The sequence below is a fragment of the Hetaerina americana genome, unplaced genomic scaffold, assembly GCF_022747635.1.
Source record: "Hetaerina americana unplaced genomic scaffold, ioHetAmer1.1.p SCAF_14, whole genome shotgun sequence".
NCBI lineage: Eukaryota > Metazoa > Arthropoda > Insecta > Odonata > Calopterygidae > Hetaerina > Hetaerina americana.
This window is the reverse complement of record NW_027286514.1, coordinates 12,766,155-12,888,050: the sequence shown is the minus strand read 5'-3', so window position 1 is coordinate 12,888,050 and position 121,896 is coordinate 12,766,155. Positions and strand designations below refer to the sequence as shown.

At 35.4% G+C, this 121,896-nt stretch overlaps 4 protein-coding genes across 7 annotated transcripts; all 4 read left to right on the top strand.

Annotated features, from left to right (window-relative positions):
• The first annotated feature begins 982 nt into the window (after nt 1-982).
• Nucleotides 983-10,940, top strand: Gtpx (Glutathione peroxidase homolog with thioredoxin peroxidase activity). 3 transcript variants are annotated; one of them, XM_071583633.1, is made up of 7 exons: nt 983-1,090; nt 1,481-1,548; nt 1,627-1,718; nt 5,319-5,466; nt 6,027-6,172; nt 6,592-6,676; nt 10,322-10,940. In XM_071583633.1, exons 2-7 carry the CDS (start codon nt 1,546-1,548, stop codon nt 10,352-10,354), a joined length of 507 nt encoding a protein of 168 aa, XP_071439734.1. In that variant the 5' UTR covers nt 983-1,090; nt 1,481-1,545; the 3' UTR covers nt 10,355-10,940. The 3 variants fall into 3 exon arrangements, with proteins under 3 accessions (XP_071439734.1, XP_071439735.1, XP_071439733.1); XM_071583634.1 differs by lacking the exon at nt 983-1,090 and adding an exon at nt 1,355-1,373; XM_071583632.1 differs by lacking the exon at nt 983-1,090 and having other exon boundaries at nt 1,392-1,548.
• A 7,516-nt stretch (nt 10,941-18,456) lies between these two features.
• Tnpo (transportin 1) lies at nt 18,457-79,736 on the top strand. Of its 2 annotated transcripts, XM_071583630.1 has the most exons (20): nt 18,457-18,568; nt 18,888-18,963; nt 19,335-19,591; nt 20,791-20,924; nt 28,996-29,077; nt 33,805-33,927; nt 34,063-34,242; nt 37,504-37,690; nt 38,391-38,543; nt 38,799-38,971; nt 39,048-39,197; nt 39,323-39,484; nt 39,571-39,678; nt 40,101-40,347; nt 42,762-42,860; nt 49,280-49,375; nt 60,884-60,959; nt 75,770-75,944; nt 77,221-77,384; nt 79,664-79,736. In XM_071583630.1, exons 1-19 carry the CDS (start codon nt 18,464-18,466, stop codon nt 77,326-77,328), a joined length of 2,691 nt encoding a protein of 896 aa, XP_071439731.1. In that variant the 5' UTR covers nt 18,457-18,463; the 3' UTR covers nt 77,329-77,384; nt 79,664-79,736. The 2 variants fall into 2 exon arrangements, with proteins under 2 accessions (XP_071439731.1, XP_071439732.1); XM_071583631.1 differs by lacking the exons at nt 60,884-60,959; nt 77,221-77,384; nt 79,664-79,736 and having other exon boundaries at nt 75,770-75,895.
• Nucleotides 79,737-88,369: 8,633 nt separating this feature from the next.
• Nucleotides 88,370-94,161, top strand: LOC139686439 (uncharacterized). The gene is made up of 3 exons (XM_071583628.1): nt 88,370-88,460; nt 88,807-89,037; nt 92,828-94,161. The coding sequence occupies exons 2-3, from the start codon at nt 88,807-88,809 to the stop codon at nt 93,962-93,964; spliced, it is 1,368 nt and encodes a 455-aa protein (XP_071439729.1). The 5' UTR covers nt 88,370-88,460; the 3' UTR covers nt 93,965-94,161.
• A 5,722-nt stretch (nt 94,162-99,883) lies between these two features.
• LOC139686438 (uncharacterized) lies at nt 99,884-108,469 on the top strand. The gene is made up of 3 exons (XM_071583627.1): nt 99,884-99,974; nt 100,321-100,551; nt 107,155-108,469. Exons 2-3 carry the CDS (start codon nt 100,321-100,323, stop codon nt 108,289-108,291), a joined length of 1,368 nt encoding a protein of 455 aa, XP_071439728.1. The 5' UTR covers nt 99,884-99,974; the 3' UTR covers nt 108,292-108,469.
• The last annotated feature ends 13,427 nt before the right edge of the window (nt 108,470-121,896 follow it).

Below are 121,896 nucleotides of genomic sequence, written 5' to 3'. Positions count from 1 at the left end.
TTTATCATGTATTTTAGTGCAAAGTTTATATAATTAACGAAATAAATATATGCGATAATCATTATTTTCGGCAGGTGTCAGAAATATGGGTAGCATCTTTTGAATTATTATACATATTATCTTCAAAGAAGGTGATGATATTCTCGTTAAAACCCCGCTTTCGGCTCGCATTGATATCATGACACCCCAATTTCCCCCGAATTGACGAAAATGAAATCGATAATGATTACTTAATCAGGTAAATGAGCTAAGAAATTTAATTCAACACAATACAATAGAAAAAAAAGTATTTGAGTTTTTCTCAGGTGCCCAGAATTAAATGAAAATTCTTGTATTTTTTCCATTTAGCAATTTTTACTATTGATTTTTGAATAATATATTATTTCTTAACGAGGAAGATTCCGTATAATGGATCCATCATAAATTGTTGTACTTTCAAGTAAAAATGGGCCATTGGCGACAGGGTACAACTGTAATACTACTCAATCAGACACACACATTGGGCCTCGGCCACAGTTGAGATACAAAAGAGGCGACCCTTAGAAATTTCCTTAGGAAATTTCCATTTTTGCTGAATTTTGGGCAGGATATAGATAATTTCCATGTACATTCTCAGGTCAACAGAAAGTGGATACAATGAAGCAAACGGTGTGGTTGACGTGTGTCTATATCCTAAAAATTGCTTACCAGTAACTCCAAACTTTTGAAAACTTCGTTTAAAAAGCAGATACCTATACGAATAGCAGCAAATCGAAGGATTTTTCACTATCCCGATGCATGTTGGCCATCGTTTACGGGGTTGGCAAACCGATTGTTTAGTGGAGACACAAATAATTAAATATCGCATGATAAGGAGGAAAGAAATTTAAAATGTGATAAATTTTCCCAATACAATAACTGTAATTTAACCTCATAAAAAATAAGGATTTGACTAATAATGCTGTGATTGTCCCACTTGAGATTAAAACGAACAAGTGAATTCCCGCTCCCCAAATGTCTACCGTTCGATGTCATGACTTCCGGCGAGGGATGTAACTGAAAACTGCGTTCGTCCCCGATTCCGGCGGTTGAAAGTTGAATGCTCATTTAGGTGATGATTGTAATGTAGCGTGACTTTGAGATCATAGAATATTTTCGGTCGAAGATCTAATTTTCCCTGCGAGTGTGCCATATAGTTATGTTATTTTGACAATGACGCCTTATCACAGGCCACCCGTGAACATTTGGGGCGTAACTTGGAAAGACCGAATAATATCATACTTTTGCGTCATTATATTTCCTGCCCGGCTTATGTTTCTGCTGTGATATTGTGCTTATCCAAGTTTTTATTTAAATTAAACGAAAAGAGGCTAAGAAAGCGTGCTCATATTAGAGTGCGTTATCTTTGCCACTCAGATTGGATCGATTTCGATCGTCACTTGAAGTGAATATAGGTTGCCTATTCAGCAATTACATTGAATTTTAAATATGTTAATTTTAGGAAGGCGACTTTTTGGTACCACCTTAGCAGCTCTTGGACTAATATCAGCGTCTAAAGTCGGCACAATGGTTTGTTTATTCAGAAGAATAGTGTCCATTGCCGTTATGTTTTGATGATGAAATACAATTTCAATTTTTCTCATTCAGGCTTCAAACGAAGATTGGAAAAATGCGAAAACCATATATGACTTCACGGTTAAGGACATTAAAGGCAACGAGGTCTCCTTGGAGAAATACAGGTGACAAAGCAAATGTTTTTGGAATAATGTTATGAGATATATTTCGTGGTGTCCCTATTGTCATGCCGATGTTTTGATCGATACTTCCTGCGGAATGATTTTATTAGAGGAGTAGAATTATGCACTCTGAAAATTAGGCGAATGTCAGTCCAATTATTGGGACCAGAGGGATGAACTACGACGATGATATAGGTATTAAATTTCAAAGTTTTCTTTCCGTAGCTATCATTTTCATTAGTTATGAGTTATCAGGCGTCCCTAATCTAGACGATCTCTGGGAAAACCCTTTTACCAATTATATTTTATTGCGTTGCTCAACTCGCGAGTGGTTTGGGTTGAAATATTTTAGGGCGTTTTTTGATGTCACTGTAGTAACCTCTGTGGTAATGCTAGGGCGTAGTACAGTGAGAGATCTACCCTCGCCTATCAAACTAACCTTCCGTTTGATCACTGTGGTTTTGGTTGTCATATGTAAGTCCATATAGATCGTTGGAAGCCCGATTAAAATATTATTCTTCAGCCCAGCTCTTTATAAACAATGAAGCTTACTAATATGGAATCATACAATCACGTGAAAGCTCATATTACCTTAATGAAATAGGTGTTTTACCTGTGGTAAAATACAAAACCAGAGCCATTCATGCAAACATTGAGTTGCTACCATCAAGTAAACGAGCCTCCTAGTTTTTAGGCGTTCTCTGCAATGTTTTAGTCCTGTTTGGAGAATAATTCAAATTTAGTATACTATCCTTAAGATTATATTAAGCTGAGGACATGGTGTGCATTCAAGTCAGTGCCAGTATGAAACTATAATTTCCCAATTTCAAAAATTAATTTTCATTGATTACCTTTGTCTCTTAAATGATGTGGTATATCTTGGCTAATTCTTCTGCAAATGCAAACCCTACTTGTGCAATGGTGGAATCAATATTTTCTCAGAGGTAAATGACATACTTAGGGGAGGTATTTACTTTTTGCACAACACTTTTAATTACATAACTTACATTACACTACTTTCTTGAGGCTACAGCATTCTGGTGGAGACGAGAAGAGAAGGAGAGGTCAATTTCGGTTTCTGCTCAGATGGTTACATGATATTGGAAATTAAATGAAATTTGTTTTTATGTTGTAAAATATCAAAATGCTCGATAGAATGAACTCAATGACATGATGTTTTTTAAAAGTATACTATTATTTGTTGGTGTAACTTTATACACTAATTAATATATCACTAACATTTATTTTTCATAGTATTTTTTCTAATATTTTAGATAAAACAAAAAAATGACATAAAGAATCACATTCAGTAGACTAAAAATTATCTACCCCAAATTCAAATAACTAGTTTTTATCTGCCAAATATGTGTACTCCACAGCATCTCAATAGTCAACCTTCTTGAATCTCAGAAATCTGATGATAGAGAGCAAGTGGCAATGACGTTCTTTAGAGAACGTCATTGCTATTTTTTCATGTGCCATTTCTGAGTCAGAGCTGTCAAAAATGATGAGTAAATTATATTTGTATTGCTTCTAATATGGATCATCTTGAAATTAGAATGATCCTTAAGGTCTCATTTTAAAATTGATGGTGTGATCTTTTGTATGATATGGGACACTACATAATTATATACAATTAAATTACAAAGTAAAAAAAAATTTCTAAGGTAATTTTTTATGTGATACATAAACTTGACCAGACCTTTTGCAACGAATCTTGAAATTTTCAAAATGTCATCTTGTTGGAATTTCATGAAAACATTATTATTAGGCATTTAGGGAATGATGATATGCTTTAAAATTTAATTTAAAATTTTGGTTCTAGAAGATAGTGGCAAATTTCTATTTAGGAATTGTGGCAATCTCCAATGTGGTGCATATATGAATTAAAATCATCTTTTTGAGGTAGTATTGGAGTTAAGCCTTTAAATAAGCTGGAATTTAGTAAGGTAACAATCGTTCTCTTTGATCAGGGTCCTGGTCTAGGAAAATTATATTTTCACTGTGAGATTAATGCACTTAGTGCACTTTAGTGGATAAGTCTGTATGTAACTGCCAGAGCATTTCCTATAGTCCTTTGAATTTTAATACTATCTGAAATGCAGTGTGTATTGGAAAGACTTTTGCATTTTACATGAAAATGACATTTACAGCATTGCAGTGACACAGTAAAAGATGAATGAAATATCACCAAAACCAACTAATGAAATAAAATGATGGTGTGAGTTGAGCAATTGTTTGAGGTTATTCAATGGATCTAGAGTTAACATTGGATGCAGCATCAGGAAGTGCAGTGGGCAGACTACATTTTTTAGTTAAACTGAATGAATTGAATGGTAGTTATCCATATGGAATCCTAGTACAAGCTTAGACAGTGCAACATTTCCATGGAAAGTGATTTCTATAGAAAAGGAAGAGCCAAGTCCAGGGTTAAAAGTAGTCAATCAACTGAGCCTTGTGGAAGGTATGAAATTACAATGCCCACTGTCGACCTCTTCAAAAAATTAAAATTGTTATCTGCTCTTTGTATATTTATCAATCTTTATTATTGTAGAAACAACAGTGCTGATTTTGAAATGAACATTAGTATCCACTCGTATAATGCCAGACAATGTAACTACTTACATATAAAGTGAACCAATTCATCCTTGACTTTAAATGGTCCGAAGTCTGTTTGTAAAATTGTATAATAACCTTCCAGTAATTATTAAAAAATAAGAGTGTATTCCAGTCTTTAAGAAAAAGGTGAAAGAATACCTCAGTGATTAGTGCATAGTGTCAAAGATTACTTGAGGCCAATTTTATAATATTCTCTATTTGTGTAAACTTTATGCTTGGCATGTCCTCTACACTTACCAGTATTATTATAGTAATTATTAATATGCACTGTGTCTTTTGGATGAATAAAATATTATTATTGTGGCAGGGTACCTAAATATTATTTCTCAGCATGCTCAGTAAGATTCAGCACTTAATATTAATTTCCAGAAGGGTCGCTGGACTTTGATGGTGTACATTAATTGGAAGACAGTAACAATGAGCAAATAAGAAGGGCAGGTTATGCCTATATAGTGGACATAGCGAATTCGTGAATTGAGACTTAGTGGATAATGGAAGAGGGGTTCAATTGGCACACAGAGGTTTTAAATCAACTAGTAACATGAGTGCCATAATATATTCTGTATTTGTTCAGTGGAGGAGATATTCTTACCCTCTTGTAAGACATCAAGCAGCTGTGTAACTGGATTTAACCTGTTACACAAACCAGGAATAATCTGGCAAGGACTAACCTGGCACATGGGTTATCCTCATGCTGGATTTGCTTGTAGGTATTTGTTGGTGTCATTTGTACATTGTTATTCATGCAGCTTGCTTGCATCTCAGACAAGTCCATTAATAAATTCCAGAAGCTGGTCTGTGTATTAAGGGTAATGTCCGAAGAGGGGGCAGGGTGATGAAAACACTGCACCCAAACATGATAATTAATTTGGCATTCCTCAATATTTGGTTTTAAGAATAAGTTCATCTTACTTTTTTCACTTTTTTGTAGAGTTTAATTATTTGAAAAGCAATGGATTTTAAAGTGTAATACTATTTTTACAGAGGACATGTGGCAATCATTGTCAATGTGGCATCGCAATGTGGTTTAACAGCCACAAATTACAAGGAGCTGCAGGAATTATATGAGAAGTATGGTGAAAGTAAGGGACTTCGCATTCTTGGATTCCCCTGCAATCAATTTGCTGGACAGGTATGTACTTTCGACCAACATTGGAGCTAATTTGAAATAAAGGTATATCTGATATTCCATCAAAGTGTACCGTAATGATAGATTGCTGCTGGTAAAAGTAACTATTGGTGATGAGTACTTCATAAAAATGTTGTTGATCATTTAAGAAATAGCATGAATATTTTTTGCCACACACATAAGAACATGATAGCCCAATGAATTAAGCATTCAGTCGAAGATTCAGTGTGTCTTTGTAATCAATACTTGGTCTATCCTTCATGATTTATTTAGTAATAGAAATTCAAGGGTGTCTCACTGAAAGAAATGCCTCCCATACTCTAGTTTTGTGATATTTAAATGTGTAGCGTATGAATTATTAACATATGAGCACGCTCCTTTCGCATAAAACATACATATCCTCAGATGGAAAACTGGTTATTTAATGCATGTATGTGAAGAAAAATTATAGTTATTTAATATTTGGCTTTTGGCTACTAAAAATACAAAGAGAAAATAAAATAGACAAAATTTTACAAGTCAGTTAAACCTTGCCTATAGTTTAATTGGATTTAATGTTATAGGAACCTGGTAATCCCGAAGAAATCGTGTGCTTTGTAGCAGAGCGTAATGTCACTTTTGATTTGTTTGAAAAAGTGAATGTAAATGGAGATAATGCACACCCTTTATGGAAGTTCTTAAAAGAAAAGCAAGGAGGTCTTTTATTGAAGTAAGTTTTATGTTAAGAGTTGGTTGTGAGTCGATTGTTGCTGTCAATCTTAAGAATACAATGCTCTGGCAGATAATTAATTCTTCTGGGACGTAAATGTACCCCTGCATGCCATTCATGATTCGTTTTTAAATGTTAACAATTCTAGAAAAGTCCAAGGATAAACATTAACATAATTGGAAATATTAGTTATTATATTGAAGAAATATTGTTTTTTAATTAAATTAGAAGAGATTTTCTATGCATGTATGTCTTTGGTGTCTTAAATCTTTGAAATTTTGAGCTCTTTGGCTATAATGATAATTACTGGTCTTGGACTAAGTCATGAGCATTTGACGTTATTATATTTAGGAGGCGGTTTCATTTTCATTTCAAATTGAAAATTATTGTGATTTAAACTGGTAACAATTTATTTTCAGTGCAATAAAATGGAATTTTACCAAGTTTATAATTGATAAGGAAGGCAATCCAGTGGAAAGATGTGGGCCTAATGTGGATCCTTCCGTAAGTATTTTTCTGGATTTGATTTTAAATAGACTTTAAAGCTGAATGCAATAATTTTTTAGCAGTCCTGCATATTTTATGACATCTGGTATATTGCATCATACCCCCCCTCCCATCGGAGTGATAGTAATTGAAACTACTTGTGTGTTATGCTGGCTGTTAACTGTTGTAGAAAAATCAAATTTTTACCTTCTTTTGTACATGGGCCCAAAGTTCCGCTCTAATGACTCCGCAAATTTATTTGTCATTCCACCTCATGCATTCTACCTCCTCCATATTTAATAGTAAGGAAAAAGTTGTTTTCAGAAGAAAGATTTATGTAGAATTTGAAAGGATTTCAATAGAAATACACATTCTAAGTCCCCTGTACACATTTTATCATTTTCCAAATTATGTCTGTAGCCGTGTATGATATGTTTTGTGGGAGTAAAGGGGAGAATACGATTAAGTTGAGTAGCATAATATTTTATATTTGAAATTTGTATAAAGAGTAATGATTTGCTCAGATTTGGGGGGAAAATATATCCATTTGGAGTGATCCTTTCAATAGTTTCCCACTGTGTGATAGTGGTGCTTCCCCAATTTGAAAATAAAAGACATCTGAAAACTATTTTTCATTTAAACTCTGGGGATGGGGATGGTGCAGAGGCTAACCTACTGGCTTCCCACCCAGAGGCATGTTCACATACAGACAGATAGCTTTCAGTGGTATCCTGATCCCTACCTGAGGTATATTCTGGAGGGTACTTAAGGGTATATACTGGCGGGTACATATTCGGGAGGGTAACTAAGTTAGTACGCAGTATGCCAGGTTTCTCACCACCTTTCTTCCTTTCCAGCCCATCCCTAATGGTGCAAATGGCTTTAGCTGTTAGGTGCCTCCCATTAAAACTACTTCTCATTTAAACTCAAAGAAATTTCCATGAAACAGCATAATATTTTCCCCTACAAAATGAAACATCTGAGTTATTAACATGAAACCATTATACAGAAAAAGATTGCATTTTTCATTTTCTTCAGCATATATCGTATCTCAAAGGAGAAATTTATAATATTTCTATATTGTTGCATTTAAAGTTCATTTAGCATGCTTAAATGATATCAATTTTAGACAGTTATGAACAACTTAATCTGTGGTATACATCTGTTTCTGTTGTAAAATCTATAATTCTTTAAAATCCTTGGTATCCCTTTTTTAATTGGGATTCACCCATGGTAAACTGTTAGTATCCTTATGTGTGGGTATTTAGCATTTCATCAGCTCAGTTGAATGTGGTTACTATAGACACCCTATGGTCAACTAGTGCCTGATTTGCCTGAAATGCCTAATCCATGTCTCTGGTAGGAAAGTATTTCTGAAAATGATAATGTCATATTTAAGAATTACCTGCAACGTGAGATAATTTTAAGAATATTCCTTCATTTCACCTTGAAGCAGAAAATTTTATTTAATAGACCTTAGTAATGCAATATGCCAACACCATTTATTATGTTCTGTCCTTATTTTTTTAGAAGAACAGCATTTCCACTTATCTGAGCCTTGGAGATGTCTTCAGGGTAAATGTTTTTAGTGCTTCTGGTTGAAATTGTTCCATATTAAGATTTGTGATTGCTGAAGATAATGGAATACCATTGCAGATCTATCTAATTGTTCATGGTTTTATCTCACGAAATAATGGTGCATTAAAAAAATAATTTGACTGATTTTGGTTTGATCTTTGATTATTGTTAATTTGCTTAATTATTTACTCCCATCAATTTGTTGATGTCCTTCTTTTGTTAATTCAAAGCCTTGATTAGTCCAGCAAAATGTGGCATATTTTTAAAATGGGAGAGTCTATTTCCAATGTAAGGTTGGATATCTCTATCGAGATATTTTTGCAGTTTGTATATTGGAAAACAAATAAACTCGATAGTTTGCCATAGTAGTAATGACGCAGGAAATCAAGGTAACATGTTGTTTTGTTGCTGTAGTTAAATAGAACCATATAATAATGAGTTAAAGACTGCCATTGGCAGAAGTCATTAGAGTCTGGTTAGTTGCTTGATTCTGAATGAAAAGGTTGACTCTTTATGGAGTTGTCAAGGTATTTTCTTATGTCTATAGCCTCATTTATTATTCCGGGGAAAATAATTTTTCTTGTGCCAAATATTTCTGTTTTATCTTCCCTAGTTTTGTGACTTGGACCTAAAAATCATATGTATATTCTGCAATATGTCTACCCTTTTTCTAGTTCTCTTTAGTGTCTTTTATTCATCATTTTTTTAACAAAGAGATTGTCTTAGGTACGACCACACATTGGCATGGAAGTAAGATAAACGATCCTTTTTCCAGACACATGGCAATTCACCATTATCATTCTGTACTTGCTCACGAAAAGATGCTGCCACTTTTTCAGAGGTATCTGTTCTATTACCAACCCACTCATTCACATTTCCTTAGGTATTATTCTTTCACCAGGGTCACTTCCATTGAAGACCTCTGTTTACTTCAGAACTCATCCTTCATGTTCTCAAGGTGACAAAATAGTAGCACAAGGAATGGTCCATCCTAGATGTGGCTCATGTAACATGCAGTGAAAATCACAGGTTAACATAATTTTCTGTGATATTTTTGCTTGTTCACATCGTCTTAAGTGCTCAGGTCTATTATTGAAAGTGTTTTCTCTGTTGCCTTTCCCAAATGGTGGCCGATATTGGACTTTTAAAATCTAAAATAAGTGCTTTCAAAATAAACAATGGAGGATTTTCACCAGCTCAGCTGAATAAATCGGTCTCATATGTTGATGCTGTGGATTCTGGTACCAGGAAACCACCTAATACATCCTGAGTTGATTCCCCTTTGGTCTATGAAGTGGGATGTGTCGTCTGAAACGAGTTTCTAAGTTTCAACAAGTGAGATGGAAGTAAATTGCATCTCTAAGTTCCCTTGAAGTCGAAGCTTCCGTATGCATCTCCTATTGAGCTAGCTGATTCAGAAGCTGATGTGGATGGCTCCCAAAAAGTTCCTCCTTGGAAAACTAATGGAAACAAAATGTAGTGTTTGGCTGTTACTGACAGTCAAGTTCATCATTTAACTTCTCCCATGTCCCTTGTCATGTCCTTCTGTTAGTTGGATGTGTTAATAGTGGCATAACCTTTGAGGCAAGCCACTATGCCAGCAACATAGCATTTTCCCTTCATCCCCTATGCACATAAGTCATCCATTTGTCTTTCCTTGTTTCATTCAACAGCCATTCATTCCATACACCAGTTGTTCTGCGACTAGAGGATGCCTTAATTAATGATAGCCCTTCTTAAAAAGCATACCCACTGGGATGAGTTAATCACTTAGGCCAATTAATTAAATAATTTGATCACTTTCAATTGCTTTGCCGGCACTCCATTTCCATTTGTTTGTTTTGGATTTCATAAATGCAGCATGTGGGCTTGTCTTTGCAGTTTTCAGAACAAATCAGAAAATAAAATGGAAATAGGTGAAGGGAAATGTATAACCTTGTCTTTTGCCATGATTGGGATGGTAATGAAATTGAATTCCCAAGGTTTTCCTCTGAAAAATAGTACATTTATAAGTGTGTTAATTTTAAAATTTGACCAAAAATTTATAATGTTTTATTATAATATTGCTTTTTCTTTTCTTTTTAGAAAATGGTGTCATATTTGGAGAAATATTGGTAGCTCTTTTTTCACCTCCTTCATATTGGCAGTTCCTAAATGTTAGTTAAACACATAAATGATGTCAATTTACACTTATATTCTTTGCATTAAATGAAGCCAATCCAGTTTTCAGTGCTTGGCAGCTTCTTATTTCCACAGTAAAATGAAAAAGTGTTTTACATATTTTAATGTTTAAATATACTTTCATGTTAGCTTTAATGTTATGCATACACAAAGCTGATAATTGATAAATTATATTCTTTAAAATTTCATATTTTGCACTGGGGTACATGTTAGTCTTGTATTACTTACTTTGAGAAAACAGCAGTATTGTTTAATATGTGGAATTCAGCTATTTATAAAGGATTGTGTATTGAAGTATTTAATTTTGAAAAATGATTCTTATAACTGAAATTATCATATTAAGGATGCCCATCATGATATTATTGAAAGCTTTCTAGCACATTGAGAATCACTTGTTGAAATAGAATTGTGGAGAGGACTGTAATTATAATTGTATTGTCTGTGATGTAACAGCTTGTTGAACATGTTCAAAAGTACTTTTTTATACTGTACTTAAAAACTTAATAAAATCAGTAGCATTTCAGCCATACATACTTCATTCCTATTAAATGTATAATAACTATCCATAGATTGAAAAATCAAATCTGAAGTCTTCATTTCAGAGCTTTTATGAACTATCTCTAAACAAGTGAGGAAAATCATCTACCTTCTATGTGCATTAGAACGTATTAATTTTGGAATTCTAAGGACTTGAATGAATTTAACTTTGAAATATCCAGCTTAAAAAGAAATTAACTTAAAAATAAATTAATTTCACTTCCATATTCAGCCAGTAAAACCTCGTGGCATTTTGTGTGTTACCATATTAAATTTACCTGTGAAGTTTGCAAATTGATATTTTCTCTATGTTTAAAAAGAAAGCGCTTGCTACTATCATTATTTTGTAAAAAAATGAATGCCCCTCCATGGACATGAATCGGTGAGCTGTGGACTTCTATTCACTGCCCAAAGCCTAGCATAAACTTAGCTTAAGTTGTTGTTTTCAGTTCAGATGTTGAAACGTCATCTTTCTTCATTTGTCTTCCTTTCCTGCTACTCGTTTCCATTGAATGGACCTAAGTGGGTACTCTGTAGAATGATCTGGTACTTTCCCGGCGAATAATGTTTTCCAAGATTATTCGGGTCTCCCACCGGGTCCACGTTCGTAGGTTTGCCGACGTTTCGATGGCCGAGTCGTCCATCGTCTTCAGGGCATGTCGTTACTCAGGTATTTGGCCGCCTTATATAGTTTGGTCGGGAGTTCAGGTCACATCTGATTGGTCGGACGCTTTCCGCCTCTTGTTTTCCTTGATGTTCCTCAAAATGGGTTTCCACGCATTACTGAGGGAGTATCCGCTGTCTCGGTTAATGGATTTGTTTTCGAGCCGGATCGCTATTGCTTCCTTAGTCAATCTTTCCCAAAATTTCTCTTCTCGGCAAAGGACCCCTGTGGCCTCAAGACCCCTGGAGTATACCGAATACCCTGCGAGTGCAGCCAAGTCTACGTGGGAGAGACCGGAAGGACCATTGCTACAAGGTTAAAAGAACACCGGAGACATCTCAGACTGTGCCAACCTGAGAAGTCGGCCATTGCAGAGCACAGCATCATCTCCGACCATAGCATTCGGTGGGAGGGGACAAGGGTCCTTTGCCGAGAAGAGAAATTTTGGGAAAGATTGACTAAGGAAGCAATAGCGATCCGGCTCGAAAACAAATCCATTAACCGAGACAGCGGATACTCCCTCAGTAACGCGTGGAAACCCATTTTGAGGAACATCAAGGAAAACAAGAGGCGGAAAGCGTCCGACCAATCAGATGTGACCTGAACTCCCGACCAAACTATATAAGGCGGCCAAATACCTGAGTAACGACATGCCCTGAAGACGATGGACGACTCGGCCATCGAAACGTCGGCAAACCTACGAACGTGGACCCAGTGGGAGGGTACTCTGTATCTTGGACTGCTGCAAGGTTCTCTTTTGTCATCACTCCATAAAGGGAAGTAATATGCTAGCTCAGCAATATAAGCCAGCGTAGTAATGTAACTAGGAAGAAGCAATAGAAATATACCAAGGAGATATATAATGGATAGAGATAGGAGTGGAAAAGAAGGTTTTATATGAAATGGAATAACTACTAATGTACTACTAGTAAATAGTCCTTGCACAGAAATAACAGTAAAACTTATTGATGTAGTGTGCTCTCAGATGTCTGACATGGAGAATTTAAAGATCAGAGAAAGAAGTTTGGAGGTGATGGAAATGTAGTGCTACTGAATGATGAAAGTTAAATGGAAAGATACTATCGAAGAAGGAAGTATTTAATAGAGTCAATTCAAGAGGAGCTACAGGGTGCGTAAAATAAAGTTTCAAGACTGACTTTTTTCCTGAGTAGTGGAGTGCTCAGAGACTGGTCCCACCACATGGGCAAGGTGGTGGGAGGTGTCAACTAAGCAACCAAAGAATTGGGAGTCGGCGGTGAGATGCTGGAGTGAGGACATCATGATTGTCAGTTTCAAAATACCGTTCAGAAATCTAAGCGTCCAAAATGCAGGGCCTTCAGGGGCAGCGGTGTTTGATCAAATTTTGTGTCAAACTGAGTAAGACCAGTGCGGAAACATTCGAAATGATTCAAGAGGCCTAGAAAGAAGATACCAAGTCATGTAGCACAAGAGATTCAAATATGGCTGCATAGAGGTGAAGGATGATAAACACTGGAAGACCTTCAACAAGCAGAAATGACAAAAATCTGGCCACATGCATCAATTTTTAAACAGTGACCGACGTCTCAGCATCAGAGCAATTGCAGATGAAGTGGGTTTGAATCCCCAAACTATGTTTCAGCTAGTGAGAGAAGATTTAATGATGACATAAGTGCGCAAAACTTGTCCCCAAAGTGCTCTCAGATGAACGAAAGGAGTGGCACCTGGATGTTTCGTAGGAAATGCTCAAACATTTGCACACGAAACCCAATTTTTTGGATAAAGTGGTCACTGGTGATGTGACCTGGGTCTTTGAATACGATCCAGTTTGGAAAAGGCAAAGCTTGGAGTGGTACACCTCTGCATCGCCAAAGCTGAAGAAAGCTTGCATGAGCAAGTCTCATGCGAAAAGCATTCTCATTGCTTTCTTTGAAGTGTAAGGAATGATCCACAAAGATTTTTTTGGTTGAAAAAGGTAAACTTTGTTATTCCACAATGAAATTTAATAGCTTTTGACCATGGTTTCGACGATCAACATCATCAGGTGATTAGCATCACCAGTACCTTATTCAACCAAACTCCATTAAATATCCCTGGAAACCAACATGACCCACAAAGAGTTTGTGCCTGCTGGATAAACTGTCAATGGTCTGTGGTCCGCCATTTGAGAGATTGCATCCACCCGGAGAAGAAGAATGACTGGGTGCTCCACCATGACATTGGGACCGTTCACACCTGCTTTGCCATCTCTGAAGTTTTTACCCAGTTCAATGTGGCAACGCTGCCACAGCCACCCTATAGCCCCGACATCACCCCCAGTAACTTCTTTTTTTTTCCTGGATAAAGAGAGATCTGTAAGTGGAAATCTCATTGGCAGTGGTGCGTGGATTCTCAAAGGACCCATTTTGAAGAATTTTAATCTGATGTATTAAAGTGTTCAATAAATTTTGTTCTGAGACAAGTCTTGAAACTTTATTTACACACCCTGTATGTAACTTGGGCTGAAATTAGTTAAATTTCATATATGATGAATGAAAGATATATATTATATATATATAGTCATCTTCACATGAAAACAATTTGAAATTTTATGGAAATCGAACTCATCCACATTACTATTTGGAATGATATGATATTTAGTTTCAACTTGATTTGCTGTTGATATTATATGTTATACACAGTTCATGTTCTCTATTCCCTCCCTGTGTTCCACCAGATGATTCTTGGCCCTGTCCACCTCACTCCATTTTACTTTTACCAGGTTTGCAAATTTCCTAGCTTTCCAATTCCCAATTCTATTGTTTATACAACTCTTTCTCCCAAAATTTGTTGATGCAAAATAATATTGCTGAGAGTTGTACTCCAACATCACCTTGAAAATGGCATGTATACATTAGAACTGCTGCGCACAATATTTATTACAATACTGGAAACATTATTTCCTTGCTAAGTGCCTGTTATTCATCATAGAGGGAAGTCTCTGGGAATTAATTCAGCACAATAGCTTACTGAAGAGTTGTAAATTAAGGAGTTATGGAGGGAAAGTATTACAGAGCAAGGCTAAGGATTAACTACAAGAAGTAGACAATGACATATGTGAATCCAAAGAGCTTTGAGGGAATGCAGAGATTGAAAGGCAACAGAAGAGGTTAATAAATGTTGCGTTTATTTATCTGGAGATTTGGTGCATATTAATAGGGAACTCATCAAATTTATGTCAATTTCTTCAAATATAGATTAACTCACACAATATATTTACATATGCAAGTAATTTCAACATAGAAATAGGTTTGACACATAGTCGAGTAGAAATTCATGAGGAGCTACAATATTTTTTCATGAAGAGTTAAAAAAAAGTTTTGCAGATTTTTCTTGAAAATAGGTACTCCTATTTTTTTATCTGATGCCATGGGGGAGTTATTGAATAACCATAAGCCCATGAGCAGTATTTTATCCTGAAAATGGAATGGAGCGTTGATGTTTACCAATCCATGAACTTTCAAGATTTGGAATCAACAGTTGGTATAAAGGAAGTTGGATTTTATTTGCGGAATCAGGATAATAAGCAAGTCCAATACTACATCAACAGGTTGAAAAATAATGATGAAGACTTGAACAGGTCTACTCAAGGATTAGGCCATTACCACTTGCACAATTCCTGACTATCAGATAAATAGTGGGAGTCACCAGCATATTTAAACCTTTAATCAACAAGCTAAAAATATCTTCTGTCCATGAAATGCTACTTCTCCATTTTCATTGCAGAGGTGCAAGGTGAAACGCTTGTAATACCCATTACGGTATTTTTATTACCAAGCTAAAGAGATATTTTTGAGTGTGTAAAGTTTTCTTCTAATTATGCAAATTTTACAACTTAGATTAGCTTGCTAATATAAAGGCTGATTTAGCACCAGTAGTTATTTCTAGAGGTTTATTCTTCAACAGGGAAAACAGTGCAATTCATATCCACCCAACTTTTTTGTTGGAATTTTATTTTTGAGCAAAATTTCATGAGATAGAGTTGACAGCTTCCACAAATCTTATAGAGAGGCTTGATTTCTTTTTTGAATTTTCACTTTAATAAACACCACCCTACTGTTTTTAGCCCAGTGCATTTTGGTATTTCCTCTTACAATTTTTAATACAAACATTTTATAACTTGAGTTAGAAAGCAATAGTTTCTTAGGATAGGTACATTTTATTTGCTATCGGTAGTGGATTCATCACGCACATGGACATTGTTGAATTCTTGCTTGTTAATAAAATCTTTAAGATAAAGGAAGATGATACAAATTTAAAATTTAGATTCTGGATTAATTCAAAGTAAAAAAACTTCCCCATAACATTAATAGTTTTGTGGTTCTACAAAAACTTACCCTACATGAGCACCAACTCAATCTCTATATTGATCGAACATAAATGATACGTCTGACAGTATTATCAAATTGTTTAATCAGATGAAGGTTCGTTTTATCATGACAGCCCCATGAATATTATCTTTAGACCTCTTATGTAGTACATTCTTCGCCTTTGCCAGATATTCTATAATGGTCTGTCTTAAGTGCATCTCTGGTTCAATATTAACTAGCCAGAAGGGCTCCCAAATACACATAATATACCAAGGGCTTACCTAAAAATACCAAGTTTTACCTAAAAATTGTCAAGTGGCACACAATTCTATGTACCAACAACCACACCTACCATACTAACTGCCTTGATTATACTGAGATCTATTTTTGCAGCTTTAAAAGAAAACTAAAATATAATTAACCAAAGAAAAAAGTTCGACCTGTGCTAATTATATACAAAAATAACTTGTTAGCACCGACAGCAACACACCTGAAACGGGAATCATACCAAGCTATCTCATAGATCTATATATCTGACCATGAAGCAAAAGGCTCTTGTTGCTTCACGACTTGTCACGTTTCAGAAAAATGATTTTGATCGGCCTAGTATAAGGCATTGTGGGAGTCCATGTGGTCGAGCTTTCTGCTATACACTGGCGAGTGTGAAGTTCTTTTCGAGGGATTCCTATTGGCAAGACACATCATTCCCCACTGAATATTTGGACAACCGACCTTCCTGAGGAAATTGTAGGCAGAACTAGGGTAGAAACTTGATTCCAAAACAGGAATTTGGCTGCCAGTATGCCTCATCAGGTACCTACCCTGTAAGCTTTATTCAACTACCTAGGTCCACTTAGCTTTTACAGTTATTATCTTATTCACATTGAAAAGTTCATTCTTACTCATTATTCTAATTCACTGAAAGAACTTAACTTGCGCAGTCTAATTTCAACGCCTTCACAATCGCAACATTAAAAGTTTGAGCCTTTACTAAGAGATTTAAGTCTGGATAACTTTTCTTAACTGAGAATTAATCCCTTTATTCTTAACTTTACTTCAGAGTATAAAAAGGATAGGACAGTAGTCTGCATGGCCTAATATATTTAGGTTGACATTTCCTGGAAAATTTTCACTCTAAACGTCAACAGACAAAACTCAGTCGTCAATGACTTCGATACCTAATAATTATCACCCACATTTGTGCAGCCCAAGTCCTTAATTATGCGTTACATAAACGGCGACATCCACAACGAAAGGGCATATTTTCCTTTATTGAGCAATTCATTATGTCCGTCCAGAGTTATCACTGAGCCACATTTGCTGACAACTATGGATCTTGGATTAGAAGTGACTTCATACTTATATTCCAACAACCTATATATTAAAGAGGATTATGTTTTGCGTTAGATTGAAGTATGCACAAATAGAGAACGTTACGTAAATATACAGGTCACTCCTTACAAATGAATTTCATCCCCACCAGGGACAGCAAGCCAATCTCCATGGTCATTCAAAAAATGGTTTTGAAAGGCGGCCAAATTACGCTCTGCAGAAATAAATACTATCTCCAGAGGTATGTTGTGTGTGGTAACGACCTTCCCACATGCAAAAAACCAATGGAATTCTTAAGTTACAGAAAATATTCAAAATTGATTTAAAGTATAGGAGAAGACCTAACTTCATAAATATCCTTTAGGATTGACAGAAATTCAACGCTATATTTACGTGCGGAAAAACCAAAGTAAAACATAATAATTTCCTTGCCCTTCAAGGCCTCTTCTGTGCGAACTTCCAGAAGCTTACCGCCCTGATTTCTCCAAAGAATTTTATCCCATAATAACTCCATTAACAACAATAATTATTTATGAGTTTTTCAACTGCAAAACAATTAATGAAAAGTTGTTTCCTAACTATGTTGCGTATTAGAAGATCACCTAAGTTTCCTGTTCGGTGATGTAACAGTATAATTGCGATGAGTTGAATGTGAAACGGTGTCAGCATAAGAAAATGCTGTCAGTTCGAATTCCATTTAGGTTATTTACTAGGATTTCCATTTTGTCGCGAAAATATTCTCGTTATAGCTTCTACGATACAATACACGCACTTTCAAATTGACCGTTACACCAAACAGTACATAACTCGTTGATAAAGACAAGTTAGGGCAATGATAATAAAAAGATAGTCCCCCTTATTCATACGATAATCAATCAACAATGCGAGCGTTGAGATGATTACGTATTAGCCACAATTCTACGCCAACAAATTTTCCTCAAGTCTGCCATATCGACCGATTCAACAGATATCGACATAAAACGTCAGTCAAATTAGTAACTATTTAATTTTATATTTGGATATTCTTGAATTATAATTTCAATGTTCCCCATCAAATAAAATTTGATGTTTTACCATATAATATTAAACTAACTAATCATCTTCATTTTGAGGATGAAGTTGAGAAATAAAGTATCAATGGTATCCATGCACTTCCTCCTCAAGGGAATGATAGAATAGGCAATAATGAACATGGCGTGGCAACCTCAAGAAGAAGGTCTCAGGCAAACATTGCAATTGCTTAAAGAGTCCCAGTCGCCGGATACAGCGACTCAAAGGGCAGTGCAACAAGTATCCTTTGTAGTTATTGTGAAGATATTGTAGATAATTTATTTTGAGTATTGCGTAAATATTTTGAGCACCACTGACATAACATTTTCATCTTGAATTAAGATTTTTTCGGGTAATTTTGGTTGGTAAATGTACATTAAGCTTATTAATGTTGCAAATTTCGAACTAATTTACACATATAGTTGACCGAAGCACATATTTAAAATGTATTTCTGGGTTAGAATAATCGTGTGTATGTGTGTGTGTGCACAGTGGTTACTCGTTCGGATTGCATTCGATTCACCTAATCATTCCGACATTTCCCTTAACTCCTCCCTAGAAATTGAAAGAACTGAATAAGTTTCCTGATTTCAATAATTATTTAATATTTGTGCTAACTAAGTTAACATCTGAAGGTAAGTATCTTTTTATGTAGTATTTCAGACATTGCTGTCAATCTCGGCTAACAACCATCCATTGGAATTTCTGATTTTAAATTATTAGTAAGCCACAGGATATCACTATCAGATTGAACTTGGTAGTTTCTAATATTATCATATTATGAATTGGCACAAAAATTGACCCGTATATTGATTATAATATCAATCCACCATGGACCTAGTTAGAAGATATTGGGTTTAGTGTGCCGGTATTTTCAAATGTATTGAGCGGAAAAGAGGTGTAGATATTGTTAATAACTTCTTCCTACGTAGCAAGGGCTTTGAAAAATCTGAAGTGTCTTCAGTGTGTATTGGACGTAATTTGTACCTGTAACAATTTATTTCAGATGAGCCAACTCGGTCTCTCAGTGGACTCATCCTTAAGAATAATGTGAAAGCTGATTACAACAAATTTATGCCAGAAGTCACAGAATTCATCAAAAGTGAATGCCTTGCTGCAGTTGGCGACCCTTCCGCCTTGATTCGAGCAACAGTTGGTATTTTAATTACAACGATTGCATCCAAGGGGGAATTGACAGCATGGCCCGAACTGTTACCTACCCTATGTAATCTGTTAGATTCTCAAGACTACAATGTTTGTGAGGTGAGTGAAAATTATTTACAATTTAGGCCGCGACTTGTTCACCCAATGGTGAGGGAGTCGAGGAAAACTAAGAGGTGTGTGTAATGTCATGTAATAACAGTTATTATGATGTACTTGTAAGGACATTTAGAACTTAATAGGAATCAATTTATGGAAAATAAGATAGTTCTGTTCAATGAATTAAAAATGAAATGAATTTTGTGCGTAGTATACAAGAGACTTTTGAATTATAGCCAATGCTGTTTATTAATCGGCGTTTGCCTGTGAAGATACGCAATTAAAGAATATATATTTCAAAATTGCATTCGACAATTAGATTTCACGTTTAGAATTACTAAAGTTTCATATCATTTATGCGCATCTAGTACGGCATTTAAGATGAAGAAAATCAAGGGCAAAGAAGAATTGTTACAAATATAATTGAAGTTAATGAAATTATTTATTGCACCAGTATTCTTTTACTGCATATGAAATATTTATAATTAGTAGGCCATTATTTTTTAGTTTAAATACTTAAATGTAGTCCATATAAGAGGCTGTTTTCCAAAGAATTGGCAGTGTGTTGAATTTAAATGCTGGGCGTAGTTGAATCGGACCGGAAGACTTAGCCTGAGACTTTGTTATGCAGAAATATACACGAAATTTCTGCTTAACAAATTTCGTTACACGAAATTTTTCTTCTAAGAAACTAGGAGGATGGATTTTGTTGTTGAAGCAGTGAAAAGCAACCATGTGTAGACGAAATTATTTTATTCATGCATTTCATAAATCTAGTTAGTGGGTGCAGGTCTGTGTTCAATGTCTCTCCGAAGATAATCTATGGCAAATAAATATATTAAAAAGTTGACCAAAACACTTATAGTTTAGGCTCTTCACTCGTATCCGACCACTGTAACGTGTAATATGCTGATATAGGTACAATAATTTGTTGGCATACCGTATTTAATGTTATTGCTGAAGTTGCCATGGCTAGGCAAAGCGGTGTATTGTAGCTAGTCCTGTAGTAGATACTATTTTCAGATATCTTTTGGACCACAACTGCTAGGATTCCATCTTAGTTATGTTCATTTTTTAATTCGCTTTTTATTCCATTTAAATGTAATTAGACCTTCATAAGCTTCAAATACTATGATTGTTACGAGATGTAATATCTGTAGCTGTGATGGGTTTAAGTTAAATGCATTTTCTTGTGTCAACAGGGATCATTTGGTGCTCTCCAGAAAATTTGTGAAGATTCTGCTGAAGAGCTTGAAAATGATGCATTGAATCGACCTCTCAATGTTTTAATACCCAAATTTTTGCAGTTCTTCAGGCATTCAAGTCCTAAGATAAGGTATTCAATTGCTTTAATGACTTAGACTCTAAGTTAAATAGATGTAGGTGGAGTTAGCTGGGTGTTTTAACACCAAGTAAATACTTGATAAATTATGATAATAGGTAGTTCTAAAGGTATTTTTGCAAATTTTCAAGGATTTTTTTTGCTATAATCAGACTGCTGTTTAATATGAGGACGAGACTACTCTACTCTGAAGAAACCATGACTTTACATCCAATTATCAGAATTTGAAAAATTTTAATCATTTTAAATGGCATTACTAAATATGGTAGTGGTATTGGCCATTCAGGCAAAGTGTATGTTGTGTTATTGGCTCGAAATAATGTTTTAGATTTGACAAGTATTTAAGATTTAGTTAAAAAACCTATGTTATTGGTGGTCTTATTAGAATAGGCTGTGTTAGTGTTATATTTCCTAAATGTTATTAGTTGTAGGTTTAACAATTTCCATGTTGGCATTAGTGAAAAAGTAGCTATTATATGATGTGTTACTGTGTATATATATGTATATAAGCATTGTTGTTATCTAAAGATTGAATACATTTTGTTATTTTAATTTACAATGAGAATTTTAACTTATTTTGTTTTTTCTTCAACAAAGTCGTTTAAATTGTCTAAAACATTTTTTGGATTTAAGCCTTTGTCGTTTGAACAATATGATGAAACCATGTGATGAACTTCTGGCTATAATTAATTGGTCTACTCCAGAATTGTGTTAGATTGTTAACTATCTGACCAGAATTATTTATTTTGATTCAATAGTTATCTTATTATTATTTTATCATGAGAATAACTAGTTTTATCCTCTTTAAGTGATGTAACTAAAAATGCGTTATCAGGAGAAAAATTCCAATACTATTGCAAGTCAATGCTCTGAAATGAAATTATAATATCTTGCACTGATCAAAATATGAATATGCAGGACTTTTTTCATTTCTTATCTATTTATTTTGAGATGGATTTGGCTTTTTTAGCCCTTTTTTAGTAGTTTTAGAGCACTGCACTACCAACTAGAGATAATGAATTCGATTCTGGGTGACACCTTTAGACACCCTCAAATTTACCAACGCTGTGACATTTTATGGGTATCCAATTTTGCTGGGAAACCACAGGTGGCAAAAAGAAAGGAATTTGTACCCATACAATGAATGTGGGAATTTCACATGCCATTGGGCTAGGTATCAGGTTAGCTTAACCCTCGCCTATCAAACCAAGCTTTCAGTTGATAACTGCGATAGCTGATGATTCTATTCTTAACTTGTAGACATTTTTCTATCTATCCAAAATTCAAGGCAATTTTTATATTAAATAAATAAATCAGCTTAATATTAATCATTTGCTCAAAAATGCCACCCATTGTTAATCAAAGCTACTGGTTATTGATATTAATTACACTAATTTTTCATTTTAGTGTTTGCATATTTCCGGTTAAAATAATGCATTGGTTGATAATGTTCTTAGATTTTGGATGAATTCCTTATTTCATGACTCATTGTTGACTTTGGATGGTAAAATAAAGTATTGAGTGATTTTATTCAACCTTTCATTTGACAGACAGGTACTGCATGTGAATCAAATATTCAGTGTGCTACTAAAGTAATACTTATTTAATAAATGGAAAGTGTTTTAGTTGGTAAATATGGGTAGTTCCTATAGGTATAGTGGTAAATATGGTTTTACATTTTTGTTAAACTTAGTTTATAATTGACAAGGCTTCGTATTTTTTGAGAAGTGATGATACAATTGAAACCCGTTAAGCATTACCTATGAAAATTCTTCAGTGGTGTCAAATTTAAGACCCCTTATTAAGTTAGGAGGGCATAACTCTTATGCCAATGTCACTGTCAACCGTGTAGATTGATGCATGCTGGATTAGCGTTTTAACTTAAACCTTCTTGCTAACTTGAAAGCTACCCAGTTTTGTCCACCTGGAGCATTGTTGGTAAACTATGGCGCTTATGGCTCCCAAGAAACAAAGGTAAAACATGGGTTTAGTGGGCTCCCAAGAGGGTGCTACCAGTGGCGTATGGAAAGCAAAAACACATTTTTTGTTGGTTGCTGCCTAACTTAAAAATGAGTTTCAGCATTACAATAATTGTATTTATGCTAAATATTTGAAATTGCTGAAGAGCATTGAAATTGAAGTTTATAGAAATTGAACCAATATTACACCCTATTAAGCCAAATTTTGCATGATTAGTTGAATTTCCGAGCGATGACTAGCTATAGCTTATACCTACAAGGAACCTTCATGAGCTCTCAGTGGCTAATTTTGTTCTAGTTTGGAAGGGTGATGATATCAAGTAATAAAATCAGATGTAAAGTTATGAGTAAGGAAAGGGGAAGGGTGCGAGTGATGTCATTGCATCAATGAAGTTACTGGTTAAAAAGATTATGAAATACAACTAGGCTGTATTTGTGTTTCGTGGACTTCTTGAAGTTATTCAAGAGAATAAATTGATCCTATTAAAGGAGTGTGTTGAATAAGGGCTGAGTACGATAGGGATAGACAATTTATTCCAAAACCAATGCAATTCAGACTACCCAGGTTATCTAGTATCAGCTAAGAAATCAGGCAGTGTTGATTGGGGGGAGGTATAAGACAGGGTTGTGTTGTCACCCATTCTTTACAATGCATTAATTGAGAAAATGGTGAGAGATGCCTGGGAGTGGCTGTAGGAATTAATGAAAGGAAGTGGAGAGCTGAACAAGCAGTTTCAATTTAAGGTGATGAAATTTTATTTAATTAGTCAGTCATGGGATTGTAATCATTGACAAGCCGATTACAGGACCACTCTTGATATGTTTGGGTTGAGAATTGGTAATAAAAAAAACAGGAAGGGTAGTTTAAACCTTATAAATGGAGGACATAGACTTGAGCAGGAAGAACTTGACCTATTTAAGAATGCTGGTGCAGTTAGACCAAGTTATAAGTTCATTAGTTTAAGTCAAGTGTTTAGTTAGGTAAAGAACTTATTGTGAAGATGATGGACAAGCACTTCAAGAATAAGTTTGGCCAAAAACATTAGGGAAACGTTGGTATGGAGCATAGTTTAAGTGTGACTCCAATTCTTAAAGCAAGAAAATGATAAGCATAGATTGGAGTCTTTGAAGATATGGGTATAGAATAGAATTGGTGAAAGGAATCGAAGAAAAAATGAAGTGGTTGGGGAAATAAAAGTAAGTAGCCATAAAGTAGGAAGAGTAGGCTTGGTGGGGGCAAAGAATTTTCTGAGAGAAATTCAAAGAATGCAGGACATTTTTTCACAATTGAAAGGTTAAGACTGCTTAAGAGGGAAGAGTGTTGGGTAAGTAAAGTAGAGGCAGGAAAAGATAAGGCTTGTTAATTGAGTTGAAGAATGTTATGGTAGTGTGGGGTGTTGTTGGTGTAGCTATTTAGTATCATGTAATGAGGGATTTTGAAATGTAGAAGGACTTAGTCCTCGAGTATATCAAAACTTGCCATGGTATGTGTATTCTGTTCAATATGATGGTGCCCTGGAAGCTTGATATTTATGCCTATCCTAGCAAGAAGTTAACCCATTTTCAATTAATCCCCTAATTTTACCCTTAAATTCCATGAGCTGAGGCCTTTGGCTATGGAATAGGAAAGATCCAGGAACTCCTCATTGAATGATATCCCCAAGGCAGAAATGGATTGTATATCAAATATACTATGTAGATTTGTGCTATGGGAAATTCATATGAATAATTCAATTTCATTATACTCCCATCCTGTCAAAATTTGAATAAAATTGGTGAGGGACACATTGTGATACCTTGTTGAAGTTATGTTGTATTTTAATATCATTATATATTTATAGTACTATGTAAATTAGGTACTCGAAATATTCTTATCAGGTGCCAGGGACCTAAGTTGTATATTTCCAGAAAGCCTATGGGCTGTTTTTAAGATTTATCTTAGTGGCATAAAGTTCATGATATTGTTAGTCTCATGTTTTCCATAATTGTGTATTAAATATGCATAATGGAACTTAAGTATTGCTAAGAAACAAATGATATAATATAAATTCCTCCACCCAGAATTTTTTTGTTCCAAATTTGGTTGGGTCTGGAAGTTTCAGGTACCTGAATTTTTATGGTATGTTCTTCAACTAATCTATGACCATGGTTTTTAGAGAGATAAGAGTACTTGCGTATGCTGCTACAAAAGTACTTCCTACTTGATTTTGGTGTTTAATCACTATATGAATCTGAACATCCTCAAATAGGTGAAAATTTTGTTTATTTTATCTTTAAAACTTTAAAATATATTTCTGGTTTTAGTTGCTTCACTGTGTCTAGCAATTTATTCATTATTATTTTCATCTTAATGTTGGGTTGTTGCAGTGCTGTATTCTTAAATAGTGAGTGATGATTAACTTGTGCCTTGATAGGCATTTTTGCTTAAATATGTCCTTTATTCATGTATTTGTTTCTTTTATTGGTGTAGTTTTCATTATTGTGGCATCTTCCCTTTGTTTTCCTTTTATTTAAGATAGTCTATATCAAGCTAAATATTTGAATGATATTCCACATCTTAATCTAAATGTACCTAATGAATCTGCTTCCTTTCTTATTAGTACTACTCATTAACTCTTCCCTTAGCCTCTTTATGCTTTCTCATTTCAAATTTTATCTATCCATTTAATATTTAGTATATTCTTGCGACACTTCTTTGAAGGGTGTTAGCTATAAGAAATGGAAAAGTTTGCCAGTACAATCATGAAAATAAAGTTAAGAGGCTGGTAACTCCACAGCCCTAAACACTACATAATACAATACAATTTTGACTACCTTTCATTTTGCAGTTGATTAAGGTATTGTTTTTAAGAATTCCACATGCTGTTATAATATGGCCTTTCTTTTGTTATTTTTTATCGTTTTCATTCTAAATTTTTAAAACTATCTGTGAATTCCTTTTGATTATGTGAAGTAAAATCATTTTAGAGACTAAACATCTGCATGGCTTGCTGGAATTACCTTGTCATTCTTGGCTGTGTAAGCAGCGAATTATAAAGAAGACTGTAATTTCAGAATTATGTATGTGAATGCTAATAATGAGGGTACACATTTTGATGAAAGCTGAGGAACAGCTTTTTGCTGATGGAATTCACTTGTACTTGGAGTATTATCCACTGCTGGTATTCCTATAAGTAAACATGGTAAGGAAGTAATAAACAGGGTGCATGATCAAGTAGAGAAAATTATTGTGGGAAAGAGCTGGGAGGAAACATTCGATAATAATTGGATCACAATGGTGGCTGAAGGGAGAGATAGGATTGAGGTAGTGTAGTACAATTTAGGTGCAAGGAGTGACTGCAGGGAGGAAACATTCGAATTTTGTAGGAGAAAGGCTGAATTTAAATGAATGCATAGTTAACACGCCACATTAAATAGAGGTACATGTAAAAAATGCCTGGTGACTCTGAAAAGTTAAAGAAACTATATTATGATTAGGTACGATTTAGGAGCAGCATCATTTTGCACTTTTTCATAGTTATGGAAAACTATTCAGTTCATATTTTATTGATAGCCTTAAAGTCAAATTCAAGAGGAAAAGTTGTGGATGAAAGATAAGAAAATTAATGTAGGAGCATCTGCTGGAATGAAAATGAAGAAGTTAAGGGAGTTAGTGAAATGCCTCCCTGTGGTCTATAGCAAAGTTGCTATTATGATCCTTACTTGTCATTTGGGGAATGTGATGACACTGCATTTGAAATATTCCCTTTAAAGGCATTTTACAGCAGTTCTTTGGCTACATCACTGGGGAGGGATGACCACTGAACTGGCTAGTTTTTGGCTGGATTTGTGCAATTTTTTATGTTAATTCTGGTTTATAGTAATCTGTGAGAATGAGGCCTCTCCAGAAAGCCATTTAGAGAAGTTGAATTTTTCCATGAAAGCAATGCTTTCTCATTTCATGACGATCATAATAAAGCTCCCAATTAAAGGAATAACTTCCTTCAAGGCCCACACAAGATGCTTTACTTTAAATGGGGGTTCCACTCTTTTACTAGTTTCCATAACTAATAACATTTGAAATATATCAATTTATGCATTAGGTTGTCTAATTATGGTTGTAGTGGATGAAATCAGCAACAATTGATTTGGAAAATGAGAAAACTCAGGAGTAGTTAATTAAGGAATTAGATCATTTGAATTTTAACTACATAGGAGAAATTTCTTTGCATTTGTGTGGACACAAATAATATTAATTTGCTGAGAAGATACCCAAAATTGCATTGGTTTTGTACATGTTCATGTTACTAGTCTACAATAATTTATAAATTCTCAACATTTTTCCCCCTAACTCATTCTTAACCATTGTTTTCGAGCTTTTTATACTTTTTGATCATTTAATTAATTCTCAAGAGGATATTTCTATAAAGAATTTCTCTCAAAGATTTTAGGCAATTTTTGTGTGACGCTAATTTTATATTTATTTTTTTTTCTAATTCTGCATCTATTATTTTCCCTTACCATCCATAATTGGTGTACTCTCATTAATTATATGCTGCTTTTGCCATTGACCATAATTACTACTAGGTCTGTAATATTTTATCTGAATGACTGTTACAATTCTTTGGAAGTAAGAGAATTGATCATTCACTAGGTTTATTTAATAACAAAAACATTAGATGACACAGGTACGTACTTATTAACATCTACCAAGCTTATATCACTTCTACTGTGTTTTTTCTCATTGACTTATTCTTTGTGAGGAGTGGCCGTGTGCAGACTTTCATTTTAGTTACTGAAGAAATCCAAAGTTATCACTATTCATTGATACCATTTGTTAAGTGTTAAATACTTATTAAGCTGTTTTTGAATTTTGTGTGATTCTTGCCCTGTTTAATTCTTAGGCTTGGTTCTGAAGTGGTACAACCTTCCCATGCTTTCACAGGTGCCTCTGCTTTTTCCTGTCGATCACCTTTTGAAAGTAGTTCTTTTTACAGTTAGTGTAAATGTAATAGCTGTTAAAATTATCTATGTATTTATATGAACATGGGAGATAAGTTGATTTATGCCACTCTTAATTAAGGCATATCTAAGAGTAGTAATATCATGTATGTCCAGTGGTTTTTGTTGCCAAACTCAGTATTTTTTTCAAAGATAATTTTTTTAAATTTGTATTTGTTTTTATGCAGATGTACTAAATTTCTCATTTATTCAATTATTTTAATTAAACAAAATATTGGTTTTACGTTGATGGTGTTTTCAGAGTCACGAAATTTATCTGAATATTACTCTTTATTTTGTGAAACATTTCCTTATATTCCATGATTTAATAGCATCATGTTCCTGTTGGGTCATGCGAAAGACCGTTTGTTTTAAATGCAGAAATCAAATAACACATGCTGTTCATTGTGGCTTATAAATCTATCCTAAATGAATTTTAATGTGACAGAATATTGAAGTCTCTGTCATTAGCATCAATAAATTTTGCTTACATCATGCTTCTCTGACAATCATTACAATGTGGCTTTGTCCAAAAATCTTTGTTTGGTGTTAATGAAGTTGTTTAAATTAGCTGCATAGAGTATGTTTGTTGTCTATTTAATTTTATTGTTAAGCTACTATAATTTGGAATTTTTTTGCAGAATTTGTTAGCATTTACAAATTTTTTGAAGCTATTTAAAACCCATAGTAAATTTTGGTTATGTTATTAAAAAGTATGTCAACTTGAAATTGTGTAGTACTTAATTTATATTGTCCAATATAATTTAATTGCCCATCCTTATGATGATAAATTTTAAGTGCTTTATTAATTTAAATGAACCTATTTATTATTAACAATTGACTTTTTCCTTCAATAATTACTTATTAGCATGATTGATATTTGTTGACTACTAAAGTTTTAGTCACTCATTTCAGTTTATATTTGTTTATGGGTCATTAAAATATGTTGGGATTTATTAGTTAAAAATTACAGAACACGTAATCAACAAAACACCTCAATTTTTATCATTCATTAATTTTTACAGCAAATGTTTCCATTATTATAATTTGTCAGTCCACTATTAATGGCCCATATTGTCTTTAATTTTGTTGTTTTTCTTTTATAGATCACATGCTGTAGCTTGCGTTAATTATTTTATCATGGTCCAGACACCAGCTCTAATGGTTCACATTGACTCTTTCCTTGAGGTATGTTTAATAATTGTATGTTTTGAGTTGTTTCTTTTTCAATTTCATTTAGAAAAGTTTGAATAATTTCTCTGCCATTTGAAAAATTAATTTTGACTCTTACAGGTGTACATTTTCATTACATATTCATTTGTGTAATACTGAATTGCATGTTTATTATTATATGCCCATGGTAAATCTTCAACTATGCCCTAACTGTTGTTGAAGATGACCAATATTTAGCTTTGGTAATAGTAGTATCTGTCATGTAGTCAGTTTTGCATAAGTCATTTAAAACTTCTAATTCATTGTTTTATTAGATGAGCAGCAACTATGTACTATATTTATTACATTTAAATAACTTTATGACTATTAAGTGGACCTGTAGTTATTGCTGTTGCATTGTATGTTAGGTATTATAATAACTCCATGTGTCTATTCTTTTCTCTAATATCGGGAGGCTTTCCATAATATTTGAATAATATTCACTTTTCACCAGTTTCTATTTTGTTGTTACTCTTATGGGAAGAATTCTATTTCAACTAGCCGAAGTGTTAGGGGTGATTTGACATCAGTTTCTCTAGTTACGCATTTTTAAGTTTGGGTACTGATTAGTGCTTTAAATAATTATAAAGTTTGCCAGCATTGTCTTATGTTTTTGCTTAAAGTCTCCAGATAAGCTAAAATAATGTTGAGGCTGCAGACCATTAGCAAAAAAAATGTTAGGGTTAGTTGCAGGCATTTTCAGGATTTAGTTAAAAACTGCAATTTCATGATAACATTTTTTTGTTGATCAAGTTACATTTTACATGCTATCATCGTGAATGACAATCAAATTTTTCAAACTGTTATATAACTCACTAAAATTAGAGTACCATATAACTTATATCAACAGTGCCTTTAGACACACTGTCTTTGGTTTGTTTGTTTTCATTTGCCATTCCCTCATAGTACCTTCAGTAATATTTTGATATTAAGTGATAACGTAGAATCTCAATCTAATCTATTTTCACAATCACTACAAAATGGTGATGTTTTCATGTTATTAGTGATTGCAAAATTTTTATAGTTCATTTGTTAATGTAGCTATTGCTGTATTTATGTGATGGGAAATATCAACCTCAAAATTATTAGTAATGATGTATCAGACATTTTAGTGGCTTTGCATGTATCGTAAAGTTTGCATTGTCATAATGAAATAATATAGTCTTTAACAGCCTTGAAATATTAATGTGAGTGTGATCTGAAACGTTTTCAGCCTGATGATGAAAATGACAATTTATGTTTTTTAATGAGATTCTATGATCGCCTTTAATATTAATACATTGAATCTAACTGTGTTCCAGTGCCATTATCCGATCTCTGTAGTATGCCTCCATAAGTGCTGAATAGTATTTGTTTACAGCTGCTATCAATTCTTAATTGGATTAAAAACGTTCAGATGCAAGGAAACTTTCAAAGTTTTCATAAGAATTGAAAGTCTGATGCAGCCAGATCTGGGGAAGCTTTTTATAATGCACATTCCTCATTTTCCTATTACCAAGATATGTTCATTGGCAGGTGTATTGTCCTAATAGGAATATGTTTTATTCCTCAGGAAGCTGGATCTGCTTTCATGAATATTTGCTTCCAGTTTTGTTAGGTTAGAATAGTGCTTCCCAGTTACTGTTTTGCTTTTTTCAAGATATTCAATAAACAGAATACCTTTGACCTTCAAGAAAACCAATGCCATGACCTTTCCTGCCGATATATTTGTCTTCTTTGGAATTGAAGAACTAGCCTCTATCCACTGCTGTGATTGTTTCAATTCTGGTGTGTAATGGCCATTCCATGTTTCATCCATTGTATCATTTCGATGCAGAAAATCCCATTTAAGTTTTCTTCAAGTGCACCAAGCACTGTTTGGAAATGGTCGTCCGAATGTTTTTGATCCATGGTGAGCACCCACCACACCCATCTTGCACCATGCTTGACTTATGCAATTCCTCGTGCAAAATGAATCCGATGCATTCTTTTGATATCCATATGGTACTAGCAATTTCATGCTTCTTCATATGCTTATCTTCCAAAATCATACATGTATCTTTTTTTTTATATCTGGTGTGGTTGCACTTTTTGGATGTCTTTCTCACAGATCATCTTGGAGGCCTTAGCACCCATGTTTAAACGTGCTGCCCATTTCTTCATGGGGGAAATTCAATTAGGACAGTCCTTATATACATTTGTAATCCTCAAATGAATTTAAGTTTGCATTAAACCTTCTTTTATGAAGAATGTTATCTCTCCATGATACTCAGTTTTTTTCATTTTCAAACATACATGCTCCGCAACTGATTGAAATGACTGCCTACAGCAAACTTCTGGATGGACTGGATTGCATTTCATATGGCATTTACTTAGAGTTGTCATCTTGAGAGAAAAAATAATGCAAGTAGTGATGCCAATTTTAAATAAGCTTAGAACTTTTCAGGCCAAACTCGTAATTTGTAGTGGCAATTTTCTATGGCATTACTTGTTTTCTAACAAGAACTGACTAATCATTTGCAATATTATACTGGATCACACATTTGAACAGGTTAAGGGTGTCATATCTTTATTAATGCAAAGTTTTCAAAATTTTCTTTTAACGTCAATGTTCCTCTATATAAACCCTCAATTTAAAATGCCAGTTTTCTTATATGCATTTTTATGTTTGGGCCAGATGGTTTCTAGATGTACCTATGTGTATCTGAAGGTAATCTCTTCAGGCATTGCAGAAGTGAATGACTTGAGGTTGTGAATAACTGTGTTTATTTCAAAAAACATGATTTTTTAGCAGTAGTCTGAACTGGCATACAGTAGGTTTTCAATGGGCCTGACACACCATGCTTACAATAAGTCATTCTTTAGTCTGCATACTATGTCACAAATGCCTTTTATTTTCCTTCCTCTATCTCCCTTTCTCAGCATTAGCCCTTCTATTACTGCCTTCAGCATCCCATTGACTCTCAGTATCTCCTGCATGCATAGGATCTCATCTTGTTTTCCTTTTAGTTCACTTAATTTTTTAAAGCTCCATCTACATATATTTTCCTCTTGCCTCGATGACCAAGTTTCTAAGGTTTCTAACCTTTTCTAAACTTTTTTTTTTATATTCTCCCAAAACATTTCCTAAATAGGTGAACTCTGTTATTCATGTTCTACTGTGTGTCTCCCACCTCTAATGTTATCATAGCTTTCCTGATTCTTGAGTATCTCATTACCTTCATTTTCTTTGATAAATTGATAATGGATATCGCTTTATTACCTACCCTGCCTTGCACTACCCATCTGAGCGGTATCATTTACTATCCACCCCTGTTCAGCCTTGAAATATATACATAGGTTCCTGATAAGTGGTAAAAACCTCATATCACCCAGTTTATGAGGTCCATTCTGTGAGTGGACAGTACTAAAAATCATTTTTGTAGTAACATCTATGGCATGCCATTTGTGACTTCGTAGGTTTCATTTATTCGGCATTTTTTATTGATAACTTCGTCATTCCCTGCTTTCTAATGGAAGTATGCAAAACAGAATTCCTTATAGTTTGTATTTTTGCTGTTTTGTTGGAGGGCCTGGCGTACTCATGCTAAAAATGCTCTGCTGGGAAAAATAATTTTGTTGGTTGATATTTTTGTCATTTTTTTAGTGCTTTCATGCGGCACTTTTGGATTGCGCTAGATAATATCAAAACTTATTTCGATAATACTAAGTGTTAGTTCCACCTCTAATTCAATAGGTCCACTGATTGGACGCATGCACTAAAAGGGGTACACTAGTTTTTAATTGGGCTTACTTTACCTCCAGATATTTCATTTTGCTTTCAATTTTCTTTTGTCTCTTACAGGAGTCATTTCAATAAGTTTTATCAATTTTTTTTCCCAGAATGAATGTGGTATGGAGAATGAATTGTATTGTATTATATTTTTGTTGTTGCTCATTATTTAATTGATTTTGTCTATTAGTATTTATTATCAATTCTATTAATGGAATGTGACTAGATTGGTGAATTTACTAGTGTGTAATGTTTCCTATGATAGATAACTGGGTTCATCCCCTCGGGGTTGCTGGATTTCTTTCAGTGGCGTCCGGTCGATCAAGAAAGCTTCTGATACAGTGCACTGCCAGTGAAATAGCATTTAACTGTGAACTCATTGTTACTTTTTATTTGAGAAATATTAATTTTCATACTTAGCACTCTGACCTCTCTCCTCTCCCTAATTCTTTATCCTGATAGCCCATCAATTGTTCATGTGTTCCAGAAACGCTAGGATTCCTAAACAAGATTTGTGTTTGAAAAATACTTCATCCAAAAATACGCCAGTTTGTCATCCATAAATTATGCTCCATCTATGGTAGATTCTAAAGTGAAATGATTCGCAGTCACATGAGTAGGCATGATGTACACATGAAAGTGTATTTTGTTCACATACTTATTTATCTCATTGTTTTGGTTTCAATGAGTTAAGGAAAAGATGGACAGTTTGAAAAAAGTTAAGTAGAGAGGGATAGAGTCAAACTGGTCAAAAGTCATGTGACAAACACTTGATGGGCAAAGTTGTGACTCTAACCCTTTGTACAAATTTACCAATATTTTTAATAATGGATGGGCATTGGGTTAGAGTAGGAATTGTTTTCTATTCGTTATTTCTAAGTTGTTAGTGGTGAATAAATGAAATAAGTGTTTTGTTTTCTCTAATAAAATATTGTTTTACTTTTATGTACAGAACCTGTTTCAACTGGCAACTGATGAGGATCCAGATGTTAGAAAGCATGTATGTCGTGCATTGGTGATGCTGCTGGAAGTTATTATTGACAGATTAATTCCTCATATGCACAATATCATAGAGGTTGGTTTTTCTGAATTTCTGTTAACCTTATGAAGAAATAATTTTTTTTGCTATCATTTTTGTTTTGAGGTTTAATGTCAACTTTGCTGCAGCTGTGATTTGAAGGGTTTTTCATGCCATTGTCATCTGTTTCAGTACATGCTGATGAGAACCCAAGATCCTGATGATGGGGTGGCACTGGAGGCTTGTGAATTCTGGTTGTCTTTAGCTGAGCAGTCAATTTGTAAAGAAGCTCTTGCTCCACACTTGCAGCGCCTGGTTCCAATTTTGGTTCGTGGGATGAAGTACTCTGAAATTGACGTGATTCTTTTGAAGGTAAAGAAATTCATTTCATTAAATACATATCAATAAGGCATTAAATGATTATAGTAAGCTTTAGCTCACTTTATTTCTCATTATGTATCCCTTACTGCATGCATCATATTGTTGATTCTTTTAATAAACTAATATGATTAAGAACTTATCGGCGATTTATAAAGCGATGCTGATGTACATGAACACAATAGGAAATTTGTGATGAAGAATGAAAGTATTTCAGTGTATAGAAGAATTTATTATGATGCATGTTTTGACCCACTGAGCAGTGATCAGCTCCAATACAAGCAGTTATGCGCAACTCCTTTTCATCCTCTCTGTACCATTTTGCTAACTTCTCTTACAAGTATGAATAAGTCCCCCTACTTCTTTAATAGAATGGTTATCTCTAATTGTCTCATTGTTTAACCCTAGAGGTACAGATACATCCATCAACATCCTATTCGATTTTTCAACTTAGAGATCTGTTACGAGGGGTGGCAATCGAATAACCAGACTGGTGGTACAAAGCATTTTAGTGATCATCAATTACATTGGTGTGGGTAGTCCACAGTGATTTCATATTTCGTATAGAATGCTTTCATAGACAATGTTAAATTTCGAGTCCTTTTGCTCTGGAATGAGAAGTTATGGCACGATTTTTGTGTGAACTTTGTGCATGTTGAATGATTCTTGCAAAATACAATCGACTGTTTTTTTTTGTTAATTCTTGAGATTTCAGCAAGAGCTTGGGCACTCAGATGACGATATTTATAAATGAATTTCCCAATTTTCTGGATATTGTTGTCTGTTTTTAATGTAGCGGGCCATCCAGTTTGTAGGTTGTCTGTGGTTGTAATGTGTCCCTCCTTTAATCTTTCAAACCATTCAAAAACTTCTGCGTGCAATAATCATTCATTTCTGTACTATTCCTGTAACTGGCATGAGCATCTGTAGCAGTTTTTCCAAGTTTCATAAGATATTTGATGTAAACTCATTGCTCCATCTGAACATTAAGGGATCGAGTTGGTGCAAAGGCTTTTGTACTGGCTTCCCACCCATAGTAATCCTTTCCTTTCCATCCCTAATGGCGCAAATGACCTTAGCTGTAGGTCGCCTCCCTTAAATGCTACTACTATCTGAACATTTTGTATTTATTAATGATAGCTCAAGAACTTGAATGGGTTATTGCTACAGCAAGAATGAGTGATATACAACTGTGCCCATCAAGATCAGCATGAGGGAAGTATCACCAGGAGCACATGTTCAAATCTGCATCAATGCGCTCACTGTCCACCCTTAACAGCAAGTTTAATTGCCGCACCTTGTGAATCAATGCTTGAAACTTAGTGTATTTTTTGAGACCTGTAGACTCAGTAGTTTTTGCTTGTAATTTATGTAAGTTATTATTTAATGGAATGATATATGGAAATCTGGCTATCAGTTTAGCATATATGTATACATCTAACTGATCACTGTAGGAAATTAGACCTGTGTCAATAATGAATGATGCCATGTTTCAAACTGTCCTACTTGGATGAATTATGAAGTGATATCTGTAGTTGACAAACATTTTGGAAAAAACAAGTTGGTTAGGTGGTTGTTAACTGTAATACTACCTTGATCAAAAATTTCCCGGAATTTATTCAGAAAATTAAAAATACAAGTTTATTCATCTAAATCTATATTGTCCCCTTCAAAGTAATCCCCATCGACTGCAACACACTTATGCCAGCGCTTGATCCAATCCTCGAAACATTTTTTATATTCGGTTTTCGGTATGTCCATCAGTGCTTCCTGCGATTTTTCCATTACTTCCTCTCGGCTGCTAAAACGCGTTCCCCGTAATGGTTTTTTAACTCGATTGAACAGAAAGAAGTCACAGGGAGCCAAATCAGGTGAATTCGGTGGCTGTTGGATGGTATTTGTTGCATTTTTCGTCAAAAAATTACGAATAATGATAGCACTGTGCGACGGTGCGTTATCATGGTGCAAAATCCACGAGTTTTCTGCCCACATTTCTGGTCTCTTTCGGCGAATTGCTTCACGCAAACGTCTCATAACGCCCAAATAATACTCTTTGTTTACTGTCTGGCCTTCTGGCAAAAATTCATGATGCACTACACTGTTGTAATCCATGAAAACCGTCAGCATTGCCTTCTTTTTTGACTGAAAACGACGTGGTTTTTTTGGTCTCGGCTCATTTGGTGAACGCCATTCACTTGCCTGATGTCTGGATTGCGTGTCGTACTCATAAACCCACGTCTCGTCTCCAGTAATGATCCTTTTGATGAATGTGGGATCGGATTCAGCCTCGCAAATCATGTCTTTTGCGACGTCAACACGGTCTCTTTTTTGCATGAAATTGAGGTCTTTTGGCACCAACTTTGCTGCTACACGACGGAAACCCAAATCATTAACCACAATGTCTTGGGCGGATCCATAGGCAATGTTCAAGTCCTCCGCTATTTCTCTGATGGTTAATTTGCGGTTATTGACCAACATTTCTTTTACTTTATCAATTTTTTCACCGACTTTCGATGTCGATGGTCTGCCACTGCGTTCATCATCTTCGATTGACTCACGACCACTTCTGAACCGCTCGTGCCACTGGTAAACGACCGTTTTTTTTAGAGAATCGTTGCCGAAACACTTTTCCAACATTTCCAACGTCCGTGCGCCACTAAATCCGTTTTTTACGCAAAATTTAATACAAGTTCGTTGTTGCAAATTTAAATCCATTTCTGAAATTGTAAAAAATCGCCAACACACACAGAGATAGATGTACTCTTGGCTAAGTAACTTTTGCAAATGTCAAGTTATGACACTAAGATTTAAAGGGAATATCAACAACAGATGTACCAATTTAACAAAAAAAACAGAACTCAAATCGGAACGATGGGAGCGCCACACGGTGGTTATTCCGGGAACTTTTTGATCAAGGTAGTATATATTGTTCCATTATTTTATCCCAATTCTTTGCTCCATGAATTAGCACTTTCTCCTGAAGCTCATGTCATAACACTTGATCAATTAAGGTCAACTAAATTAATCAAGAATCTCTTTATATTCTAGTTATTTGATTTGTTTGGGTAAAAATTATTTCCTCACACCTACATGAAATCAAGAAATGTAAGAATTCAGTAGTACTCAATAAAAATTAATCAATTTGATAGGTGCAGACATATATTTGAGGCATTTCATTAATGTGTGTGTCTACATGGTTTTAAATGCTGAAGATGATGTAGCTTGTAATCTTCATGATATCCATTTCTTATTCAGGGAGATATAGAAGAGGATGAAATGATTCCTGACAGAGAGGAGGACATCCGCCCACGGTTTCATAAATCTCGGACGCACACTATAAAACATTCAGGTGATGAGAATGGATCAGGAGAGGGTGGTGGTGATGATGACGATGGCTCAGATGGAATGGATGATGACAACTCTTTATCAGACTGGAACTTAAGTAAGTTATTTTAATTTAGATCTAGTAGCATTGCATATATTGAAGTTAATAATTAGCCAGGGATCGGAATAATTTAGTGGCTAATGTACTGGCTTCCCAAACTGAAATTTTTTAATGAGATTCTTATTTGGGGTGCTTTGTGGAGAGCACTGTAAGTGAGTCAGCTGTCACTCAGATGGACTGTTAAACTATGGACCCCCTAGTACTGATTGTTAAGAACAGGCAAATGGGAATACAGGGTTGCACTCCATTCCTCCAATCCCTGAGCATGCTACCCCTGCCAAATTATCCACCTATCCCTAACAGTGCAGGTGACCTTAGCTGCCGCTTGCCTCCCCCTAATAATTGATATGAGCTCATTTTAATATGGACAAATTATTGAAATGTAATGAAATAATTGACTTTGTAATTCCACACACTTTTGTGTGTGGAATTACAAAGTCAATTATTTCATTACATTTCAATATGTTATGCAAATTCCACAAAGTTACGCCTGAGACAAAAAATTTATGGACAAATTAGATTGCATGGATCATTCATATTTCATAAAGTTTCCAATAAAGCTCTTTAAGTTGAGTTATTCATTTTTATTTTATGAATGTGCTCCACCAATGTTTCCAAAGAAAGTAACTTGATTCAGAGCATGAAACTACTCATCCAGTTTGGTTCCTGTATGTATAGAAACTTCTTTCATTCTTAGGAAAGTGCAGTGCAGCTGGTTTGGATGTCCTTGCTAATGTATTCAGGGAGGAAATACTTACTGTCCTAGTGCCCATACTTAAAGAGACTTTGTTTCATCAAGAATGGGAAATTAAAGAGTCTGGTATTTTAGCTCTTGGGGCTATTGCTGAAGGTAAGGAGAACAATGCATTTGATTTTCTGTTAAGGTTTTATTGGCAGTATTGCATGAATTTCTTACATTAGTTGTCATCATCATTTAGTTTCTTAAAACAGGATTTTGTGTAAGTCATCTGTCATATTGTTCTGAAAACTTCTACCATGTCTAGAACTTTTACATGTAGAATGAAAACTTCTTTCGTAAATGTATTGTGCTTATTATTTTTTTAGGGAATGGACATTTATTCTTTCATATTTTCTTGTATTTTAGGGTGTATTGGAGGAATAATTCCTCACTTGCCAGAGCTTGTTCCGTACCTTATTAGTTGTCTCTCAGATAAAAAAGCCCTTGTGAGAGCAATTACCTGTTGGACTTTATCCCGGTATTCTCATTGGGTTGTGAGCCAGCCTCATGACTTATATTTGAAGCCACTTATGACTGAGGTAAATGTCATTTCATTTGTAATGCTCAAAAATTCTTTGGCAATGGGAACTCTATTAATTTCTTTTTTGTCTTTAGCTTCTGAAAAGAGTTTTAGATGGCAATAAGAGAGTTCAAGAAGCTGCCTGCTCTGCGTTTGCAACCTTGGAAGAAGAAGCGTGTACAGAACTAGTCCCTTATTTAGGTTTTATCCTTGAGACTTTGGTGTTTGCATTCAGCAAGTATCAGGTAAGCCACTTTGAATTAGCCATTTAAATCATTTGTGGTTACATTTCTTGTAGTTATATGCTGATCTAGAAGAAAATTTATGAATTGCTAATGACTCATGGGTCACTATTTTTTTCCAATCTTAGCACAAGAATCTCCTTATACTGTATGATGCAATAGGAACTTTGGCTGATTCAGTTGGTTCTCATTTGAATAAGCCTGACTACATCAATCTTCTGATGCCCCCGTTAATTCAGAAATGGAATATACTCAAGGATGAGGACAAGGACCTTTTTCCATTATTAGAGGTATTTATAAGTTCAATGACTTGTTTCCATTTCATTGTGATTGGTTATAATTTAATGGATGATTAATTCTTGGCTTACTTTTTTAGTGTTTGTCAAGTGTGGCGACGGCCCTCCAGTCAGGATTCCTTCCATACTGTGAGCCTGTGTATCGGCGATGTGTTTCATTAGTGGAGCAAACTCTCAACCAGCATATTGTAAGTTTCCAGGGTTGATTTATCTAATTTGTAGAAGGCATGTCAGACATTCAGTTACAGGCCAGAGAGTGCAAGTCCATGTATCATTTACTTCAGTGTTTTTTATTTGTTGATCATCCCTAAAGGGCAGGTAATGATAAAGAACTCTGGTGCCAGTTGACATGCCTTTGATCTCAAGGGTGTTAAGGTAGATTGTAAGAAGTTCTTAGTGTAGTAAAAGTCCTCTAGATTTCCCCATGAACAATTGAACTCTGTCACTGATTCCATAAATCCTAAGTTTCAATCAAGGTATGAGTCTTCTTCTGATGTTATGTTAATTCTCTATTTAATTGCATTGGTAAATTTCCTGGGGAATATTTGTAGAGCTATACAGTACATAGCATATGTGTACCTTATGTAATAATTCCATTATATTTATTCAGGCTAATACTCAGAATCCTGAGCAGTTTGATGCACCAGACAAGGACTTCATGATTGTAGCATTAGATCTATTGTCTGGTCTTGCTGAAGGATTGGATGGGCATATAGAGAAACTTGTTGCAAACTCAAACATGATGCAGTTGCTTTATCAGTGTATGCAAGATCCTATTCCAGAAGTGCGGCAGAGCTCTTTTGCACTTCTAGGAGATCTCACAAAGGCTTGCTTCCAACATGTAGCTCCATGTGTAGGTGAGTTACTGATTTAAAAAATTTGATCTGGTTAAACTCTCTTCTGTGTGTATGTATATCATAAGAATGTTTCCAAAAAGTTTTCACTGCAAAATAAGTGTGTCAGTAAGTCCCCGATAGAAGATTTTTTAAATTTAGTAGTGACAAAAAATTTATCTTTGGCCATTGCAACAAGCCCTCTGCTGGGGTAGAACCTCTGGCTAACCATCTACCAGCTTTCGATTGGTCTTATAAAAACTTAACCATTTGAGTGCCAAAGAGCATTGCTATGTTCCTCGATACATCTTACTAAGTAGTAATTTTACTTAATTCATTGAAATCAGATAGCAGTTATCTTCAGTGTAGGTTTGAAGATGTTGCATTGTTGAAGGGGCCACCATATATAGTCCTATTTCCATCCTTTTAAATTATGAATTATTGCTTAGTGGTACTAGTTTAGTGTGTCATGTATCCTGGAAAGTGGTGTCAACTTGAAAGATTATTTTTATGGTCAATTATTTCAGTACAATTTATCAATGCATTGATGTTGAGAGTGAAATGCAAATTCACAATGATGTTGCAGCATCCCTTTCAATTAATTATTTTTGAAAAAGTTACAGCAATTGGTAATTAATAGTTATTATTGGGTATTAATAGGCTTTTTATTGTATCCTATTGAAATAAAATTTCAATAGGATGCAGTAAAAACTTCAAAGAATAAAGTGGTATAACTTCGTGTTAGCATTTTTATTGCATTATTGCTCTGGTGTTTTCTAGTTATCTAAGAATCCGATATGAGAAAGAGCATGGCATTCAAAGGGTTAAAGTTGTTTCCTAAATTCAGTGTTTATTCTAATTGGTAGGATGGTTAAGAAACCCTTATCAAGGAATTTTTCATAGTGGACTAATTGTAAATGGATACTTGTGCCTAGTTTTTATACATTTTGTGACTTCAATCTACTAATCTTGGAATGATGTCCATGATAGTCTTCATATTTGCCTTGTATTTCCTATTTAATTGAACTGATTAGAGATGTTTGGTCAACATTCATTACTAGAAAGTGGTTTTTAATGAAAATTCCTTCTGTGATATTGTCTTGAAGATAGAAAAGAACTTCATAATTGTTTCTTTCCATGGTGACCAGACACAAAATATTATACTCTTCATGAACATAATTAGTTCAACTATGAGTTCAAGAAAATCATTTCCAAGAAATAAATGGGTAATAGTTTAATTGATACACTTCATTTTCTTAATCTCTATTTCTTTTGGTTTCACATTATTAGCAGAAATGGTGGAATTTTACATGTACCAATGTTAAGTAAAGGCGATATTACATCAACCATGACTGTGCTTTAATATTTGGTCATAAAAAATATTAGTACATTAAGTAAATTACGATACAATTATTCATTTCCATTAAGGTATGGAAAAAGTTATAGCATGAATTAATTAGAATGATATTTCAGAAGGAAGACAACTCATTGTTTTTCAGATGTTAAATGTTTTGAAAAATCATGAAAAATGGTCTTGGCTTCTGCATTTCATGTAGTTGAAAAAGCTGGCATACCGTCATAAAGCCATTGCTCTATATTTTGGGTTGTTGTGGTTGGCTGAAAAATTGTATTGAAAATCTTACCCCGTTTTATTGTCTGCTGCATTTATTAGCCAACATAAATAATTAAGGGTAGTTATCCATTTTAGTGGCAGTTCCCAAAATCCTTGGGTTAGAGTAAGTTGCTCATTATTCCTCTTATAGATAACATATTTTTCATAATTTATGATTATACTCTTCGAGTTACTCTAGTAACAGTAACTATTATTAATGTTTTGGTGTCACATTGTCATACCCTCACTTTGAGGAAATTATTAGGTGATTTCTGGTGAAAACTCCCATTCTTAGCAATACATAATAAGTGTAGCTAATTTAGAGCTCCATTAGCATTGGAGTTTTCAAGCTAAAATTCATTTTCTTTTGCAAATTTTGAATAAAAATATATTTATTTTATAGTTATAATTTTTAAATTTAAGATTGTAATTTTTACTTGGGGAAAAGGATAAGTTAGCAGAAAAAAGCAGTAAGGTTATGAGTGATATCATTTCAACCAAAATGATATGAGGCCAATTGCCCAGGAAGAGAAATTGAACTGCCAATAAAGTTATTTCCTTCCATTTTATTTGGATTCTAAATTTCCATATAAATACATTACTGTGTTCATATCTCTTTGATTATGTGAAAGCTGTTCATTTAATGATATTTGTGTATTAAAAATACTTAAGCTGACTTCATTTATTGCTTTATTTTAGTGGTTATATTAATTTTTAAATTGTGTTATTTTATAAGTTTATTTATTTAAATATTATTCAGCCATTACTCCCCTAGAATATTCATTGTTGATGTCTTTTCTTACAAAATACAATCTTTCATTTACAGCGGATTTCATGCCAATCCTGGCACAAAATCTAAATCCTGAGTCAATATCAGTATGTAACAATGCTACTTGGGCTATTGGAGAGATATCAATAAAATTAGGTAAGTAACCAGTATTTATTTATGTATTTCCTTATGGACAGCGTTAATTCAATTTCCTAACTGTGCTAATATTTCATGTTTAAATTCCTTTATTGATGTTAGTTATGTAGGTACGAGGTGTGTTAAATATGAAGCCATTGTCTTCCTACCTAAGTATTTGTTTTGATGGGAAACGTACAGGGTGCGACAGTTATCTCTGGAAAAATTTCAATTTGAATTTCCTGCCATATTGTAGTTCCACTGAAGGTGGCGATTGGCATTCTTGAAAGCTATAGGCAACTGGTAAACAGTCATAACCTCAAAACAGGTTTAGATGTTACATACAAGGGCGAAGTACAATCGAAGAGCTGCTGTTATCAAAAGTGTTGGCACTGGGCGTTCGCCCAGTGAAATAGTTTGATTTTTCGGGTATCCTGATCAACTGTAAAAGATTTTGAGGCTAAGTATAATGCTTTGGAGAAGTCTGGGGAAGGTTTTGCTAACCCAGCAAGGAACACTTATTCAAGGAAATTCTCAAGCACTGATCGCAGAGGAATTTTGCAAATTTTGTGGCCATGCAAATTTTGAAGAATGTCTTGTAACGGTGGATGGTAACTGTGGCCTCGGGTTGACAATATGTCTTTCAACAGGATGGTGCTCCAGCTCATACGAGTAGTCGTTTAGTCCAAAACTGGGTCTCAGATAACCATGACATGTTCTGGACAAAGGAGTTCCGGCCCCTGAATATCCTGGACTTGAACCCCCTCGACTATTATGTTTGCAGCATAGTCAAAAGATATACCAATAAGACAAGGCACCCTATTATCGCATCTATACGCTCCGCTATTGTAGCAGCATTCACAAATGTGGGCACTATTGTTTTGAAGAGTGTGCGATCGTTTCAGGATAGGTGATAGTCATTGCAGCTGAAGAGGGTTTCTTTGCATTATGTTACTCTTGACAGATAACAATACGTGTATGTAAAATGATTTTCATTTGTTTTTTCAATGCATTTGCTTCTGTACATAAGTTTCATTTGTCCGGAATTAACTGCCGTGTCCTGTAGATTCAGAAAAAAATGTTGAAGGTTATAATGAGGCCATAATCTGCTTTGTTTTACAATTCCTCTCTGAATTTACGACGGTGGTCCCAGAAGTACCGGACCCAAAAAAGAAAGCACAAAAATTTTGGAAAAAATGGATTTATTTTTTAATATTATCTCCTTTCAGCTCTTTATACTTTTCCCAGCGATATTCAATAAGTTCGATTCCCTCTTTATAATAAGAACTTTTTGCTCCTCAAATAGCCATTAACTGCCAACATCACTTCTTCACGGTTAGATAATCTTTGACCACTGAGCCATTTTTTCAAGTTTGCCAACAGAAATTAATCAAAGGGGGCTAAATCTGGTGGATAGGGTGAATTATGTAACAATTCAAACTTAAATTCGTGAATATTGGCCATTGCAACAATGGATTCGTGAGCTGGTGCAATGTCTTGATGAAAAAACGCTTTCTTCTTAGCCGAATGTGGGCGCTTTTCCTTGATTTCTTCGCCCAAATGTTGCAATAAGTTTTTATAATACTCGCTGTTGATACTTTTTACTTTTTGAAGATAGTCAATGAAAATATCTCGCATCACAAAAAACCGATGCCATGACCTTGCCTGAAGAAGAAATAGTCTTCGCCTTCTTTGGAGGTGGTTCTCCCTATTGAATCCTTTTTTTTTTATTGTTCCTTGGTATTGGTTGTGAAGTAATGGGCCCATGTTTCATCCATGATTATGAAATGGCGCAAGTATTCTGCTTTTTTAAACACTCAATTGAAACATCTTAACGATACTGGCTTTGCTGGAGGGAGAGCAAATGCAGCAGCCATCTTACAAACAGCTTTCTCATGTCCAAATTTTCTGTGAATAGGCGATGAACCGCACTTCTTGCCCTCCAACTATCATTGCTCAATTCCCCCCCCCCACTCACCCTTTGACCCCCTCAGATGGTGGGTGGGGGAGGGTGGGAATGTCATCATATTGCCATAAAAAGGTGTGAAAAACTATTCCATAAGCATCCAATAATATCAAGTGTGAGTCCCACTTGAATTAAATTGGCCAAAAATTAACCCATTTAAGAATGACTTGCTTCAGGGTGTGCATAGGAAAAACACTCTTGTTTGCAGAGAAAATGAGCGTAGTACCTGTTTTTTTCTTCAACCAGTTAATGTATGACTACTACAAAATACATGAAAGCACCACCATAGGTTAGGAATTTTTCGTGATGTTTGGAGCTTCTGCAGTGGTCAAACCTATTTCACTCCTGGAAAAACCTAATCCACGATGGAAAGTGTGTGGCTTTATCACCCACTCCTTTTACACATTTGATGCTGTAACATTGTTAATGTTGCCATCCTCTTCAATGGAGAAGTCACTCTTGTCAGTGACCTGTGTGTCCGAATTACTGTCTACTTAAAGTCTTCCCCAATTCCTCCCTTTATTAGTTTTGCTTTGGATTCATTGAAGAGGGGAAAGTGCTTTTTCCTCTCATTTCAAGTACAGAAAATAATTATTATAAAATCCATGCTCTAAAGTTTTTCAAATAAAAATTTTCTACCAATGCACATGAGCAATGCTTATCACCAAAGGCTGTAAATAAATTCCACACACCTGAAAAAAACTGGTCAAACTCTTACACCACTAGAAACATAAAAAGAACTGCTCACATTGAAAGTAGCCTCTACAATAAGGAGGCTGAAGAAAAGCTTGACCTAGAAGTCCTAGAATCTTGACCTTGAATAGACATTGATGCTTAGAATGAGATGACACAGTGCAATGTTTATTTAGTATGATGCCTTCGAGATAGGGAATGGCCACTCGATGCCTCGAAGATACCAAACAATGAAAAGTAAAGTGTTTGGACATCATTAGCCACCCCATGTATTGTCATGAAAGAAGCATGCGATAAGCACATCTAAGTGGTAACTTAAGTTCCCATTTGACAAAATGGTCCCCGCAAGCAAAGATGAGTGAGCAGGTGCATTATCGTGATGCAAAAGCCATGAATTGTTTTTCCACAATTCCAGAAGTTTTTAGTATTGCTTTTCGCAAACAGCACATAACTTCGAGGTAATATCCCTTGTTGATTGTACAACCTTGTGGTAAGAACTTCCGATGCCCTTCGTCATGGTAATCAAAGGAAACAGTGAGCAGAACTTTGACGTTTCATCAAACTTGGCATGGTTTTTTGGTCTTGGTTCTCCTGCGTTCTTCCATTGGGGCGATTGGGATTTGGTTTCGACGTCATAACCATATACACATACCCTAGATTTGTCAGTTATGACCCTTTTGAGGAAATGAGGATCATCATTGATGTCATTCGACAGCTCCTGAGTGATGTTCATATGCCGTTTCTTTTGGTCAAAATGATGCAGTTTTGGAATGAACTTCCCTGACACACGTCTCATGCCCAAGGCATCCAAAAAATTTACATGGCATGAGCCAGCATATTGCGAACATGCTCAGCAACTTTTCTAATAGTGATTCGATGATTTTTCAAAACAATTTTCCTCAATTTTTCAACATTTTCATCTGTTGTTGACGTGCTGAGGCGTCCAGAGCGAGATTCGTCATTGGCATCTTCTCGGTCACCTTGGAAGAGCTTGTACGTCTTATAAACATTTTTTTACTCAGAGCAGACCCACGGTATGCCATTGTCAACATTTCAAAAGTGTTTTGGAGCCCTTAATTCCATATTTACACAAAATTTGTTGCAAATTCTTTGATCCATTTTTCATAGCAAAAATTGCTGAGCACACCAAAACACCTCTAACATTTGTACCCGTCAATAACAAACCAAATATGCTAAATTGTTGAAACTGTTAACGAATGTTTGGGGCATGTGTACCAGCAAATAAAAAAAACAAAAAATCAAATATCGATTTTATGTTGCCCATAAAATTTGAAAAGTCACCTTACTTTTTGAACATACCTTGTAGTCTGCCCTGATATGATTCAAAATACAGATTTTTTGTGCACTACCCTCTTTTTTAAAGATTTCTTAAGACTCGGCTTGATTTGTCTCATCAGCTCTATGGGGATTAGCTGAGGAGTTAGACATACATTTATTACCATAATTTCAGTTGATTGGTTGAATACACAGGCATAGCATAGCAGTTTTTAGTTTTCATAGGTCTGTATGATGCTTGTTTTGCATTAACTGTTGAAATAAAATTTTCATGACAATAGCATTTAATGTGGAAAGGAAATTCTTGAAATACATAAAGCAGAAGAGTGAGAACCACAGTGGCCAGCCAATTTGAATTCTTGGAAGTATGAAAAACCTTGAAAAAATTCTTTTGAAACCCTATAATTTAATAGGAACACCTTGAATGGTGGAGTATTAATGCTATTTTACTGGTAAAGTTGTATTATAAGTATGTTGATTTATTTATTCAAATTTGATATGAATGACTTATATTGGATTTTTGTAAATTAGTAATTATTAGCAGTAGTCATCTGGGTTGTTAGGTAAATTGATGGACTATGGCACTGTACTCGATGAATGAAGTGGTGGATTTCAGTGTGTTACCTATTCTGCAAGAAGGTTAAGAATTCTGTATCACATCTCTGCATTTGGAAGGGGATTTTGGCAATCATGCCTTTAATTGGACTAACTGCAGGTCACACTAAGAAAGAACTGTGTAGTAATGTTGAGGTACTTTCTTCTTTGAGTAAAAACACCATGAGATGAACACTCCATGATGCAAGTTTTTTTCATTCATTGACACTAGTTGCCCACTGATATTCTTTTGCAGCACAATTGATGTAGAGAACATTACTGAATTGATGCAAAGTATGTCCAACTATTTTGTCTTTCTGTTAATTAACGTTCATCCTCAAGAAAATATTGATTCTTGGTAAGGTCGCATTGATATATTCAATGAATTTGCCCTGAGAGTAATTTACTCTATATTTCCCTAATGCATTTTGATAAAAAATGCAAAAAGATGGCTTTGCATGGTAACCTGAATGTAATTGCCAAAAAAAATCAAAATTCCAATTTAGAAATTTGAAATGATAAGCAAGATATTCTTCCTACTGCGAGGGGGTTCTTATTTAGGTGGGTCATGAAATTATTAAAACCATTTTTATTAATTCATTATCCATCCATATGGTGTAGGGGAAAATACTGAAATATTCTCATGCAAATATAGCTGTGTCCATTTAATTACATCTGGAATGCCATGTGATAAAAATGAGCAGCAGAATCTGATTTTTTTAACAACAAATGTTTATCTGTGGAAACCATGGAATCAGAAAGTTCTGGCCACCCTACAGAAGAGGGGAGGATAGCATCCCTGACTTTTGAAGTGTAGTAAAGGCAATTAGAGCAGCCTACAGAGATTGGGGAGAATAACTTGTTGGTTGTATCATTTTGATTATTAGAAATTCTGGTGTTTACAATGCTGTATTCTCATGCTCTCTATTCCACTAGATAGTGAAGAGGAGCAGGAGTGGAGAGTTGGTCATATTCTTTCTGTTCTGCTCACTTTCTACCACCCAAGTGGTGAAGAATTTGCTCATTTCATGGTGGCATTCACCTATCCTGAGTTTTTTTGTGGTTACATGTCTATGATGAAAGAAAGCCTGCTCCCTATTATTGCATGTCTTCCTGACCAACCCTTTCAATCTCCTACCACTAACCCAGTGTATTCTCCTGCCTTTCCACCTAATCATCATGCCGTTAACTGACAGAATCATTCATTGTCCATCCTCCAACATTCCTTCCTCTCTCTTTTTCTTCCCCTATCTTCCCTTTTTACCATTGGTTTGTTCTATCTTCTACTTCCAAGAATATTTTGTATGTGTTGTCCAAGTATTGTTAATTTATGTGAAGATATTATACAGTAGTGCACCCAAGGTCATAAATAAACCTTATGCGGAAAAGCGAAGCGCCTTATTTCATCTTGAAGCATTTCCATGACATTATGCCTCAAGCTGTGTTATTTTCATGAATATATTTGCCATGGATAGAAAATGAATTACTCTTGTTTGTATACATTTGGTGCAAATATGATTTTGGCATAATCTTTTTACTCAATAAATAAAACAGTTTCAAGCGTCACTTTATTTGCTATTTCAACTTTTTACTCTTCCTGTTAATTTGATTTATATTATATACAGCAATATATGCTGTGTTCTTATATCTATCTTTCTGTTAATTTCTACAGCAATATATGCTGTAGAATGATAATGCTGTTTTCTTATAAAAAATCCACCACATTTATCTCACCAGAACGTTTGCCTTCTATTTTCGGTTATGTTATGTTTTTGTATGGTGTAATGGTAATGGAAATGTATGGTTAAGGAGAACTACCTATGCAATTGTATGAATTGTGCTGATAAATTTGAGTTGAATTATCATTATAATTTTTCCTGGTCTTTTGTAGGACCTGAAATGAGGCTTTATATACCCTTGGTATTGAACCAGCTGATAATGATTATCAACCGGACAGGAACACCAAAAACTTTACTAGAAAATACGGGTGAGTTATTGTTGTAATGAGACTTTCTGAGCTTCTATGAATTCTGTTAAACAATTCATCATTTATATTTTAATGTCATGCTATTACATATTCTTAGAAAATTGAAAGTTGGCCGTATTGAAAATATAATTGCATAAAATTAGAGTGTGAAGTTTTGTTTTAATTGGATCTTTTTATAATTTTTTTAATTATATGCATCTATAAATGAGTTTCAATTGTATATTTACAATGGTGGTATGGTAGTTAATGTTTTTGTCAGTTTTACCTTTAGAGAAAAATGTGTTTGCAATGAAGTTTTGATTTTTATATTTTATTTATGGCATCTATACTTGGGTTTGAGATTATTTCTGTGGGATTCCATTAGAACCAAAGCTTTTTGATAGTTAAATGAATTGTGGGTTTATTGTAAAAAATAAATTTTTTAGTAATATTTTACACTTAATATGCAAGATCTCTGTGTACAGCCATGTCAGAATAGGTTATTATAATACAGTTGTGTGGCAAAAATGTTGATGGGTTGTTGAAACTGGTCAAGGTTTTGAAATGAACAATTGGTAGAGTATAAAATGTACATTTTCAACATGTCATTCCACCACGTCATTTCAACTTCAATCATTTTAATTTGATATCATTATTAATGCTGTGTGTAAGTGAATATTGTAATGGGATTAATGTTTTCCCCTTAAATGAATTTGATTATTGTAATTGTCTTTAATTTGATAGAAGATACAATTTATGATTTTGGTGCCAATTTTAACTTTTTTTGCAATCTTAGAATAGAATGTTAGAGGTACTGAGATGTGTTTCCAGTAGTCTCCATAAAGTATCTGCAAGTAGTACTCAAGGAGAAATATATCCTCTTATTCTGCTGCTGTTTTTCTTAGTGAAAGGAGTAATCAGCAGCTCCACCAGTTCTTAATCTTTGTGCATCCTGGTGGAGTTTTTTTTTATGGGCTTCAGATATATAGGGCTGTAGTTCATGTATCAATGACAAAGATTCTAAGTTGTTTTAAGTAAAGTATTCTAAGAAACCATTTGAAATTTGCAGTGTATACCTGAAGTATTTGCGTAACTATTCGTAGTATAACATGCTTTGGGCATCTCTTCCTGAATTTCTATGAAATAATCACTTTCTGCTCTATAGATGTCTTTTTTTCACTCTTAGTTCCATTTTCTTTGCTTCCAAAAACAGAAGTGACTGTATGCTTTTTTCATAGTACGTGGACCATGTCTTGACTTGATTTCTTGGCGTAATTATTTCTGATATTTATAAACAGTCCACCAATAGGTTTTAAAAATTAGTTTTTTCCCATGTAGTCAGTCAGTCAGTCAGCTAACAATCAAAGCCCTCTACAGATCAACTAAGCATGGCAGGATTCTATCTCTGCTCGTGAGCTGCCATCACCTGCTCCACGTGAACTGCAGCAATTTACGAAATAAGCTCAGGAGCAGTAGGAAGTAGCAACCGAGGGATCTTACTTGGTAGCAATCAGGAAAAAAGCTGGGCTTAAATTTTAAGAAATGTCTTCATATTTGCCTGCTGCCATTTCCATACATGGTAATCTCAGGATACTTCAGGCCAAATCTTTTTCTGAATAAAATGTCTCCTTTAGTTAGTCGACATCGTACTGAATTTTTGGCAAACGTTGTTATGAAACATACTGTAGTTAGTAGGGCACCAGATCATGGTAATTGATCGGAAGGTGCTGATGAATGATTGAAAATGTTGGGCAGCTGGATATGCTGTGAATTTTCCTTAAGTTTGGCTTCCCACAACGTGAGTTCAAACTTACAGTTTATGAATGTAGGCCATGCTTCATTGAGCACAAGTAGTGACTCTCTTTTGCATGGTTTCTTTGAATTGCCATTTTCACGTAAAGTGTTAAATTAAAAAAATGTCAAAAAGAAAAAATTATGTAGGTAGAAGCAGGACCAGAAGGGAAACATCACTCAATGAGTTATCTTTCCATAGTTTGTCTTTGTTACATCATTTACATCCGTACTTTTGCCAACTTCCTGTCTCACAACTTCCAAAGATCCTTATTTCTCCCCCAACCCAGAAGGGACTATTAACCCTCTTAGTGCGGCGGGGATTCCAGGGGTACCAGTGAGAAGTGCAAAGGGTAATTTAAGAAAATGTATCACCTTAGGAAAAAAAACATTATGAAGTTATTTGTTTAGATATCCATATGCAGTTTTTTTTTATTTTAAAATAAAATATTGTAGTTAATAATGATGGTTTACATTTTTATCATCTGAAAAATAAATGTAATTATAACAGTATTATAAATTTGAAGAATATTTTTTTAGCAATAATATTTCGATTTTTAGACACAATACTAATATTTTTTTAAAAACATTTTTCAATAAAACTACGATATTTAAATATAATAAAGAATCAAAAAGACTTGTAGAAAATATTATAAATAAATAAAGAAAAACCAGTGAATTGCAAATTTTTTTGTCAGCCTCTGCATAGTTCGATTTTGTTGAAAAGGTTGATCTCACTGAGTCAAATTTGGACTTTTCCCCTTTCCTTGAGACTGCGGCAATGTGCTTACAATCTAAAGGCAGAAAAAAAACCATGTTCTAACTCGCAGAGAACTGCTGACAATGTAATCCAATACACAGGGCGCAATTGATTAGATCGGATGGACAGCAAGAGAAACCAAAATGATTACAAAGCAGTGCTCTCATTTCCATCGTATCAACAAAGTCTGAATAAGCAGCTATATATCAACACCACCACACCATAACACATTCAAAAGATTATAGATGAAAACAGATTAGTTGCCTTTCAGTGGCTTTTCATAGTGGAAAGACCATTCAGAAAAAAAAACGAGCAAACAATTAGGCTGACCTGCCCGACATTACAAAACTGAACGAAAAATAATGGTAGGAATTATACTTTTTAAAAAGTATTTAAAATTGCAAATAAAAAATTAAAAAATTAGTTATGTAATTCTATGGAATTCAAACTATCGATAGCACAAAACCCATAAATAATTAAAGAAAAAACCATAAGTTACAACGATTTAAACAATAGCCTACGCAAGAGCCGATATATCGGCCCGCCGCACTTTTCGCCAGGAATACGAAAGCCGATATATCGGCCCACCGCACTAAGAGGGTTAAGTCTCAATCTCGCTCGAATAAAGTCAATGAATAAATAAATATAGGATCTTGCCCAAATGTTAAACAGGTATTATTTTGGAAATTAATTCTAAGGCGAAATGAACAGCTGACATTCAATTGGATGATAGCCAGCAGGTTTTTTGGTAGTGTCATTTACATGGGTTGGTTTACTCCTTCTGGATTTATTGAAATAATATATGGTAAAGTGATACAGAATTATGAAAATATCTCCCTGTTATTATATCCTTGTATTCTGCATATAGTGTTATTTCAACATTAAATACTTAAAAATTTAATGTTCGGATCAGGATCATGGAAACCAAAGGTCTGTGAACTGGGATTTTTCTACTTCTTAGGAAAAAGGAAAAAATGGGGAGAAGGGCTCAATTTTTGAAAAAAGTTGGAATATAGGAGAATTTAGGGCTCTTATGGGAATTTGGAATTACCAATAATAGCTAGTTCCTTTTAGTTTTAAGATCAATTCCTATTACATATAGGTCATCTTGCATTATGAAAACCATGGAAAAAATTGAAACTATAGTTTTGAACAGACTTCAGTGACACTAGTAGCTCATGAAGCGATGAGGTGTAAAGTAAAAAGATAGGTAACAAATTTCCAAACAATCAAGATAACAACCAGGAAAATTACACGGTTTTTGTCGGGAAAATTGGCAATTGTTGATTGATGGGAATCAATTAATTAATTGCCTCTTTGAATGTGTGCTTACTTTATTTTGAGTTTATAAAATTTTAAGATAACATTTGATATCATACTTAATCGCCATAGTCAAAAATCAAAATGCACTGAAGTGAGTGAGAAAAACCATAATATCATGTTGTCGTGTGGAATTTGATTTAGAAGTTAAAATGCATGAGATAATGGATGTTGAATTCTCTTTTGTCTAGTATACTGGTCATATTTTGTTAATTACTTATTTTTTCAGCTTGCCTAATTAATTTAGATCATTACTAATATCCCATGACCCTAAATGTTTGCAGGTTTGAAGTTTTTTAATTCAATTCTAAGCTACCTACAAATGAAAGATAGTAAAACAATAATGACAATGTGATGATTGGTGTGGAAAATGGCATATGTGTTGAACAACCATAGAATCTTGCTGAAATATTCCTGATATAATGCAAAATTAAATGTGTATGATGCAATATATTTTTGTGCTCAGACTTAATTCTACTGGTATCCCACAGAAATAATACTCTTCCATTATAAGAAAATATGTTAGATCTTCAAATTTGATAGATCAAGTGATGCATTTACACCATATTTCATTTGTATTTAATTTAGTTTGTTTGTAAATTCAGATTATAAAAAAATTTTAGTATGTCATCCGATATTTTTGTATTTTTGATTATAATTCATATCGTCATTAGTTACTAATTATTAATATTTTCATAAGCTACAGCATAAACCTCAGCTATATGTTATTTGATGATTGTTGCTTTTAGCATCTAAGAGCATTTCACCTGGTATCGAGTGTCTTATGGGGTTATTTGAGAGGGTTAGCTACTTTGTACTATCAAAGTTTTGCTCACAAGATAGCAGGTAAGGGAGGAACATAGTTGTGTGTATGCATGCTAGTTTTAGTTAACAGTCCTTAATCTATCAATTCAATAAATTTGGCGATGACAACCATGGGCTAGAGGGAGATGAATGAATAAGCAGAATGTTAGAGAATGAATATTGATGGCAACAGCAAATAGCAGGAACATCATAGGCATAAACTGTTTGCTCTCATGCTAAAAATTTCATTATTTCTTTTTTGTAATTTATACTCCTGGCAATTTCCAGAGATTATTTCAGTAGATTCCCGTAACTTCTTGGTCATACTCTTTGATAAGTTTCTTATTTTGGTTCTGGGAGATGCGATCCAAGTTTCTAAAAGTAAAAAGAAAAAATCTCGTGGTATCCTGAAGAGATGCATTCAGTTTTTGAATGAGTCTAGATGACTCAGACTCATAGTTTCCCTGCTGTACTCGAACTAATTAGGGTATACTAAGGGATATTAAGGGGGTCATACTGGACAGTGGGTTTGTAAAGATTAGGTTATTTAGGTTAACCCTAAATGTTGTAGTAGTATTTATATATATAAGTTTTTACTAGAGGTATACTAGCTACTTTACTAGCCAAATATATCAGAAAAAGCTGCAGTAGTGAGTTGGCCAAGTGACTTCCAGTACATTTTATATGTACCATAACATCTCCTTATATCAATCCTGTTTAATTTGAAGTATAATTTAGTTTAAAGCCAAGAGTAGTTTCCAGCCAAGAGTATGAGGCTTCATATGCTTTTTTGTATGGATGAATTGAAATGCCTCCACAGCGAAATGTGAAGCAATAATCTGGTCCTTAGGCTCACAAACATTTCAAAATCTTTCTTAAAAACAAATGGCATTAGTTTCTATGCTCCATAAATCATTATAAAACTGCCTACAAATAAATTTGTGACTTCCTTTTGTGTATTCAATGTGTTTGATATGTCAGACGTGTTAGACGAATTGAAAAACTATCTTAGCCATGAATTGATTATTATGCATATTCATACAGTACCTGCATTTTTTGCTTTACTGTATGGCTATTTTCTTAATAATGTATTTTATGTTTGATGGCTCTACTATTCTTGGCTAAAACTGCTAAATTGATGTCTCATAATGATATCCTATTATTGAATTGCTTTATGCAGCCAGCAAAAACAGTTTTCACTATAGTGTGGAGAAGTGATGATAAATGAGGGCGTATCCATTTAAATTCCCCTTTTAGACTCTTATGGGGGCAAAGAAGAAAGTATTAAGCCTCTGGAAAATGTAATCTAATATAAGGACAATATGCAGGATCAGGAAGCAGAAGGAATGTTATATGGTGAAAGGATTAGCCATGATTCAATGACCCATGTCGAGGTCATCCTTAAAATCTAGGATTTTGTGAGGCTTTGCATGAAAAAGGTGCAAACTTTGTCCACGTATAAAGGGTCTCGAATACTCTTCTATCAACTTGTTTACTAAAAGATGTCTACGTCCAGTGAGCAACTCTTAGAATCTACCGTATGAGAATCACTATGGATAGCTTCGTATGTATCAGCATACCAAATGTTATCCACTTGACTCTTTGGAGTAATTACTGTCTTATCTTTTTGCTATCTGCCCTTTAATTCAATGGAGTATCACTAAAGGTCTTAATTTCTTTTGTCATTTGTTAAAGGGAATGCTAGTATATAATTTTTCTGTGTACATTTTATTTGTAGAAGTTTTGTGGTGTGTTGACTGTGCCATTTGGTGCTTGTCCCCTTTCAAATCATATAACTGAGGTTTTGCTGTTTTAGCATAATTTGCATATTCTACATTTTGTAAATAAAATCCTACATCATCTTGCTTTTCAAAACCTAAATATGTTATTTTTTAGCCTTTGATAAGCTGTAATAATGATTAATATTTTTTACGAGTGCGAAAGTACACAGGTGTGCTCCGTATGTACAGTCATTTCTCCCTAATATTTTAAGTTGCATATTTTGTTCATCCTTATATACTATACTTATGAATTACAGAATGTGCCATGAAAACTTATTCTCTTATGTTCTTATCAGCCTTTGCTTACTAAACTGAAACTACAAGATCTACAAAGCTGCTTTTGCTATTGAATTAGAATGTTATTGTGTCTTAGTAATGGAGTACTTTCATTCATTTTTATTTTTAATCCATAATGTGACATAAACTGCTCATATACAAGTACCGCCAGTGAAATAACTACGATAAACGAAATACAGGTCATCAGAAATAACAAAATCATTTATTCTTGTGTTTTGCAGAATTCAAATGATATCATCATGGCAAATATTTCTAAATGTTAACCTTATTGTCATGCAATTGAAGCATAATGTAGTCAATTTGCATAGAGTAAGTCAGTGGTAATCCTCTGTCTCATGTACATCTCAATTGATATGCGGAGTTGTTATTTATGAAAGTGATTCAATAATAGAAATGTGTGACAGTTTCTCAGCCTTAATTAAGCAAATTGTTAAAATTTGTCAGTGGTGACATTAAGAAATTACTAATGCTTGTAATAATATTTGAATACTTAAAATTTCCTGGTTAGAATGTGAAACCAGTAGAAATGAATTGGAGTATTAAATTTGATAAAGTTTGACCTATGCCAGATGATTAATGACATCTTGGTTTTCTCAGTCAGTACAACAACTTGGATATTTGTGAAGTTTGACATGTTACCAATCGGTGATGTGATGCTTTTTATGTAGAGAAGTCAAAAGTAAATTTCATAAAAGTGTGTTAAAGACTTATTTATTCTAATGAATTGGTAAATATTTTTAAAAATTTCTTTTGGTAGTACGGAAATTAATTCTTGACTCATACTGCCCAAGTTTTCATTTTCACTACGGTAGTTATGCTACATTTAGAGCTTGAATTGCATTTACATTTAGAAAGTAAAATTCATTTGCTTGTTTTTAGATATGGTTTGTCGATGATTGTTTCATTTTTTAATACATTGATGTTCATTTTTTCCTTTGGATAACTTAACCTTTTTTTCTTTTTGTATTGCTCACCATTTTCATGAACAGCAGATTTCAATATAATTTGGTGACTACAGTCTTATCTTCTTTGGTGTGAGGTGCAATGCCATAATTCAAGGAAGTTTTCATTTCTTTTAAAAAAAATATTTTTATTAAATATATTTCATTAATCTTACTAATATGGTGAAAAATTTTATTCTAGAACAGGATTAGCTTATTTTCATGGCTTCCTGTTATCCCATGGCGCTGGAAATGCTTGTAGAAATCATTGGTTGAAAGAGCATTGTAAAATTATGGTATGATATATCTTATGGCACAAAGAAACGCCTGAAATTTATATTGAATAGTATTATAGGAATCTTTCTATGGAACTTTGATGTGACTACTCCATAAAAGATGCAGCATCATCATCGAAAATTGATATCTGGCACTATATAGCATATCCAAACTTACCACAATTGTACAATGCTGTTACCTTTGATTATTAATAATTTATTCAAGGGAGTTCCCATTTTTTAAGTTAGTAAATCAATGGAATATATTAAATAAAAAATAATGGTTTTATTCTGTTTGTGAATTTTTTGCGGTGCTTATTGCCCTCCTGAGTGTTATAGTTAATTTGGGGTTTTGCAGGCAATCATATTGTGAACGAAGTAATTTTAGAGGTATATTGTCCTTAGTCAAAAAAGACAGGAAAGTAACTAACAACAGTATGTTGTCTTCTGCTCTTTATTGCTGCCAAAACATTGCCCAGTACAATGCGGGAAAAATGAATGAAGAAAAATATGGTTATAGTTTATGAAGTAGGTAATTCCACTTCCATTTCTGTCCTAATCAATTTATAATTGCAGTATGCATAGGAGGAAGACAGGTTTTCTCTCATTAGAGTACTTAGAACAAGATAATTTCATAGGCTTGTGTAAAACTCATGTTGAAATAAGCAATCTCCAAATATAGTAGATTTTATCATTTTTTAAATTCATTCTTATAGACTTTTTTGTTTTTCATGTTCTACTGGACCTCCCAGATTTTGTTAATGTACAAACAGGAAAGGGCATATGTTGCTGGTTAGATTCAAACAGAAGTCTTTTGAATGGTGTAAGATGTAAAATTGACAGACTATTATCTCAGAATGTGATTAAGGTGGTCATAGTTTCCCTGAAATAATTGATTATTTCAGCACTTAATTGTAATGAATCAGTAAAAATGGACCATCCCCACAAATTTCTGTCATCCAGTTTATAATAAGAATTCCTATTACACAATGAAGGTCCTATAATGATATTCCTTTCTGTAATTTTACATCTTGCGTAAGACAAATGTTCAAAATGTAATCTTAACAGTAGCATATATAATCTATGTCCTGTGCAATAATGAAAAAGGCTTAGTGTAGTCTACACAAATATCTTTATTTTTCTGAGCTAGATTTCAACTAGGATACAGTTCAAGTCTTTGTGTTTCAAATATCATCTTGAACATGACTGTAGTTGAAACCTATGACAGAACAGTAAAGATATTTGGGTAATGAAGGTCCATATGTCAGTGTATAGTTTCTTGTTGTTAGTCTCATTATCACTGAGTGAATTCTTTCATGATATGGATCCTTGTGATGTTATTTTTCCTATAGCATCTACTTTGGTTGTTTCAAACTAACCATAGTAACATTCTTTTAATTTATTTTGTACTATTATCATAAAGGATTTCCATGTTTTACATTAAACTCTCCACTCCTTTAATATTTGTTCTCTGATGCTGCATCTTGCCAATCATATGTATAGCACTATTAACAATAGCTAAAATACGTAGAACTGGAGCAGTTTTAGCAATTAAAATATTTGAAAACCAAATGGTTGCCTTTTTAGCATAAGGGTATTAGCCACTGACAGATGTATACTTGGGAGTACCTAGAGAATCAATCACAGATCTTTGCAATTAGATTTATAATTAAAAATCAAATTGAAAAAATGGTTTTTATGAGCTACAAAGTTTCATATTTTAAAACCTAAACATTATCAAGAAACTTTCTGAAAATTTGAATTCAGTTCTGAAGTGTGGCCATTCAGCTGGAATTTCCCTAGCAATAATTGTTTTTAAATTTAAAACACCATCTCCTGCCAATGAATTGATCAACTTTGTGATGAACACCAGTGATTTTGCCATCAGTTAGCTTTTAGGTGCTGTGCACTGCATAACATAGTAGCTTTCCAAAATTTGGCTCTCATACCATCAGGATTTGATTAACTTGCTAATGATCTGCTTCAATTCCTAATTTTAATATTTTCTTCTGCCCACAGTAGTTTTTTGTTTGTGTGACATTTTTCACCATCCTAAGGCATTGATTATGCTTGATAAGCAATAATCTTAAATATATTAAAATCTTCAAGTGGGTATGGCATGTAAAATTGAGTTTATGTAGCACTACTCCTAATCATTATAAATTGCAATGTTTGTACAGAAACCCTTTATCTTAGGTTCAGTTAGTGAAGCTGAAGATATGCCAATTAATACCATGCATTCCATTTGTTGTGGTGTGTGTGTTTTCAGAAAATTCAGGTAGAATGAATAGGTGCTGCAGTCTTGATTGTTTATTGTTGATCTGCTCATATAAGTTGTTGCTTTTTGGTGACTTGGTGCCTAGTGGTATTTCTTACAGAAAAGTGTGCTCTTAATATGGATTCTTCTGTCATTGGTTGATATTTTGGGGGTAAGCCTGTGTGACAAATTATTTTTTTTTGTTTTTTAATGAAGAAGTGTTAATTGGCACTATTTATGTTGATATTGATTTATTTGGCCAGTTTGTATTCATTCCTTTTTAACTCACATTGTAGAAATTGCTCTAGTGGAAATTAATTTTTTTATTTTCCCATTCATGTTGCATGGAGTAGGTAAGTGAATATTTGCACCCATTAATTTTTTACCACCTCATTTGTTTTTGATAATTAGAAGGAAAGTGGCAGCTGTTAGCATAATGCTGTGGGGTAATTTTTTCATGCTTCCTGAACTTTGAATTGCATTTGTTTTAACTTTTACTACAAATACAATGGAAATATCAATTTTTGTTGTTTTCAGATGTTTTGGTGGCTGCCTGTTAAGGGTGTGGATTATGTTTGTGTTTATTTGCTGTTATAATTTGTCTCCTGTAGCAGGCTGCTTAAAGGGGAGATATTAACAGTTGCGTTTGTTTTCAATTTGTTGTAGTAGATTACATCATTCTGCTTACTGTTTTTGTAATTTAAGTTCATATTATCCACTGTAGAGGTGCATATAGATAAATTATTAAAACCCTAATATACCCTCACTTTTGTTAGTCCTGTTTCAGTCATTAATTACAGCATTTTTGTGGAGTTGATTGGACCCCGGAAGAGTTCAGTTTAGGCTAAAACTGGATGTTTGAAGATGTATAACATGCTAATTCACTTTATTTTTTCCAAATGTAGATAGAATTAATGCAAGGTCAACCTTAAACCCACTGTAGTTAGATGATATAAAATTTGCAGTAGCTTCTACTTGAACCCCATTGTTTTTCCATCCATTGTTGTAACTGTTTAAATGTTTTGCGTTCTAATCTATTGCCATGGAAATGAAATCCGTTGATTTCTTCCCTGTGGGTGTTTTATCTGAATTTTTTTTTATCATTTCTCGAGGTGTTAGAGGCCAGTTATGTACAAATGGTTTTTTAGGTCCTTTGATTGTATATTCATTGGGCAGAAGAAACTGTGGAGAGGGATTTATATGTTTGCCTGTGTATTTCTTCTGTTTCTGAGTTTTTATGTGTATTTTTTCTCCCCTTTTTTTTTGGTTTCTTCTGTCCCCACCGCTTGCTCGCTCGCTCTAGCCATAACTATTGGCCGGCTAGGTTATGTGTGCCCCCATGACGTGGCTCCTCTGTTACAGCAGTTTGTGCAACAGTGGTGTGTAACCCTTTTCTTTTTATTATTATTATTACCATTATTACAAAATATCTCAATAATTTTCAATTTTACCATTGTAGTTATAAAGCACTATGATTTGGCTTTAATTTTTCACTTGTTAAGTGTTTGCAATTAGTTTATTTTGTTGTGAGGAAGAGTGATGGCAAAGTTGTATTTTTTTGGCCGCCGTAAGTTTGGAATGTTTATTAATTTCAACTAATCAAGCTTTTTTTCACTAACAAGACGAATTTATATTTTGAATAATCTCCTGTCTTAGCTAATCTCATTAAGTATTTTTCTGACTTTCAATTTATACTCATGTAAACTTTGTTTGTATTCACATGATTTTATTTTGTGTTTTATAAACGAGTGCTTATACCTTAATTCACTAATCTACATTTGTAATTGCTCTTTCTCACTCACAGTAGGGTAAAAGACACATTTGTTCCATAATGCAAGGAAACCCATGAAGGCTTTTCCTGAGTTGAGTAAAATTATCTGGGTCAGTTAAGATTAATCAAAAGTCTTTAAAGCAATTGATAAGTTAAGTTTAAATCCATATGGTCTTCAACATATATTTCCAGAAATGTAAGAACAGTGATAAATATGTATGCATGTGTTATTTAATGTTTCATTTCACTCTTAAACGTTAATTTTCATAATTTTGCCTATAGAAATCACTTTCAAATTTTGTTGACTTTGCTTAAATCTTGGAATATTACATATTTTAATTGACCCATGAATCATTTATAATAATCTTAAAAAATTAACAGTTCTTCTGTATGATTTCTAAATTATCCTCGTGTGGCTCCTTGTACAAATTCATATTTGCCATAATTTTTGCATCTCAGATTAAGCCTTTAATTATTTATGATTTCTTCAGTAAAAGCATAGTTATAGTCATCTGAGAGAGAGGGTGAGTTCCTCTTTAAATTTTTTGGACATTATTCCTGTGTTTTTATCATATAGCAAAACTATTTTTCCCTTGTGATCCTGCTACTTACTAAAACTACCTTCATGTGCGCTCATGACATTGTGTGTAGAGCCATCACTTTATTTATCTCTGAATACCACCATTACCAATAGTATTTTGGCCAATTTTTAACTTCAACGTATTGTGCTAATTGTGATTTAGTAAGTTTTCATTCTTTATGTACTTCAGGGAGAGTTTTTAGTTAATTCATGTTTTTAGGCAAAAGGTTTCAGTACCTTAGCTGTTGTTATACAGAGTTCATCAGGCAGTGCTTGTATAATTTCCCATTTGTGTAAACATCTTACACATATATACCTTAAATAGATGCTGACTCAGCCATTATGTAGTTGACCAAAATTACCCTGCTATTGTTCTATGCTTCTTAGGTTTCTTTGTCACCTGTGGTGCATTTATAGCTCAATTCCTAACAATCATAAATATGATTATACTTATGTATTTCCTTTTCGCATTTACTCCATTTAACACTGAGTAGCTTGAATTTTTTAAATTCTTATCTGACATCCACATACTGTAGAAATCCTTTGATTATTTTTTTGTTAATTTTTGAAAATATTTTGTTTTGTCAATATTGAAGTGGTAGAATTGATTTTGAGAAAGAATTTGAAGGCTGCAAATGCTCAATTAATAATTGTACAGTTTATGGTGTAGCCTATTCAAATCAAAAATCTTCTTCAGCGTATCCTATGTTTCATCTGCTGTGCATAAAGACAATGATGGTACTATTGGTATTTTGGAATCCTGTTAAATTCAAGAGTAATTTAGTGTGTTATTGCAGGAATTAAACTTTGCCAGTAAAAAGCTGATGTTGTCAAAGAATTCAGGTCCATTTTTCTTTGCAAAGAAAATACCATATCCATAAAAATTTGTTAGATAAAACTTAATGGATTAGGCAGGTTAACAGTTTTCCTCTGTGTTGTTGTTAGCATGGTGCCAACATACATAATTCATATGAAATCTATGAAAATATTCATCAAGGAAAAAAAACTTGATGGACTAGGCCCTATTTTTTTATATGTTTTAACTAAAGGTTAGTATGTCCATTCCTGGTAAAAAAATTTCTATTGATGAAAAGCTAATGCTTTATAATGTGAGAATATAATGGATCCTGTATATTCATCTAAAAATAGCCAAATTTGAAGTAAAAGTTTCATGCAAAAATGAGTCTAGTATATGTACAAATATGTAGTACTTGAAATGCACATTAGCGGATGACTCCGTTAAAAGTTACTGTTGCGGCATCTCCCGCAGTTTCTTTGGAATTTTTAGATCCAGTTCATAGTAGTAGTTATAGTCATAGGCTGGTTTTAGATAGACCCAGCAAAATAGCATGGATCATGGTCTTCTCAGGGATTATAATATTTGAAAAATTGAGCATAAAAACCATTTTGCATTGAACTAGGGCACTCTTTATTTTAGATACGATTAATTTAAAAATCAATGTAAATTCAAAATGCAGAACCCAGTAGTGTGCTGATTAGCTGATGTTCCACTTTATGATAGGTGAATTATTCATTGGTTGAAGGAAGAGGCATTCTAGCCCTGTATTGGGCCATTCACAGCATATTTGTACCAATTAATGGGTAAGAATATGTTCAAATATTTTTAACCCTATCTTCTCTGGAGAACTAACGTGAATATTTCCTGTGCTGAACCATAGCAATTAACCTTCAAAGAAAGTGTGACTGTGGATGTTAAAGAAAGTGCTAACCAGTTGTAAGAGTTTAGTTTTCTAAAAGTGTGGAACTAAATGTCAAGGTGAATGATTTTTACACTCTGAAATTCTTCCATTGAAATGCATATCAGCGGATGACTCAGTTAAAATTTACTATTGATGCATCTCCTGCAGTTTCTTGGAATTTGTCAAAGGTAGAAACAGCCTCAGTGTTTAAAGTTGGCTTTAACCTCGTGGACTGTGTGGAGCATTGCGTGCGACAAGAATGCCTGTGAAAGTATGTACGGTTTTTCATCACATCATCTTGTTCCTTTAGAGCCCTCAAAATTTTTGAGTTTAAGAGGACTCTTAACTGGATAAGAGAATAACTTTAAAGGATACCATGAAGAAAGGATACCACAAAGTAATCTTTAGAGGATAGCTTAACTGGCTAAAGCACTTGGCTGGACATTGAGGGATCCCAGTTCGAATCCTAGTCAAGGCGAATGTTTTTTACGCTCTGAAATTGTTGCATTGAAATGCATATTAGCGGATGACTCCATTAAAAGTTATTATTGTGGCATCTCCCGCAGATTTTTGGAAAAGATAAGAATGTTCTCTTCGGTGATTATTTATATATGTGTGACCTTAAAAAGCAGGGAACTGACAATTATTAACCAGTAGTTTTCTAATATATGATGAGTATACATTCTTTCAGAGTCAATGCATGTAGTTAATAGTCACTTGCTCTAAAAATCTTATTTATTTGTTCTAATGGTAATCTGATTGAAAAAAATAAGGGTCTAACTTATAAGTCAGCCACGAGACTTCTTACAAAAACTCCAACATCATCATATTTATTTTAATAGGATCGTCAAAGGTTTCTCAAACAAATTCAACAACTTTTCTTTGAATGGAATCCTTTAAAAAACTAGCATAACCAGAAAACAAACTAAAGTCTGATCTTAGTAAAAGAAAGTCAGTCCATGCCAGATTATCAACATGGCTTTCAAATAGCCATTTTACATTCAATTAAATACTCAAATATTCTTACCATGGAAGTTTTTTCCTTTCTTGTTATTTGTATTGAAAGTGTGCAACTTTGTTGTGCATCATATGTGAATAACTCAATGTTCTTAAATGTAGGAAGCAACCCTATTATGGCTCATAAATGGTTTTTCATTAATGTTATAAACATTCACATAATTTGCCCTTTTTATTTGATTTTTTATGATATTAAGCAACTATATCATCAAGAGGTGGACCTCTAATTAAACATAAGTTGTGCATTAATGAGAAAAAATTAGGTTTGAAATACCTGATGGCATATTAACTTGACTGAACCAAGTGAAAGTCTCTCATGGAATGGCTATCTGTGTCTGGCTGAGTCTGATCCCCATTTCAAAGATAATATTTGATGAAATACCATCCATTTAATTTACTTAAGAATGAATAGGAATGTTGTGTTACCATCTTCCTGGCAAAATATTCAAATGATAATTTGCCCTTGAAGATTTTGGATGCAGAGTTGATTTATTACAATTATTATGATTGCTAGAAAAAAATCTTGTCTCCATTATTAGGGTTTACGTTTCCAGATAAAATACAATGTATGGCAGTTAAATCGGGGCAAATGAAACTTTTGTTTTAAAGCAGATGCATAAAAAAATTACAAATCAATATGAAAATCCTTTTACATACAGATAGTGGTATCTGTCAACAGTAACAATACTCAATGTAACCCCCTTCAGCTGCAATGACCGCTTCCAATCCTGTCCTACATCTATCACATGCACTCCTTAAAACAGTGCTGTCCATATTCGTAAGTGCTGCTACCATAGTGATGTGTAGAGATGCGACATTAGGACGCCTCGTATTACTGTTAACATTTTCGACTGCACTGCAAATATAATCGTCGAGGGGGAGAAGTCTGGACTATTTGGGGGTCAGAACTCCTTTGACCAGAACATGTCAGTGTTATCTGCAAAATAGACATTCTTCAACTTCTCCAAAGCATTATACTTAGCCTTAATATGGTAAACAGTTGTTCTGGGGTACCTGAAGAAGCAAACTAATTCACCGGGCGAACGCCCAGCGTGAACACTTTCGATAATTGTGGCTTTTCAATTGAGCTCTGCACTGTATGTAACATCTCGGCCATTTTGAGGTTATGACTATTAACTAGATGCCTATAGCTTTCAAGTATGCCAATGGTGACCTCCAGTGGAAGTACAATATGGTGGGAAATTCAAATTGAAATTTGTCCATAGATAAGTGCTGCATCCTGTATATTGGTAGGCATCAAAACTAACATAATGTTTTATTTGTTTTTGTCTATAATTTTTGGTCATCACCAGATGGTATAGGGTAAAGTTCAAGATGCACCTAAGTATAGGACTACATGCCTGTAGGTATTTACAAAAATATCAAACAGTAGATCGACATCTGGCCAGTTGAAATGTAGCAAACCCTCATGTCTACCTAGCTCTCATGCATTCAGCTGTCATGGATTCGTTAGCTTTACAGTTTGTTGTTTGTATGTTAAAGTTCTCCAAACATGTAATGCTTGCAAATGTAGATTTTATCCAAGTTTGTGCCTACAAATATAACTGTTGCAGTCAATTCTTAAGTGAAATTAGTCCATTTGTGTAAAAACTTAGTCATTAAATCTTTTTCAAGGCATAGTTTGTGGCATGTTTGCCTTCAAATCAGTGGGCTTCATTGTAAAAAAAACAGAAAACATTATTGTGATCCACATAAAGATAATTACAGAGGAAACAACAACTTCAACCATGCTCTAAGAATATTTTAAAGCCTTTAATATGCTACATTTCATACTTCTTCCAATAGACAATGAATTACCTATAGCTAATAATCTGCCAATTTCTTGTTTTCGAACTAGTGTAGTCATTGAGATTAAAACTTAAAAGGTGTTATTAATATTACATGATGATAAAGCATGCTATATTATCATTATTCATGTCTACCATTTTGGTAAGTTTTTGATGGGCACAGAATTAGCATTGCCAAGTTTCTTAGCCTTGTCTAATGAGATAAAAACCTGATATCCAGCATTACATTAAACTATTCATCGATTCTGAATACTTGCTATCTCCATTCACTCTGCCCAACTTGCGTATCCTTTTCCTCTCCTCACTTTGGTTGCCTAATGTTGTCCTCCCTGCCACAATCATCTATATTCGACTGCCACTTAGTAAATTTTGGTTTGAATCAAGGTTTGGTAAACCATGGTATTAGGTATGATAGATATTCTTATCCCGTTAAATACTCTAAATCATTGGCTGTAATATCCTTAAAGTCAAAGGAATTAGTTGTTTTCCTTCTACCAAGCACGATAGTCTGGAAGATGGAAATCGTTACCCAGGTGTTATTATATTGATAAATGGCTTTGTGCAGTGTTTTAACCAAGAAGATTACTTTAGCTAAACTACAGGTGTTTGTTTTAATGTATTCCTTCGGTATTCTAGGCGATCTTATTTGCTTAATGTGGACCGGCCAAAACATCAAATGTCATGGGAGATCTTTCATCATCATGAATTCTGTTAAGCACAGACAACTGTGATTTTCAAAACAAATACTCCTATAAGATTTGGGCAAATTAGGTATATGTAATATTGTGATACAATAGTATTCGAAGTGCGTAGGCCATGTCTCATACTCTTCCCACCACCACCAGCATTCAGGTGTGCAAGTATTTTAAGGATAAAAATGTGATTCAAGCCCATTAATACATGCCTATCCTAATAGTGTAATCATAAATAATCACCTTTAGTGTACTATAGCTTTATACTATTCTTATCAGAAAGTGTCCTTTTGGTTTTTTTTGCTTTACACTGGAAACAAAGAAGTGGATGTTTGGAGCAGTTGTAGTAATCACAAAAAATTGGTTGCAATTAACATTGCTCATTTTAGGATATGCTGCAACCTAAATTTACCAACTTATTTTACATTGATTGCCAAATAAAGTTCTAATTGAGGGGATATAAAAGATTTTAAAAAAATGTAGAAGCTCTAAAAAGAATTTAAAAATGGATAGAGTTATTTCATTGCAGAGAGGTTAAGTGATGGCAATAAAATTTCAGAGAAAGAATGGGATAAAATATGTGCTTACCACTGGACTCCCTTTACTGTAGAGCACTAGTGTTGATTTTATGAGAGAATCATAATTTTGCAGTGAATTTCATGGAACCCACAGTGCACAGCTTGTTGAATGTGCAATTTTTCTGTTACTAGCCTGTGGGTGAAGCCCAATAAAAGTTTCAGTAAGTTTGCTTTTAATTGGCCTTCCATGATCTTCGGCCACAATGGCAGCAGTGGTTTTCATATTTACTTTAGTTACAACAGTGACTGGCACTCCAGATCTACCTTCCTTACAGATTGCCTTCCCTTTTTAAACTTTTGAAATCATCTTCTTGCTGTTTTATAAGGTAGGACAGACTCTTCACAAGCCTCCTGTAACTAGACCTCAGATTTGTATTCCAGTAAAAGCTATATTTCTATGCTGAATTGCATGTTACCTCCATTTTTGCCAGAGGGGTACTGTATGTTTCAAATTTTAATGGCTGACCCTTTGTAAAACTGGAGTCAAGTCAGTGAAACTAGTACCAGATGCACATTGCTCATTAAGCTAACAAAGTAACAAAATTAAAGATTTTGCCAAATGAATTCTGTAAATTACAAATTTATCACCTCTCTTGAGTGAGTAAACCTTGTAGGTTTTAGATGATCTAAGAGAAAGACTGACAAAAAGTAAATGTCAACAACAGCCTTCCTCGTGTTGACAAAAGGGTCAAAAGTTCTACTTCTCATGCTCAGTGGATTGTAGTGTTATGTCATTTGTTGTCAGATGACTAAATATTGCATTCCCATCTCTCATTACTGAAACCTACGTTGGCCCTTCCTGGTTAAAATATTACATTAAAATTACAATGCAACATTTTCAAGAGTGTAAAAATCATTTGCCTTTACCAGGATTCAAACCTGAATCCCTTGATTACAGACTAAGTTCTTTAGCCAGTTAAGCTACCAAGGTGTCCTCTTGCCCTCTAAAATTTTGGAGGCTTTAAAAGGACAAAATGCTTTGATGAATTACTGTGCATGCACTGTTGCAGGCATTTGTAGTTGTGCGCAAAGCTGCACAGGTCATTCGTTTAAAGCCACATTAAAATATTATGGTGTTTTACCTTTGATAAATTCCAAGAAACTACAAGAGACGTTGTAACATTAACTTCTAATGGAATCATCTGTTATATGTGTCTGTATTGCAATGCAATAATTCCAAAGTAGAAATAATTTTCCTTGTCTGGGATCCAAACCTGGATCCCTTGATATGCAGCCTAGTGCTTGAGCTAGTTTAGCTACATAGTCATCCTCTTACATTTGTTTGTATGTTACAATTGTTGCATTGCAATGCACATTTAGGGGATGGATCCATTAAAAGATACTGTAGCTGCATCTCCTGCAGTTTCTTGGAATTTTTTAAAGGTAAAGTACCACAGTGTTTAAGGTTGGCTTTAACCTCGTGGGCTGTGGCACGTTGCTCATAACTAAGGATGCCTGTGACATTGTGTGTACAGTATTTTTCACAACATCTTGTTTCGTTAAGGCCCCCAACATTTTGGAGTGTAAGAGGCTGTCTTGGTAGCTTAACTAGCTAAAACAATTGGCAGGACGTCATGGAATTGAGGTTAAAGTCTTGTTCAAGGAGAATCATTTTTACACTCACAATGAAATTGTTGAATTTTGATGCACATAGGGCGAATGACAGAGTTAAAAGTTTGAGTGGCGGCTTCTCCTGCAGTTTCTTGGAATATTACTTGAAAATTTAATCGATAATAAAATCACAATGACTACCTGTATCCGTAGTCCCTAATAACTCCTGAAGAATTTCTGGCAGCAATGTTAATTTCTAATGTGTTCATTAATGTGAAACCAGTTCACCTTTCAATTAAGGGATATAGTGACAGTTCTCTCCCTCAATCTCTATAGCTACATGTGCATATATGAATGTAAAGTAATATATTAGTATAAAATTTGTTGCTTCTAAAAATAATTTAAGTCCAATATAAGTCATTATAACTTTGCCCATAATAGAATTCATTATAAAATTTTGTAGAGCAACAAAATAAAATGAAAAGAATAAAATTCCATTAGCTACCATCAAACCTATACTAAAATCCACATTTTTGAAACAATGATCTGGTACCTTAACTATTGCACCTATTTGGCTTCTAATTTTGTTTTTTCAAGTACTAATTCTGATTTGACATTCTTTTATTTTTGAAGAAATTTTCTGCAAAAATTACATGTTGCATTTTCCCACTTCAGGACTTCAAATCTTAATCCTAAAATTACCTTTCTTATGAATATCCCATTAGTTTGCAACTCAGCTTTCATTATGTTCCCTTTTCAATGCCCAAAAATTGTTTTGGTGGTGTTTGAAAGTTAGAGAAATTATCATGCTATGTATGATCTTATCTAGGTTAATTTGTCATTGGTCTACACGTACAAAAATATTTTCTTCAATGAAATGGCATATTAAGGTTGGTGTGCAAGATGTTTATTCATTAATAATGTGGTGAGAATGCTATTTCTAATTACCCAATATACCATAGTACTTCAAACTAATCATGATTGTCTATAAGGTTTTTAGTTAGGGCAATTGGTAATGTTTTCATTTAAGGGAAAATAAGCACCTTTGGACCATTATGGTTTAATTCTGAGGAATCGCAAGCACGGATACTGTTAAGTATAAAAATTTATAATTTCATATCCATTTTGAAGGTATTGTTTACGCCTCACTTCAATGAGCTTTTCTCCAAATATGTTATACTTATTTGATAGGTTTTTGGAAGCTATTAATTTTATTTTGGCTCAAGAACAGATTACAGTAATGAAATAAATTAAATTGATTCCATAATTGACCTAATAATATAGTAATAGTTGAAATAGCGAATGAAAGGCCTAAAATTGGGGATAATCTAGAATTTAAAAGCTAATTCAGTGTCTGAAATGGGGATATAGGCTTTGGAATTTACAGTATACAGTAACATCAAACTTCATCAATCTGCAAAATGACCACATATATGGTGACAGTGACTAAATTATCTGAAGACGATATATAATTTTTATTTGGGGAATATTTGGAGATATGTAATACTTTTTCAATTAATTATTATTGTACACAAAGTAAATCTGTGGCTTGATACTGGATGAACTAATGCTTGAAAGAGAGTTGTAACAAATTTAGTAAATTTTCAGCAGCATATGTTTCTGTTATTTTGTCCGGTTAAATTCCTTGGTATTTAATTTTGTCTATAGTGGATTGTTTTGCTTAAACGTTTTAAATCTCCACCTTTTGCTATTTTTTTTTAGTTTTATTTTGTTACTTTCAAATATTGATATTTGATGTCAATTTTAATTATTCATGAAATGGAAACCTGCTATTTACAGCGCTGATATAGTACTATAATTTTTTTCGTGTTATGTATGAAATCAAATGTGATAATTTTGGTTTTACTAGTAATAAATGCGTATCTATTTTCAGCACTCATAAAATATTTGATTTATAACTGTATTTGACTGCAACAGCATTATTATGCATGAGAAGAACTGGGTTTATACCAGGGAAAAAATATGAAGCACTGACAATTAGGAAATTAAATTGCTTATCAAGTATAATTTCAATATTTTGTAATCCAGCAGAGTTTTCCATGTATTTGTTCAGTAAATAGTTTTGAATGTTAAAAGTTAGTCCTTTTCCTTATTCATTTGCATCATAATTTATTAGTATGGTTCAGCTAAGTGAATCTGACTCTTATTATCAGTTCAGTGTTAATCTAGTGCCGAGAAATAAATTCATTTATTTTTAGATTAATGTAAAATTAAATTCTACACAAGGTGAGCCCTGGCTTATAGCTCTCTTTTCGACATATCTCTAATATGGGTTTGTTTGGAGAATATGAATCATCAGATGAGCATTTAACTGAAAACACTTCAAATCTGAACTCAAGTAGAATTGAAGTTTCTCTCCTCTTTTAATAAAATATGCTAATTTTTAATTAATCATGATATTCCACCATATCACACCTGAATTGTATATTTTTATTTCTCTCCTCTCTTTATCACATTATGTGACCTGTTTAAATTAAATGTTCGAAATGATTCAGAAAATCATATTCCTTTAGTAGCTTAAGAACTTTCAGAATAACATTGTTTGTACCCAACAGTGTTAACTCTTAGCATTCCACATCATTTTATTTTTGTTAGTATATAATTTAGGATAGGAATCTGCCATAAATCAGAACGACTAATGATGATGGTTAGATTGTCAAATGTGATATTTTCTAGTATTGTAGTGACAAATTGTTTGAAAGTTTTTTGTTCTGTAGTCAGTTATCCTTTTCATTACCTACAGATGTAAATTGGATCTGGAATAATTTCCTCTCTGCCAGCTTTCTGTCAGTATTTGTGATTGAACTTCCTCAGTAATAGTGAATAAATTAATCATGTTAGTAATGCTTGGATTCACCTAGGTGTGAAGAAAGATGTTTTTTCATCCTAGATTTTCTCATCCTTTGTTTCATCATGCTTTTGTTAGTTTTTTTAAGCTTATTCATGCCGCCTGATTGGATTCATGTTCGTACTCTGAAGCATCTACTGATGTACTAAATATGTTCTAATGCCTTGAAATTAATTCGGCCAAATAAGCATTAAAAATTTCAACTAAATATCAAATGATATGAGGATAGTTAATTTCTCATCAATGGCAACACGATAGTATCAATGGGTGTATTCATTATCGAGGGACATGTTAGTCCAGGGGTAGAGTGTTAGATTACTGGCGTTTAGTCCCAGGTTAAATTTTAAGGTATGCCTCTGCAGGCACCCTTGGATTCACCTGATCAGAGAGATTGTTGGGGTACCAGAACTTCACAGGAAACCATAGGTTACACAGGGAAAAAGGATCTGGCCCCCAAATCCTACCCTGATGTGTGATTTTTGCAAGCCGTCTCGCTAGTGTCGGGCAAATCTTACCAACGCCTACCAAACCAACATTTGGGTTAATTTCTGTTTTTATGGTTTTTCTTTAATTTTCCAGTTTATTACTAGGCCATTTCAATGGGAGAATGAGTATGTAACTGCACAGTAAATTCATTTTTCTGAGAAAATTACACAATGAATTTTTGTCAAGTTTTTAATTACTCATGGCTAGCCTTTATTTTAAATATTAATTTTAAAAATAATTATCATTATTGAAATTTACATTTTTGTATTTCTGCCTACCATCACATGCGTAGCCAATTTTTGAGCCCCAATTCTCATAGTGTCCCCTGTGGACCAGAAATCACTTACTGTATTGTCAAATTAGGGGGAAATTTTCAAAATTGACCAATTCAGATGGAATTTCATGTGAAGGATCCAGTCACCCCCAAATGTGACAACATAACACTGGGCTTATCAATGAAAGCATGTCTTAACATGAAGGTTCAGTAGCAGTGCATTTCTTCATGCTAAGATGACTAGCCAACTTTTGTGGATGGTCACTGTGAACTGTTGAAATGAAAATGTTTTTACCTGAGGCAAGGTTATTGTCATTCTGGCGGTGGCTGTAGTCACCGAAATCCCTTGCCAATTTCCTCTGTATGCCAAAGTCCCTAAAACGGCTCTGTGTAGCGCTGTGACATCTGCATGAAGATCTGGCATTTTATGAAGCCTTGTATGAGATATTTGTTGGATAACTTGGAGTAAATGTTGGCATTTTATGAAGCCTTGTATGAGATATTTGTTGGATAACTTGGAGTAAATGTTGGTACTCCTACTTTTTATTTTTAGTTAACTAGGTCAAGGCTTTTTTGTTTGCACTATTCCAACAGGAGAATATTTTTATAACCAGTCATTGCCAGTTGATCCCTGCTTCATTTATTTGATGAAGTTTTAATAGAAGTTCATGTAATTATATACGAGGGTAATCCCAGAAGTACCCCACCCAACAATGAAAACACAAAATTTTGAAAAAAAAAGTATTTATTTTTAATATAATCCCCTTTCAGCTGTATGCACTTTTCCCAGCAATGCGCAATAAGTTCGAATGCCCTTTTTATAATAAGAACTGTCTTGCTCCTCAAAATAGCCATTAACTGCTGACATCACTTCTTCAATGTTGGAAAATCTTTGACCACAGAGCTATTTTTCCGTTTGCGAACAGAAAATAACCTGAGGGGGGCTAAATCTGGCAAATAGGGTGCATGAGGTAGCATATCAAACTTCATTCATGAATTTTGGCAATAATGGATTTGTGAGCTGGTGCATTGTCTTGAGTAAGCAACACTTTCTTCTTAGCCAAATGCAGCCACTTATGCTTGATTTCTTCGCTCAAACATTGCAATGAGTTCGCATAATAGTCGCAGTTGATATTTTTTCCTTTTTCAAGATATTCAATGAAAATTATACCATGCGCATCCCAAAAAACTGATGCCATGTCTTCGCCTGCAGATCAAATGGTCTTTGCCTTCTTTGGAGTTGTTTCTCCCTTTTGAATCCATTGTTTTGATTGTTCTTGTCTCGGTTGTGAACTAATGGACCCATGTTTCATCCATGTTTATGAAACTGTGCGAAATATCTGCTATGTTGCTGTGAAACTTTGCTAAACACTCAATTGAATCACCTTCACGACACTGGTTTTGCTCGAGTGTGAGCAAATGTGGCAGCCATCTTGCACCCAACTTTCTCATGTCCAAATTTTCAGTTAATATGCAATTAACTGCACGTTTTGAAATGCCTACTATGTCTGCTAGCTTGTGCACTTTCAGTCGATGGTTGTCCAATATTAATTTGTGGATTTTCTTCACCGTTTCTGGAGTCGTCACCTCATTTGGTTGACCAATGTGATGTTCGTGTTGGCAGCTTGTACAGGCTCGTTTAAACTCTGCTACCCAATATTTTACTGTTTTAGATGAAGGAGCAGACTCACCCTGAGTAGAATACAGTTCAGCTTTAATATTGGTTGGGCAGAGGCCTTTCAAATAAAAGTATTTTATCACATAGTGATGACCTATTTCTCCATGTTCACAAATTCACTGAAAAAGTTCACTATTGATGGCTGCCAAACAAATACTAAACAGCGTGGCATCTTCAAGCGTGAAACCAATGCTTTTTAGATTGTGTACTTTCTAATACAGTGATATTTTTCAAACAAATACTGCCCTCTCTAGGTCAGGCGGGGTACTTCTGGGTGTTCCTGTGTATTTATTATTAACAATAATACTATACTGAGGAATGCGTTAATACTGCTGATGATTATCATGTTATTGGCACTTTTTCTTCTGAGACTCAGTATATATATTTCAATGGAAAGGGCTATGCTCTCAACTATTCTCAGGAAACCAAATTTTGGATTGCTTTTATATTTTTAGCCTTTTACTTTATATCTGCGTGTGTCCCATACTTATTACCCACTCGTGGAAAATTCTTGGCTTGGTGGGTAAAACTTATGCTTACATAGAGAACATCATTTAATGTTTGGAAACAAAAATGGACCATGGACCATATTGTATGATCTGAGGGTATCAAGTCTCGGGAAAATTTGGAAAAAACCTTCAATCAAAATTCAGGTAAATCTCAGGGAATTTAAGATTTTTGATTTCTCTCCCCACTGTGATGAAGTCTGATGCTAAATATCGCATGATTCCTAAGAGTTAAATCAATGTGCTAAAAGTGTGATTCCTTTCCAGTTTATAATGAATTAATAAGTTAAATTGAGTTCAAATTTTAATTAATACATTATTGTAGCGAAATAGTAACAAAAATTGATGAAGTTATCTCATGCTGTCATTATGAGGTAAATGGTTGTGGGATTACTTAGAAAGTGCTCCTTTGCTAAAATCTTTCTTTTATCTTGGATGGTGTAATGATATAAAAATATAAAAGAGACTTTGATAAGGTATGGTTATATAACACAATGTCATGAGCCTTATTGTATGCACTGTTGTCATGCTCTGTGAAGGGTTATTATTATTTTACTCTTGAAGGAGATATTGAAGGGTTTAGGAGATTTTGCTCTCTTATCTTTGGTATCTCCTATTTGGAAAATTATAAACTTCTGGTTTTACTATATTAATATCCTCAAATGAAAAACCAATACAGGTGTACATCGCTGCGCAACATAAGGGATAATGAAGAGAAGGACAGTGCATTCCGTGGCATTTGCCAGATGATCTCAGTGAATCCAGCTGGAGTTGTTTGTGATTATATCTTTTTCTGTGATGCTGTTGCCTCATGGGTCAGTCTGAAACCAGATTTGAAGGAAACAATTGAAAAAGTAAGTTTAATGTATTGGACCAACTATTTCCAGTTGTATAAATGAACACCAGCCATTGTGTCCACCTCATTAAAAATTATAGAAGGTGGATATTTTTTATGGTAAAACTTCTATCAACCTTAAATTGCTGCATTGTTCAATTGTTCTAAATCTTGAAAAGAGAGCTCATTGTAGTGATGAACAAAGAAGCATCTGTAGTTTAAGTACTCTCTTGAAACAATCTGCCCCTCTAAAAGTTTTGTTTAGAAGAAAATTTTGGTTGCAATTAGGCAATAAACTTCATTTTGGTTTAACTTGGAGTTATCATAACTTTTCAAAAGCTAAATGTGCTAATGGCATGCATTATAGCTTCAAATCTCATGTACCTTTAGTATGCTAATGATTCTATGATTCATATTCAAGCATATAACTAAAAATTCTGAACTAAATAAACTTTTTTCATGATATTACTTGATATAATTAATGGTTTCTGGCATAACTTTATGGAACCGATTCATTATAAATAAATGAAAGGACTAACTTTGTAGTTCCACACGAAAACAATTTATTCACACGACCCAGGTTTCGAAGTAAAATTTGATTTCGAAATTTTACATGTTGAAAGCAAAGGCTATAGATTAGACAGACGCCTTAGAACATTTAGAAATTTTAAATAGTGTTTGTTTAAATGAAAATATTGTTAACAAATTTCTGTATGCCTCCCAATCTCCCCTCCTTAAAGTCCCAATCCTCACGGTGGCCGATGACACCGCCCCCTCCCCTTCATCTAACCCTCTCTAATCCCCTGACTCACGAGAGCTCTACAATGTAGACTTCTCCCTCCCGCTCCACATTCCATCAACATCGCGGAGGGAACGCCAAACTGCCCTCCCCTCCGGCACGCAAACCAATCCTGACTTTACCCCTCCCAAACCTTCCTGATTATCTCCACCCCACCCCCGCCCTGGCTGTATATACAAGAAGGGCTGCAAATGTAGAGAGCTCACCTGATGATGAAGTTTTACTTCGAAACCCGGGTCGTGTGAATAAATTGTTTTCGTGTGGAACTACAAAGTTAGTCCTTTCATTTATTTATAATGATATTACTTGGTTTAAAATGCAAAACCAAGTTATTCATTGAATGACCCTTTAAATGCTAACTTTCAGAATTTTGGATTGTTGTTCTGGGTATTTACAGGTTCACATAATGAAGATATTTGTAATATTTTAAGTGATAATTGTGAGCATTTTTGGCATTGTCTGATATTTTAAAAGTTGAAATGATTCTGGTTTTCAGATCCTCCATGGATTTAAGACCCAAGTAGGTGAGGAGAATTGGAAGCGGTTCTCTGATCAATTGCCACCGCACCTTAAGGACCGCCTCAGCACCATGTATGGTGTGTGAGGCTTGGGATGAACTCAAAAGGAAGCGGGAATGGGTCGGGGTTTTTACAGTGAATGGTAAGTCAAAAGTACCTGATTGCATGCAATATCCTCGTCTGTTGATAGTTAAAATTGAAAGCATTTGCTTTGAGATTTTATCAATGTATTTTTTATAGTTGCCTTATTTTTATAGTGTTTTCTCCTTTTTTAATGTTTGCCTATTGCCTACTTTAAATCATCAGTTTTCATCCTTTCAATCATCGTAACAGTATTATATTTTTTTGATTGGTAACTACACCAGTCTTTATTTCTTCTATCTGGAATTAATTAACTGTGAAGCATGTTATTTGTGGAATAAATTTAGATAATAAAGCAAGGAATTGGTAGATAATTGAGTTTATGTTGACTGAAAAAAAGTATTTAAAGAAACATTATGTACAAGATAAATTGAAATTCTGCTTACTTATGATTGTAGATATACCTGAAAACTAAGTAATACAAGTTAAAGAACAATTTGGAAAGAATTGAAGCCTCTGTTTGTATATGAACCAACAATCACTACGCATAGTCATTTTGAGAGAAGTTTCATTAGTAATCCTCAAAGTGTACACAATAATCAGTGATTATTTAAATTTTCCAAGCCAAACAGAAAGAAGAATTATTTGATCATTTCCAGGAGACTGTGATAGAAATGGGTTGTGCAGAACTTGGTGATTTGTGGATATTTAATATAATGCGATGTGTTTCCTTAAGGCTGCTTCCACACTACTCTTTGAATGACTAGCCACATGCCCCATTAAATTTTTTTTGTATAGTGAAATATTCAATCATATTTTTCATGATTTAGGTGGGTTTCCATGTGAAATTCTCAAATTTAGGTTGTTTAACCTGTAATAAATGAAAAATCTCATTGCCTAATCCTGATTGAATTGATTTAGCTTGACTTTGTTAGTTTTTATGAATGAGGAACTTAGTTGTGACCATGTTTGTTACCAAATATACGGGGTAGGCATTACTTTCATTCTTACCCTCCATTCATTATCAATAATTATGTTCCTTGGACAGCTTTGCTCAATGCATCATAGTCCAGAAGCTCAATGCATCATAAAACAAGTTTCTTGTAAGTTTTTGTATCTCATTCAATGCATAGGCATTTTATGTATCTTGTATACATATTTATTTTGAGAGTGTTGTAGTCAAGGGAGTGGAGGTTAGGGCTACTCGCTGGGGGGTTTCATCCTAGGTGATATCTCAAGCACCCTCAGCTTTCAATGCAACAATTTCAGAGTGTAAAAATCATTCGCCTTGACTGGGACTCGAACCCAGATCCCTCAATATCCGGTCGAGTGCTTTAGCCACTTAAGCTACCGAGGCGTCCTCTTAAACTCTGAAATTTTGGGGCTTTTAAAGGAACTAGATGTTGTGACGAAATACCGTACATACAATGTCACATGCATTCGTAGTCGTGCGCGAGGCACCACTGTCCACGAGGTTAAATAGTGTTAATACTTTGACAAATTCCAAAGAAACTGTGGGAGTTGCGGCATTTCCCGCAGTTTCTTTGGAATTTGTCCAAGTATTAACACCATAAGTGTTTAAAGTTGGCTTTAACCTCGTGGACAGTGGCGCCTCGCGCACGACTACGAAATGCATGTGACATTGTATGTACGGTATTTCGTCACAACATCTAGTTCCTTTAAAAGCCCCAAAATTTCAGAGTTTAAGAGGACGCCTCGGTAGCTTAAGTGGCTAAAGCACTCGACCGAATATTGAGGGATCTGGGTTCGAGTCCCAGTCAAGGCGAATGATTTTTACACTGAAATTGTTGCATTGAAATGCACATTAGCGGATGACTCTGTTAAAAGTTACTGTTGCGGCATCTCCCGCAGTTTCTTTGGAACCCTCAGCTTTATTCAATGTGTAATGTTTTGGGCAGCAGCCCTTCCTAGGAAAATATTGGTGACACAGGGGAAGGAGCTGGGACTCCCCTTCCATCAAATGTGAATTTCTTGTGAAATATAAGGCTTAGTACTACGTGATCTCTATCCTTAACTATCGAATCAACTTTCCGGTTGATTACTGTGGTTTGGTTTTGGTATATATTTACTTCAAAGAAAATCATATGACCCTGTGTAAAACTAAAACTATAAAACCTATTTTCAGGTAAATCTTGGTTTGGTATATTTTTTCATTAGTCACATTGAAATAGTTATGGAGTTTTAATTGTTCTTCAAAATCATCTTTTGGTTTTTAATTAGCTTAGTTCAAAATTCTGAGCAGCAGTATAAGTGTAAATGATGCTTTTTCTGTATTATACCAATGTCATCACCCTCATTGGTCTCCATTTCTCGTTCCAGGAAATTTTTGTGAAGAAGCTGATCTCCCTCCCTCCCTAGCTTGGGGGACAGGCACCAAAACTTTGGGTGGGTGGGGTGGGTGAAACCACTGGCAACCAATGGGTGGGTGGGAATCAAAAAAACGAGCCCAAGCCCAAATTTGATGGGCAAATGGGCTCAGAAGGGAGACGGCAGGCACAGAGGAAGAGGGTCTGCAGTCTGCCCTTTCTCTTGAATAGCGTAATTTTGTCAATCATTGGGTGGGAGGGCAGGGTATACAAAGGGGCCAAATCAGTGTGTTGGCAGAACACCGCCGCATCAAGAAGTATAACTTTTTTTTCCCAAGTTACTATTTGAAGAAAAGCTCCGTGCAAATGATGTAATACTTAAGGTGTGAGTACATAATGGAGAGTGCAGAAGAAACAAGTGAATTAAACACTCGTGGGAGGGAGGGGGGGCATTAATTCAAAGCTGTAGCTCTTTGTTAAGTGTTATCTTCGAAAATAATTTATACCTGAGCAGATAAGATAGTATTGTCTAGAAAGAGGCAATGTGTAGGTGGCTCGCATGCTTCTCCTTGGAAATATGTATTTCCTTTGATTGGGGTAGTTAAAATAAGGATGGCCATGAGGATGGAAAATGGAATGGGGAGTAAATGGCCAAGCAGTTTTTGGATAAATTATCCTTAGTGTTGTTTGTATGTGTGAATCATTGTATGTCACCTCTGGTTAGATTCAGGTTGGCATAAAAATCAATATCAAGTAGTCCTTCTCGTGCTAACTTAACCCAATCTTATTTCAAAAAATAATTTTTCAGTAAGTTAGGTGATAATAATTTGTTATATCATAATTTAGTGATTAATAAAACATTAATTATCCGATAATATTTTAGGCCTTATATAATGTAATTAAGTTTATTGTTAAAATTGATTTAGGCTCTTATTGCAAGTTCAATTTCTAATTTATTTTTTTAAGTATCTAAGTCTCCTCTTCCCTCTTGTTCTAGTGTAAGTTCTAAATTTGATAAAAGGAACTAATGACAGAATGATCATTGATTTTTTTCTTGTAGATAGAAATATTTGAATATGAAAATTTTCTAATTTTTCTTGCTGTTTTTCAGTGTTTTGTTTAATTTTTAAAAATGTTATGTGAGTTTTTGGCATTTTAATGAAACAATTTAACATTACAGTGAATAAGTGTGCACATTCATACTTATAAGTTCCATAGCTGTCAAATGATAGAAGATTTTATACCCTGTAATGTGGAGTCTCATTAATGATATTCAAGTTGATCTAAATTTCAAGTGATTAAAAGTAAGCAAATTTGGAGCTTAATACTATGTGATTACTAGAGGAGAGGAGAATTTATCCTCTTAAATTAGCTGGAATTAAAGATAAGCTAGAAATTAAGGCATGCTAATAAAAGCTGTAGCAGTCATCATGGGTGTCCCCTAGGATTATTCCCATCTACTCTGTCTGCCTGTGTAATGTTGTTGTGTATGCTGTGGACTGTTGCCCTGAGCCCTTACTTTAAAGATCAGTTACATGATTATCATTGACAACATTACTCAATGGGAAGAGGTGTGTAACCTGTGTGCTATTTTGGCCCTTTTAATAGCATTAATGTTGATCTTCCACACTTGCCACTTTGTAGTCCTTGAAATATTTTAATTAAAATGGCCTTCTCCTTGAATCTAATGTCAGTAAAAGGAAACTGCACTAGATGGTCATTGGTTAACTATTTCATTCTTACATTAAGTGCCTTATCAGAAACGAGTATTCACTCGATAAAAGGAGGAGGTTCTGTGATTATCACAATGTTCAATGATGGCAAGGCATTGCTAGAGTGACATTTCTACAGTCAATTTGGACAGTCTTTTTTCAATTCATAATTTGATAAGTAACGTCTTGGGCCCTCATTTAAACCTTTAGGTCCTTCTCTGAGACTGAATAGACAACCTGACTTGAAAAGTCTATTTAAGTCCAGCTTGTATTTTGTCTGAAGTCTCACAATTTTAAACTACCTATTCAGTCGACACTCCACCTCCTTGATGTGAGATGTTTGAGCCATATCAGTTTATTGAGGGGTCAGGGACTCCTACGGCTTAGCTACCTGTGATTCCTTAAGTGTGTATGTTAATGCATGCATATTTGTACCTGTATGTTTGTGTGTGTGTGGTTGTGTTCTTGCCTTCCTGTGAAAGCCTCTTTTGGATCTTTTTTTATTTTTTCAGCTTGTTAAAATGATTCTATCCAGTAAGTAATTACTTATGAGGTATCATTAGTATTGCTACAAGTTTTCATGAGTGAACGGTAGATGGATGTTGAGATTTTATTATGTTATGCATGGTCTGGTGTGATTGTGATTTGATATATTCTAGTGATTCTAATTCATACCTAATTCATCACTAATAAGAGTGACAGTGTGCAGAAATTACTGTGCTCTGTGGTGCTGAAAGATATTCTACTATAAGATGTTACCTTAATTATCAAAAGTGCCATTTGCTTGGTTTGTAGAGGACTAGCTCATTATTTTTTACCAAGAGTGACATTTTCTGTTTCCCCATTAGCGTATAATTGTTTGGATAGTTAAAAAATTTCCACCATACGATGAGCAATTTTAAGTACACTATTTTGTTTTTGGTGGTGGAAATAATGTAGTAATGTGAAATTCATTATTGCGTTAAATACCAGAGTATGAAGAAGTAGTTATGATTTAACCTGTTAGGATTTTTGGGTTGAGGAAATGACAGATACATGCAAATGAGAATGCCAATTTGTGAGAGATGACTTAATTTGTCCATTGATATTACCACTGCCTGTTAGTGAAGCAGCATAGTTAAGGAGCTGGTTCTCTAATTGATTTTTAGTTAGTTGCCTTGTTGACACCAAATTACTTGTTGATTAAAGCTCACATTTCTTATTATACTCGTTACAGTCAAATAAAAAAATGACAAAAAGTGTTTTTACCTATAGGAAGTTGATTTTAAAAAAGAATGTGTGTATTTGTAAACCATGTAGACCCGAATATTCGTTTTTATTGAGTAGATTGTGGAGCTCAGTCACTTGATTTTGGTTTTTAATGTGAATTTTTCTTATCAAATTCGAGTGATTCAAGTTTATACAAGTTATAGGAAAAAACATGGCTAAACCAAAATGTTTGCCATATCAGTTGCTGGTACATACTTTCACAACAAAAAAATGTGTACCAGAGTCATGACATATTTTTCTAATAATTTTAATGTTACAATTTTGTGGTTGTCATATTAAGTCACATGGCCCCTCAAACAATACCCAAATAAAGTGACCGTATCTTTCTTTATTGTCAAGTTCCTCATTTAAATTTTATATTGTATTTAGGTCTTTATATAAACCATGATGGTTTCTCTGCTCATGGCGTCTTAATAGAAATGTGTGTATGGGTGTGTGTGTGTGTTAGTTTTATCATCAACATCTCCAAATTCATTTACATAATGTGACACACTGGTAATTTGTTTGGTTAATTGTGCAAGTTACAGAAATGTGAAAGAACTTTGATTTACATTAAGTGATGTTTAGTACAACAAAGTGTCTCATCATTTGCTATTAATATTAATATGTGCTGTGAATGTAAATATTTCATGGATGAATGTATTATAAAGTATGTATTTGAAATGCAAATAGATTTTATATGAATGCTTCTTGCTCATTGTTTAAAATATGACACTGTGATACAAACATATTGCTTACGTCATAACAGTAGCTCTGCATATATCATTTCCATGTGGCTTTTATAATTATTGTATTGCTACTATAGAAATGTTTGGTCCATGTGGATAAAATGTAAGCATTCCATTTAAAAGATTCAAGTTTTATTTTATTATAATTCATGGATTCTTAAAAAAATATGGGAACAGTACTTTAATAATTGAAAAGGAAAATTCTTTGCACTGAATTACTTTTGCCTTCAGTTCAAAACAAAAGATACAATTGTCAGCATATGGGGATGGCTGTAAGAAGTTTTGTTGTTGTTGTAGGCATTGTGCGATCAATCCTGCAAAGTTGTTGTGTAATGTAACATTATGGCAGTTATCTACATGTAACACCTCTAATTCATATTTAAGGCAATTAATGGTATCACAAAATGGTATAATGTTTGGATTTTACGTAATACCTTTATTAAATATTGTATTAAAGATAGCTTCAGGTATCTTAAGTAAAATTTAATTAGTGGTTATAATTTTTCCCTTAATTCAGTAATTTCACTCTTATCTTTGGGAAAATGTATTAGGTTCTCTTGGTTTTTTAAATGTATTTACTTTTATTAATCAAAGTCCTAATTATAAAAATGTGCTTCCAGAAAATTCTATTGCCGACTGGAAATTTTTACTTGGTGCAATCATTAAAAAGTTCTTTGTGTAATTCCCAATATAACTTTGTTGTTGGGTGACATTACAGATTATATATAAAAATAGCAAGGTAACATGTATCAGTTGTTTTGTTGGGCTGTGTGTTTGGGCACTTGTAAGAAGTTCCTTTTTCAAGTGGCCAAGTTTGTAGCTAAGCTGTTGTGATGAGAGTTTCTTGTGATTTGAAGTTTGATAAGAAGTTGTACGTAGTGTATAGAAAATAGTATCATACCTGTAAGTTATATTTTTAGGATAAATTATGTAATTTAAGGGTTGGCCCATGTATTTGCAATGTATTTACAATGGTAGTCATTACCGGTATGTACAGCCTATGATAGTAAATGTCTGTTCAATAAGGTACAGTTGAGTTTTATTTGGTGTACATCTGATCACCACTACTATGAAAGATGTTTGGCATTTTAACCTACACTTATTCAGGTAAATGTGGTACTTTATTGTTATTTAAACCCTTATATTTTATAACATTCGAAACCTTTCCATATCTGTGAAAGGATTCCTTTGTCAATATTCTCATTCAAGGGTCAACAACAGATTCTACCTGCTACATATACCCTAATCTCTTAGTCACGCCATATATATATGGTACCACCATACAGGAAAAGACTACATGAAAAGCCTAGCCATACATTACGGCCCCTAGAAAGAATACCTAACTACATTGAGGAATGGTTATGTTTTCCAAAGCAAGGATGTAAATTTAGGTTCCAAATCACTGAAATGTTAGTGACTTTAAATGCTTGTTTTTTCCTCAAGATACCAACAAACATGGTAAAACTCTGCTAGAAAACACACAAAGAGCTAGGGCACTCTTGTAATGAGCTGGTTGAGTTGGTATTAATGCAGAAACCTTTTTTAATTCTTGCAATGTTACTGGAAAAAATAATTGTAGCAATTTAGTTTTACTTTCAGTGATTTAAGTTTTATTTTAAATTCTAAAAAAATTGCCTTAAATGAATTGTGGTACCCAGAAATTTAGAATGTGAATATCAAATTCTCTGGTTTGAAACAAGGCTTTCAAGCCCAACCAGCTTACAAATTATTTTATTAAGCTCCTTGACATTTAGATGTACTGCAATCACTGCATTTAAATATTATAGCACCACAGCTCGTATATCGATCCAATTTTATCATTAAAAAACCATTTTTGTGTAACATTAAAAATAAAAGTATGACTACTATTGCGGTAGTATCCCACCGGATTTAGTAGTCTTGTCTAGTTTTTGGAATATCCTTCCTGGTTGTCTAGAGCTACTGCATGCTACAAGTACACAAGAAACAGATTCAGGGGAGCTGCTATAGTTTAGCATAATCAACCCGGTTTAGTTGGAAGAGCTACTGCCAACAGTTCAGCAAGCCTGTTGAACTTCAAAACATTTGTTTTCAGTAGCCAACCAACTTTTTAATGCACGATGAAATACCCATTTAGTTTCTATCACTATCCACTTTGTCTTAATATATTTGTTTTGGTCCTTAGAAGTTTATCCAATGGCATTACATAATAATAATGGAGAAGACTTGACACCTAACATTGCACATTAATTCCGTGTGAAGTTACCAACAGAAGCAGACTGAACTTCTTCATACATAATTGGAATTGTCATTGTGCTTTCATTTTGGTTAGGTCACCTTCATCAGGCTAAGGACAACTTTCCTAGGTTCACAAATAGTAAAACTTTGGGGAAGGGTTGACTAGAAGTAAAGGAGGGAAGTCATTTGGTATGGTGCAGGGGAAAAGTTGTTCATTAGACCTCTGTGTTACCTAATACCAAGCCAAAACAATTTCTCAAATTCCTCTTTAAATTTTTTCAATATAATGTTTGTCTCAGCTTTCGTAAATCACTCCCTGAGAGGAATGTTAATTCCACATGACAAATATTACAGCTGGGACTAATTCACAAAAACTTGCATTTCTATCATTATGAATTATATTTCAATTAGAACATATTTCTAGAGAGGTATTTGTGATGAAAAACAGGTGAGTGCAATGACCTACTGTACTGCTGAGAACAGTATCTGGTTGGGTTGAAGTGGAATTTGGGTTGGTTCTGTCGAGTAAATTTGGGTCCTGTAGGATTATTCCACTGAATGGTGGAAATTTCCAGGTGTTATATTGGTTGTGGTTTCAGTTTCCAAAACAAATAAGTATATATTCGACCCTGATCACGTGCACAGGATATATAGTGTTTGAACTGTGGTGCAAATATGGGCCCTCAAAATTCTGTTTAGATATTCTTCCAGCAACTTTAAAATTCTATCCATTGATTATCTTACCATTAAAAATATTGTTCAGCTTTCCTTCATCTTAAAATGAAACAGCCTCATTCACTCAAATACTTAAGTTTTTCTAAAATTTCTAATACATGCCAATGGCATAAGAACTGCTAATGATCTGTGCACTCAGCTGGATATAGAAGTAAATTCAGATGGTGCCTAGTTATAAACCAAAATGATCTGCCTCAAGATGACATGCATGCATTCTCATTCATTATTTAAAAAAAATAAAAAGCGCCGGTAGGGTCTTAAACTGCCCTAGATGATAGTATATGAATAAAAGTATTTAGGTTCTTTCCTCATACTATTTTAACTGTCTTGCACAAGCATGCATATATATTTATCCTGTTCTCCATTGCTCCACTTTGGTCCATGCAAATTTAGTGATATTTAATTTCATCATCTGAAGTGGGAGTCTCGTCGTTGTGGCCCTTAGTCTCCCTCCATGACTATTATTTTCAGTTCCTTGCATGTTGTTACCCTCATAGTACTTGAATATCATCTAAACATTTCATTCTAGTCCTTCCTCTTACATATTTCCTATTATTTTCCCCTCCATTATATTTTCCAGGAAGTTGTTATCTGAGAATATATCCAACAAATTTAATTTTCCTTTTCTCCATCTCTTCTATTAGATTCCTCTTTAATTTAGCTCAAAACTTCTATATTGCTTTCATTGTCCATCAATATTGTTCTTGTAATCCTTCTCCAAATCCACCCTTCCATTGCTTCCAATCTAGCCTTTTCCCAATGTCCAAGTTTCACATCCATATAATAATGTACTCCAAATAAACGTTTTTGGAAAGGATTTTCTGTTCCTCTATGAACAGTTGGGTCCTTAAAGCATTTATTACAAATTTAAGAGGTGAAATAAGTGATCAAGATCCACTGCTAACTTGTATGTAATCATTACATCATGATTGCCTTGCTAAATTTTTGAAAAATGTTACTTAATTGATCAAGGATCACAATCAATCCCTCAACATTCCTTTGTGTGAACTCAGCACCACATGTATATGAGAAAAAAGTATCAATTTTTTTTAACATAATACCCATCAGTGGGTTGGCGTTGCCACAAGAACTAGGGAAATGATAGTATAGATTAAAGATATACCATGATTAGAATCGCACAGTATCTTAAAAAAATAATTTTCATATCTCATAGTGACAGATGAACTAGAAAATATTTGTAACGATCAAATACTTCTTGTTAAACTCTAGCTATGTATATACTTCACACTTTCAGGCTTCACTTCATGGAATTGTTTAATGCCCACATAATAAGAATTAATAATTTTCCACAGACCGCCTGTGTAAAATCACACACTCTTTTAATCTAGCTATATTTGATGACCACAGAATTCTACCAAAAAACTTGCATTTTCTTCCATAGATATTTTCTATCACATATTTTACAATATTTAAATTCAAGGAAATGTTAACGTAATAGTAAATTTGGGTAGAGCTTACATGTAGTAAACGACTGAAATGAGGAAAATTAAAGCTAATATAAAAATAATATAATGTTGACTTGGTTCAATGCATGAAAAAATTGGCATTATTAATTAGTATATACATTCACATACACGTTTGAAATAATTAACATAATATGTATAATAGACAACAAATTAACTAGAATTTCTCGGAAAAAATGATTTAGGTTGTTTAAAAGTGTTCACTGTTCTTTCCACCCCTGTTAATTTATACTTCAGTTAACTAAACTTGTTGTGGCTACTTCTTGCAGATGAGGGAGGCAGAATTACGTTGACCATGCTTAGCAAAGAGAAAACTTGAGTTGCATTTACTTTGAAATGTGGTATGGATTCTATACATTTTCAGATATCAATTTTCATATCACCCGAAGGAACAAGAATCTGTAGCATTGATATAATTATTTAAGAAAATTAAATCTTTCAAATTTCGGTGGTTTTAAATTTAAACTCAACTAGAGGGCTCTAGCGATGTTCCACACGGAGCTCACCTTCTCATTCGCCGGATAAATCAGCTGTTTCGATACCACAAGTTCAAGTGTCCAAGTGAGATGGACAAGTCGGCTAAGTGTGCTCCTATTTTTTCAGAACACCACACCGGACATTTTTTCCATCTGGCGAAGGACTGGTACTTTGGTGGTTATTTGAAGGTTTGTAAATTCGCCTAATACGTGAATTTATTATATTAAAATATATGTTTAGGCCGAAACTAGTGAGAAGACATGCCCTATTAGAATCCCGGGTCGGTAGGAAAATGAATTGAGATATATTTATGTTCAAACTTTGAATAAGTTGGATTTGTTTTTAGGGATACATTGTCATATACATATCTAATTTCAACAGTTAAACGTTCATTCGAACGTTTATTTGGCCAATAGACTTGAGCACGTAGTGAAAACAATCGGGAGGTAACACTTCCTTCTGCCGTTTTACTGTTCGAATATATAATTTCTTGCTGGTGAATTGACGGGGAACATACTTTTTTCAAAATCGCAGATGGACCCTGAAAAACCCCCAGATCCAGTTCATTTGATAACGTTTCTTCGCGTCCTTGGCTTCAGAGAAAGAGAGAAGAAACAGCCAGATAGGAGCAACCCACTCAAGGAGAAAGAATTTCAGATCGAAATTAACTGCGGCAACCCGCCCATGAACATCGCAATGGAATTTCCAGATGTAACATTACTTGAGGCCAATCAAAGTGAACGTAATGATGATGGATTTCCACAGGTGAGCATTAAAAGATATTTTTCTTTTGTTTTTTCGTTTTTATTTGATGTAATGTTACTCCAAGATCTTACTGCATTATAATTAGTTGGGCTGCGTTTAAAAAAGCTGTATGGTTTCGCCGTATTTCACGGGGACGCCTGTTGTTAGATTGACGTAAACGCTAGTTCATTTTGCTAGTCAAGTGGAAAACATGTTCAGGAGCAGTGTGAAAGACATTTCTGTATCTCCTTTCGATTAAAAAGTAATATTTCAGGTTTTGTAAAGTTGAGATTTTAATACTTTGTCTAAGCACCTTAAAAATGTTAATTACCCAAAATTGGCGATTTTGTTCCTTTTATGTTTTTGAGTCCACAGACGAAAATGTTCCCCAATGTAGTTGGGCAAATGGATTTCCAGTTGATAGGGTCTACTCAGGTTTTGTTAGGGCATGGTTCGATGTAGGATCGTTGGGATTAATTCTGATTGTTTTTCCTGTGTAATTGATGCAATTTCTAGCTGGGGTTTTTCCATGATTGCTTCAAAATGTAGAAATGTTACTTTTCTATTTCATATCATCTCTTAACATATTTTCAACAGGCATTCATTCATTTGATTTTAATTCTATGGCTATGACTAATATTTTTATTCTCATTATTTTCGAAAAACTTCATTATAAATCTCATGCAGTTCACTCACATGGGACGAGGTCCTTTCGCCAATCTGCCTTGAGTACAAGTGGACTCTCTATACTCCTCAATGCTATCCTGCATCAACCCTGGTGATGTCTTCACTCACACATTCACTCTGCATGATCCTCAGTTGATCATCATGTTGACCTTGTTGGTTTGCACCCAAGTGGTGATCCCTTGTATTGTCACTATCCCTGGAATCTGATGTAGATTCCCATACTCCTTTTGCATGTACCTATCTCAAAGTGCATGCATTTTATGGTGCATATCCTCCTGGTAAACATCCTCTTGCTTGTCACCTACTGCATGAAATTGGGTGGAGTAAACAAGCATGCTTTTAAATGATTTATTTGTAGCTGCACAAGACTGTTCTCAATTGAACAGTTAGAGGTGTCTCATTGTTCCCATGAAAATCAGGATAGTTGAAATCATTCATTGTTTGCACCACTTTTTCCACTTCCACATTTGAAGAGCTGTCTTGGAGCAGTGGTCCAAGGATTTGGTCCATTGTTCCTTAAAAAGTCTTTGTAGTCCTATGAATTGACCTATGCAATTATTAAATACTATATTGTCTAGAATACTCTATTATTGTAAATAATCTTGTTGTTGAACTCATTAAATGGTCTCAACTGATTATTAGTCAAACCCTGCCAAAAACCTTTTGTCTTGTATTGCACCTACATGACCAATTTGACATCGGAATCCAGACTCCTTGGTTAACTCCCAAGGAGAGACAGTTACATGTACCCGGTGCTTCCCATGTATTCTGGCAGACCGAGAATTCTAAATTTTTCTTTCTACGTTGAACCATGGCAGGCTATCAAAGATGGCTCCTTGTCAAAGCCTTGGCTTGTTCCATCTCTCATATGATTCAGGAAGCATATTTAATGTTTCATCTAATGTTTTTTTTGGAATGGCCACATTTCATGTGTGTAATATACAATTTGTGTAAGCCAACAACCCGTGCTGCCTCAGGTTATAAGATGCAGATTCTGCATCCATGTTTTCTCTTGGCAATCCTCTACACTTGAATTCATCGCAAGTGAAAGATGCCTCTCATAGTTATTATTTCAATCTCTTTTGCCATTATTGGGGATTTAGTGATTGTACCCAAGAGATATTCTACTGAGTTCATCTGAATTTACAATAGACATACCTGGTTAATGTGTAAGAATGTAGTAATAAGCAAACAATAATTGGTGCCTTCAATGCACTCTTGTTGACAGCATAATTTGTTTATTGATCAATTCCTAAGGAGCATAGAAGTTGTGTAGTGAACTCCAATCTCTGTCGCTTTTACATGTATTAAATATGAATATTCTTGACTCCAGAAATAATTGTGACTAGTTCCTTATTAATCCAGGCATAAGTTTTTTGTGCCACTAATAGTTTGTGAATAGAATGCTATAGGAACTTCCTTGTTTGGTGCAGCTAAGGACATCTCTGATACCAGATTGTCTATACTAGACTTTTGTACTATAGTCCACTGTAATGGAAGAAGATATTAGTTGACATTTTTCTATTTTATATGTTTATTGATTGTGTCCAAGATTTTAATTTGTCTTTTGTATATTAGTGGTGCAATACCCATCCTGCAAGCAGAATGATGGTTCTTATGAAAATCCATGACAATTATTTGCATAAAAGTGAAGGAAATTGTACGTCGACAACGAGCAAATGTTAGCGTAATAGTAAATTTGGGTGGAGGTTAGATGAAATAAATGACTGAAATGAGGAAAATTATAGCTAATATAAAAATAATATATTGTTGACTTGGTTCAAATGCATGACAAAATTGGTATTATTAATTAGTATATACATTTACATACACATTTAAAATAATAACATAATATGTATAACGAGACATTAAGTAACTAGAATTTCTTGGAAAAATAATTTAGGTTGTTTAAAAATGTTCACTGTTCTCTCCACCCATGTTAATTCATACTGCAGTAGTATTAGTATTTAGGGGGAGGCAACGGACAGCTGAGGTCATTTGCACCACAGGGAATAGACAGGAAAGGATGAAGGGTGGAGAAAAACCCGGCATCGGTATTAGCCTACTCTTAATGAAAGGTGCCAAGGGGTCCGCAGTTTAACGTCCCATCCGACGGATGGCATACTCACTCAAAGTGCCCTCCACAAAGCCTCCTCAAGTGGGGATCAATATACCTCTGAAAAATATTCAACAGATCCCTTATCAGTGACGAGACTAGCCTTTCATTCGGAACCATCCACACCATTGTAACAGAGGATCTTGCGATGTGGAAAGTGTGCGTGAAGCTGGTGCCGAAAGTCTTTGAGCGAGGAACTAAAACTGTTGCGGGTGAAAATTTGGCAAGAAACTTTGGACTGCGTGCAGGGAGAAGAAGATTTTCTTGACAGTGTTATTAATTCAAAGAAGAGCTCAAAAGGAGCTCAAAGGATATCAGTTTGACTCCATCGTGGTGGTTCAAGGGGCGACGACAAAGGCTCTCAACAGTATTCCGGAAACAGACTCCCAGGGGGTATTTGAGGAGTGGTACATGTGCCAAACTAAGTGCAGGAAGAATATATTTTGAAGATTATTAAGTAACTGTAGTGGTCACTGCATTAAATTTTTATTTTTGGAACCAGCCCCAATACTTATTGTACGGACCCTGTATATTTCTTATACTTTTTTGATTGATAAGTGTATAGAAAATTGATGCAATAGAACTTAGTATCAAAATACAAGTAAACAGGCCAGTATTTTAATTGCTAAACATATTATATGCCCCTTTTGTGTTTATGCATCTAGTGATGACTAATTTAGTTGAAATGTGCTTCAATTATAATTATTTCTAAAGGAAGATTACTAATTTTATTCTAATTTTAGGATTTTTTACCTTACTTCTGCAATAATTCTGTAAGAGCTATGTTATTTTAAAGTACTTTTTTAAGGAATAGGTCCCTCACAAATTTGTCATACCTTTTGTCAGACTGTGTTTATGTGTAATTGTCTTGATAGGGATTCATGCTCTCCACACATATTATATAGGTATGCTCATATACCCCAGTTGGGGTTCAATTTTGCATTGGAAAGCTACTATGATGCTATTTGCAATTCTAAAATTTGAATTTAATACTTCTTTCTCTTTAAGGTTTCCCATGACTTTCCCATGAGCAAGCTGAAGGTGGTAAAGGAGGTGTTTGGAATGTTGATGGAATTCCTTTTGGAACAGGATGGAGAAATCAAAAGGAAGGATAAAATATTAGAACAGCAGCATTGGAGAAGATGCATGTCCTTGGGCACCTTGGCTGGACCCACCCCACAACTTTGCTTGCCTGTTGAAACACTTGATGAAAATAGAAATGCTGAACGGGTGAAAGAGCTGGAAATAAAAGTTATGACTGTGGACATGGATGAAGGGTGCAGCAATGAAGGATTGAAGCCATCCATTAACTCAGATAATGCCAGTGTGATGGATGGTAAACTGGCAGAGGCAATGGAAGTGGATGTGCCAGCCTTGAATAACAGTTCATTGCCTGAGAGCAATCTTAGCCCAATAGGGTTAGCTAGACAGAGAACTTGGGTGCTCCAAACATCAATATCAGAGAATAAAGGATTTGATAAAGCAAAAACCTCTACTCCAACCAAGCCACACATTACAGCTAAGATTGGATTAAATGCATCACATGCCCTCAGCAAAATAGTTCGCCCCCGGCAAGCACGCACTGATGTTCAACCACAGAGATTGAGATTGGCCAATACAGAGACTGTACGTTCGATGACTCAAATGAGAAATGCAAGAGAACTGTCTTCAAGAATTTCCAACAAGTCAAAGAGCTCTTCAGCATCATCAGCTTCTTCTGTTTCTTCTCACTCATTTATTGATTCAACCAGGACTAATGCTTTTCATAAAACATCTTCAAAGCTCTCTGTGCCTGTCAGACATGAATTGGCACAGTCAGTCGGTGCTAAGCCCAAACAACTTAGTCACTTGGGAGTGGGTCATCAATTACCTGTGCCTTCAGAGTTGAGTACATCAGCCACCTCGAGAAAGCATTATAGGGTATCCCAGATGAAAAAAGATGGTGGAATGCAATCTACCAACCATGCACAAATGAAAGAGGAGCAGCTGCCTCTGAGGAAAGCAAAGCCCAGTGAAATGGAGAAGCTGAGTGCTGATGGAGTCAAAAAAGATGTGAAACTAAGACCGTCCTTACTACCTCGATTTAATTCATTCAATAAAAGAGGGGTAGCAAATAAGGAGTCAAAGGTATTAGGAAAACCATGAGTTAAAACAAATCCCCAGGAAAAGAATACTCGAATGAAACTGTGGTGGGTGCTTTAAATATTTTAATTATTTTATATTTTATGATTTAACCTGAATGAAATACTTTGATTATTTTTATAACCATGTTAATATATGTACAAATAATATATTTGTTGGAATGCTGACATGAATTACTTAAACTGTGTGTGAGTTTTTTATCATGTATAACAATTACTGTCAATAAAGAATTTATTTTAATATGTGATCGCTTCTACAAAGGTATTTTTGAGGTAGTGTTTAAAATTAAATAAGAGAAATGTGCAAAAATTGTGCAGCACTTCTGCATTATATTGGTCAAGATACACAATGGTAAGTGAAGTAAGGACAATAGAGAGACACATACAGTTGAAAGTGAAGTGCATTGCATTGAATTGATTGAATTAATTACTTAATCAGTACTTCTCAAAATTCAAGGCTATATCTGGTAAATTTCTCATTCCAGTGAGGAATTTATTAAATTCTTGGGTAATTGTACAGATTATTTCAGGTTTACACCTGTAGTTGGAGAGGATCACTGATTTTAGGTGTTGTTATTAGGAAATGGTGTTATTTATTGTCTGTTGAGCTGATAAGTTAATTTGGATATGGTGGGTTGAATATCAAGTCAAAATGTTTGCCATGTCAATTGGGTGGTTCTTTTTCATGCTGTGACTTGATCAAAAAGTTTTTGAGTTATGGCTGGCAAACTGCAAGCATTGGTATTGATGATTAGGATTACAGGAAATTTTTTTAATGATGCAATTTTAATTGCCATAAAAGTATTCCCATTGAAATTTAATAATACCATGAGCATTCTTTTCCTCTTTGACAAAAGTTTGCAATTAACATTAATATAATTTTTTTTTAATTTTTTAAATTCATTCTTAAAGGTTTTTTACCATTCTCCTTGAGCAAAGGATTGTTAGAAGTAATTTCATTGAAACATCTCATTAGCTGGTTGCTAACATTGTCATGTGAATTAAGTAGTCGGCAAGGATTTTAAGGTACTGGACTGAAAAATTCTCCACTTTCTGCTGGAAATCCCTAACCAAGTAGGTACATGTTGCAAGTTTTGATATAGAAAAAAATTATGCTTCTAAAAATTTTTCTAATTCTAAATGATTTGGGTGTCAAAAAAATAAGGGATAATGTGTGAATGCGAAAAAAATATCATTTGCTTGTAATATTCTTTTGGTTGGGTTGGTGGCATCATGGCAGGGATCTAAAACTATGAATTTGGAATTTTCGTCTGGAATTGAATTAAAGCGTTGATGTTTGTTCACCTCAGATCAGTGACTCTGATATGGCTTGTGCTATAGCGGTGCCTAATTTCAATTTTATTCACAATCTGCTAATACTATAAAGTAGATTTTCTTTTACTGCTCCTTCAGTTGTTCCTTGGCCAATTGTGTTTAACTACACCCAGTCGACTAAAATGATGTATGCTGAGTGCAAAACCTGTGCCTGTCAAAGTTATGGGAAATCAGGTCTGGGCATGTTTTTACTTAGGTGATCATTTTTGTAAAAATGGAAGCAGACCAATGGTAATTTCAAGAGTTGCAGCCAGGATAGGCAACCAACAGATGTCATTTGCAGCATTAGGTGGGCAATTTGGGAGGTAGGATTCTGTGATTATGGGGAAACATGGAGAAAAACCAGACTGCTGTTATGAATATCATAGCAAAGATGCTCTTCCCAGTGTAAGGAAACTAGGTCACTTAAACAAGATGATAGGTGATGATTAGAGGTTTTTGAGATGTGGATGCAGAGAAGGCTATAAAAGATAAAATGGACTAAAGGGAGTACTAGGCTTCGAGGGCCAGAAGAGTGTATTTTTCGGAGAAATCCAAAGTAGACAAGGGACTATTGTGAATGGCTATGGAATGTTGAAGACTGATAAAGGAGAGTGTTCGGCAAGCGAGGAAGGGTTAGTAGTAGTATAGGCATGTTAGAATGAACCGAGGTTGAAGATACATGGGATTGAAGCCTTGATTAGAGTCAGATGTTGGTGAAATGGGCCCTGATAAGTTTCTCTAAGTTATTCAGTGAATTCATTGCATGAAAATATTTATTTATTGATAAAGGGATTTCAAATTGGACTAAAACTATCTAGATTACAAAAATGGAAATTTAGTTCGAGAAACGAAAATGGAGCTATCATCACAGAAATAATTACAACCGCCATAAAGAATCATATCTTCCCTCCTGCCTTCCGGAGCCGCGCCTAGCTAACGCCTGCCTTGTGCCTACTGTCTCCCAGCGATGCTGGCCCCTCCTCCATATCATCTCACCCGCCACTATACATACAGGGTGCGTTCCGAAAGTAATACAATTGAATTTCCCGTGCCGTTGCTATTGGTCAAAGTGGGAATAAACTACCTGGAGAAAGGGGGGGGGGGTAAGCTAAGCTACCTTAAGGTATGCTGAAGCTTTGCCACTTCACTGATTTCTGTGCTCTCCAAGTTGTGAAAGTGGCAGGATATCAGTTATTGTAGACCTCTGTTAAATCGAAAAATGTTTAAATATAATTAATAATTCTAGCATCCTATTAATGGTGGCAATCTTGTAATACAGGAAATAAAAAATCGGTTTCGTATTTTCCCCATAACCCAAGCTACTGTACTGCCTTGAGTGAAGGCTTCATGATCTGTGGAAGGGCATACTCATAGACTTGTAGTGATGTCATCTTATGAGTTTTGAATATATGATTCATTTTGCATTGTTTTTCTTTTGTTTGATCAGAGGTTTTCATTAGTCTTTTGGTATTGATATGATAGTCCATTTTATGGTGTTCTGTTCACTTTCAACTTCAATTGATGTATTTTTCAATTTTCGTCATCTTCCTTTGCGAGTTAAACCATTACTGTTTACTATAGCTTTTTTCACCCAGAAATATTTGGTGAATAAATTAGCGCCCACTTCAAGTTCGTTTTGCCTCTTTGTTTTTTTATAAAGCTGCTATACTGGTATTTTCTTAATGGAGGTATAAGTGGCATCTTGTTCAAATATTGTATTTTATAGTTATTTTTTAGATATCAGGTTTCATGTGTAGCAAACCTCTGGAAGAGATTGCATCTGCATTTGTTGAAATTTTTTCTACATTTGATGATACTATGGGATCATCTCGCGAATATTTACAATATGACTAACCAACCACATTAATCGATTCCAGGTTATTTCAGAAGGTGAGAATAACATTATTCCGAAAAAATAGTCCTCTGCACCATGTCTTTGGCCATAAATCTAGGTCGAAGGTTTTGCAAAGTGTCACACACTGATCGGGGAAAAGATTTTTCAATATCGTAGCAAAGCTTTCTTTTCTCCTGGCATGGAATTCTATTGCAGCCAGACACTCTTGTTATAATTATTTACCTACATTGTGATAATATTGTCTCCGATACAGCCTTATTTTCAACCCTTCGAAGATTTCCCAATGCCAGCATGACAACAGAGTGTTAACTTATACTTAAGTTAACTTATACTTAAGTTAACTTATACTTAAGTTTACTTATACTTAAGTTAACTCCACTTGTTGTGGCTATTTACTGCAGATGAGGGAGGCAGAATTATGTGGACCAAGTTTAGCAAAGAGAAAACTGAAGTTACATTTTCTTTCAAAAGTGGTATGGATTCTACTCACATTCAGTTATCAATTTTCAAGTATTCAACACAATTTCTCAAATTCCTCTTTAAATTTTCTCATTTTTATATTTGTCTCAGCTTTAGTAAATCACTCCCTGAGAGGAATGTTAATTCCACATGACAAATAGTACTGTTTGTACTATTTCACAAAAACTTGCATTACTATCATTATGAATTATATTTCAATTAGAACATATTTCTAGAGAGGAATTTGTGATGAAAATCAGATGAGTGCAATGGCCTACTGTACTGCAGAGAAAAGTATCTGGTGGGGTTGAAGTGGAATTTGGGTTGGTTCTGTCGAGTAAATTTGGGTCCTGTAGGATTATTCCACTGAATGGTGGAAATTTCCAGGTGTTATATTGGTTGTGGTTTCAGTTTCCAAAACAAATAAGTATATATTCGACCCTGATCACGTGCACAGGATATATAGAGTTTGAACTGTGGTGCAAATATGGGCCCTCAAAATTCTGTTTAGATATTCTTCCAGCAACTTTAAAATTCTATCCATTGATTATCTTACCATTAAAAATATTGTTCAGCTTTCCTTCATCTTAAAATGAAACAGCCTCATTCACTCAAATACTTAAGTTTTTCTAAAATTTCTAATACATGCCAATGGCACAAGAACTGCTAATGATCTGTGCACTCAGCTGGATATAGAAGTAAATTCAGATGGTGCCTAGTTATAGACCAAAATTATCTGCCTCAAGATGACATGCATGCATTCTCATTCATTATTTAAAAAAAAATAAAAGCACCAGTAGGGTCTTAAACTGCCTTAGATGATAGTATATGAATACAAATTTAATTTTCCTTTTCTCCATCTCTTTTATTTGATTCCTTTCCTCTTTAATTTATCTCAAAACTTCTATGTTGCTATTATTGTCCATCAATATTGTTCTTGTTATCCTTCTCCAAATCCACTCTTCCATTGCTTCCATTCCAGCCTATTCCCAATGTCCAAGTTTCACATCCATATAATAATGTACTCCAAATAAACATTTTTGGAAAGGATTTTCTGTTCATCTATGAACAGTTGGGTCCTTAAAAGCATTTTTTTACAAATTAAAAGGTGAAATAAGTGGTCAAGATCCACTGCTTACTTGTATGTAATCATTACATCATGATTGCCTTGCTAAATTTTTGAAAAATGTTACTTAATTGATCAAGGATCACAATCAATCCCTCAACATTCCTTTGTGTGAACTCAGCACCACATGTATATGAGAAAAAAGTATCAATTTTTTTTAACATAATACCCATCAGTGGGTTGGCGTTGCCACAAGAACTAGGGAAATGATAGTATAGATTAAAGATATACCATGATTAGAATCGCACAGTATCTTAAAAAAATAATTTTCATATCTCATAGTGACAGATGAACTAGAAAATATTTGTAACGATCAAATACTTCTTGTTAAACTCTAGCTATGTATATACTTCACACTTTCAGGCTTCACTTCATGGAATTGTTTAATGCCCACATAATAAGAATTAATAATTTTCCACAGACCGCCTGTGTAAAATCACACACTCTTTTAATCTAGCTATATTTGATGACCACAGAATTCTACCAAAAAACTTGCATTTTCTTCCATAGATATTTTCTATCACATATTTTACAATATTTAAATTCAAGGAAATGTTAACGTAATAGTAAATTTGGGTAGAGCTTACATGTAGTAAACGACTGAAATGAGGAAAATTAAAGCTAATATAAAAATAATATAATGTTGACTTGGTTCAATGCATGAAAAAATTGGCATTATTAATTAGTATATACATTCACATACACGTTTGAAATAATTAACATAATATGTATAATAGACAACAAATTAACTAGAATTTCTCGGAAAAAATGATTTAGGTTGTTTAAAAGTGTTCACTGTTCTTTCCACCCCTGTTAATTTATACTTCAGTTAACTAAACTTGTTGTGGCTACTTCTTGCAGATGAGGGAGGCAGAATTACGTTGACCATGCTTAGCAAAGAGAAAACTTGAGTTGCATTTACTTTGAAATGTGGTATGGATTCTATACATTTTCAGATATCAATTTTCATATCACCCGAAGGAACAAGAATCTGTAGCATTGATATAATTATTTAAGAAAATTAAATCTTTCAAATTTCGGTGGTTTTAAATTTAAACTCAACTAGAGGGCTCTAGCGATGTTCCACACGGAGCTCACCTTCTCATTCGCCGGATAAATCAGCTGTTTCGATACCACAAGTTCAAGTGTCCAAGTGAGATGGACAAGTCGGCTAAGTGTGCTCCTATTTTTTCAGAACACCACACCGGACATTTTTTCCATCTGGCGAAGGACTGGTACTTTGGTGGTTATTTGAAGGTTTGTAAATTCGCCTAATACGTGAATTTATTATATTAAAATATATGTTTAGGCCGAAACTAGTGAGAAGACATGCCCTATTAGAATCCCGGGTCGGTAGGAAAATGAATTGAGATATATTTATGTTCAAACTTTGAATAAGTTGGATTTGTTTTTAGGGATACATTGTCATATACATATCTAATTTCAACAGTTAAACGTTCATTCGAACGTTTATTTGGCCAATAGACTTGAGCACGTAGTGAAAACAATCGGGAGGTAACACTTCCTTCTGCCGTTTTACTGTTCGAATATATAATTTCTTGCTGGTGAATTGACGGGGAACATACTTTTTTCAAAATCGCAGATGGACCCTGAAAAACCCCCAGATCCAGTTCATTTGATAACGTTTCTTCGCGTCCTTGGCTTCAGAGAAAGAGAGAAGAAACAGCCAGATAGGAGCAACCCACTCAAGGAGAAAGAATTTCAGATCGAAATTAACTGCGGCAACCCGCCCATGAACATCGCAATGGAATTTCCAGATGTAACATTACTTGAGGCCAATCAAAGTGAACGTAATGATGATGGATTTCCACAGGTGAGCATTAAAAGATATTTTTCTTTTGTTTTTTCGTTTTTATTTGATGTAATGTTACTCCAAGATCTTACTGCATTATAATTAGTTGGGCTGCGTTTAAAAAAGCTGTATGGTTTCGCCGTATTTCACGGGGACGCCTGTTGTTAGATTGACGTAAACGCTAGTTCATTTTGCTAGTCAAGTGGAAAACATGTTCAGGAGCAGTGTGAAAGACATTTCTGTATCTCCTTTCGATTAAAAAGTAATATTTCAGGTTTTGTAAAGTTGAGATTTTAATACTTTGTCTAAGCACCTTAAAAATGTTAATTACCCAAAATTGGCGATTTTGTTCCTTTTATGTTTTTGAGTCCACAGACGAAAATGTTCCCCAATGTAGTTGGGCAAATGGATTTCCAGTTGATAGGGTCTACTCAGGTTTTGTTAGGGCATGGTTCGATGTAGGATCGTTGGGATTAATTCTGATTGTTTTTCCTGTGTAATTGATGCAATTTCTAGCTGGGGTTTTTCCATGATTGCTTCAAAATGTAGAAATGTTACTTTTCTATTTCATATCATCTCTTAACATATTTTCAACAGGCATTCATTCATTTGATTTTAATTCTATGGCTATGACTAATATTTTTATTCTCATTATTTTCGAAAAACTTCATTATAAATCTCATGCAGTTCACTCACATGGGACGAGGTCCTTTCGCCAATCTGCCTTGAGTACAAGTGGACTCTCTATACTCCTCAATGCTATCCTGCATCAACCCTGGTGATGTCTTCACTCACACATTCACTCTGCATGATCCTCAGTTGATCATCATGTTGACCTTGTTGGTTTGCACCCAAGTGGTGATCCCTTGTATTGTCACTATCCCTGGAATCTGATGCAGATTCCCATACTCCTATTGCATATACCTATCTCAAAGTGAATGCATTTAATGGTGCATATCCTCCTTGTCCCTCCCTGGACTACAACCTTGATGTGGTAGAAGGGCTTGTGGATTCTGATGACCCCTAGAGCTGTGCTGGCAGGAGTAATAATAATTGCTCCTGTTAGGGTTATGCCAGATAGGTTGAAGGTTAGGAGCCAGACAAAAGGTAGTCCATACAGCGTCTGTTCCTGAGTGACGTGGTTGCAATGGCATCTGACCCCAGTGGGGTGGCTAGTAAGTGATGGTGTCACGTTAAAAACACTATTGAGGAAGGCAACGGGAAACCACCTCAATTATCATTCCCAAGATTTACATCAATGACAATACAGAGATTTTGAGTCCTGGCAACTATGGGGCTCGGCCCAATTGGCTGTGTGTTGTGCCCAGCAGCGGGGGAGGCAAGGCTTCTGAGGTCGTCATCCCACAAAACCCTTGCAAGGGAAAACCAGCAGCAGCAGGACAGAAGACGCAGGAGAAGAAGACCAAATTAGTTAGAATAGGAATGTGGAATGTTAGGACAATGATGAGGACAGGGAAATTGGAGAATGTTAAGCGAGAGATGGAAAGGGGAAATATAGATATTTTAGGTCTATGCGAGATGAGATGGAAAGATAGCGGGGATTACTGGAGTGATAAGTATAGAATAATATACAGCGGCGGGGATGAGAGCCAAGGGGTTGCCATAGTATTAAATGAAGAGGTAGGAAGAAGCGTAGTCAACATAGAACAGGTAACGGATAGAATACTACTAGTAGAGATAAAAGCAGAACCGACGAACTTAGTTATTATTCAGGTATACATGCCACCAAGCAACCATAAAGAAGAAGAGGTCGATAGGATATACGACCAGTTAAAGGACATAATCGCGTGTGTTGCTACAGGGAAACATTTGATAGTGATGGGGGATTGGAATGCGACGGTAGGCGAAGGAAGAGATGGTGATGAGGTCGGGGACTACGGTTTAGGCATGAGGAATGACCGCGGGGAGAAAGCAGTTGAGTTTTGCAGGAGACAGGGCTTAGTCATCACCAACACTTGGTTTAGACACCACAAAAGACGCAGGTATACATGGAAAATGCCAGGTGACTCAGAAAGGTATCAGCTAGATTATATCCTGGTTAGACACAGGTTTAGGAACAGTGTGATAAATTCCCACAGCTTCCCGGGAGCGGATGCGGACTCTGAACACAATTTAGTTGTTATGAAATGTAGCGTCCGTTTCAAAAAGATAAGGCTGGGGCGGCGAGTTAAAAAATGGAATATAGAAGCATTAAATGGTTTGAAAAGGAAGGAATACAAACAGGTGGAAGAGGAAATCATGGAGGATGTTAAAGAGCTAAGTACTATCGAAGAGAAATGGGAAAGTATCAAGAAAGGGTTGTCTAAAGCCGCAAAAGACTATTGGAACCTTTAACGCTAAAAGGACTAGGAAACCATGGATCACGGATGAGATGATTACAAAGATGGATGAGCGGAGAAAATGGAAGAACGTAAATACAGAGTTAGGCAAGGAGATGGCAAGGAGATGCGAGGATATGGAAAATCTGCAGAGGAAGGGTGAAATCGGTGCGCTGTACAGCAAAGTTAAATCTTTATTGGGAAGTAAGAAAGGGAAATCTATGCTAGCAGTTAGAGATAAGGCGGGTAAGGTAATAGTTGACACAGGAAAGTTCCAAGAGAGGTGGAAGGAGTATATAGAGGGACTGTATAGTAAAGAACTTCAACCAACAAAGTTAGCCATTGAAAAAGAATATGACGTAAAGTAAGATAGCTTAGATCCAGGCATACTAGACAATGAGATAGAAAGGGTATTAAGGGAGATGAAGTTAAATAAGGCCTTGGGGGTGGATAACATTCCCGCAGAAATATTGAAATGTTTAGGAAAATGTGGGAGGAAGAGGCTATATGGGCTGATTCACAGTATCTATGAGGAAGGAATCTGGCCGGAAGACTCTGTGAGATCAGTTTTAGTTCCTATTCTGAAAAAGGTAAAGGCTACATCATGTGAGGATTACAGGGCAATAAGTTTGATATCCCACGCAGCTAAAGTTGTTCTCAGGATCATAAACAAAAGGATAGAGAATAGGGCAAATGATTACTTAGGGGATTATCAGTTTGGGTTTAGGAAGGGGAGAGGTACGCATGATGCCATTGCAGTAATGAGATTATTAATCGAGAGGAATATAGAACACAACCAGGAGGTATTTGCCTTTTTCGTAGATTTTGAAAAAGCATTTGATAGAGTGAATTGGGAAAAACTAATGAGTATATCACAGAAAATAGGAATAGATTGGAGGGAAAGGAGGTTAATCTGCAACCTGTACATGTCTCAGACTGCTCAGGTGGGGGTGGGGAACCAGGAGTCAGGATGGGCAGTGTTAGGAAGAGGTGTAAGGCAGGGTTGCCCATTATCACCATTGCTGGTCAACCTGTATGCAGAGGAAATGATTAAGCATGAGGAGAGCATGGGAAGAACTGGAGGTAGGAATGAAAGTGGGTGGGGAATTCATAAAATCAGTTAGGTTTGCTGATGACCAAGCTTTAGTTTATCAGTCAGCCAAGGGGTTGCAAGCATTGCTGAGTGAATTGGAAATTCAGTGCAACAGGTATGGGATGAGAATCTAGAGAGAGCTAATAAAACAAAGGTGATGCGATTTTCTAGAAAGAAAAAGGCTAAGCTAAACATTAAAATAGGAGGGCAAAAACTAGAGCAGGTAGAACAGTTAACGTATCTCAGAAGTGTTTTGGGCCAACACGGTCAATGTAGTAGGGACGTAAGGAGAAGAATTGCACTAGCCAAAGAGGCTTTCACAAGGAGGAGGGAGTTGATGACAGGCACATTGAGTAGGGATATTAAGAAAAGACTCATAAAACTTTGATATGGAGCTATGTACGGTGCAGAAAGGTGGTCATTGAAGCAGGTGGATAGACGTAGACTGGAGGCTTTTGAAATGTGGGTGTGGAGAAGAGTGGAGAAGGTGAAATGGACAGATTAGAAAACAAATGAGGAAGTACTTGGTATGGTGGGCGAAGAGAGGGGTTTGTTGGGAGAGATGCTATGGAGGCAGGAAAAGTGGCTGAAGGGGGTATTGACCGGCAGTGGGATGTTGAAAACTACTTGAGGGGAGAACGTTAGGCAAACAAGGAAAGGGAAGAAACAGGATAGGGATGTTGGATGGGATGAAGGGAGGAAGAAAGTACTCAAAGATAAAGAGGGACCTGATGTAGAGTAGGATGTTGTTTTGCCAGGGTTAACAAATTATTTAATTAGTAATTATGTCCATCCAAAAACCTACCACTCTATGTACTTCGAAAAATCTCTTTTGGCAACCTAGTATTGTGAGACCCACTGATTGACCTACACTTTATAATATCTTTATCAGGGAAATTTATATTTAAATTTAATCCAATACCTAACCTTCGCATTTGCCTAAAAAATATCTACAGCGCTCGCAGATCTTATAAGCCTCCCGAACAGACACCTCAGGGGTGTAGTGGACCCCAGAGTGGTCCAAGAGAGGTTCATTGTAAGGTTGTGCGAAGTAATTCAGCATATATTAACATGTACTCTCGCAATAACAAAAATGTTGTTTAAATACAACTTATAGCTCACATAATGATTGAATTGTTACAATGCAAATAATGAAACCAGCATCAGATAATTTTGCTGTTTAATTCAATATTTGGCATACAATGATACAGGGTATTGAGGTACTGTACCTTCCTATTTAGAAATTAATTCAAAAAGCCCTTAAGGGCATATCATGAAAGCCTTAAATGGAAAAATTGATTTGAGAGACTAGATTTTGTGCCATTATATTATTATGTCGTCATGTTGAAAGCTTAAACGGAATACGGACTTCCATTCTGATCGCTTGTTGAATGTTATAATCAGTATAGCTAGTCCCTGTGGTTATCAGATACTGTGTAATTGGTTGAATAGCTAAAAAATAAATAACACTTAAATAAACCCTTTCAGAATTGCAAGAGATTCTTTGTATACCATTTTGAAAATCAAAATCTAAAATACAATTTTGATTATGAACACACAAATGGTTACTAGTTTGATTTTTTGTGGTGCTTGAAGTAACCGAAAGGCCTTAAAGTATACAGTGTCCCTTAAGAGTGGAACAGTTGCGCTTTCTTAAGTTTATTCCTACCACTTGGTCTTTATATGACTGAATCAACAAGTGCCATATAACTTTTCATCTGAAGGACCAGTATGTGCGATGTGAACTCCAATGTGCTGGCTGGTAACGGTAATGTAAATGACATAAATTTGTATTTTCAAATAGTATCTCTATTTCCACACTCATTCCTCTTTTATCTATGTGTAGGGTCCGTACAATAAGTATCGGGACTGGCTCGCTGCAGCCTCAAAGGTGGATAGGGGTCTGACTGTTTGGCTTGGTAGAGGGGTCCCCCACCATTCAGGCGCATTTTAGTTCAGTCGTCTCCGGGCATGCATTCGGGCAGGAGGTGGATTTTTGTTATGTGTGATTGTTTGTGGTATCATCGCACCAGCAAGGAGTGCACCATTGAGCAACATTATGCTGTGAACTTTTGTGTTAAACTTAAATAAAAAAATTAAAAAATTAAATAGGCTTGTGGGGATGATGCCTTAAGCCACACAAGAGTTTTTGAGGGGCAGAAATGTTTAAGGAAGTGCAAGAGCTCAGCAAAGAGGAGCAGCATGTCAGATGCCTGACGACTGCACGAGCTGATACTCAGGTGGCCAAAGTGAAAAATGTTTTGGACTCTTACAGGAATTGCCATTGCCCTTATCAGTGACGAGCCTGGCCTTTCAGTGGGAACCATCCACACCATTGTAACAGAGGATCTTGCGATGAAGAAAGTGTGCGCGAAGATGGTGCCAATACTCTTGAGCGAGGAACTTAAACTGTCACGGGTGAAAATTTTGCAAGAAACTTTGGACTGTGCTCCAGCTAGAAGAAGATTTTCTCGATAATGTTATTACCACAAAAAATAACGGTTTGACTCCATCGAGGCGGTTTAAGTGGTGACGACAAAGGCTCTCAACAGTATTCCGGAAACAGTCTCCCAGGGGGTATTTGACGAGTGGTAGATGGGCCAAACTAAGTGCAGGAGGAATATATTTTGAAGATTATTAAGTAATTGAAATGGTAACTACAATAAATTTTTATTTATGGAACCAGTCCCAATACTTATTGTACGGACTCTGTATATTTCTTATACTTTTTTGATTGATAAGTGTATAGAAAATTGATGCAATAGAACTTAGTATCAAAATACAAGTAAACAGGCCAGTATTCTAATTGCTAAACAAATTATATGCCCCTTTTGTGTTTATGCATCTAATGATGACTAATTTAGTTGAAATGTGCTTCAATTATAATTATTTCTAAAAGAAGATTACTAATTTTATTCTAATAATAGGATTTTTTTACCTTACTTCTGCAATAAGTCTGTAAGAGCTATGTTAATTTAAAGTATTTTTTTAAGGAAAAGGTCCCTCACAAATTTTTCATACCTTTTGTCCGACTCTGTGTTTGTGTAATTGTCTTTATAGGGATTCATGCTCTCCAAGATACTATATTGTATGCTCAGTGTACATCAGTGGGGTTTCAATTTTGCACTGGAAAGCTACTACGATGCTATTTGCAATTCTAAAATTTGAATTTAATACTTCTTTCTCTTTTAGGTTTCCCATGACTTTCCCATGAGCAAGCTGAAGGTGGTAAAGGAGGTGTTTGGAATGTTGATGGAATTCCTTTTGGAACAGGATGGAGAAATCAAAAGGAAGGATAAAATATTAGAACAGCAGCATTGGAGAAGATGCATGTCCTTGGGCACCTTGGCTAGACCCACCCTACAACTTTTCTTGCCTGTTAAAACACTTGATGAAAATAGAAATGCTGAACAGGTGAAAGAGCTGGAAAAAGAAGTTATGACTGTGGACATGGATGAAGGGTGCAGCAATGAAGGATTGAAGCCATCCATTAACTCAGATAATGCCAGTGTGATGGATGGTAAACTGGCAGAGGCAATGGAAGTGGATGTGCCAGCCTTGAATAACAGTTCATTGCCTGAGAGCAATCTTAGCCCAATAGGGTTAGCTAGACAGAGAACTTGGGTGCTCCAAACATCAATATCAGAGAATAAAGGATTTGATAAAGCAAAAACCTCTACTCCGACCAAGCCACACATTACAGCTAAGATTGGATTAAATGCATCACATGCCCTCAGCAAAATAGTCCGCCCACGGCAAGCACGCACTGAGGTTCAACCGCAGAGATTAAAATCGGCCAATACAGAGACAGTACGTTCGATGACTCAAATGAGAAATGCAAGAGAACTGTCTTCAAGAATTTCCAACAAGTCAAAGAGCTCTTCAGCATCGTCAGCTTCGTCTGTTTCTTCTCACTCATTTATTGATTCAACCAGGACTAATGCTTTTCATAAAACATCTTCAAAGCTCTCTGTGCCTGTCAGACATGAATTGGCACAGTCAGTCGGTGCTAAGCCCAAACAACCTAGTCACTTGGGAGTGGGTCATCAATTACCTGTGCCTTCAGAGTTGAGTACATCAGCCACCTCAAGAAAGCATTATAGGGTATCCCAGATGAAAAAAGATGGTGGAATGCAATCTACCAACCATGCACAAATGAAAGAGGAGCAGCTGCATCTGAGGAAAGCAAAGCCCAGTGAAATGGAGAAGCCGAGTGCTGATGGAGTCAAAAAAGATGTGAAACTAAGACCGTCCTTGCTACCTCGATTTAATTCATTCAATAAAAGAGGGGTAGCAAATAAGGAGTCAAAGGTATTAGGAAAACCATGAGTTAAAACAAATCCCCAGGAAAAGAATACTCGAATGAAACTGTGGTGGGTGCTTTAAATATTTTAATTATTTTATATTTTATGATTTAACCTGAATGAAATACTTTGATTATTTTTATAACCATGTTAATATATGTACAAATAATATATTTGTTGGAATGCTGACATGAATTACTTAAACTGTGTGTGAGTTTTGTATAGTGTATAACAATTACTGTCAATAAAGAATTTATTTTAATATGTGATCGCTTCCACAAAGGTATTTTTGAGGCACTGTTTAAAATTAAATAAGAGAGATGAGCAAAAATTGTGCAGCACTTCAGCATTATATTGGTCAAGATACACAATGGTAAGTGAAGTAAGGATGATATGGTGGGTTGGATATGGTGGGTTGGATATGGTGGGTTGGATATGGTGGGTTGAATATCAAGTCAAAATGTTTGCCATGTCAATTGGGTGGTTCTTTTTCATGCTGTGACTTGATCAAAAAGTTTTTGAGTTATGGCTGGCAAACTGCAAGCATTGGTATTGATGATTAGGATTACAGGAAATTTTTTTAATGATGCAATTTTAATTGCCATAAAAGTATTCCCATTGAAATTTAATAATACCATGAGCATTCTTTTCCTCTTTGACAAAAGTTTGCAATTAACATTAATATAATTTTTTTTTAATTTTTTAAATTCATTCTTAAAGGTTTTTTACCATTCTCCTTGAGCAAAGGATTGTTAGAAGTAATTTCATTGAAACATCTCATTAGCTGGTTGCTAACATTGTCATGTGAATTAAGTAGTCGGCAAGGATTTTAAGGTACTGGACTGAAAAATTCTCCACTTTCTGCTGGAAATCCCTAACCAAGTAGGTACATGTTGCAAGTTTTGATATAGAAAAAAATTATGCTTCTAAAAATTTTTCTAATTCTAAATGATTTGGGTGTCAAAAAAATAAGGGATAATGTGTGAATGCGAAAAAAATATCATTTGCTTGTAATATTCTTTTGGTTGGGTTGGTGGCATCATGGCAGGGATCTAAAACTATGAATTTGGAATTTTCGTCTGGAATTGAATTAAAGCGTTGATGTTTGATCATCTCAGATCAGTGACTATGATATGGCTTGTGCTAGCGATGCCTAATTTCAATTTTATTCACAATCTGTTAATACTGTAAAGCAGAATATCTTTTACTGCTCCTTCAGTTGTTCCTTGGCCAATTGTGTTTAGCTTCACACATTTGACTAAAATGATGTATGTTGACGTATGAAATAAGTTTCTCTTAGTGATTCAGTGAATTCAATGCATGATGACATTTATTTATTGATAAAGGGATTTCATATTGGACTAAAATTATCTAGATTGCAAAAATGGATATTTAGTTCGAGGAACTGGAAAATGGAGCTATCATCACGGAAATAGTTACAACTGCCACAAAGAATCATTTCTTCTCTCCTACCTTCCGGAGCCACGCCTAGCTGACGCCTACCTTGTGCCTACTGTCTCCCCGCGACGCTGGACCCACAACCATATCATTGCACACGCCACTATACATACAGGGTGCGTTCCGAAAGTAATACAATAGAATTTCCCGCGCCGCTCCTATTGGTCAGAATGGGAATGAACTACTTTGAGCTGGAGGGGGGGGGGTACGCTAAGCTACGTTGAGGTACGCTAAAGCTTTGCCGCTTAACTGAATTCTGTGCTCTCCAAGTTGCGAAAGTGGCAGGATATCAGTTAATGTAGACCTCTGCGCGCCGACCGCGTCACGAACAAAATGGAATCGACGGTCGAGCAACGTTGCGCGGTTAAGTTTTGTGTTTAAGTGAAAAAATCTCTTGAGGAGACTAACAATATGATTCGTGCGGCTTACGGTGACTCTGATCTGCCCTACTTACAAGTTTGGAGGTGGTGAAAGGCTCGTGTTCAACAATTGTTGGACTCTGACCGTCGATTGAGTATCAAGATGGTTGCCAATGAACTGGACTTGTCGTCTACTGTTGCGTTTCGCATTGTTACTGAATATTTAGCGATGAGGAAAGTGTGCGTCAAGCTCATGCCCAAGGTGTTGTCAGACGACCAAAAGACTAACGGAGGGGAAATATCAAGAGAACTTTTGCAACGTACTGAAAATGAGGAATATTCCGTTGTTGCGGGCGCCCACCGGGACGCACGCGTGTCCTCGGATGGGGTCGCAGGCGCGGGCATATGGTCGCCCCGAGCCTGTGTCCATATACCCTAGCGGTATCCTAGAACCCACGACGAGGCGTCCGACTAAACGCCGTCTGCATCCTTTTCACTCCGTCATCCCGTAAACAGAGCTCCTTCCTTGACTCCAACCGCCTCATTCCTCGTACCAAGTGGGTGATTTACAGCGGTTTGGCTGTTCTATTAGATCAAAAACATTGGATTCTGTTTAACGGCACTTTAATTCAATCTTAAACGATCCAAAATTCATGTGGGCTATAATCCTGTCAACTCTATGATATATCTCCGAACCGGGAGATGAAATGGGGAGGGTTTAGAGGGGAGGGAACAGGGGAGGTTGGGTGAGAGAGGGGGCATCCGGCGTGGATGGAGTGTAAGGGGGAGGGATGATGGGGAAAGGAAGGACTTGCCATCCAGAGTTAGCGCGGGCGGGGTTGTTACCGCACTGGAGAATTTTAGTTATCCACAGTCAATCATCGCCATTAAATGTGGACAAGTCGACTACCAAACTTCTGGCTGCTGAGTCAAGTTTAATGGTGAAGCGGGATTCGGACTGATGATGAGTTTGTGCTGTGATTAAAGGAGATATTGCTACAAATGCTCGCGAACAAATGTGACTGAGTCAACCGCCAGTCTTCTCTCAGGAAGTAAATTCAACGAATTAGAGATTACGTAAGCATTTTGGTATTTAGGAGGTAGCACGAACATTTGAAACTTGTAAGCTTTTCATTTAATTGGGCCTCTTTTCCTGTGGGACTAGTTGGAGGGCATTATAATCACATCACACCTTGCTATAAAGAAAAATAACGTATGACCTTTGTGATTAGGCTGTTATATATTTATATCTGCCATTCCGTTTTCCGTGTATACGTGGAACAGATTAAACTAACATGGAATTTAACTACCTGACATACACACACACATTTATATATAATAAGCCCATGCATATAAGAAAGACCTTGATTCGTTGCATTCACGGTTTCTTTTGTTTGACGTGCTTTTCCAATTAATCTTCCAATCTATCCCTTGCAGAGCACGTGGGCTAAGTACAAGGTCTGCCCAAAAAGTAGTGGGACTGAGTCGATAAAAAAAATCTATTGCCAGAATGGATACATTCACTCAAAAGTCTTCAAAGTAGTACCCCTTTGCGTTTCCACACCGTTGCCAGCGGGTTTTCACACACCTCGTACGCTTTCTGGAAGGCGGCGCCCGGAATGCAGCTTAGATCCCTCATCACGGCCTGCTGTAACGCTTCCATCGTGGAGACGTCCGTTCAGCACGGGTTTGAAAAATTTTAATCCTCACTCACATGGTCGAGAAGTTGTGCGTACAGAGCAGAACCGCGTGCGAGTTTCCTTTTATTCACCCGAGAGCACTCGCGGCACCAACTTCGCACACACCTTTCTCATGCCCATATTTTTGGTCACAAGTCGATGTTTATCACTTTTCGGGATGTCAACTTCATCGGAAACCATACGAAAACTTAATCTGCGGTCCCTGTAAAACAATAAAACAGAAATTTAAATTCAGGATTTCGCAATGGTCAAGAAAGCTTTTTCATTAGATGATTTTCCGGATGCACAAATTTCTAATGGTGATAACTTCAATAAATTGTACAGGTATGCTCGGTAATAATAATGATACTCTAATGTTGGCTCTAAGACTGTATATTATGACATTTTTCGTTTTTGGCGTCAAATCAATACATTCAAGAACACTCGCCGCGTTATGTTATGAGTTTTGATGAATGGTGCTCATTACAAATTCAAGTCTACTAAATTTTAAGTACTTCCAAGTGGAAGAATGTAATGAATGACCATTCAAAACTATTCCACGTTATTTTTTAGCGAGAAAGCTAAAGTATACCTGTAGATCTTTTCAAGTGAATTAAAAAAATACTCGCAATGATTACAAATCATCTTAATTTATTCGAGACTTCTTCTTCTTTGCAAATTTCTGTAAATAAAACAATGTAAATTTCGTATGCGTGTACTTGGGTATCATTATGAAACGTGAAGTAGATGTGCGTGCCCGCCATCTTCACTATCAATTTGGAGTAGTTATTGCATACGCACGGGCGAGAAAAATCTCGTCACATTTCCTCCCAAACAACGGTAATTCTTCCCTCATTCAATTCATTAATACTTTCGCCACACTTGTGTTTCATCCTCGGTAATCCGAGCTCGCTTCTGGTTATTTTATCCCCGAGGAATAATTCGTTGATTCATGAAAAACTTAGAGGAAAGAGTCTAAACGACTTTTTTCGGAGTTTTCCCTCAAAAATATTACGACCGTTGGAAATTAGTGGCGGTTTGGCGGCGTGCTGAAATTCGTATCATGGGTTTCGGGTTCCCAGATGATTAAAGTATGGAAATGGTGCAAGGAGGGACGTAGGGGGAACGTTGTAAGAGAGCTCCTTCGTGACTCATAACGAGGAGAAATGAAAAATTCTCTCAAAACACTCGCGATTAATGTTCGTCTTCCCTCTCTCCCGCGAACCTTTTTTTATATTCGTTACACATCGTTTTCCCGGCGGCCATTTTTACGTTTTGAGGGTGGAATTCGCAGTAAATAATTTGTGTGACCGTCATTTTTTTTTCTCGCCTCACACATGCCTGCTCCTCAACCGCGGTTGAAATGAGAAACGGGATCGGAATTAACGCGAATCCCCACGGGTGAAATACTCACAAACCCAACGGGACGGCTAAATAAACGACGATCCCTGTCCGCTTTGAGAATTGAAATCGCGGCTTGAGTGTCCAGGCGAAATAATGCTAAATTAGTTGCCAAGTTTTCACGTTTACGTTTTAATGCATTTCTTATGCTGGTATGCCTTAGGACGAAGACCGGCGGGCGATTCTTCCTCATCAATATGTATGCCATATCCTGTTACGCCACTCCGTAGAGTAGTAGGATATATTCCAGTACCAACCTATGATAATGAATATTAACGAGGTGTTTGAAAAAGGAGGGGAAAGATGATCTCAAGATTTTTCGATTGCAACAGTTGGGGTGCTAAATCTTGATTTTGTTTTGTTCGCAAGGGAAGAAAATGCATCCAAATTTCTTATGTGCTAATTTCTCTTTCTCTCTTTTGATTTCATTTCTCGAACTAATTTTCCGGTATTGTTTATGCTTAAATAATTCCCCCTGTGTCAGGAGTGAACTCGAGCGGCATTTCTGCCTGTCTGACTTGATTAGTCTCGCTTATACTCTTCGTGCTCGGAGGAACTTTCATCCTGGTTTCTCAATTATCCATTTTCAACTTGAATTTTCCTTTTTAAAAACAATTTTTCAAGAGTCTAGCAGGTCTCTTGTGTTGGGACGACAATCTATATTGCGAATATAAAACTTAATTTAGCTGTCAATGCAGTATATTTCACGAACAAAATTTGGGTGACTGTGTGGTGAATTCGTAATTGGAATGTCGTATTGCTATTAGGCTGTTTGAATATAGTTTTCCCCTGATCGCGATTATTGCTTTAGGAAAAGACGAAAGTATCTTAATCTGCATGTGCTGGTGTCATTTTTTTGGTTTTCCCGGTCTATCGGTGTAGTTGGAGATCTAAAGTAATCTCCCAGGCCCGGTTTTATAATGTCTCATTAAACCCAGTCGTTAATTTATGTGAACGTTAACCTAGCGTGGAGATCACTGAAGTATTCGAGTTTATAAACAAATAATATTATTCATTAGTGAATATAAACATTGTAACCATAGTAACACCGTCTGCCAGTTATTGAGCTTTTTAACGGTCGGTTTGCAACTTAACTAGCGGTCATAAAACTGAGTTTTGACCTTAACCGGAGGTTAAATTGAAACTCTAGCTTAACGAGGCACTATAAATGTGATATAATGAATAGTTTCAGGCGTTACTTTTTGGAATTGTTCAATAATGAATAATGTTAAAACAAACCTTTGTAACTCCACTGTAACTGCCTGAAGATGCTTCACCGCAGTGAAACCTAGGTCGCAATAAAGCTTATTTTTCATGAGGAGTTACAAAGTTTTGTTTCAACATTATTCATTATAAACCTGCCCTCGATGTCTCAAGTTGACTCAAGTGTCCTGTAACTTTTAAAATTCTAAATATCACGTGCTCTCTTAGGGGCGGTAGGGAATGCCATAATTTCTTAAAAATCTTCGCCAAACACATTCTTTTCGTCACTGTATTGCGTCCAATTTACCTGATCCTAAACGTATTCTAACTATTGTGAAAAACCCTTTTCCTCCATCTTTTCGTTAAATGTATTGAGGTCTTGGAAACCTGGCAAATGACAGGCATGGTTAGAACCTTGGGTGTGGTAGGTAGAAAAACTTCGAATTGCCGATTAATAAAAAATTAGCACAATTATGGGAAGAGGAAAGTTAATAAAGGAAAAAGTTTTCGTAACTTCCTTTTATCTTAGTGATTCTCTCATAGTAATTTAAAAAAATAGTATAGTTAAAATTGAAATACAAAGATAGAAGTTATACTGTACTATGACGGAAAATCGGTATAGTCATGTAGCGTAAAATCGTTTAGCAAGATTTTTCATGCCTACAAAACAAGATTGGTTTCGGAAAGGCGATACTTTTCGCTGGGAAACGAGGTATAAACATGAAATAAGGGTCTGTCAAATCCCTTGCTCCCTTCTGCCGGGCATATTTAATTTTTTATTGAAGTCCAAGGTGCATTTAGCGTTGCTGGTGGCAGACTTCGAAGAAACTGTTAAAAAGGTAAAAGTCCGGTGACCCATTTTATTTTTCAACGTCGATCAGTGGTACAATCAATCATCGATCTACATTAATCACCCAATGAAGATTTTGGCATTGGTGTTAAAATATGTAAACACAACTTGTCATTGTCGGGGACCATAGTATTTTTTCAAGTAACGCTCGTTCAAGAAAAAAACAAAAAAAGTGTAAGCATGCTAAACGTTGGTATGTTCAACCTTGGTACTATTTCAATCGCAACTTAAAAAAAACGAAGATCTAAATACACCAATCCTTGCGGTAGCCGATTCCTCATATTTTATCCAAATTTGAAAATTTTCTAAGGTGTACATAATGTTTTTTTAACTGGCTATCTCTACTTTTAATTGGAGGAACTCCTGACCTTTTATCACCAATTAGCAATACCATATTCTAGCATCTTTCTAAAAGGCACTCTGGATTTTCTTTAAACTTTAACTAAATTCTTACGAGGAACTTGTACTAAGGTAAAATATTTTTGCGAAACACCTCGCCCTAGTTCTTTCGCGCACAAGCCATCGCTTTCTGTCATACGATCGGTATGGTATTGCAGCCAACGGTTTCGATAATTTATTTCACCAAACTTTTCTATTAATATTGTCCTTGAGAATTTTTTGTGCTTATTTAATTCACCCGAAGCGAGAAGGTCACGCGCTAATGTCTTGCGGGCAATAAGACAGGGGACTTCCCGTTTGGAAGGATCAAGTTAATTTCAACAGCCGAGCTAAGGTGTGGGTTTTTCGCAAAGTCAATTTATTCCTAAGCACCGAAGTGCGTCTAGTGTTAAACAGTATATAAAGGTGCGCGCTACGTAGTAAAAGACGCATCGCTCTTTTGGGAAGAAGAAAAATATCATTAATTACACTCACAAGATGGCGATCGTGATGATTACTGATGAGTATGTTACACCGTAACACATTCAAGAGGCTTTGTTCCGGGGAGAAAATATAATGTTTTTAGACGTTCGTGATTTTTGACAACTCCGTCTGAGAATTCAAGATTTTCCCGCATACCGGCACTGTGCAAGAAACCAAAATAAGCACAAGGAAAGAAGCTGGCCTCCACATTCTGAATGCATAAATTTACATACCATTCGGCCATAAAAAACATTCGGGTTGATTAATGTGGAGTTTGGCCTCCATGGTTAAATTTAATTGAAGTTCCTCAATTTATTGTTCTAGTACTGAAACTGATTTTATGCGAGCTCTTGTGTTCCTGGCTAATTGTTTAAAAAAATGTTAAGAGTGAACTTGTTAGTGGAGAAGACCAGTGTCTGCGTTTTGGCCAAGAATCCAGCTGCCGTGGTTCAGGTTTAATCTAGCAGTCTCCTATTTCTGTCATAATTCTTAGTTGGTGAATTCGGCTCTTTCAGCTGGAGAGAATTGTGCATGGTGGTCCAATGTTTTACGCTCGGGGGACCTGTCGCGAGGCGTAATGACTTGACTCATTCATTACCCCTGTGTCCTACCCGCACAAAAAGTCCCCCTCCGATGTCTCACGATGCAAATTTCAACGAGGTCGCCGGAGCCGTGTAGGGATTCTACGCAGGAAAAAAATACTCGTAAATCTACCACTGCCTTGCCGCAGGCGCTCCTTGCTCACCCTCTCTTCTCCTACCCCCCCCCCTCCCCCCCCCCCCCCCCCCGAATCAAGACTTCCACTTCCGCGACTGATTGTGAGACTTCATTTTTGTGCACAAAAAGTGACCGAAAAGTCGAAATCGCCCATCTCCTGTGCTGCCATCAATTCCCGACGTAGGGAGGGGGAAATTGTCACCTGCATTATGAAAACATTGCCTTTCTACTTCCAGCGTACGACTACAGTCGAGCCCTATGTTTGAGTGGATGCTTCCACTTCAGTTATAACCTTTCTATTGCAAACTCACAGGAAGTACTAGCAGGGAAGTGTGTTGAAGGTGTTCATTTTTTAAGGATTAAAAAAATATTTACCCCGCGATCGTATTGTATATCTCAAAGGTTCAATGAGGTCCAAATTTAATCAATAATATGAGTTTAATTTTTAGATTTCGGTCGTGATCACCGTGTCATGTTAACTCTGATTCGAATTTATTGTACCTAGTACTTTGTTACGACTATGTTTCAATTATGTAATAGAAGCAAATTTATACTTTCACGATTCAAAAAACTGGAGCGATCGCTTTCCTTCCCATTTCTGAAGCGTTTCACTCGTTCTTTAGGTATTTTGTCAGGCTTACAACGGCTATTATAATATCTGAATTTGAGTGTCATCTATTGAATTAATTGATTTATTTTCGGACTAACCTTCATAGACTGACGTTTTATATTTTCCTAGATCAATTTTAAATCGTGAGCTAGCGTATGTTACAAAAATAACGATTTTTTAATCGAATTTTTATTTTCTCTTGCATTGTTTTCTCGGTGATCTATTAAATTACGTAATTTTAGGGTGCTGTGAATTTTATTCAGCAAAACGTTTGCAAAGTCATCTGAGATAAGAAACCCCCAATGTCGGTTCTAAGGAAAAATTTGAATTCCCACCCCTCATGTCTTTTAACACGCCGTACCTCCTCCCTTGGCATTAACATCACCACGTCATATTTTATCCTCCCGCCAGACGCATCTCGTGTAATAAAATGTTCGACTTTCCAAAGAAGACACAAAACGAGTAAATTTGCAGATCTTCACGGGTGGCCGACCCCAAAAGTACATCTAATTTGGTCCAATCCGATTCTCCACCATCCCCGCCTACCGGGCTAGTTCCTTCCCTTACCCACTGCCCTCCCTCAAACCTTCGACCCGACCTCTCTTCCCGCGTCTGTATTAATCCTTTATCGTTTTTTTGCCCTCTCCCCCAAATTCAGGATAATTTAGCATGCGATGAGGGGGGTTGATGGAGGAATCGCCCACGGACGATGAGTCGTAGCTTTCGTGTCGGTCAGGAGGGAGGGGAGCGAAGACCATCAAATCGCAGTATGATATGTTTTTGTTTCGACCTCGCAGTGCGCATTAAACTCTTCCCTCTCTCCCACGTCACCCGTCCCCTCTCCCTTTTTGTTCTGCCTCTCTTGCGCTCATACTACGTGGGGAATTTTTTGGGAGAGCTCAATCAACGTTTTTATTCTCTTTTCGCACATTTTTTGCCATGGCTGAAAGATGTAATGCCGCACGGAGATTATTGCTGATTAAACTCATAATTACACCTGAAATGTCCGCAGTTGGATTTAAAAAAACTGAGAGTCGTGTCAATGGCCACAATTGGTAAGGGTGGATTTTGTGTTGAGGATTATATCCGTTCTCCTGGATAATAATTGTTTACAATGATTAATTGTACTTATCTCTCTTTTGCGTGTTTGTATTTTCCTAACCTCCGATTTCTATTTCGTAATTTCTCCTTCTGGAACCACCCACAAAAAGTTATCCTACACATCCTGATCTCATTCACACCGTACAACATGATGTGGCTGTCCCGGATTCTATTCCAACTGGTCAGTGAATGTCCGCGGGCCTAAAAACAAATATTTTGTATTCCGAAAGTCCGGTAGGCCCTCTCCATTGGATTCAAATTGCCTCAAAAACCCTAATATGTCGCACTCCTTGGCGGAAAATGTAATATAGTATAAACGCTCTCGCGGCAACCATTGCTACTCAGATAGGTCTCATGCTCAAGATATTGCACGTCCGAAATGTTGGCACCATGAAAAGGCACGAAATATCCCAAGTGGCCCTGCGATTACGCGCGAGTTGTTGTTTGACGATACGTGCAATCGACCCCTGTCTCGCAAGTGACCTCATGACTGTCTGATCTGACTGTCTGTCTCATGATTGTCTGCACAATCGGACATTTGATGATACTTGATGACCCGTAGATGGTGGGTAACACAAAAATGCTAAATCATCGCTGGCCAGGAATGAAGCCGTCACATACCACAGGGCTATTTCACGTGAAATCGTCAGATGACTAAAGGTGCCCCGTTTTTGATTTCTCTGGAAGATAGTGTCGAATTAGTACCATATTCTAGCATACCAATGTGAATTTTTGATTTATTTCCTACCAACCAGAACTCTGCGGGAGACATTTTTTAGAGATGCACTCTCGCTGTTTTCAGTATTTTTAGGGGTCAATAAAATTTAGCTAATGTTTTAATTCACCCACAGATATATTTATGGTTTAATTTAGAAGCAATAAAAAATCACTAAAAGTAAAAACTTTCGCTGAGAGATTTTAAAACGGCGGTCATTAGAAGTAATTAACTAAGTTTCATTTAGCGTTTATTATTAGGGACCGGACTACTCGTATAATACCACGCCTTTTTTTTGTCTATGAGAAAATTTGAGTCAGACATGGCCGAATACATAAATCAGATATTTTCAAGATTGGAGATAGTTACTATGTAGGACAAAATTAAAATTTTGATACTTTTTATGATCACGATTCAAAATATGTGGTGGGTATCTTCATTGATATAAAAGGTGCCTTTGATTCAGTTTGGTGGCCGGCAGCAATAGAAGAACTGAAACACTTACAGGTACCGAAATATTTAATTCGAGTAATAAAAAGCTATTTTAAAGACAGAACGGTGCATTACCAGACGAACACCACGGCTGTTCGAAAAGTGTCAACCAAAGGATGTCCCCAGGGCTCAGTCCTGGGCCCACTGGTCTGGAACCTAATTATAAACTCTCTGTTGAGAAAGACATTTCCAGACGGATGCGACATTGTGGCGTACGCTGATGATGCGGCAGTACTTGTGGGTGGAGACACCAGAAGGGAGTTAGAATGCAAGGCTTTGGCCTCGATGACACTCGTGGAAGAGTGGGCGAGAGCCAACAAATTGACTCTTTCCAAGGAGAAAACAGAATACGTGGTCTTCCGGAGTGCCCTGGCCAGGAATCCAACGATCAGGATGGACGGTAAACAAATTAAAAGAAGTCCTTACTTTAAATACTTAGGAGTATACTTGGACGAGAAGTTAACATTCACGGCTCACGCCCACCACACGGCAATAAAGGTAAAAAAGATCTTCCATGCGATACGGCGACATGTCAGGACTATGTTTGGTAGCCAGTCGCTCCATCATGTGTATAATGGTGTGGTTAAACCAGTAATCACGTATGGTAGCAGGGTGTGGGGCCACAGGGCCGAAAACAGTAGAGTTCAAAGAAAACTGCAGGAGGCGCAGAGGGCGTGCTTGCTAGCCCTCACAAACTGCTACTCCACCGTTAGCACTGAAGCCCTGTCGGTTATTGCAGGGGAACCGCCCCTGAAGTACATTGTTGGGGAAAAACGGGCAAGGGACGACTATAAAACAACCGGTGAGACTGTGTATTATGGACAAAGAATTACCTCAGAAGATTGCACCTCGCTTGCGAAACTAAAGAAACTTCTCAGAAACATTTCTGAAGAGAGATGGAATGAGGAATGGGTGAGCTCGGATAAAGGCCGCCACACCTACGAACTCTTTCCAAATCTAAATGCGAGGAAAGCAGTTAAACTGCAGTATACGAAAAATACCGGACAAATCCTAAGTGGTCACGGGGAGTGTGAGGGTTATAAAAGTAAAATAGGGATCGCTGAATCAGGCTTGTGTGCTGAGTGCCTAAAAGAGGACACAATTAAACACCGAGTGAGCGAGTGTGTAATATACGAAGCATGGAGGGTAAGGTTACAGCTGGAGATGACAGAGGCAAGCGACTCGTGGAACAAACTCATTTTGTTCTGTCTGAGACACTGCAAGCACAAGGAGCTAGCCGAGTACGTCAGGCCAGCCAATAAACCTGGCGGGCGGCGGCGGAGGGTGGAGACCGGAGGGAGACAGCGGATGGCAGTGAATGGAGGGAGGCAGCGGAGGGCGGCGACAGGCGGGCGGCAGCAGTGGGAGACGGCGGAGGGCGGAGACCGGAGGGAGACAGCGGAGGGCCGTGATTTGAGGGAGTGCGGTGTTTGGAGATATGCAGCGGATGGCGGTGACTGGAGGGAGTTCAAGGAGGGAGATGACAACAGGAAAACTTAAGCACAAAGAGACATTTGAAAAAAAAAATGTTATGAAAAAAGGGGAAAAACCACAGGGTGTCCCCTATGTACGAGTATTAAATTAAAAAAAAAAAGTACTTTATAGGTAATTTTATTTCATTGGATAGTTTTTAATTAAATGAAAACACATAGCCCTAAGTGCACTTTATTTTCGATGTTCTTGCATGTTAATAACCACTGTCGGTTTAAAGTGTAAAGTTATAATTTTTATATGCATTCAATGTTAATTAAGTACGTCCGAGAGAAAATATTCTCAATCTTGAAGCATTATTTTCATTGAACCTCGAGGCATTTAGCTCAATTCTTCTTTCGTATTCACAAGCTGGTAGATGATGATGCTTTTTAATCATTTCACTGACTCTTACTTCATTTTGCTCTGATGACAAGTGGTGAGTAAACCATGGTAAAGTACGGTTGTAAAGGTACGTAAAATATTCCATTTCGATTCGAAACTTATAAATAATGATTCAAAGGGTCCACATTTAGGTCATAATTATGCAATACGACTAGCTAATAAATTTCAATTCCCTGCGGTGAATCCAGGTATGTATTATTTCTTTTGAATCCAAGCTAGTCGTTTGCTGATTATGCGTGTAAGACAATTGTTTATATTTCATATTGTTTACTTTCATTCGCCATTGCTATCATACTCGCCACTTACGTC

Coding starts and splice junctions, on each gene's coding strand:
- Gtpx (XM_071583632.1), top strand. CDS start 1,468: ATGTTAATTTTAGGAAGGCGACTTTTTGGTACCACCTTAGCAGCTCTT. Junction 1,549..1,626: donor CGTCTAAAGTCGGCACAATG/GTTTGTTTATTC, acceptor TTTCTCATTCAG/GCTTCAAACGAAGATTGGAA. Junction 6,173..6,591: donor CAAGGAGGTCTTTTATTGAA/GTAAGTTTTATG, acceptor ATTTATTTTCAG/TGCAATAAAATGGAATTTTA.
- Tnpo (XM_071583630.1), top strand. CDS start 18,464: ATGAACATGGCGTGGCAACCTCAAGAAGAAGGTCTCAGGCAAACATTG. Junction 39,679..40,100: donor AAACTCTCAACCAGCATATT/GTAAGTTTCCAG, acceptor ATATTTATTCAG/GCTAATACTCAGAATCCTGA. Junction 75,945..77,220: donor TGAAGGAAACAATTGAAAAA/GTAAGTTTAATG, acceptor TCTGGTTTTCAG/ATCCTCCATGGATTTAAGAC.
- LOC139686439 (XM_071583628.1), top strand. CDS start 88,807: ATGGACCCTGAAAAACCCCCAGATCCAGTTCATTTGATAACGTTTCTT. Junction 89,038..92,827: donor ATGATGATGGATTTCCACAG/GTGAGCATTAAA, acceptor TTTCTCTTTAAG/GTTTCCCATGACTTTCCCAT.
- LOC139686438 (XM_071583627.1), top strand. CDS start 100,321: ATGGACCCTGAAAAACCCCCAGATCCAGTTCATTTGATAACGTTTCTT. Junction 100,552..107,154: donor ATGATGATGGATTTCCACAG/GTGAGCATTAAA, acceptor TTTCTCTTTTAG/GTTTCCCATGACTTTCCCAT.